We start from the raw sequence: 122,243 nt of genomic DNA, 5'->3' as shown, positions 1-122,243 counted from the left end.
ATCACAAGGTTTATATACTCAATATGATTTTTAAAAGTTTTTAATTAGGATGTGTAGAAAAGTGTAAGATAAACCATAGGTTGGTTACACTGTGGAAAAGAACAGAAAGCTACATTCCTTTCATGGTACATAATTTTTCTCCCTTGAATGACAATTAGCCACAGCCATCAGGTTTATGGGTTGGTCACAGTGGACAGAGCAAACTACAAAGTCACGTCTTCATTCATTCGTTGCCGTATGTGGTCATACATGTGAAGTAATAATATGTGCTACTGAGTTAGTTATTTCAGAGAATTAATCACCCGTGATTGTGATTTTATGGGAACATTATAGAAGGCTGTTAGTGATAGTCAAAAAAAAGAAAAGAAAACATTGTTCAGCCAAAATCTGAAGGAGGAACATCTTGACATTAAGCCTGAGGTAAGGGTAAGCTCCAGATTCACTGGATCCTATATGACACAGTTAAGTAGCATTTCTATTAATTTTTTTAGTATGTAGGACAGTGGAGAGAGACAGGAACGTGGGGAGAAGATCTGCAGCAAAAGGTCATGGGCTAAACTCAAACACATGGCCTCTGCATCGGGGACTATAGCTGCTGTTTATGGGTCAACCACTCAACCTGCTGAGCTACCAAGATGCCCTAAGTAGCCTTTTTTAAAAACAGATCCTCCCTGACTGGTTAAGGTCCACATTTCCAAAGTTTGCCCTCACTTTTGTAACACAATTGTTTCTTGAAAATGTGTAACCCAGTTCACACCGCCAGGGTTCTTTTCTAACAAAACTCCCCTCAGAACCACATCCAACATGTTTCACATTTTCAGTGGATCTGTTATAAGTAAACTGAACATCATGTGTAAAATCAGTGGAATGTCCCTTTATCTTTTATATGTTTAAATTATGAGATATGAAGCAAAAATCTCATTCCAGAACTGCTGGCTCACCGCCTCCTCTATTTACACTCCCTGTAATCAATATTTAACTGATTGTATTTCAGTCTGGCCATATACCATGCTCTCGGCTGTCTCTTTTGCTCTGTACATGTTTCATAACTGTTAACAGGTTGTACTAAATATTAACCAGACAAGTCTACTGTTCATAATGTTCATAGGTTCTGCTCGCACTGTATGTGTCACACACATATACATCATACCAGTTTACCTTAAATAGTTTTCTTTATATGTCCCTTCTTTCTTCCACTGCCCCACTGGTCCGTTATTCATTTAATCAATCATTGCTAAATGTTGCAAATTAGTCCACTGTAATTATTTGAATTGCTACCAGTTACTATACGAATAAAGATTTTTCATCCATACAACATATAACAAAGAGTTTCTAAATATGATGCTTTATAATAAGTTAAACTACCCAACAGTAGAGCTGATAAAATGAGTGGATCAGTCAACTCATAAAACATCGATTTGCAACTGTTGTAAAGAGATTTTAAGTATTTTTTCAATCAAAAAATGTTAAATGTTTCATGGTTGCAGCTTGTCAAATGCGAATAATTTTACACTTTGTTTTAATATTTTTTAGTTGTTTATTTTAAAATGTTGAGGTTTTGGACTGTGTGCTTTAGCAGTATAAAGGTTTCCTTTTTGTGACAGGATTTTTTGCCATTTTCTGAATAGTTTTTAAAGCAAATAACTAATTATTTGAGAAAATACTCAAGAGATTATTCCATAATAAAAAAAAGTCCTCGGTGGCTATCTTGTCTCACTCAGTTAGAAATAAGTTTTTCTTCATCAAAATCCTACTTTTATATTAATACATGAGTCACAGTAATCTAATGATGTCATCACATGGACCACTTTTGCATGGGATACTTACTTAGAAAGCTTTTAGTATATTGCCCAAACTATTCTTACATATTTTATTAAGTAACAAAAGCATATTTACAGCGTGAGATTAACACTTTTCCTGAAGTAAAGTTCCTGAATACTTCGTTCAACACTGATCAAGTGGTTTCAGACTGCTTCGCATTTTGCACACTTTTTTTTGTGTGGCTTTAATTTTAAACAGATAGACTGACATTTGTGCCCTTTAATCTACACTCCTCTGTTAGAGTGATCGGTTTTTGATTGCTTCTGTGTCCAAAACCCTACTTTCTCGTTTACTTAGTCTGTCCTGGTGGCTTTAAACTTCTTCCATTTCACAGTAATTGAGGCCACTGTGTTCCTGGGCAGACTCAGAACTTAGTTTCATACCCGCCTGATCTATGCCCCAGCAAAGTTTTATAGTGGAGCTTAAGAGTTCCTTAGACTTTACAGCCTTAGGTCTGACATGCAGAGTGGGACCTTATACGTACTCCTTTCTACACTGTCCAAACCATTCAGGTTGCCACAGATCTATGAACATTTAGGTGATTACTACAGCAGCAGCACACAACTAACCTCAATTCAGAGCATCCTCAGTAAAGGGTCTAAATATTTATATGTAATTTTGCATGGTTTACATAGATTTTTTAATAAATTCCATTTTTCTTTTTATGAACAGATTATTACTTAGTCGTTATGGGCATAGACTGATGGTAAGAAATGTAAATGTTATCCGATTTAACACTAGAAAGTATGCAAAAACTATAGACTGCATAATACAGAAAGTAAAAGTAAAGTAAAAGTAGAAAGTAAAAGTAAAGAGATCAAAATACTTCCTGATCTGACTGTTTATCTACTGTAAATCTATCTGTTACCTCATGTTTACAATGGTGTAACAGTTTAACTTGATGCAATATGCACTTTACAATCATTACTGTAATCCCCTTGTCATAGTCACTTCATTCAAACCAAAGTTAGCAGTAATGCATAGTTGGGTTTACTGCCCTTGTCATTTTTGCTTAATTATTTAAAGTGCTATAGTTTTTCTTACATTGTGTCCATCTGATTTAGGAGGATCAGCAAAGTAAGAATTTCACTGTAGAGTGGAACTGTCTAGTTTTCTGTGTATATGACAATAAACCTCTTGAATCTTAATTTCTTAACTGCTATTCGTTGTAATGTTAATTTGTGGAGTGACAGCAGAGTGACATCTAATAATAAATCAAAAAATTTTAGAAGCCTTTATCAGTATTTTTTTTTTTTTTTTATAAATTTTGAACTGATTTTTCCCTTGGCTTTTATAATGTTTCTCTGGGTGTGTAAAATATTAACTTTGTTGCCAGGGGAAACAGTGACAACGCACTAAAAACAAAGTGATCCATCCAAATGCAGCACAGCAAGCGAGCTGTTTATGCGCCAGAGGGAGAGCTCCTACGTTTCCCAGGTTGCAGTGCGGTACCTCGGGACCCCGCCCTTTCCTCTCCCTAACTTTGTCGAGTTTCTGTTTGGCTGTGATTTGATTGCCTGTCCTCCGCTGTGTGATTTGGTCCGGACACACCTCGCCTTGCACCACTGCTGCAGGCTCTCGTCTTCATCTTCCTCACCTCCGAGAGGGGAAGCAGACTCCCGCCGTGTTGCCGTCGCTCCCCGGGGTGGAAGATGTCCGCTGACTTCTCCGGGCCGGAGCCACTTTAGGGGAATCTTTTCCCACGGAGCCGTCGGGAAAGCACTAGAGTTTTTTTTTAAGCCGTGCGTATGCTGTTATTGTCGCTGAGAGGCAGCTGTCAGAGTCGGGCCCTCTGTGTTGAATACGGAGCTACATGGCTGTGGGGCTGAGCTGTGGGGCATTTATGTGAAGTGGAGGGTATGTTTGCTGTGCCAGGCCAAGGTGGGGACGGACAGGAGATGCCCTCCGGCTAGCAGCGGCGCTAACGGACTACAGCTACGGCGCAAAACACGGAGAACTTTGCGCATTGGTAGTTAACACAACACCGTGGTATTGTCATTCTTCGTCGTTGAGACACTCCTCAGTGTGCAGTCAGTAAAAACTTGGTGCTAACTTAAAGTTTTAGCCAACACAGGATAATGAAATAGCCGCTATTTTGCTAGAAAATTCCTCGCGCTTGAAGCACGATGTTTAGCTAGCTAGCTGTTAGTCAACATCAACAATAAATGGCAACTCCTTCTTCACAAAACACTTGGACTAAAACACTCTTTTAAATGTTTATTCAGACGGACAGACAGTGAATGAAGGTTTTTGAACCGTTTAACAGCCTAGCAAGTTGGTGGACAAGCATGACAACTTACTAACTAGACGACGAACAAACAGTGAACGTTTGCATCGAGCATCTCAACTCAGATCAGTTTACCACCTGCCTTATCTAATAAATCGCATCAAGGAAAAGAGAAGACAATGGAGGGAAATGTACAGCAGCAGAAAACGACTCCTTTAGCTCGGGAACTTACGAGGATATTTAGCAGCTACAACAAACACTCCATACAGCTGAAGAAGAACCTGAAGGAGACCCATGTTTTCTTCCGGGAAATAAGGCAAAACTACAGCAATGCTTGTGCATCCACCATGAGCTTGGACTCTCTGGAGGCAGGTAGGTTTGAACATATGCTGCAACAACATCTGGACATCCATGTAAATCTCTTACACGTCGCTGTACTCAACCCTGTTTAAAACATCTGAGATGATTACCAAAAAAATCACATTTATACATACTTATGTATCCTGAAGTGGGAGGAAAATGAAAGAACTAACAAGTTGCTACTGCCAAGTAATTACTCCACCAACACCCAGCCTGAAAAAATCCATTAAGTCTACAGAAAACTAAAGAGATTAAACCCCCTCAGAAAAGCATGAGCAGACTAAGTGCACCAAATATGCTGAGATTTCTGCACTCGCTAGCTGGTCCAGAGCCTTGGATCGTCTCTTTTGCGCGAATTGAGCCTTTTATGTGTGTGTCAGTGGCTTCATATGTCTACTTTTAGACTATGGACATATTTTGATCCCAGGTAGAGATTGGTTCATAAAATCTTTATGACTGCTCCATATGTGCACAACCTTTTTGAGCATTGTGAGCATTTCTTCACCAGATATTTCGATGAAACATCAATTTAACACACTGGAGTGATGGTATGCTGTGATGTGTCACATCTTAAGGAGGGCCTACTCAATCCTGCATGCAAAGAAAGCCAAGAACATTTTCCTCAGTGGTGAATAAACAATGTTACGCTAAAGATTAGCTGTAATCAACAGAAAAATTGTACCATAGCACATGTGTTCACCTGCTAACTAAATTCATCTGACAAATATCTTGGTTACACCTACTTCTCTATACAAAAATGTGTGTGTTCAGGACTCTTTGATAATGTAATTTTGGTTATACACAGATCTGCAAATTTCTGCCTGGAACTACAGACTTTAAATACATCATGTTAGGTCAAGGGATGAGATCAGTAGAGAAATGGCACGTTTAGAGTTACAATAAAACCACGTTAATGTAGCAAAAACATGCAGTGGTGTTTGAATATGAAGTAGGCCATTGCTGCTCAGTCCTCTCTTCGTTATATAACTCTTTTAGACTGTGACTCAGCATCACCAAGGATTATGTCTGATACCCGCAGTAATAACAAAAAATTGGTTCTTCTGTTTGTACTCCACATTTTAGGCCTGGATCTTGAAATATTAGCCCAGAGAATATCAGATACTAAATGGCTTAACGTCTTTAGTTGGGAACAGTAATCTACTGCGTATTCTTAGAATGACACTTTGATACAAAGGACAAACACAAGTTCTGTTCTCAGTCCACTTTACAGAATCATGTATTTATATGTTTTGTTCTCTCCGTTCGCACAGGCCAGCTTAGCTGCATCTCTTTCCCTAGTCACGAAGAAGAGTTTCTACGCAACACCGTGGGTGCTTCCCCGTATATCCTGGTGCTGGGTCAGGACTGCGCTGCCCGCTACCAGCTGCTCAACTGCCTCCTGGGAGAGAGGCTTTTGCCACTGGGCCCTGAGGCTGGAGAGGCTTGTGAAGGAGTCCAGGGCACCGTCTGCAAGAGGCGGAAGCTTTGTTTTACCCATGGGAGACAGACGAGGCTCAGCTTGGCACTGCCAGGCCAGTATGAGCTCGTGCACCAATTGGTGGCTAACCGTGGCCGCTGGGATACTGTTCCTAGGGAGGACTTGGAGATCCATGAGGAATGTGAGGACCCAGCACACCGGTTAGCAGAGCTGGAGATCACCCTGCATCATCCGCTGCTTCAGGTAGGCTTCGAATACAGTTCTGAATCTGCTCTGTCAATACCACATTACTCATATGGTGTAAATAAGGCATTTGACACACTTTCCCTTCATATATTTTGATGAAGTTATTTGGAGGGCTTTGTTCATTGTCATGGTTTATTGCATGGTCCTCCATTTTGTTTGAACATGTAATTACTTTACATACATTTATTAAAAAATTCATATTGTGATATGGTGATATAAAATTTGGAGCCACTTGGCAAGTATTTTGATAATGCATTTCTCCTTTTAGCATTTTTCAAACAAAAATAGTGAAAAAAAATGAAACTGCATTTGATTACAGCTTCTGAAATGAGAGAATTTATTGCTTTCGTTTATCGTACCTAATTTTAAATTAAATATTTTGGAATTTTGTAGAAACAGAACAAGACACAGGAAGATGTCACCTTTAGCTCTAGGAAGGTGTAATAGGCATTTTACACAGTGTTCTTGCCATTTTATTGAACTAAACAATTAAATCAGAGAAACATTGAGTGAATAAGTAATAATAGCTGTGATGGTAATGTTCAGAAAAAGTATTCTTTTGCCTTATAAGAGCCTTTTAAAATTATTTTTAACAGCTGACGCTGTTTGGCAAAGTCCTTTTATTTTTCCAACATTTAAAGTGCATTTAAATTCCAGTTTTATGTAGTTTTAACATGTTTATATGTAAGACAGCAAATCATTTTGCAAATGTAAATCACGGTGTACTGGACATTAAAATGAAACAACAGTCTTTTGTTTATATCATGGATTTCAGTCATATGGACCAGCTCTAATTGTCTGTTGATGTTTTGTGAGGTGGCATTTCCTCTTGTAAAAATAATGAAAAGATTGAAATATTTGCTCTTTTCATCATTGTCTCTCGCTTGAACTCACTTTTGCTCACATGGCTGAGCTCACAAACAGATTACTGAGCAGAGCTGATTATTTCCTGTGTTGTTCAGTGCATTACTTTACGTGATTTGTGGTACTGTTTTACATCACTCTTAGATTAGATACACTCTTTTGCAGTGATTTTTCTCCTGTTTAGCTTTTGAGCTGTTAAATTTGAAGAGTGGTTGAAGGAAGAAATCTTGGACACATTGTTGCTGGTCTTCAGCCAATGTGACCTGAAAATATCTATCTTGTGGGAGTGAAATGGCTGAGAGAAAATTCTGGTCACTCTTTGTCATGTGTGACACAAGGAAATTAGTCTGTAATTGCTTAGACCAAGGCCCCTCAGCAAGCATCACACAGCCTCAGAAACTAGGCTTAGTTATGCTTCAGCGCAGCCCACCCGCCCAGCCCCCTTACGTAATGCTGCTGGTCTGGTGCGATTCACATGACTGGGTCATGTAAGAAAATCCCAAACCCTTTGCTGTGATAAAATTACCCCGGTTACAGCTGAATTCTGGCAATCTGATCGTTGATGTCGCCAAAAAAAAAACCTTAAAAATCCGACATTTCACACATTATGCGTATATACTTTAGTTGGCATCTTCAAAGTATGTATTCGAGACAAAAGGGCACCCAACATTGATATGTCTAGGCTTATCAATTTTGTAGAATAGCTTCATGTTTGTGAACTAGTTATTGTTTGTTACCTGTTACTAGATTTGTGTTTGAACACTTTTGTCATTGCTGCTTTATGATACATCAGAAACTCTAAAGTGAAAAAGACTAACACCTGAGGGGAAAAACAACACTGGAAACTAAGGGGGTCATATTACACTTCTATTCATTTTCATGTGTGATTGAAAAGTGTGGGATCTACACTAACTTTTTTGGTTTAGAACCTTTGTGACTGCAGAGAGAACCATACAGGTTATTTTTTTTTGTAATGACAAATTTAATCATAGATTAAAGACACAAGGACCAGCGTGATCTTGCATTGCTTGTACAGGAAGTCTCTCCTTTAACTGGGCTTAATGAAAATGAAATCTTCTTTCATTAGCCAGGCAATAAACATGGGTTTGTCACAAACTAAAGCAGTGTGCTGCCATGCTTTATGTATCTACTGAATGAATAGGAGATTACCCTGTTTAGTTAGGGGTAAATGAAGGCACAGAATCTCTCTCCTCACTGTGGTATTCACACACTCCTGCCATAATCACAGCACCTTGCTTTTGAGGCAGGCAGCTGAGAACCAACTTGCTAATTAGCCTTCTCTTCATCCTGGAGTTTACTGTAGCCTCCCACCTCAACTTAACCACAGTTTAAACACAAGAACATAAAGGGTGCTAATCTACCACCATGTTTCTAAAATTCTTTTGACCAATATATTCTGTTTTGTTTATTGCCCCAGCTCCACAAATTCACGAGACAGCCTGCTTCTTAAGAAAGTACCATGATATTAGCGGTCACCCTTAAAATATGCTAATAGAACACAATTCTTTTCTCTTACATTGGCATTTGTGTTCACCGTGCTACTTGGTCAGAATAATACTAATGCTTGTTAAAGACATGAAAAACAGAACAGTAACTTCAAAATGTCTCACAGACATTCTCTTGATGGGTTGTTGTTGAAAACAGGCTGCATTAAGGCAATTCAAATGTTGTATTGATTTTGATTGGTTGTGAACAAATGTTTGCAGGCTATCTTTGTTCCAAAGAGACTGCTCAGACGGGCTCGCCTCTTGTTACTTGGAGACAGGACTGACTGTCTCCTTTGTGTAGCGTTTGGTCATTTGTGCCTCTTTTCTGTAGCTGTCATTTCCCCCATCATGGTGTCCCTCTCAAGCTCTCTGGGAGTTTATTTTTGTTAAGGTCATTATTTATGAAAGGTTAAGAAAACCTTTCGACTTGTGTCATTTTTCTTCCCTGTCACAGATGTTCCCAAGACCACCACAAATATTTGTGTTATTATGTGTTCAGAAATAGAGAGAGCATGTGATATGTGTGGATGTGTTTTCCTTCCTTTGCAGTGAAATCCCTTCCACATCTCGTGGCATAAATTTGTTTGAAAAATGTGCCTCAAAAACTGTACAGCAAGGAGAAATAGTTTGCTATTAGGGAATGGTTATCTGCTTTTAAAGTCAGGAGGTTAAAGGGTCAGTTCTTTTAAATGAATGCAGACACAACACAAAACCTTTTTGTATTTTCTGCTGTTGATAGAAATAACTGTTGTCTAAAGCGAGTTCTATGCACTATTCAAAGCAACATTTTACTCTTATTTTTAAACCTGTAGTAACTGATTACAGAAATAAGACATGATCACCTTCTGAACCCCAAGCAGTTTCTGGGCATTCAACAAACGTCAGATTGCCTCTCAAGTTACAAGATTAAAAAAAACAAACAAAAAAACATAATCCCACAGTGCCCACAGGCGTTACCAATGCAGAGAAAAATTGGTATTTTACTACTTAGAATTTAGATTTGTTTCTACACTTTTTTGTATCTGCTTTGTGGAAACACAGCCTGCAGTTCGGCTGAAAAATCGCAGAATTTTTGCCACATGACTGTCACAGCTGAGTCTCCAATGGCCTTACAGTTGCACTAATGAGCGCAGGATTTTTTGCAAAATAATTTTTTTTGCTAACAGTTAAATCTTCACAATTTTTATAGTGAGAAATGTAAGTGATTTTGATGAGATATCACATATTTATGCTTAGATTTGGTTGGATTGGAATGACACACAGAGGTGAGGACTGCTGGGTCAGACAGGACATTTGAGAGAAAATGTTCTTATTTATATTCATGGAGTCTACGCTGAACAGCATTTTAAACTTTACAGACTAGGGCAACAAGGAAATAAGCGTAGTCGTTGTCTGATGAGACAAGAGGAAGAACAAAAACAGTTGATCTCTGCAGGGACTCAAACACAAGTGTACAGTTTCTCAAATAGACTCAACAACATATTGCCACACCATTGTTGTCAGTCTTTTGTTTGGTGCTGAGCAGGTAGTGAACAGCAGGTTTATCAGAGCTGTTTTTCTGCTCATAATAGCTGCCTGCTGTGGCCAAAATGGTTGGAGAGAATAAAAACAGTACATTTGTTGACATTTTGGAGTCATTTTTTGTAAATTTTTAGTCAGTTTTTACATTAACCAGAATGGTGATCCTGGAAGATGCTTGAATACTCTATAGTGCTGCATAGTTAAATAATGTTGATTTATCCCTGTGATATCTTTCACATGACATTTAGTGATTTGGGGCTTCATTGTGGCTTTATTGTCCATTTACCTGTTATTTTGGGCCCAGTGACAAAATTTCAGCTAATCTTTGTCATACAAACCCAGTGGTATCCTCTCAGTTGTGTCCATACAGTTGGATTTCACCTGCAGTCATGATGTAAATACATTTTTTGTTTTATTTGGCTTAACTGGTAATTTTGAAAGAGCCGCATATAATAATAAATATTTTTATTTGAACACATTAGCTTGAAATGAGTGTAACATTGTTGTGGTTTATTTGTGGTTTGTCATCAGGAAGCAAAGGTCATGGTGGTGCCTTGCCCAAGTGTCCAGCCAATTGAAGAGGCCCTGGAAGACTGCACTCGCAATGTGATCCCTGTCATACTCTATGCCATCAACCAGGACTCCCTGAGCGCAGAACAGGTGGCTGAGCTGTGGAAGGTTAAAGAGATGCTCTCGTTCCCCATCTGTTTTGTTCGCATCCCTGACACCATTCCAGCAGCCTCCCCAGAACCTGGACGCCGTGCAGAGAAGGAGAAGGAGAGGGAGAAGAGTGCCCTCCATAAGCAGCTGCTCTCTCTCGGCTTCCTAAACAGTCCGACAGGAAACTGTTCCTGTGGTGTCCCTACACAGATGCCCACCCCAGGCGCCAAGCCCCAGAGCATGCTGGGTGAAGCTTTTGAAAGACTGCATCGGCTATTGGTGCCATTCGCTCGCCAAGTGCTTCAAAACCAGCAGGTGGAAGCTGCCAACCTGCTTAACGGGCTTCACTGTCGATGTCTAGATCTTTTCATTAATCAGGTCAGAGAATGATATTTCCCTGTACTATTCATCTCTGTATATCTCTGTATGTATGGTTTTACTGCTTCATACTCATGGGAATGTTATTACTGCTACATGAACTGTTTGGTCTCGATATGTTATGACCCTGTATGCTCCAGAAAAAACACCAACAGACCTTTGTCCTCCCTGCTCTGCTTCCCTGCAGGCCTTTGACATGCAGAGGGACTTGCAGATAACACCCCGCAGGCTGGAGTACACCCGTGAGAAAGAGGCTGAGCTCTTCACCTCTCTTATGGCCATCGCTAATCGCAAGCAGGAAGAGATGAAGGAGATGATTGTGGAAACACTCAGCAGCATGAAAGAGCAGTTGCTAGAGGATGCTGCCAACCTGGAGTTTACAGGTTAGTAAGCGAGCACCCTGGACAGATGCCACAAGGCATGTGCAGGGTTTTCCTTGTCTGGTTTTTCAAGATTTTTCATATTATTACAGCAGATGGTATCTATATCACTTTGTGAGTGGTGAAATGTACAAAACATCAGCAGAATAGCGAGAACAGAGACAATTTGGAAGTCAGAAGAAGCTTGTTTTTAATCAAAACAGTGATTTAGATGTCAGCAAATAAAGTCTCGGCAGATATGACCTAAAAGCCACAAAAACAAAAGAGGGGAAGTGAAACTAATATTTCACAGTTGAGAAAGTATCACCACAAAGATCAATGGAGCACAAAATTAGCATTATATTTCACATTGCCTGCACCGTGACCTCTCTACACTAATACGTTTCATTTGTATTTGCAAATTCTTATTTAAATCGATGTTTTGACATTTTGCTGTGGTTTTCGTGTGTGGTGTGTGGTGTGTGGTCTGTAAAGATGTTTTTTAATTTCTGTGGCATTGACACTGTGCTGTCAAACCACTTCAACATATGAAAAGAATTTATCATGTGCTAATCACAGTTAAGAGTAGAACCGTGCATGATTTTGCCAATGACAATAATTAAACTTTTTCTTTACACATTTTTCAAAGGAGTGACCTGACAGACTATTAATTGTATTCATTCATAAAGTCGCGGTCTTTGACCACAGATAGCTACACAAGGTTTGTATTCAGTCCAGTAGAAGACTGACTGTACTGTGAAACGGTTGATTTTCTCTTCAGACTAAAGCTACAGTCACAGTTGAAGGATGTCATTGCAAAGTTTGTGTTAAATTAAGCCCCTGTTTGATGGGATTCTGACATTTCTTGTCAGATTTATTTTCAACTCCTTAGACAAACAGAATTATAGCCCAAGTGTTTCTCAGGAAGGAGGATATTATGTATATTAAACTGGAAGTGTACTCTGCTTTTACAGATTTTATTTTGGATTCTAGGAAGTACAAAATTTGCCCATAGATCCATCGGATTTCATAGTTGACACTCAAGAACAACCAAATATATGCTTTATTTATTTTGCTTGCACATCCTCAAGTTATACCAGATAATAACAAAGGCTTTCCTCTTCATTATGTTGCCAGTATGTCTCAGAGAGAAGAAATAAGCAGCTGACTTGACTTCAATGGCCAGGAACTTCTAGTTTGCAGCCTTCGTTACTCAAAGCCGCTTTCTGTACTGTCTTTAGACTGTTTGTATTTGAAGGACGTGGCTGAGCCAGCTGTATTTCACAAGCTGCCTTCAACATTTGGAACTGTCTGACTCAACAGTTCCATGCAGTCTGGAAACAACTTTCACTGGCTGTTGTCTTATGCTTCCTTTAGGGCAGCTCTTCTGGGCATGTTGAAGAAGATGGTTTTCTGGGTGTTCTGAATTACTTTGTAAAGTGAAATCCAACACAGGCATTTTAACATTGAGCCATGTTCTTCTTTGAGAATCAGCCGTATGCGTTTTTTTTTTTTTTTTTTTTTACCCCTTCTTACATAAACAGGCCCTTCGCCTTATGTGTCACAATTCCACCATAACAATGAAATAATTTTCACAACATGAAACTAACTGTAACAGGAAGTCCTAAAAGCACTATGTGGCTTTTTTATTTTCAGTTTCTGTTTGTTGTTTCTCACCAGAATGTCTATTTGTATATCAGAGGTCCTAAAAAATATTTTATTCTTTATAATCCATGTTTTTATCCTAGCAATGCTATTTTACTCTGTCTTTGCTGGTGCATTAGTGTATCTTCCTGGCACTGTATACATCTGCTTTCTTGTGCATATGTATAACAACAAACAAAACTGAGACTCGCTTGTAAAATCATTGCTCAATAGATATACTTGTAGCTGAAAAGTACATACAGTACTAGTCTGTCAAAGGTGTCCGCTCTGTTTTACTTGATTTCCTCACAACATACTACTCCTTGTTTCAGATATGGCAGCCTCACTTTCATTGCAAGTTTGGAATTTTTTGAGACTAGAAATACATTTTAAATTGTTGTTTGGTCAGCTGTTCACAAACTCTGAGGCGTACCTGTGGAAAAAATATGGAGAGAATAAGACCAGGACTGAATGTGATTTATTAAGGACAATTTGGAAGGCATTATTATAGTCACCTGAGCCATTTAGTTTGTTGCAATAAAATTCAACTTGCCTCCTCTCTTATCAATTGCGGCCACAATACTTTTATTTATTGAAATTAATAAAATATGTAAAATTGTTTCTCATTAGTAGTTGCTTTGAAAGTAATTAATGTGTTTGAATATAATACAATACATTAATTTTTTAATCTGATTTCACTAATGATCAGTATAATGTAGCTCCAAAATAATAATAGTGGCAAATTTGCATTTGCCTCTGTTTTCTCAAATAGAAAATGTTTAGCATAGCACAGTTTCTATTGTGTCAATGTAGTTTTAGACAATGCAACATCACAATAACAAAGATTTAAGTGTGTTGTCAGTGCTGGTTATTTAAATCTTCTTTGGCTCAGTGCCTGGGCAGTTAACAGCTCTTTAAACAAGATAGACTACTGGTACACAACCCTCCAGAGGCACTTTATGGACAGTTTATGGACAAACACATGCCAAGTCTCTTAAAGTGATATTAACTAGATAAACTATTTTCTTTTAACTGCAGACATCATTGTAACAACTAATGGAGAGCCTGTTACGTCAAAGGAGATAAAATCCTGCATCCACCAGATACAGGAGCTAATAGTGGTCCGTTTGAATCAAGCTGTGGCCAATAAACTCATCAGCTCTGTGGACTATCTGAGGGAGAGCTTCGTAGGAACCCTGGAGCGATGTCTCGACAGTCTGGAGAAGTCTAACTTGGATTCCTCTGTTCACAACATTACTTCTAATCACCTCAAACAGGTGGGCAGTACTTTGTGAAAAATGGGAAACTTACTTAGTACAAGCATGCTTAAATGTCTATGTTTAACATTGGTAAAAATGTTAGGTGTTATGTATTGGATTTTATTTAAGATGGATTGATAAACAGTAGGAGCAATGTTCACATATGTAGAGGATTTTTAAAAGTTTAAATCCAGTTTAGAAACTGATTGAATTATATACTAAAGTGGTATAGTGGAAGGCCAATTCCTGATTTCCTTATCCCCATGTACTGACTGACATAGGCTTTGAAACACTGTTTATTATAGTATATATACTAGAGGATACATGTTGGTGCATGCAGACAGTCGTGGATGTTCCTCAAAAGCTTGCTGTGGCTTTGTGTTTTTAACAGGGTATAGCTACTAGTTACAGATTAGACTGTAGTTCCTTGCCAGTGATTATTCATAGGTGTAACAACCACTATGGAAAAGCCTGCTGTTGAAGTTTGTTGCTTTCCGCTCCAAGGACAGTGGGTGGACTTAGCACTGGATTTACACAGAATTTGGAAATTGCTGTTTTGTTAGGGCAGAAACGATGTAAATCATGAACAGACTAAAGCCACTACTTAAATTACATCTATTACTGAACAATTAGAAAGTGTGGATGAGGAGGGATCCGTGTGGAACCTTGTCATTTAGGTGGATGTCGAAACTTAACTCCAATGAACCTCACAGGGGACAACAAAAGCATGAATTGGCCTTTCTTTAGCTACACTGCTGCTCTCTACTATTAAGTTATAAGAAGATAAGCAAAATGAAAAGGTGAAACTGGATCAGACTAACACAGTACAGAGTGGGAACCATTAGAAAATGTTTTTTAGGTTTATTTTAGTTGTGTTACAAGCCTCTAGACTGATAGACACTGGTCACTGTTGTTCTCAACAGTGGCTTTTTCTGCATATTAATTTTCTCTGCTTTCACAGTTATTAAATGCTGCCTATCATGTGGAAGTCACCTTTCATTCAGGATCCTCTGTCACAAGACTTGTATGGGAGCAAATCAAACAGGTCAGTGTCTCAAAACTTCTCTCAGAGTAGTTTGAAAATACATAGAGATGGATGACCTCTGAAAGGTTAAAACATATTCTTGTCATTTTATCATCTCCCTCATAGATAATCCACAGGATAACATTTGTGAATCCTCCTGCCATCACTCCAGAGTGGAAGCGTAAAGTAGCCCAGGATGCCATAGAGAGTCTCAGCGCTGCCAAACTGGCCCGAAGCATCTGCTCCCAGTTCAGAACCCGACTTAATAGCTCCCACGAGGCCTTTGCAGCATCTCTGCGTCAGGTTAACGTCTTCTCTTTTTTTTACTACCCTTTCTTTTTTGCCTCTCCTACAATACTGTGTTCTGTCTGTTCCTAACTTCATGTAAGAACAGACAGTAACAATCACTGACCATGCACTTTGTGATTCACTCATCTTAAAATCTTTCTCACTGCCATCAAACCACTCTTGGTTGTAAAGAGACACTCTTATTACAGAGGCTTCAATGAGAATTGAACTCTAAACTGCAGACAGACTTATTTATGATAATCATTTCTAACCGACTACAACACCATTAAGTTAATGAACTGATAAATCGAGAGTCTAACTGTATGGGTAGGAAAACACTAGGCTTTTAAAGCGGTATCCCCAAGAAGCAAATACAGCAATGTATTGGTTGTTTGGGCAGATGAAGCTGCACCAAATGTGGCAAGAACATTTGCCCTATTTGATTTGACTTAAAAGATTTTCATACAGAGAGGAGGTGATCTGACCTCCCACCTGGTGACACTTAGTATACAGATTTGGTTGATTAGCATTAGCAGCTGTGGTTAGCTTTCACTGTTTTCTCACACACATAAGCCAAGAAGTGTGTACAAGCTGGAAGGAGCAAACTCCGGGAATATGCAATGGCATTGATTTCCTGCTGATTCACCGAAGGGTTTGAAAGCCTCTGTAACTACTGTATCAGCGGTATGTGGGAACGTTGAAGGCTTTTAATTGCACAGCTTGTGGTTCGGCAATTTATTACTCTTTTATTGCTTTGCCTTGTAATCCCCAGTATGCAAACAGCAGCAACGTTCCTCGCTGGAAGTCCCTGACAAATCAGTTTCAGTCAAATTGCTCTGATATTTCTCACATGACGGACTGTGTGGGCCATATTACTGACAACATTTTTATGCCCACCTGTTCTTTACTGTTGATGCAATTACAGAAGTACAATGAATATTTGTGATTGTTTTAAAGAGAGTTTTATTCTGAGGTATGCTATTTTGAAGTTTTTTTAACTTCTAATTGACATAAATGTCTTAATTTCTTTTGGTTCTTTATCTGATGGACCGATTGAGTGCAAACAAGTCAACCAAAGAAAATGGCTTCATACGTCTTGCACATTCCTTTTGTAAAACAAGAAGAGCCTTGAGGAATAACAGAGATTAAAACTCTGGGTGCAGTATGTTGGTATGTGGTGTGACATTTAGGAGGGGTTACGAGATCAAATGTAATGTGTACTTTAATTACAAAGTAGTGAGAATAGTCAGAAGAATGTTACCCTGGGCACACAGAAAATTAAGTGTCCTACGTATAAAGAGCATTCAGCCCTTTATGTGAGCCCCCAAATACTATGATGATGATGTTAATAGCCTGACGGTGAGTGGTGAGTTGACTGACGGTAGTTACAGACCAGTTTGGGTCAAATCTCCAGACCGTGTTTGAGAGATAGAGATACTGCATGTAAAGGATCTGCTTTCAGACCATAGATAGATAGACAAATTGATAGATTGATTGATTGATTAAACCTTTGTTGATCCCGCAGCGGGGAAATTTTTCGGTTGTACAGCAGCACAAACAGTAAAAAGAATAAGAGCAGATCAATGCACAGTGTTCCACCTCCATAATTTTACTTGTGCATTTTCAGATAAACAGCATTAATTTACTGTGGTTTCATTAATACAATAGAGTTGTTTCGTAGTAGCTCAAAATCCTTTCATACGTGCCTTTTGACAACCTTTTGGCCTTTTTCCTTTTGCAAATGATTTATTTACACCTATTGCATTAAAATCTACCTCCAGTTGATGCTTGCTGCTTGCAAAACCGCCTTGTGGTGGAAATACGAACAAACTCTGCTACTATATTAGGCAGTTAACTCATTTCAGGTAAATCATATACAATGTTTTAAGTTTCAGTTTCTTTTTTTTTGCTTGTTTGGTGGTAGTGAGCTATGAATAATTATCAGACAATATAAGCAACAGAACATGCAGCTGACTTCCATTAACTGGCACCCTCTTGTTAAAAAGAAAAAAAAAATGAAATAGATTAATGATCAACTCTGTGCTGACCAGAACATCTGCATTAAACAGTCTGACAAATGACGATTTTGCCACAGAGGTCACGGCGACTGGAGCAACTGAGAACTTTAGGGCCGTCATTCTGTTACCATAGTGATAGCGCCTTCTGACATGTTAATGATCCCGTTTTATTAAGTAGATGTAACAGGACGGACGGCAGAATCCAAAAACATTCTGTTGGAGCTTTTTCCAAAACAAAGAAATGTTTGTATTAATACTAATGTATTTTTTTTAATGCTTTTTTGTTTGCTGAAGATAAGGAGTTTCATTGTGAATGTTGTGACTGTCTGTGGCTATGTTATTGACTGTCATTGTGGTTTCTGGTTGGCTAAAATGTACAACAAGCTGCTTGTGCTTGTTAGTTAATTTCTTTGAAGCTGTAGAGACCCCAAAGCTCAGTAGCCTATGACTAATTTTACTGTGGCTCTGTCCATTTACTAAAAATATACAATAAACAAACAGAGCCCAAGCTTGTTTGCTGTGATGAAGAAAGTTTTTCAGTGAAAGTTTACATAATTGTATTGGACTATTGAGTTTTGTTGAAACAGTCATCAATGAGGGGCATTATCAAGAAATAGATGGAATATGAAATCTCCGCCTTCTACAAAAACGGATACTGTTATTAAAACGAGGCATGGAGACTGGACTTGGAAGCAGTTTGACAAAATGAAATGTAATTGTTCACAAATGAGATCAATCATTTCATATTTGTTAATGCCAGCCATGTGATGCTGTGCCATGTGTTGTGTTTGCAGCTGGAGGAAGGGCATACAGGCCGTCTGGAGCGCACTGAGGACCTGTGGCTGCGTGTGAGGAAGGATCACGCCCCTCGGCTGGCCCGCCTGTCTTTGGAGAGCCGCTCCCTTCGGGATGTGCTGCTGCACGGTGAGTCACCACCAAACACTCCCATTGTTAACACACAGCTGAAGTTAAGCTCACAGTGTGCTGCTGGCCTTCTTTAAAATGTGTAAATCATATCTTTTGCCAATAGCTATTTGTGACTCTGGCTTTATTAAATGTCTCCTCTAGACATCAGACACACTAGACTGTTGTCTTTTCAAGTTAAATTAAATGACATATTCTTGGAATTATATCTGCTCCTCCGTCTTTGCAAAGTCACTAAGAAACATTCAAAACAGTCAAATTCTGACGTATGTCCCTCTGCACAGGGAAGGCCAAGCATCCAAATAGATAAACAATATGCTCCAAAATGCATTTTTAAAGGCAGAGGAGATGCCTCAAAACTGGGACACAATAGACACCTGCACTGAGGTTGAAATATTCAGACATAGTTGCAGTATTAAAGCTGAACTACCGATTGTACAATAGACAAATTAGTAATTGCTGTACACAAGCTTTTTATCCCTGCAACTTCTGCTTAGAGTTTTTTTTCCACTTTGAGTGACTCCATTGTTTTCTCCTAGGCAAGCCTAAGCTCGGCAAAGAGTTGGGTCGGGGCCAATATGGAGTTGTGTACTTGTGTGACAATTGGGGCGGACACTACCCGTGTGCTCTGAAGTCTGTGGTACCACCTGATGATAAACACTGGAACGACCTGGCTTTAGAGTTTCACTATACAAGGTGAGTTATCGAGAGTGAGTGTAAACAACATTACACGCATATATCAAAAAAGATGACACCAAGCAGGTACAAAATGCAGCACTAATCACAGCTGGCAGTGCATCGTTCTGATACTAGTGTGATAAAAGTGTGCAAAATGATAGATAGATAGATAGATAGATAGATAGATAGATAGATAGATAGATAGATAGATACTTTATTAATCCCGATGGAAATTCAAGAAATGAGGTGCGAAATGTCAAATGACTCGAGCTCTGTCAGAAGCAGCTGAAAAGCTGTTCCTGGAAATGACAGTTCACCTGTTTCAGAGACCAAACCCCGCCCAGATTATAAAAGTATTGTTTTGACCGTTGAAGCCTTGAGGCTGTTCTGGTGCACATCAGTATATAGTTGAAAGTGACAGCATGTTATTAATGTTCATCTGCTCCACCTGCCATTAATCTGAGGAATGCAAGACTTTCTAAAACTGTGCTCGGGCTGCTTTAATGTGAACAGACAAAATTTATTTCAAGATAATTTAAAGTGAATAATCTATGGTTATATGACTGAAATATTTTCTTTCCTTTTGGCTGTGTGGTGCTTCAGGTCTCTGCCCAAACATGAGCGGCTTGTCGACCTGCATGGCTCCGTGATCGATCACACGTATGGCGGCGGCTCCAGCATCGCTGTGCTGCTTATCATGGAGCGGCTACACAGAGACCTCTACACAGGCCTGAAGGTGACTTGATGAAGCAGTGGGGAGCAAAGGACTAGTCCTTGTTTAACAAGGACAGCATTGTAATCTTCTATCTTGCTCTGTGCATTATGTGTTCTTGTCCATCTCTTCCAGGCTGGTTTGTCATTGCGGGAGAGACTTCAGATTGCTCTGGATGTGGTGGAGGGGATCCGTTTCCTCCACGGTCAGGGTCTCTTACACAGAGACATAAAGCTAAAAAATGTTCTGGTAAGTTCGGACCAACGACCAGTTATGGAATCTGTGGGTTTGTATGTGTGTAGCTTGTAGGATGGACTACTTTTTAAAAATCTAAATATCCAGTATTATTTTTATTGCAGTTATTTGTCTCTCTTTGTAGACTGGCATCACCTGTCAAATAGATCTCATGTGATCTGTTAATTATCTGTATATTACTCATTTGCTCCAGTTCTTTATTAAGTTTCAGTCAACTGGAATGATAGGGAATAATCAGCATCCGTCTCAAAACAGTAAAAGCCTTGCCTGTATCGTAAACAATACTACATGGAATTTTCTGTTTATGCAATCATGTAAGTTTAAGAGCATGAACTTGTAACAGAACAATCTCTTAAGTGTTTCTTCTATTTCATACACCGACTGCATCACTTGATCTCAGCAACTGGCCAAGATGCGAGTAGAAGAAACCTGTGAACTTTCAGTAACTTGCCAGTCTAGACAGCACGATATAGGATGAAGCACCATTCAGAAACTTATGTTTTCTTACCATCAGAAATTGATTTTGGCAAATCTTTTCTTTGTTGTAATCAGATATGAAGCTGCTGATACCATAGTATGCGCTGCATTTATCCGAACCAGAGCACTGTCTTTGTTTTAAAATTTCATCGTTCCATTTTGAAAATATATTAGAATTTTTCTAAATAAACAATCTTTCCACTCTTTTTTTCCTTGCAGTTGGATAAACAAAACCGTGCAAAGATCACTGACCTGGGCTTCTGTAAACCAGAGGCCATGATGTCTGGCAGCATTGTTGGAACTCCCATTCATATGGCTCCAGAGCTGTTTACAGGTCCGACTACTGAGCACATTGTTGATACTTACATCATTGTAGAACTGCTGTAGTCCAACAGCCTCAAAAAGCTGCTCACATTATTTATTTGATTAAGAGGGCAGGACCATTGTGTGATCTTTACCATGCATAGATTTATCAGGACAGGATTTTGTAATTACAGCTTATTTAAACCAGGAAGTTGATACCTAGTTGAGCAGAAATGTTACATATCGGTCCCTTCAGCTTTTGTCTCTTCTCTGACTTTTCCCTCAACAGGAAAGTATGATAACTCTGTTGATGTCTACGCTTTTGGGATTCTTTTCTGGTATCTGTGCACTGGTTCAGTGAAGCTTCCAGAAGCTTTTGAGAAATGCTCCAGCAAGGACCAGCTCTGGACCAATGTTAAAAAAGGTAAATGGCCCTAAAGTCAGTTTCAAACAACATACTTTTAGTTCTGTTTAAAAAAAACTATCTGGACCCACGAGGGGATTCATTTATATTCTTTGGTGTCATGGATTAAAGATGAGCACAAAGCTTCTTTGAGAGTTTGTAGCTTGAACATTCAATCACATTTCACATGTTTGCTGTGACAGAATACAGTGTTTTCTCTGTTTGCTTCCACACTACAAATCAATCACACCAGCATTATCATGGAAGTGGATTAAGATGCTGCTTCTCAAGCTTTCAGAAGTTTTCATATCAGCTTCAAGTGAATTGAACCAAACAACCAAATGCATCAAAATTAGTTTGAACAAAACAAACCACGTCAGGTTTAATAATGGTTTATCACAACCTTAAACATAATTTACTTGAGGCTTATGGATATTTTTAATAAAGGTCTATCTGTGGAGCTACTGGTGCTTGCTGTTGGTGTCGGGCCTTTGTATTTCCGTTTGTCGGCTTCCAGACGCTCACTGGTGTCCGTGTTGTCTCCAGGTGCCAGACCAGAGCGACTGTCCACTTTTGATGAGGAATGCTGGCAGCTGATGGAGATCTGCTGGAACGGGGACCCTTCCAAGAGACCCCTGCTCGGTATTGTGGAGCCCAGCCTGCAAAGTATTATGGACCGGCTCTGCAACTGCGGCTCCGAGCAGAAAAGCAGCAGCCTCGAGGATTCAAACTGAAAACACTCCCAACAAACTAACACATGCACGATAGGTATTCTGATCCGAAAAGTATTTTTGTTGTATTTATGAAGAACGGAGCTGAACGGGGTATTTCTGAAGAACAGGTGACCAATGAAAATGTCTGAGTTGTCCTGCTTGTTCACAGTTGTTAGATTCCCGCTATTTATGAGGAGCTGATACAGACCAGAAGTTTGCAAATATGTGTTTTATTGTTTGTGCTTTGTGTATTTGTATACAAACTCTACAACATGCTTTTGTCATAGCTGCAGTGCTAATTGCTCCTTTGTCATAGAAATTATACTAGATGCAAATTGTTTTAAAACATAGTCCATTCCCAGTATTATGAAAAAATATAAATATATAAAAGATTAATTTTAGATTGTATTTAAACTGAACATGTCTGTATCTATACAAATGCGTCTTTTTTAATAAAATGATCTGTTACAACAAATTTATTATATACTGAGGATTTTGTCTGAGATAAAGAGTTCAGAAAGCTATAATTTAGGAGCCTGAAGGAATTAATTTTTTTGCCGTTTGCTCTTCCAAATTCATGGAAAAAATTGTGTTGTCTGGAAAAAAAAAGAGTAATCTTGTGACCAACCAGTGCAATTGCTGTTCAAAAGTACAAAATTCTGATAATGACATCATATTTCAACAAGTTTCCAATGGTAACATGAGTTTAGGGAACACTTCATTGTTGAAAGGAATCTTGTTTTAACATTTGAACAAAACAGGAGGATTGTGTGTTTCATGTTGGTGTCTCTGTACGGTGCCACGGCAAAGCTGGAGAATTTGAAACCTCTTGGTTCTCCTAAATCATCCAAAACTGAATGGTAATTCTGCTAAATAACGTGCTAATTGTGTATGTTGTTTTTATTTATTAACATATATAAATAAATAGCATATTTTTTCTTATATCAATTAAATTTTAACATTGTGTTTCCCATTCAGAAGCAGCAGGAGCTCAGCAGAAAAGATGAAGTTCTGGACTGGCAGGAAGCAGCAATAGCACCACCTAGTGAGTGTTTTTTTCCTTGCTTCTCAGGTACACAAGTTCACGTGTGCTGCTTAAACAGAAGTTTGGACTCATTGCTCACTCATGCCACAAAGCTCTGCTCAAATATAACCAGAGCCCGACTGCAAAGCAATCCACGAATCTCCCTTTCCAGATGGTAAATTTAAAAACGGCACTGTCAGCTAAAACATTTCCTGATCAGTTTTAAAAATAAACTCAAAATGTTTTGTTAGTGATGAAAGCCCTAAAAACTACAGCAATAGTCCACGTCTTTGTGTTCTTGTTGCAGCAGTAATATCTTTCAGAGAAACTCCCTTACCATCACACATGACTGAGAGCACTTCTAATCTGATCAGTTTCTGTTCCTGATTCTACCAGATTACCATCAGGGTATGTTATGCTTTTTATTGCAGATTTGGATAGGTTTTGTCGCAGAGACTATTTTTAAAATAAAGAAACATGCAGAAATTGCAAGATTAATAATCTATTTAAACAAACATTATTCATTAATCTGTAATAGTGACTTAATAAAGTGACAAATCAATCTCTTTTAACAGATTCAAAATGATCAGAATGCTTTGATCAGTGGGACACTTCACAACTTGATGAAAATTAACACGATTAAAAGATATCTCAAGTGGATGTTTTCTTAAATTCAGCAGATGTGTGGACGTAGATCAGATATTCTGCTTACCTCAAACCATTCTGTGGATATCATAGCATAGTGATGGTAATAATGACACAGTGATTGGACCAAGCCTATCTGTTTCCTCCTGTTTAGAGTCCTTAACTGCTAACTGACTGTAGCTTCTTATTTACTGTAAAGATATAAAGGAGTTGGGTCCGTGTACGGATCTGGTAATTGGATTTTCCGTTCTGAAACGGGTATTGAAAAACAAAAAAGGAGGGGTTATTTGATTTTCGTTTTACAATACAAAAACTAAAATTGAAATACAAGGTGTTTTTCCTTTACGTGATCAAAAAGGGATATACGATTTTTTTTAAATGCTTTGATTTTCGTTTTATATTTAGAATAACAAGAAAGTAAAATCAGTAAGAGACAGAAACGAAAAAAGGTCCGTTTTTTCATTTTATTAGACCGGAAGTGGTCATCAGCAAGTGTGGAGCTAAACAGCAACAAGATTCTCAGAGGGCGGAGCCAGAGAGCAGTGATTGTTCAGACCACAGATAATATAGAAGACAGCGCGCTAGCGGATCTAGTCTGTGTTTATCTATGGTTGGCACGTCTGGTAGCATCTCTGGCTGCTGTTGACCTTGTTTTTGGAGTAAAACACGGTAAGAAGATAAATACTACTAACCAGTAGCGTTATTTTGTTGTACGTTAAGTCAGCGACTTGTGAAGAGTTGTGTTTTGTCGTGTTTGAGCAGTTGGTCCGGACGCGTTAGCTAGCGGGCTAATTAACACAGGTGGCTAACTTACCACTGAACACCTGTGTTAGTTGCTGCCACAGCTGTCCTCATTATTAGAATGACATTCTCAGCCTGTATTTCTCTGCTGTGTATTTTAGCTTTTAAAAAAGTTATTTTACTTTAAGGTTAACTGAAACCCGTTGAGCTGCACTGAAGTTTAACATTCAGCTGGTTTGAATTAAACCGCGCTTAACATTGCGCAACATTACCTCTCTGAATCTCCATAATTTCATTAAATTCCTTCTCTCTTCCACTGCTCAAGTTCAATCCAGTATACAAAGTGACATTAATAATGAATAAACTAACAACCAGCCATTGTATTTATTTATTACTGCATATATTTGTAGTAAAACATGAGTTGAAACATCCTACTTTTGGATCTAGAACTGCACAAGCCGTTCATTTTCAGTCACTTGATGAGTTAAACTCCCCTTTTTATGTGAGGTTGAAGCAGAAAGTCTGAGTTAACAAAGAAAGTTGTTTATAATTTGTGATACCTATCTCTGACTGAGGCTTTAGTTTTTGTTGAGCTGCTTGCTTTTTACACAACCTTGTAAGAGAATGTCTGTCAATGCTTTCAGCAGAATTTAGAAACACAACACTTCCTAAACAGATATTTTGAGGCTGTGAGGTTGAACGTTTGAGAGTATATCAGTGTGTTTGTTTGTGGTCTTTCTGTTTCTAGGTGGAAGCTGAATTAGTGAGGATGACTCCTGCTCCTGTCATCTCTAAGCTCCTCACACATCTTTACCTGCACATGAGGAAAATCACTCCTGTAGAATGCAGGTATGTTTGTCATTATTATAAAAAGATGTTGCCTGGTGACCTGTCAGAAACCCATTATACAGAGTCAGCCAAAATAATGTTTACACACATCAGGAAAAGAAAAACTTGCATAAATATTTCAATACCAAATTTATTCAGACATCACGAGATTAATAAAAGTTATCTTCGTCCTCTACAATTACAAGAGGTGCTCAAAGTGGTGGCCGCTGGCTTCCAGACATTTCTGTTGTGTTGTAGACGTCACTTGTTGATGCTCCATTCATGAGGATAGCGCCATCTGTTGGGAAAACATCGTTCAACAGGACACAGAGTTATCGTGATTTGATCAAACTTAGAAAGAGTTATCTATATGTATAGAAGTACTTATACAAATGAAATATTTATAAAAGTTTTTCTTTTCCTGATGTGTGTACATTATTTTGGCTGACTCTGAACTTAATGAGAACAAAACTGTCATTTAATTGTTGCTCTGAAAGCTTCTTTAGTGAAAATCAGCTGGTGTTCTGCTTTGAAACAAACTGCTGTTGAGGTCTGTGTTTTTAGGTTTAACCCCACAGTTTCTGAATGAACTGATAGTTTGTTTTTTTTCCTGATCAATGTTATAATTGATGGTAACATTTACTGATCATATAATCAGCATGACAATATAACAGTATAACATTATGACCACCTGACTAATACTGTGTTGGTCCCTTTATGCTGCTAAAACTCCTCTGACCCAGTGGTTCATCAGAACTGATGTTCTGCTCAGTGCCTGTAGTGTTGTCTGTCCCTGGCAGTGCTGCACTAGTTGTCCAGTGACGGTGGCAATGATATCCAGCTCTCTAATGTGGCTCCTTTTCCTGTCATTTTTTTTTTTTTGCTATGATTTTCACCATAGCAACTACACAATCAGATAGAATTCAGTACAGATCGATAAGTTTAATATCAGAAAATATATGCAATAACTGTAAATGTCATGTCAAGATGCTCAGTAACAAACTCCACCAATGAGCCAACAGGGAAGCTTTAGGTTTATTAAATGTTGCTATGAAGGTATCGCTGTTTTTCTTTGTGAATGCAATGTGCTCCAACTGAAACTTGAATTAGAACTTAGAAGTAAATCCTTCCATCTGAAAGGATTTAGTTGCATTAATAACCTCATAACATTCTAATTTTTATTCCAGTCTTGGTTGGAAATAGAATCTCTGTATTGATTCAGGTAAAAACTGAACTTCACAGCATGTTGGAGCAAAACAACCAGATGAAAACTGTGATGGTGTTGGATTGTCAGACCGTAATGTTGCAGCTCAAAGCAGCTTTTCTAGCTCAGTTCATTCTGACATTCAGCTATGAATCAACACAGCAGATGGTGATCCATGCTGTGGAAGTCTCACATCTCCTGATTTAATGGAGCTGCTTTGCACTTTTTACACTGTTTATTCACCAACACTTTATTTAATAAAAGTCCCATCTAGTTTTTATGAGGAATGTGATGTTTTAATTTCTCTGTGAATAACTGCAGTCTAATGCAACAGCTGGAGTTGTAACATCTGTCCTGATATTGATAATGAAGTATTGATCAGAATACTTATGGTTAGCAGTCATTCCTGAAGTTTTATATTAAAATCTTTACTTGTGTTGTGAACTTTGGTAAGAAGCAGAAATGTTAGCGTTGCCATGGATACATGAGTGTTAAATTCTGTCCATGTTTCCATTTTGGGAAATTCAGTCCAGTTCCAGAATGTGGAGGAATTTAGTCTCACAATCACAGACAACAAATATTATCTGAAAGTCGGGTTATTGTTGTTTATCAGCACAATACAAAAAGATTAATGTTAGAAATATTCCAGTTAAGACTCTAGAATATCATGATTTATGTAAATTTACCTCAATAATATGAATGTTCAGGTTAAGATTGTGCAGTGATATTTATTATGTAAGTTTAGCTGATTAAAGTTTATGACTCTGCACTAAAATATTATTTAAATTGACATCATTATTATAATATTTAGGGTCAGACCCTACAGTATTGAGATTAAGAAATCAAATATTCTATAAAATGTAAATACACTGAACTCATTTGGATTTATTTAAGTGAGACTCTACAATATTATTTGACACAAATCTATCTAAATCAAAATTTTAATAATTTTCACGCCAAACATTTACTGGACTGATTTAAACATTAAAATCACTCCTTTCTAATCCTCTGCTGTATGTTCAAACCTGAGGCCTTAAATAGAAACACACAAGTATCTGTTTGAAGGAACTTCTGCAGAGTCCTGGTTCCAGAACATGATGATAGAATTATAGACAAACTTTAACAAAAGCTGCCTGAGAGTTTACAGGTTTTTATGTTGGATTTCTTCATTAATTTAATAAGAGTTATCAGCAACAATCAAGTGTTCACTTGATGAACTTCATTTCCTAAAACATCCAGAATTGGAGCTCATATCTTTGGCTGCTGTAAAGTTTCTGCTCCTTCAAAGTTCACAACACAATGAATTAATTCCTAAAACACTCTCAATGCTGGAGAGTGTTTGTGATGCTGAAGCAGTGATCAGTTTTTCTGTTTCTTCTCTGGAGATGCACAATGAGGGACGTCTGCAGAGACTGAGAAAGAGTCTCACCACATCCTGACATGAGGAAAAAGACTTTATTGAAGACTACAATGAGAAAAACTATCAGACAGCAGACGGCTGCATTCAAGGTGAGCTCTGAACATTTGATCTGGAACAGGAATTCAATAACGGCAGCATGAGCTTCATTTCAGTCTGTAGCTGCTGAATTCATGGATGAATCATCTGGCACTAGAGAGGAAGACCATCAAACATCCACATCAGCTGATGGAGGTCCAAGAGTCTCACCAAACAACCAACCTACAGAGTGAAGACCTCAAATCTGATTGGACGGCCTCCTATTCAGCCACATGTGAACAAATGCCTCTAAGCTGATTTGTTTTCTAAAATAAATCTAGTTTGAGTCCTAATCTATGCCTGTGTGTTTGCTTCTTTACACTGCTGTTAACAGTTTAGGCTGTTAGATTGTTCCAGATAAGACAAGTACAAGATACTTCAAACCAACATTTTAGGTGCATGTCCAAGGATTTTTGGTGGAATATTCCTTTAAGCTGGATGTTTGAGGACCTTGTAGGTGAAATACTTCCTGAAACCAACCTTTTAGGTCAACATTCAAAGATTTAAGGTGGAATATTCCTTTAAACCAACCTAAATTTCATGTTTTGATCATTATCAAGTGAGAAACCTCAATCCAGATTCCTCATAATGACATTTGAGATTATGCTGCTGTTATTTGTTTAGTCCAGACTAAATGACAGAAATCCACAACTGTAATTTTATTTCAGGACTCGGTTAATAAATGTCAAAATAATCCATGTGACTCTAAAAACTCAACAGCTTTACAAACTCTAAGATTAAACTCTCCACAAGGATCCAAAATAAGTTGGACTTCTACATGAGAGCTTTAATTATTCTTCATCTACTTCCTGAAAAGTTTGGTCAATAAAAAAGACAAAACTCTATTATTATTATATAAACTCTAATATTTTCAGCTGAACTAAAGACATACTTTGTGATTTTTCTGCTCACACGTGTTGTTGTAAACTTACTCTTTCAAATAAATACCCACCTAACCCCCTGGAAACCAGCATTTGTCCTGTTTTAGTGTTGCTCCTCGGCAATCCTAGACAGCCGGGTTGTAATCAATGTTCCCTCTAATTTTTCATGAGTGTGAGCAAACACACAAACTCCCTGAGCGTCCCTTGGACCACTGTGAGCAACATCAGACGTGTGCACTGTGGTCACACCAGCATCACATCCATTCAAGTTACATGGTTCATTAAAAGAATCAAATTACAGCATTTACATTTCTGTTAAAACACTTTGTCAACAGGAGCCAGTTGAAGGCTGCAGTGATTTTAGTGACACTACAATGTATAAGAGTGAAGTTATTGAATATTTGTCTCTCTTTACTGTTGCAGCGGTTTTGCAAATTGCAGACGGACCCTGTTCACTCCATAGACACCAATGTTATTCCTGTAGCTTGAAAGACAGCTACTTTTGATAAAACTGGGCTTGTAGCACATTGTCTGCCTTGCAACAATGGGAAAGAGGCACCGTCAATGTTTTGACAACCTATATCTAACGAGTTATTGATGCTGGAAGTCCGAATCTGTGAATATCTTTCCAACTTTACTGAACTTGGGGCCACTACCACCTAAGGAGTGATATATTTAATTTTGAAAAAAGCATTTAGCCATACTTAAAGCTTTAAGTGCTTTATTAACACGGAACTAAAAATTTTGTATTGTTTTATTATCACAGGTTCTGTCTGAAAAGAGGTGGCATCATTTTTAAACAGTGAAATCAAACTAACAAAATGTAATGACCAACCAGTGAGCAATACTGGATTCTGCAAAAACATAAACAACTTTTTAAAAATCTAAATATTATCTTAACACAGTTAATGTATTAACTTATTTATGTGTGTATGCATGTATTTATTGATTTATTTAGTACTGTTAACATATCAGAGTTCTGAGTGAATTTTTCTTAAGATAGGCAAAGGCCATTTATTGATTACATATAGGCTGTTAAATGTTTATTAAAAACTAAAAAGCATTTTAAGAAAACAACTTAGGCATTTATTGAGTCACTAAAATACTGTACAGACCACATCAGCATGATTATAAGCATCCTCTGGTAAATTAACAACCAGATACTGATGTCTCTCACCATATGGACTTCAGGAGATGACTGGGGGATGATAAACTGTGACCTACTGGTTGGATTCTCTCTGTTCTCATGTTTCTTACATGTTTGTCCCCTGACAGCCGGGTCCTAATGTTTTTTGAGCAACACACCATACTATGACGTTTTTACAATGATGGTTCTATTATGGAACCAGTTTGACATGTTCAGGCGTTCTTTGTGTGAAAACTCAGAGATTTCAGGGATCAGAAGGTGGTTTTCAACTTTCTTTGTTAACTTTCTGCTTCAACTTTAAACTAAATTTCCTTGACTAAGCCAGCCCTCTGGACTTCCAGTAAGCTGTGTTCCTATTGGCTGTCCAGGTGGCTGCTTGGTGTTATCAGGAACACCTGAGCAGCTCAGTGTCTTCCTGCTTTATTTAGCTGCAGACAAACATTTCCTCTGTTTCTCTTCACCACAGAACTGGGTTTGGCTCCTTTGCTTTAGTTTGTTCTTTAGGCGTTGGCTTGCAGCTTCCAGCAGTAAAATTGTCTTTAATGTGTTTCTTGGTGTGTTTTAGGGCTTTGTACTGGATAGTTGTCTTGGTAAATGAGGTTCTTTAGCCACAGTGAGCACATGGTGCTAATGTGTGCAGTGATTAGTGGATTTGGTACAGCTGAGTTTTGTCTTTATCTTGGCTGTAGTGAGTCTTTAGAGGTTTTTGGTCAGACACATTCTGTATTCTTGTTTGAGAACCAACGTTGGTTGTCCAGAAGGTAAGAGTTCCTGTCCTGATTCTCTGTTCTCAGAGGTTCTCTGGTAGGCTGCAGGAGACTTTAGCGTTTAGGTTGTGCTAGTTTGGTTTTTGTATGGTTTCATTTGGACGACTATCTTGAGGCCCCTCCATGTGGTTTAGTGAGGTTTTCTGGAACAGTTCTACAAAGCAACCTGCAGCAGAAGAGACTTTGAGAGTTTTTAGGAAGTTTGGGAGACCAGACTTTAGAGCAGCAGAAACATTTGTCAGCAGTTTGAGCAGGAGAAGGTGAGCTTCAGAGTAGAAATGAGACGGAAACCTTCTTGACCCGTGTGGTGAGGTCCTGTACCAAGAGTTTGAGCAGGTTGTGAAGAGTCTGTAGTTCTTTGGTCTGAAAGCACAAGAAGAGTCGACTCATTAAAGGAGAAAACAGGAGATATTGTTGGTTCTTCTGTCACTCTGCAGTTTTCTTAGACTGAATATCAAGTTTATATTTTAAATGATTTACCATGTGAGCCCAAGAAGACTTCAATAAACTCCCTCCATCCCCTGGACACAACATATTTTATTACCATGTTAAATTTTTTTTAAAAATGTTTTTGAGTTTTAATCCTAGTTTTAGCAGTTTTTTCTCTTTGCTTGTTTAGTTTTGCCATCTGTGTAAAAGGTGCTAAACAAATAAAGTTGAATTGATAAACTGAATAATTGACTAACTCATGATTGTGACAACAGAAGTATTTTCATTGTGATTTAAGGGTTTATTTCATTTTTAAGGTTGGCGTTAAAATCTTGACAGAAAAAGAAGATTAAAGAAATAAACTACATTAAAAAAGCAATTAAATCATAGGAAAAAATGTAATACAATAAAACTTTAAAAAAGTTTTATTATTGAAAAGATTTAAGAAATTTAAGATGTAATTTTCTAATTAAACATTTAATTTTTTAATTAAATGTTTTGTCTTTTTAAAGGTTTAATAATTAATTAAATGTTTTGCATTTTTAAATTTTTTTTAATATTCTTCTTGTTTAATTGTATTTTTTAAATGTTTAATTATGGAAAATATTATCTGTAATTTTTAATATTTGTATTTTAAAAAATTTTGTTTAATTTCATAATGACATGTATTGTATCTTGTTGAATTATCTCATTCAATATTTTGTCTGTTTAATATCATTTAATTGTATTTAATGTTTAACTCTATTAAAAAATTAAATGTTTAATTAGAAAATTACATCCTAAAGACAATAAAACTTCAAATAGGAATTAAACAGAAAATACAATGAAGCATTTAAAAAGAAAATTAAACATTAAAAGGTAGTAAAACATTTAAAAAGGAAAAACCTTAAAGATTTAATCGAAACATTAAATACTGGGAAAGAAAACTCAAACAAGCCGATAAAACATTTGAAAAAACAATTAAACATTAAAAAGACAAAACATTTGGAAATCAGACTTTAGAAAAGAATAAAAGGTGAGAAAAGAGCAAAACTAAACGTTTAAGAAGAATCAAACTAAAGACAAAACATTTGAAAAGACACCAGTTAGACTTTAGAAGACCAAATTAAACAGAAGAGACAATAAAACGATCCAAAAGAGCAAAAACAGATCAAGGTCTTAAAGCATTTTGTAGTCTGAAATGAAAACATCAAGTTGTTTCTTCAAACATTTCCTCTTTCTATGTTCTTGGTTTGATTTTGGACAGATTTACTAAGAACTCATTTCAGAAAACTGCTTTCCAGATAAAGTCTACTAGTAGTTGAAGGCATTTATCAAACTAATGTTACCTTCTGATCTCCACAAACTTTACTGTTCAGTGAAGAGAATCAAAGTTTGTTGAGGATTTCTAAAAAACCCACAGGTGAAGGTCTGAGAAGAACTCAGATGGATGGTCTAAATGTGAAATCAAGACTCATGGTCACAAGTTTTAAGGCTTCTGTTAACCAGAAAGTTCAAACTAACAGAGAAGTACTGAGAAACTTTTAAAACTTCAGCCCTCAGACTGTCTGAAGGTTCAAACTAACAGAGAACTACTCAGGAACTTAGAGGATTTCAGTCCTTGGACTGTCTGAAAGTTCAATCTAACAGGGAACTACTGTGGGACTTAGAAAATTTCAGCCCTCAGACTGTGTGAAAGCTCAGGTCCTGAGGACTCGGGAGGTCTGGAGGCTTTGGAAAGTCTTGGAACTGAGGGTTCCACCCTCCAGCACAAAGGCTGAAGTCCAACCTCCTGAGAAAAACGGTCGAGTCGAGACTCAAGTTAAAAAAAAAACTCGAAAACGACAAAAAATAGATGATAAATGCGCAAAAAAAAGAAGAATTAGTATCTGAGCGAGTAGCTCAGGAGGATAAGAAGAGGACTACCAAGTGGAAGGTCGCAGGTTCGAGACCCACCACCGGCATTTTTCTTTCTTTGTCTTTGTCAGTATTTTGATAAAAACTTAGGAAGGGTCTGGTCTTGAACCAGCGACCTGCAGCTCCATAGGCAAATCCTTAACTCACTGAGCTACAGATCAGATGAAAAGAAATAAATTCGTCGTCCCTTTGACATCGTAGTTCCTGAAGTGACCACATGGGTGGAGCCAAGGCGGAGTCTGGGTGGAGTCAGGGCGGAGAGTAGGCGGGGAAGTGGGGGGGAGTAGAGGGGGGGATACCGCCACCCACCTCCCCACCTACTCTCCGCCCTGACTCCACCCAGACTCCCCCACCACCCACCACACCTTCCCCCGCTCAACCAGTTCTTCGAGTCTCCACGAGTTCTTCGAGTCTCCACGGGTTTTCTCGAGTTTCTGGAGTTTCCACGAGGTCGGAGGCAGAACAAGATGTCATGAAGAGGTGTTGAAGTCGGCCAGGATGGACTGACTTTTTACAGCGACTAGAAGGAAGACGACTAGAAGAGCAGGTCTTTAACCACCATCCATAAAATCCATGGAGTCGCTCCAGAGAAATGAAGGGAAGTGAACTTTTATCAACCTCCATCCAGATGTTCAACTTGATATCTTTACTTTGACATTTTTAGCACCACAAACCTTTAGTATCACACTTTATTATCATTTATTAGGACTTTAATGGAATCCACCAGCAGATTTAGTTTTTGTTGACAAACTTTATTCTTGTCATCGCGGGACTGCAGTATTTAAAACTGTTCCTTCTATTTGACCTCATGTTTATTAGTTTTAGTGGAGAAAGTTATTTTAGTTGTCGATTAGTCTCTTAAAAACCAAATAATAAATTGGATTAGTCAAGAGGTTTAAATTTCTTACTTTGTCATATTTTAAATATGGCAAAAAATATAAAAATAAAGCGTCTTGAGACAATTTGACCTGCAATTGGCGTTATATAAATAAAATTGAATTCAAATTGTATATATCTTGTAATGGAGTAATTCAGCCATATATGTTGGAAAACACATTTTCTTTGACCATTAATCTGTTGATTGTTTTCTCCACTAATTCATTTCTTGTTTTGGATTATAAAATGTCAAACCCAAACATATTCAGTTTACTGTCATAAAAACCAAAAAGATTTACATTCATGATGCAGGAATCAGGTAGTTTTTCACTTTTTATCTTAGTTTAGTCAGAAAGATAGTTGATAATGTGTGAATTGTTGCAGCTTGTGAGCCGTAGAAGGTTTTAATCTTTGGGGCCGAGTGTCAAAAAACATTTAGAAACCAACATCAACAAAGCACTCAACAAAGATTTGAACATCATTAAAGGGAAATCCAACTTTTGCATGACAATGTCAAATTAAAGGACATTTATTTCCAACATAAATGTGTGGTATTCATCCTCTGGAGCTTTCTCTTCACATTGTCTTCCACCTGGACTGGTTTAGTTGGGAGCATGTGCAACAAACATTTGAAAAACTGCACTTTAACATCAATGAATGACACTGAAGTTTAATCGCTACATAAATGAGACTGAGTCTGGATGTGCTGCTCTGTCATTAACTCCTAAGTTTAGGAAAAGTTAAAAAAAAGAAGACAGTTCAGATAAGACTTGAGAATGAGCTTATGTTGAACAAACATCTCAGACTTTCTGAGCTTCAGCACCTCTAGCAAGATATTTTAACAACAAGCAACTCAAGAGATCCAGAAGTTGGAGAGAGTTAGCTTTAGCTGAGCCAAAGAACATGTGGGACGCTAAGCTAGCAAACATTTCAGACTTTTCTCTGTGAATTCAGAGAAATAATTTCGTATTTAATGACAGAGCTACACATCTTAACTCAGTCTCATTAAAACAGACTCTAATTCAGTGTCATCCATCCATATTAAAGTACAGTTACCCAAAATGTTTGTTGCATGAGCTCCAACAAAACCTGTCCAGGTAGAAGGCCACTTTGGCAAACAGGAAGTGGAAGATTCCAAGCAGATTTATAGAAGGGGGAACCGGACTGTACTAAGTGTGGTTGAGTATAGAGGGGTGTTTTGTGGGTTTTTAAGGCTGATAATGATTATTATTGAGACATTTGGAGTATATTCATTTGGATATTCATTTGCAGTAAATGAAAGCATTTAAAATCTTGGAGTTAAACTTACAAGAACACAAACTTTAACAGAAAACTTTGTTGATACGTTTTTGTTTTGTTTACAGATGTTAAGTTAAAGGAGTTTTATTCGTGACGTGTAACCAATCAAATCACTCCAGAAGACAGAGCGACCACAGGTAGATTAAGGTTCAGAGCCAAAGTAGCGCCATTTTTAAATGTATTTATTACCGTAAATTAGTAAAATATAAAATACTGATAATCAGTAAATCAGTCAGCCCACAATTACTACAATTCTACAATGTATGTCTCTTTCCTTTGACTTGTTATTTGTACAATCTACAATGTATATTATGGTGTTTTTTCATACCAAAGGCTATACTATGATGTTTTCTAAGAGACATACTGTTTGTTCTGGCCCTGGGTCACTGCACTCCTCCTCTGTTGTTTTCTGGATTGTACTCAGCTTCATGCCTTCGTCCACCAGGCCTCCGTTGACTCGTCCCGCCTGCCGTCTCTGGAGCTGAAGCTGGATTGGAACAGACCAACGTACAGTCCAATCACGATCCCAGCTGCCTCTCAAAAGGCTCCTTCATCTGGCAGGTGGTGGCACTTCTTCTGAGGGGAAGCTGAGCTGGCCCGGCAGAACTTTGGAGATGTGTTCCAGTGGTTGGTGGATGTGTAGGGAGATAGAGAGGGACCTGTGAATTGTTCAGAAAGGAAAACAGAGAACCCATTGGTAGTTTTAGTTTACGGTGCTACTGCGGTGTGTTTTTGGGTTTTAAGAGGTGAACAGGAAGAGTTTTTTTTTTTGTATTGATTATCTTTTACTTTGTTCCTGGTTGGAATGCCCATCAATGTCAACATGAAGTTCACTTTTAGTTCTGTTTATTTATTTTTATTTTACTAACACCCATTTGCTTTTAACCCCCTCACATGTTGTGTTGTTGTAAACTTACTCTTTCAAATAAATACTCATCTAACCCTCTGGAAACCAGCGTTTGGACTGTTTTTGTGTTGCTCCTCACCTACTTCAGACAGCCAGGACAAAACAACGTTTTGTGGACCAAAGGCTATTCTCTGACGTTTTCAGAGCGACATGCTAAACTATGACATTTTTAGCGCGACACGCTACACTATGACATTTTTTGAGCGACGTGCTAAACTATGATGTTTTTAGAGCGACATGCTATACTATGACGTTTTTAGAGCGACATGCTATACTATGACCTTTTTAGAGCGACATGCTATACTCTGACGTTTTTAGAGCGACGTGCTAAACTATGATGTTTTTAGAGCGACATGCTATACTATGACGTTTTTAGAGCGACGTGCTAAACTATGACATTTTTTGAGCGACGTGCTACACTATGACGTTTTTAGAGCAAGATGCTATACGATGACTTTTTTCAGAGCGACATGCTATACGATGACTTTTTTCAGAGCGACATGCTATACGATGACTTTTTTTAGAGCGACATGCTAAACTATGACATTTTTTGAGCGACGTGCTATAGTATGATGCTTTTTGGGCCACATGCTATACTATGACGTTTTTAAAGCGACATGCTAAACTATGCAGTTTTTTGGACCAAAGGCTATACTATGACGTTTTTTGGGCGACATGCTATATTATGACGTTTTTTTGGGCGACATGCTATATTATGACGTTTTTAGAGCGACATGCTATACTATGACATTTTTAGAGCGACATGCTATACTATGACGTTTTTAAAGCGACATGCTAAACTATGCAGTTTTTTGGACCAAAGGCTATACTATGACGTTTTTTGGGCGACATGCTATATTATGACGTTTTTTTGGGCGACATGCTATATTATGACGTTTTTAGAGCGACATGTTATACTATGACGTTTTTAAAGCGACATGCTAAACTATGCAGTTTTTTGGACCAAAGGCTATACTATGACGTTTTTTGGGCGACATGCTATATTATGACGTTTTTTTGGGCAACATGCTATACTATGACGTTTTTAGAGCGACATGCTATACTATGACGTTTTTAGAGCGACATGCTATACTATGACGTTTCAAGAGCAAGATGCTATATGATGACTTTTTTTAGAGCGACATGCTAAACTATGACATTTTTTGAGCGACGTGCTATACTATGATGCTTTTTGGGCCACATGCTATACTATGACCTTTTTACAGCGAAATGCTATACTATGACGTTTTTAGAGCGACATGCTATACTATGACATTTTTAGAGCGACATGCTAAACTATGACATTTTTTGGTCGACATGCTATAGTATGACATTTTTAGAGTGACATGCTATACTATGACCTTTTTACAGTGAAATGCTATACTATGACGTTTTTAGAGCGACATGCTATACTATGACATTTTTAGAGCGACATGCTAAACTATGACATTTTTTGGTCGACATGCTATAGTATGACATTTTTAGAGCGACATGCTATACTATGACCTTTTTACAGTGAAATGCTATACTATGACGTTTTTAGAGCGACATGCTATACTATGACATTTTTAGAGCGACATGCTAAACTATGACATTTTTTGGTCGACATGCTATAGTATGACGTTTTTAGAACGACATGCTCTAGTATGATGTTTTCAGAGCGACATGCTATACTATGACGTTTTTTTTAAGCTGCCCAGGTCCGGCAGCTGCAGCTCATTTTTTCGTCAGCACTGTGACAGTTTTTTTTGCGCCTAAATTCCTGATGATTTTTTTTCAAAGAAAACCTTTCTGGAGTGTTTTTCACGGCCTCCTTTACATTATTTCATGATATGGCACGTTTTTACAACATGTTGAAAAATCACATTTTCTTTAGACATAGTATACTATGGCGTTTGTTTGCGCCAAAATTCATGATTTTTTTTTCAAAGAAAACCTTACCATAGTGTTTCTCACAGCCTGCTTTACATTATTTCATCATATGGCATGTTTTTACAACATGTTGAAAAATTTCATTTTTTTTTCGACATAGTATACTATGGCGTTTTTTTGCGCCAAAATTCATGATGATTTTTTTTCAAAGACAACCTTTCTGGAGTGTTTTTCACGGCCTCCTTTACATTATTTCATAATATGGCACGTTTTTACAACATGTTGAAAAATCACATTTTTTTCGACATAGTGTACTATGGCGTTTTTTTTGCGCCAAAATTCATGATGATCTTTTTTTCAAAGAAAACCTTTCTGGAGTGTTTTTCATGACCTCCTTTACATTATTTCATGATATGGCACATTTTTACAACATGCTGAAAAATCGCATTTTTTTCCAACAGTGACGTTTCAAGAACGACATGCTATACGATGACGTTTTAAGAGTGACATGCTGTACTATGATGTTCTTTGGACGACATGCTAAACCATGACGTTTTTTGAGCCACATGCTATACAATGACATTTTTAGAGTGACATGCTATACAATGACGTTTTTAGAATGACGTGCTATACTATGACGTTTTTATAGCGACATGCTATACTATGACTTTTTTGAGCAACATGCTATACTATGACATTTTGTTGAACGACATGCTATACTATGACGTTTTTTGACAACATGCTACACTATGATGTTTGTTGGACCAAAGGCTATACTATTACGTTTTTAGAGTGACATGCTAAACTATGACGTTTTTTGAGCGACATGCTATACTATGACGTTTTTTGGGCGACATGCTAAACTATGACGTTTATTGGACCAAAGGCTATACAGTGATGTTTGTTGAGCGACATGCTATAACGGTGATGTTTTTTGAGCGACATGCTATACTATGACTTTTTTGGACAACATGCTATAGTATGACGTATGTTGGACCAAAAGCTATAATATGATGTTTTTAGAGCGACATGCTATACTATTACGTTTTTAGAGTGACATGCTATACTATGACGTTTTTTGAGCAACATGCTATACTATGACGTTTGATGGACCAAAGGCTATACTACGACGTTTTTTGGGCGACATGCTAAACTATGACGTTTATTGGACCAAAGGCTATACAATGACGTTTGTTGAGCGACATGCTATACTATGACGTTTTTTTGAGTGAGATGCTATACTATGACGTTTTTGGACCAAAGGCTATACTATGACGTTTTTTCGGTGACATGCTAAACTATGACGTTTATTGGACCAAAGGCTATACTATGACGTCTTTAGAGCGACATGCTATACGATGACGTTTTTTGAACGATATGCTATACTATGATGTTTTTTTGAGCGACATGCTACAATATGACTTTTTTGAGCGACATGCTATACTATGACGTTTGTTGGACCAAAGGCTATACTACGATGTTTTGTTGAACGACATGCTATACTATGACCTTTTTTGGACCAAAGGCTATACTGTGACGTTTAATGGGTGACATGCTATACTATGACATTTTGTTGAATGACATGCTATACAATGACGTTTTTTGAGCAACATGCTATACTATGACATTTTTAGAGCGACATGCTATACTCTGACATTTTTAGAGCGACATGCTATACAATGACGTTTTCTGGACGACATTCTATACTATGACGTTTTTGAGCCAGATGCTATACTATGACGTGTTTTTTAAGCGACATGCTATACTATGACATTTGGTTGAACGACATGCTATCCAATGACGTTTTTTGGGTGACATGCTAAACCGTCACGTTTTTAGACCAAAGGCTACTATGATGTTTTTTGGACGACATGCTATACTATGATGTTTTTTGGACCAAAGGCTATACTATGAAGTTTTGAGAGCGACATGCTATACAATGACATTTTTTCAGCGACATGCTATACTATGACATTTTTTTGAGCGACATGCTATACTATGACGTTTTGAGAGCGACATGCTATACTCTGACGTTTTTTGGACCAAAGGCCATACTACGACGTTTTTAGAGCGACATGCTGTATTATGACGTTTGTTGGGTGACACTCTATACTATAGGCTTTTTAAATTGACATATTACTAAGACATTTTTTTTGGTTCAATTTTTTTTTGTTTTTTAGCAACATATAAGAATTAAAACAGTTTTAAAAATTACTATACTTTTACTTGTGCAATGAAATATTATTCTATGGCATTTTTGGACGACATATACTCTGTTTTCTTGAAAAACATACTATTTTGACAATATACTGCACTATGACATTTTTTGAACCACATATCATACATGACAATTTTAGGCAACATCCTATCATTTTGCACTTTTTGAAACACATAATAATCAGTTGGGTTTTTTGCCGACATACTATTCTATGAACTACAGGCCATACTATGTTATTCTTGAAAAGGATACTACACTTTGACATTTTCTGAACTACATCCTATACTATGGCGTTATACACAGAGTGCTTTGGTTACATGTTGATTTATAATCTAGATTTTTTTCTGTTTTGTTTTTTGACGGGATTACCACAGACCTGACCGTGAACACCGTTGACACCCACCTGAGGGAGATGCTGCCTAAGATCTCAAGGCTGCTTGGTCGTGGTCTTTCTGGTCCTGCTCCAGAACGCCTTCATCAACTACGTCTTCTTTTGAAGAGGCCCTCAGATGCTGCAATCTCTGACCTTCAGGAGGAACTGCTACTTTCACTCTGTAACAAGATGGCGGTTATTTTAAAGACCCAGCTCCTGGTGGCTTGGAGTGACAGTTTAACACCCATCAAAACGGAACTACAGTTAAATCTGAGCTGTCGGTCAGTATTTCAAACATCAAGTCCGACCCGGCTGTCCTAAAGCACGCTGTGGGTGAAACGGAAACTTCACTCTCCACATCACCGACAACATTGTCACACTCCAAAGCAGAGCACCTGTCTGCTGAACTTTTAAAAGTGGACTATAAATGTGAAGAATGTGAGCAGCAGCAGACTGTGAGCAGCGCAACAGATGTGATCAGAAAGAAGTCATTTTCTTTTTTCTTTTCTTTCTGGTTGACTTGATGCTGTCAGATGCAGATGTTGGAGCTGATTCTGATCTTTCAGGATAAAAAAGCTTCTTTTCCTTCACAGACTTTTCAGGAAATTATTCTCTCAGGTTTTCTCTGCTATTTATATTTTTATTATCTGATTACTTCATTATTTCTTTATTGTAAAAATAAAGTTTGAGGCATAAAGACTCATTTATCAGGTCAGGCATATGGGTTCTGTAAAGTGTCTCGAGACAATTTGACTGTAATTGGCGCTATATAAATAAAATTGAAATTGAATTGAATTTAGTTATTTTAATCCTGAAATCTTTGATGTAGCAGAACTAAACTTCCATTTTCCTTCTTGTACTTCTGATACTAGAACTAAACGTATCTTCAACATGGATCATCTGCTTTTAATGAATCAGCAGCAACATCACAACAATAAATGAGACAATTTTCAACAAATTAATGAAACTGATGTCATTTAAAACTATCAGAGTCTGTTTTAGTGTCAAATTAAAGCTGATTACTGACAACTAGAACATTAACGTTACTGTTTTAATCACATTTAAGTTTCCTGAACGTTACATTAATGTCAACCAGCCACAGTTTTATGAACTTAATGAACCACATTACAGGAACACAACACACTTCAGCTGTTTACATGAAACTCAACACATTAGCTTGATGCTACGTTAGCTTTAATCAGGCTACTACAGAGCAGCTAGCTCGGTTAGCATCGCTAACATTAAAGCTAATATTTACTATGCTAACTTTCTTCTCTGGTCAACACACACTGAAACAAACTCCACCAACATCTGGAGTGCATGGCGCACATTACATCTGACACTAAAGCTGCATATAAAGTGCATTAAAAGCGGCACCGATACGAAAATGAACATTTACTTACCTAACTATTAGAGTCCTTTCAGTGTCTGCTGGTAGAATCAGCCGAAGGTAGAAAACTGGTTAAAAGCCATCGGGCAGGAAAACTGTCTGTGGAAAATGTTCTCCTGCTCCACCGATAAATAAACCAACAGTTATTATATCAGAATTAATCCAAACGAGGAGAGCAGAGGCTCTGCTGCCTCCTCCATAGGACCTGTCAATCATTCCAGACCGGACTGTCAATCAAGTAGTACCGCCCCGTGGCTTCGCAAAACTTTAACGCTCTATAAAAAAAAAAAAAAAAATCAATATTGATTTATTTTAAGATCGGCCACCTGATCTCTCATTCTGACCATGAAAACTCACGAAAAAAAATGTATGTACAGTCTACGCACCATACTCTGTTTGGCTCCACACTTGCTGATGACCACTTCCGGTCTCAGAAAATGAAAAAACTGACTTTTTTTCGTTTCTGTCTCTTACTGATTTTACTTTCTTGTTATTCTAAATGTAAAACGAAAATCAAAGCATTTAAAAAAAAAAAATCGTATATCCCTTTTTGATCATGAAAAGGAAAACGCCATGTATTTCAATTTTAATTTTTGTATTTTAAAACGAAAATCAAATCACCACTCGTTTTTTGTTTTTCAATACCCGTTTCAGAACGGAAAATCCAATTACCAGATCCGTACACGGACCGAGTTGTTACTCTCCTCTTCTAACTCTTGGTCAAGAAAACAAATAAGCAAAGCTCCTAAAATGTTGAACTATTCATTTACACTTAAAAAGGAATAACCGTTTGTCACTTGATATAAACTGTTAATCTTGAAGAATTTGCTCGTTTCTTTTGAAAACTGATCCTGCATGTAATTCATCTGCAATGAATTATTTCCCTGATAGCTCCATAGCAGCCAAACTAAATTTAAAAAACCTTTAAAAAGTATCAAAAGTATTAAATGCATGAATGAACTGTTTCAGACTTACCTTTCTAACAGTGAAAAAACGTTAAGACTTGGAATTCAACATGTATGACACATTACTACATTTCCGTTTAGCAACTGTAATTAATTCATATATTGTCACTGCAACAAGTGTCCAAACACATCATTGAACTTTATTTTGATCTTATGTGGCTTGTTGAAATCACCTCTGAGAGCAGCAACACAACAATACTGTTAAACTTGAAAATTCTTTCACTCACACATTTATTGTATGGACGTAAATTATTCTCAAAAAAAAAACTGCCATTTTTTTTTAGAGACGTCATTGCTTTGTAGGACACCTACAGTGTGTGGTGTGTGTGTGTGTGAAGCAGCTGAATGCTAGAATGAGCAGTTTTTAACACAACAAATAAACAACAGCTGAGATGTGATTCTTTTCTCAGGCCTGTCTGATGAATACAAAACTACAGTCAACACCTAGCTAACTTAGCTTAGCAGAAAAACTGTATAAAGCTGGCAGGACTCCAGACAAAACTGTCTACTGGCACTTCTGAAGCTCGCTAATGCTGGCAGTTACATGTTGGACTATTTCTTGACTGTGAACTGAATGTATAACCTGGTACATAACCCTCCACTAAAATGGCAAATTGTCATTTTAATGTTTCTCATTAAGATTTAAAAAAAAAAAAATAACATCTTAATTAGTGAGCTTCAGAGGTGATGGTACACAGACTTGTCCTCTTCAGTCAGAGGCATGTTTCCCAGTTTGAGTTGGGTATAAACCTCCTCCTACACACTCATTAAGTGTGTTTCTCAAAATGTCCAGTATCAGCTGCATGGTGACAGATTCAAGGGAAATTCATTCAAGTGGACATAAAAGAGCTGCAATTTTTTTGTAATGAAAGTCACGGTTTTATAGCAAATGTCTGATTATTCCACTTGTACAGTTGCATCTTGATGTCAGCAAACAGCTGTGTTGCAAAATACATCACAAACAGGAAAAAAAACCAAACACAGTGATGCTTTTTGAATTGGCACTGATAGAAAATTTGAGGTAACATGGAAATGGTAGAAAACAGTTTAATCAGTAAAAACAGGAGCAGCAGACTAAAAGAGACAATCCTCTGTTTGGACACCAGTGTTAGAACTCCATGATTGACTTGGTCGTTGACTCTTATGGCATAAAATATATACATTAAACTCATATGGTTGGTAAAAATGGCATCCACAAATATGACATCAATCTGACTTAAAAGTAGGAATTTGTAAAAGATATTTCCGCCCAAGTGTTTCCTATAAACAATTTCTGAATGTGTGTAGGAAGTTTACATATTTACTTACATTTAAAGGTATGTTCTTGATTCATTTACAGGCCACTCTGTACAGTAAAAATGGATTACAGCTCAGAATGTATTACAGCACAAATTTGCATGTATTTTAATTATTTTACAAAAGACAAAAGCTCTGTTTGCTAATCTATAAAATACATGTTTAGTCACTGAACTCCAATGAATGCGTTCATCCCTCAGATAGAATGATGAAAAAGTGAGAGCGATTGTAACGTCCATAAAAAATGTGCTCTGATTTACAAAAACAAAAAGAAGACGTATCAAAAGTCCTCTGAGTCCTCTTTAGGTCTGCACATGCAGGTTTGCCCCCTTGAAGGCCGTCAGTCTGATGCAGCTGTGAACAGCTGTTGCCTCTGGAAGCATCCTTCATCGATGAGAAATAGCTTATGTGGAGCATCCATTGACAGGCAGATACAGCGATTCTTTTTCAAGTTCAATTCACGAATACATAATGAGCCTCTGCGTCTGCACTCACTGTGAGTCTTGGACATTTCAGACATGAGATGTCAGTCTGAACTCCTCAAACCTTCGACTGGCACAGACAGTAACAAAAGCAGGCAAACCAGAAAGACTTCACAAAACAGTTCTGCATGAAAAAATGAATTTCCCTGAATGTTTGCAAGTCTACAGCTAAATGGCCCACCCGAAAAGCATGACCTCTTTATTGTTCCACAGTCTTCAAAACAATATATATATATTGGAACAAAAAAAAGAAAAGTACTTCAAAATTTTAAAAAAACAAGTCGACCACCAACAAATCTGGGCAGTAAATTTTGAAAAAAAAAAGTGCATTGCTTCAAGTATGTAAACAAAATGATTTCCTTAAAGGGAGAGTGAGACTCGTTCTGTCGGTGTGCATGAGCTCGTCCAGTGCAGTGACTCCTGAGGTTTGGCACACATGTATGAACTCACACACACAGACACACACGGACGTACAGTACAACATGTACACACTCCTTCAGAGGATCATGATGATGATGATGATGATGTTAAAGGGGGAAATCCTTCTTTTTCCATGTTTTTGTCTTGTGTTGAAGGGGACGTCCGGTGCTCCTTGTTTGCAGTCACTGTGGAGGAAGGAGGCTCTATGACCTGCAAAGACACACCCCTCCATCAGCGAGGTCACATGGAGGTGTTGCAGTGGCTGCTGGGAAAACAGGGTGGTGTGAGGAGAAGGAGGAGGAGTTCAGGATGGATGGATGGTGGATGGAGAGGCAAGTGTCGGAAACAAATGCAGCACAACACAAGAAAGAACACAAAAATAGATGAAAAAAAATAAGTATGTGAGGCAATGGCACACTTCCACACAGACGAACACAAACGAGCTGTGAGGGTGACAGATGCTAAAATGATGCACCGATCTGAAGACAGTGATCCTGATTGTTTCTGAATGAGGATCAGAGCTTCATGGGATAAAATTAAAGAATAAAAATCTATGATTTTTGAAAAGAGAAAAAGGGGCAAAGAAGGTTGATTAGTAAACTACAATTTAAAGTTTTACTGTAAATCATACCTGATGTATTTGAAGAGCTTAAAGCACACTTTGATATGCATCTTTTGGGCATAAATACATGTGTACGTGCCTTGTGATGTCAAACTGTGATCGCGGTTGAATAGTCAAAAAATAATATCTAAGTTTTTCTCCACAAACACTTTTGCTGGATCTCGATGGAAACACCACAAAGTCTAGCAAAGATGTGAAGAAAATATATGAGGACAAAGGAAAAGACTGAAAAAATCCGACTGCACTTACACTAAACTGCATAATGTGACGGTGCATGGTGTGTAGCTTTAAATGCTGCTGCCACAAGGAATTGTGGGACAGAACTATGTTGAATTTTGTTTGTAGCTCATTTTAGACTTTTATGTTGGTAACAGTAACTAATAAATGACTCCACAAACTCTGACAGACAGTTGTGAAGGAGCTGCTGGTTCCTTAGATGAATTTTACCCAGTAAATTTCTGAGGATCCAAACACTGTTACACTGTTTTGTAGCGTTCTTGATTACTAAAAATGATATTAAGGCAAACTTAACTTTTAGCCTGCACATGGTTGTATTTCTTACACAGAAAATCACTTACATTTTTGCATATTACCCACACTTGTTTGCCTTAACAGACTTCTGTGGTGTCGGTTTGATTTCACGCTGCACTGGGACGATGGATTAGTATGAAGCATTTAGCTGCTTTGAAACAGTGATAAAAGCTGAAGCTGCATGTCGACAACACAGGACGGATGACTGTAAAACTGAAACATCCATATGCTACATGAGCAGCAAGTATAAAACAGAAGTTCTCAACTGCTCCTTTGGCATGGATGGGCACAAAGGTTGGTAATTAATCCTAAATATTTTGCTCTTTGAAACAGTCGCATATATTGCTTTATCAAGTCTTGTGTCCCATAAAATTACAGTTAATCAAACTCTCTGAGGTAGCAGGATGGTTGCTGTCTTCATTTGGCTTAACATTAACGGTTACGATATTTAGGTGGGAATGAGACGGACTACAAACAATGAAAACGACAATCACTGAGGACGGCAGCACAGACTGTAATCTGACACAGACATCTGAGCGAAACACTGAATGACTTCTGAGACAAACAGCGGAGACACTCACAGGCAGGAAACAACACTAAAGCTGTCATGAATGCGTTGCCATTATCTGATGTTGGTTTTCATCTCAGTTTAGTGTTTCACAGCCGCGTTGATACTCACTCTGAACCTGACGAGTCACCGTCCACCGTCCCCGCCTTGATGCTCAGAGCCACACCGTTCAGCTGGTCTGGGAAGCCGGGTTTAGCCGGACCGGCTCGACCGTCACTGGAGGAGGATCCCTGCGGAGACGCTGTGCCCGGAGCGTTTTCACACAGTTCATTGTGGATGCGGTTGAGACCGTTCCTCTCTATGATGGGAGAAAGCTGCTTCTTCTTTAAGATCCCTGGAAAGGACACAAACAAAAACATTACGGTTTGGTTTATGGAGGAGCTTGAATATATTCATCTCAGGCTGCAGGCAGCCCCGAGGTTAAAGAAGTGGATTAATAAATAACCAGATGGTCATTAGTGTGCTTGTATGATTCCTGACATAAATAGATATGATGAATGGAAAATAAACTAAGCAGCACAAACATTTAGGACACTAATTTGTTCCAATCTTCAACAAGTTAAAGCAGGTTTTGTATTTAAGTGTGTGGCTACAACCACAATAATAGGTTTTCAATTCAACGTGGATAATAAATTTCATCTGTTGCTGACCTTGTTGTCTATGCTAGCAGCATTGTATGAAATGTACGGTCTTACTTTTCTTCCTTTATAACATTTTCTACAGTTAAGCAACCAAACCAGCACCTGCGTGCTCAGTGTGCATGAATGGTTGTGTAATAATGGTTGTGTAATATGACATTTCAGTTGTTGTATGCACATAGATTTTTTTCTGAAGCAGTACTGAAACACTTGGACAGAGATTGTTTTCATTTTAAAGTGAAAATGTATTAGCGAGGATGTAACATTGGATTTTTCAAAAGCTTATGCTTGCTTACACTGTGCAGGGGACACATTTTGGAGGTGGACTGTAGCAGAAATTGTATCGGTAATTTCTGTTTTATCTTTCATTGGGTGTCCAAAAAATGCATTTTTTGCTTAACATTTGACTGGGGAGGTTAGAGTGTAGTTTCTGCCTGCTGGACAAAATCCCTTCAGGTGTTTGCTTTGAGGCGATCTTTACCTTTATGTGGGTGGGCGTTGAAGTTTGGCAGACTAGGCAGCAGCAGCAGCGTCGTGGCGTCCTGTGTCCGCTCATCTGATAACGTCCGGGTGTCACGACCGAGGCTCTGCTCTGGATTGGAAAAAGTTTCCATCTTCAGTCTGTCTCCACCAGGGAGCTCGCTGTCATTTAGTGCTTCTGCGTAATCTCCAGGCCAGTACATCTTAGTCAGACTGTTGTCTGGAGAACAAATGCAGAGAATGAGTGAAATCTAGAAAAATCACATGAGACTTACTTGAACCCTCTGAACCCCAAAAACCCACTGAAAGGAGTTATCTTTTAAAAAATAACTACATAAATAATAGAGCCAGAAACGGTCAAATCAGAAACATTTATCCATCAGTTCCCTTAAAAAAAACTCAGCTTAAAATCATAGTTCATCAAAATTACTTTGTTCTACACAAAAAACAGTTCCTAAAAATAATATGTTTTGTGAAAAAACTAAAAAAGTTTACGCATTTCAACACAACTGAGAGGCCAGGACTGCCTCAGCTGCCACCAACAGTCACAGCCACACAGGATTAGCATAAAAACATGCTCTCCATATGTATGATAATGAATATATGTTGTGTTAAAACATCTAGCTATATCGTTCAACAACTCCTGTTTGATGAATATTCCTGCTTGATGAACGTGTATTATGCCTCTCATATATTACAATTTACCAGTGAGTCTCAGCAGTTAAATAAATATCCAGTGATGTTCTTTCAAACCAGAGCACTTTACAAAAATCCTCAAAGTATTTTGAAGTGTCGGGATGAAAAAAATATTCCATGTTCTGAACAAAACCCATTTTCCTGGAATCTGTGGTATTTCCTGGCCCTGTGGCTGCATGGGACACGTATTTAGTTGTTGTGTGAAATTATGCGCATGATTTTTTTATTCAATTATAATATAAAATATACAAAAACAACTTGTAATAGCATATTTATAATGTGCAGCTTGAGCAAAGACTTGATTAATAGCACTGACATGAAGTGACACAAGTCAGTTCTGTTTTTATATCTCGATGCCACAGATCACAAAGGTGCTTTTCTGTTTATTCCAAAAACAAAACCCGCAAAACAGCAAAATGAAAATGATCGGGGATTTAGATTTTTCAGAAAACGTGTCTTTAACGTGATGACAAAACTACAAGTGGCCAAAACTGTGACCAAGTTCAGACGAGCATCTTTACCGTGTGGTTGAGGTCTCTTGGTCCCATTAGACGCCAGGTTTTCCCAGCATTCCTCAGGTGGGAGGGGACCCTCCTCATCCTCGCTGTCAGAGGAGTGCGTGGAGGCGTAGGAGCCGCTCTGGTCGTCCTCAAGAGACAAATCGCTGTCGGAGTCGCTGTCATGATCTACACATAGAGAGCACAGGTGAAAAGTGAATCCAGTGATAGTATTGGTGCAGGTGAAGTGAATCACAGGTAATAAACAGCAGCGCTACCATCCAAGTGCTTCTTAGTTTCGTGGAAGAGAGATGCGTGGTCGTTCAGAGCGATGTGCGCCTGACTGTTACTTAAACCGTCGTCCCTGAAAAGACAGAACAAAGAGTTTAGTTTTAAGCTGCTCTTAAACGTCAATCACTAATGTGCATTTATCTTAATTTCATAATGATTTCCTCACCGGAGGACAAATGGCACGTAGCTCTGCTGGCTCTTGCCGCTCTGCATGGTGCCGTTCAGAGACACACTAGAGTCTCCGAAGGGGAGGTGATACAACCTGCCGTCCATGTAGTTTGTGTTGCATTTATAGCCCTGGAATGACAGAGATCAGAAAAGAAAAGACGAGGATTAACAGGCGGCGTGTTGCTCCTGAGATCTTGTGCAGCTGTTTGAGCTGCAAAGAAGAAAATATAAACAACCGTGTTGGTTGTTTTTTTCTGACTTCCCAACCCTGACTATGGCTTTTATCCTACGGAGGAAATAATTAGATTTCTTTTTTGAACCACCAAACAGCTATTTGTGAAATTTTCAAATTTGTCCTCAGTTTGAAATAAAATATCTCCATGTTTTATCTTTTGGATCATTTGACTGACAGAACATAACTTTAATAGACAGACTTGCTTGTACTGTATCTACTCTCAGATGTACGTCGCTTTGGATAAAAGCTAATTGAAATTGTAGAGCTGTAGAATTGTAGAGGTCGGAGCTGCAGAAATTCCATCAATCATGTAAAAAATGTAGAGAAAAAAAGAAAAATTGCAGTTTAATCTGAGCATGTATTAAGCTTTTTGCAATGTTGGACATAAAACCGTTTAAAAATGTATAAAACTGCACCACTTTCAATAAGTTGAAACCACAAAGTAGATGGACAGTTTTAACAGCTAGTAATAATAAAAGAATATTTAAAATATTTCAGTGTAGTACATTCCGATACTGTTGATGATTTTAAATTAAAATTCAGTATTGATTACATTTCACAGTTGGGTGCTAATTTGCTCATAAAGTTCAAGTTATTGTGGATCTTCTTTGTTTCCATGTCACTGATTCCTACTGAAAATGTAAAAATAGGGCACAAACACAGAGTTTGTTTCATTCTTTTTTTTCTTGTTTACTCAATAATTTAAAAAAACAGCTGTAATTTTTGGAAGACAACAAACAGGAGTAAAACTTTGTCAGAGGACTAATTTCAGATTTGGATTACATCTTGTACTCGAGTATCTCTTTAGAGTATTTACAGCTGCAGTAAGGCATTATGTGTAATTTTTAATTTTATGGACAACAGTGGAGGTGGGGCTCGATGGCACAGAGGATTAAGAATAGTAACTAGCTAAACTTGTTCAGCAGATTAAATTATTTGTTGGGATTTGTTGTCAATTAGAAAAACATTTGGTGGTTTTTTGTAAGGGCGTGAACAGAGATCGACCCATTTTGTACAGTTGACACCGTTTGAAGAGTTCAGAGTTGTATTTGGGGACCTGATGCTGTAATAATAATAATAATAATAATAATAATAATAATAACAATATGATAATAATAATAATTGACCGATTTGAGATCAGTACAGATCCCAGAAGCTCCAAACATATGACTACAGCTCTACTCTACATCATTTGTCACTCACAGCAGCCTTGGATTTGATCATATGATCCGGGCGCTTGCGGCTGCAGCAGTATTTCATGGCGTTCCTTGCTTCCTTATTGAAGACGATGCGGAAGAAGAAAACAAAGGGGCCCTGAAATTGCACGAGACAAATGGAAAGGAAGTCAGTATGACAGAAAATAAACCTTCTAAGAATTTCAGAGTGAACTGGAGGCCTCACCTGCACACAGTTGAACCCAGCGAACAGGTAGTGGAAGATGATCATGTCACTGTTGACGGAGAGCAGCGCCAGAAAACACGTGACGGAAACCAGGAAGAGGACGCAACCTGCGGTCTTCAGGCCCGAGCTGCAGAATATGAATCACGTGAGGGCGAGCAGAGAACAGAGAGTTTAGTGAGGAGCTGTCAGGACAATTTCTGTGCATCCACTGATATGAAGACGGAGGCTGATGATCAACTACCAGGAGAAGAAAACAGACTGAAAACACAGCAGTACATTGTTTGTGGTGTGAAGAACTGTGATCAAGAACCTGAGGATACAGGAGTGTGTTTGATCACAAAAACAGCAACAACTAACATATTTCTGTGTACGGAGGATGAGGAGCTGCAGCCATCATCACCTACAACTGAAAACAGCTCTGCCTTTTCTGCTGCGCAGTGCATTGTGGAGGAAATGGTATCAAACAAAACACACTAATAAATCAAGTGGTTTCATGACCAATGGTGGTATTTTTGTTGTTTCTCCAGTGTTAAGGCCAAAAATTCTAAACATGGTTAGAAATAATGTAAATTGTAATCATCTGTATCTGTTGGGAACTAGCAGTAGTTTAAATTTATCACGTTTAACCATTTTTAGTCTTTACAATGTTCAGATTTACATTTCGTGTTAGTCTCATGACCCATTCGCCTCATATTTACATAAAACCAATTCTAATCAACCACTTCTGTTTTTTGGTCAACTGTGAAATGCTACTTTTTAAAAACCTTATAAAAATAAACAGAATTTGCACTAATTTTGCTGCACACACTGTATGATGCATAAAACTTGCAAATGTAAATCTAGATTAGCTAATTAGAGAACAAAACAGCACAAATTCTGCAAAATGCATCTCGAGGCTGAGCAGTCATTTACATTACTGATTAGTTGTTTAGTCTCTGGAATGTCAGAAAGCAGTCAGCTGTGCACAGGTCAAAGTGACGTCTCCAGTCTTGTTTTGTCTGTCTAGAAGTCCAAACTCTAAAGTTAATCAGTTTCCAATCATATATGACAAAGAGAAGCAGCAAATCCATGCATCTGAGAAGCTTGAGCCAAAAAATATGCAACACTATTGAGTAGCAAATGTCTATTTTTCTGCCAGTCGGCTCATCAGTGAATCAGGAACTGTATAAAGTCTTGACCTTACTTATGTGACATGCTCTGGGGTGACTTGTGCTGTGAATTAGTGCTATCGAAATAAGAGTATATTGTTGCTGATACCAGAGTCGACTGATTGTTTAATCTAAATATATATAAAAATCAGGAATAAACACTGGGCAGACATATTCTGTAGCTTTGCTGCAAAATGTGACTGTTTTGACGGAATTTGTGCATCTTAGAGTATTGACAAGAGCCAGTTATTGCAGAAACTCTTACTTCTATTTCAGTTTCTAAAGTGAGTTATGAACAGATGTAGATCAAAATGCTTCAGGATGCCAACGGATACACATCCAACCAAGCAGAGCAAAGAAATGTATGTTGTAGCACTGAAGTATGAGCATGTTGCCTCTGTACAGTCATAACAAACCCACCCTGGATTAGAAAACCGTTTGCGATTGGCGTGACGCTGGGTGGAAATCTGTTAGAACAGAAGGCAGCCAGAGCAAATAAAACGTGAGCTCTCAGACTCTGCTGGTTCTCAGGGAGGAATCAGGAAGAAACCTGTCACGTTTTTCCGTCCAGCTGCATCATGTGTTTGCTCACGGTTTATTTTTTTGTGTTAGATAAAGAGAGTGAACAGTGCTGGGCAGGACGCTGATGTCACTTTGTGGGAATGATGTAAATGAAATGTTTTTTGTCGTGCTGCCTGTGAGAACACAACCCCGAATATGGTGAGGAATATTTCTAGTTCAGCCCACACAAATCTGGTTACAAAACCTCTCTTACACATTTAAAATCTGTCTTTCACTCGACCCTGCTTTTTTCTCAACAATTGCAGTGTCACCCAGCATTGCCATCATATTGAGCTATTTTTAGAACTCATAAAAGAAAATATTTGAACTGGAAATTCCATTATTGATGTTTGTGAAATGATTGCTGGTCCAGTTTTTCTGGTTTGTTGGGAATTTCTCCAAATTTTCCATAGAAACCTGAACAAGTTTCAGCATGAACAATCATTTACAGTCAGAGCAGATTCTTTGGAAATACGGTGGCATAGCGATTCTTCAGCAGATGAACTTTCTCTAAAGCGTGTAAATTATGTTGACTGAAATGTTGGGACACTCACACACGAGACTCCTTCTTCTCGATGCTGTGGTGTCTCAGCGAACAGGAAGCTTTGGACGACAGGATGTACAGGAAGACGTTCATCTGTGGACACAACATCAGACGACGTCACGACTCGCAGCACGGCAGGAGTTTGTGACGCTTAGCATTAGATGAATGTTGCTGTCAAATACTGACACTAATTCGACTGAACAGTGAAGAGTGTTGTTCACTACGGCAACATTTCATCAACATGAGTCAGCACGTTGGCGTGTCATATGGACGACTGCACTGTGAAAGACTAGTTCTTAAATGAGTGAGAAAACAACAGCCGTGTAAACAGGGCTGAGTCCTGGCTTTATCTGCATGTCTTTTGTATTGTAACAGCACATTTACTATAAGAATTATAAATCCTGGTAACTCAGATGGCGGTATTATGCAAATAAATAATGATAAAACGTGAGGTGACTCACCGACACCACCATGGCGATGGGTCCAGCAAAGCTCCAGATCAGGGTGTCGTACATCGACAGCCAGCAGAAATCTGGGTTCCCGTAGCCTTCTGGGTCCAGTCCAACTGCCAAACCTTTAGAAAGATCCAGAAAAACAGACAGCAGCACCAGATTCATGCCAGTGAACAAACAGCTTGTTTTTCTGTTGGTGAACTTTTCATCTCGATCCACTATTAACTTCCACTGAAACTATTTTTGAACCCAGAGGAAGCAGTAACATGATGCAAAACAGAACTGATCCTAATATAAAATAACATGACTGTTTTTTCCCCTGTTTTTGCCACTATGAGGCCAACAGGCAGCTAAATAATGTTTCACTAGAGCAGGTTTCACATTTTCTGATGGTATTTTCATCTGGGTGTCAGATTAGTTATCTTGTGACTAAGTGGATGTTTTTGTGGTGTGCTGTTATAAAAGGGGATAGGCGGGATATTTTTAGCATCATTGGGCAAAAATTACATTATAGCATAATGTAATTTAAGTGGTCTAAGAGGAAACTGAGCCTCATTTTAGCATTTTTTAGATAATCTATCTCGTAGCAGGAGACTGTGGCCAATCATAGATCTCTTCAAACCAGATTAGGCGAGACAGAAAGTAGAAGGAGAAAAAGCTTCAAGTTCCAAGTTGGGACCTGAATTTGGAGGTGTGATGGGTTAAACAGAGGACTTTCACTAAGGAGAGAGACTGAAAACTGAAATTGAAAATGAATGTTGTTTGCTAGATTGACTAATCTGACCTAACCTGGACTCGTCTGGTGAGAGAAGTTTAGGACAGAAAACGGAGAGCTGCAGCTTTTTAAAAATTCTACCTTTATCTGAATGCTTGTTTTCTTCCTTTCTGCCTCTTGCAACTTTAACTGACTTTGTTGAAGAATAAGAACAAATATTCGATAACAATTGATTTGTACATGCATGATTTAGCCAAATGATATCAGTTTGTTGATAGAAAAGCATTAACAAACTCAAAAACAAACTTCATCAAGACATAGACAGCATAAATAGATTAAAGCACAAAAAAGTTTTGAATATTACCTAAAATTAAGCAGCTGCTGTTTGGTAGATTTTGGATGACAGAATAGTTTTGAATAAAACAACAAATAAGCTCATGATGGCCAAGTAACTGGAATATAACTTGTACTAAATAATAAAAAAAACAAAACAAAACGTGACAAAAAGACATTCACTTATGAGAAATTATGTATTAAGCCCATAAAACAGATAAAACAAAGTAGAAAAGTAAACATTAATGTGTCCTCATGTAACTCATTATGAATCAACCTACTGTTATTATCAGCTCAACTTACACTGAATGTAAAAACAATGTTTTTTCTCATTGTTTTACTTGTTGGTGATTCTGTTTACAATTTGTTTAATTAAACATAGTTAATCACTAATAAAACAACCTTTTGTTTTACATTTCAGTTACATTTTAAATATAATTTGATCTTAACTGGCAAAATAAAGCTGAAGCCTGCTGCTTTTGTAGATTTAAGATATTATAAGTCAATAACTGGATGAAGTAGCTGTCTAGTCTTTTCCCTGCACAGTAGATCTATTGTTGTGTATTTTAGTGATACTATGAAGGTTCAGACCTGTGATGAAGGCAGGAACTCCCCAGCCGATCAGGTAGTAGAACCTCATGGGTCCGTAGTTGATGTCTCGGACTTCACTGATCATGCGGTAGACGTGCAGACCCTCCAGGAAGAGCCAGGAGAAGGTGCAGAGGTAGAGGAAGTGCAGCAGGATGGCGATGACTGTGCACAGAAACTGCAGAGAGGTGGGAATAAAAGAAGAAAGATTAGAACTTATAGAGATGGAAAGATTTCAGGAAGACAGGAGGGAAAACTAAGTGCTTACCGGGTTGTCGGCCTGGTTGATGCCCAGAATGAAGATGAGCTCGGAGAGGAAGAGAGCGGTGGCTCCGTTGTTGATTATGCTGGTCTTGTTGCACTGCATGGCTCTCAGGCAGAGGAGGAAGATGGTGGTGAGGAAGAGGAAGCCCAGTGTCACACCAGCTGTGCTCCAGGTCAGGATTTTGATTGGCAGGATCTCTCCGTTCTGGCACAAAGGTCAAGAGGAGAGAAGTTTCTGTGAGTAGAGAGCAGAGTGATGAAACCTCTGGTGTTTGTAAAGTTTTATCATCACTCACCTCCCTCCTGGAGATGTCCATGAGCACAGCAAAGCTGGTCATGTGGTAACACTGGCAGCTGATGTGGGTGCTGTTTCTGAAAACCACCTCGCAGCCTTTCGCCGACCAGCCGCCATTTCCAGCACTGACATAAAACACAAAGACCACCATTCATCATCGTCCAGTTTCATCATCAGCTCTGTCTTTGGTGTCGGTGTGTTTGTACTCACAGTATGCTGTGGTTCCAGAAGACACAGATGGGTTTGGAGCGCTCCTCAGTGGTGACCAGGCGGAACTGCACAGTGATGGGTTTGTCCAGCGCATGTTGCAGCAGCTCGTCGTTGTCGTGAACCGTGATGCTGACCACCGGCGTGTTGATGACCGGACGCTTTGGGACGCTGAGGAAAACCAAAATAAGATGACACATGAACACTAGATGAAAGGATACATGTGGAAATATTCTATACTTTTCATTTCTGTCAACAAATCTCTCCACTTTCCAACTCCCCCACTGTGTCGCACTCAGCTTCAAGCACATTTGTTGCTAATGCAGATCATAAAAAAGAGCCACAAGCATGTGACTTCATTTTTTAAACATCAAAGACTTTTAGTTTTTCTCAAATGTTCTCATAAGTGACACACACTGTGTTTAATTCACACAAACCAAGCTCAAGGAATTACTGATTTTTAGACAACAAAAAGTTTCTTCATTTGGACTTTGTGGGAGATTATAAATTAATTTCTGTGCATCATATTTACATCCTGAAGCCCCAAATCCACCAACAAGTTTAACTGGCCAAAATCAGACCATTTCTTAAAGCCACAAAATGCAAAACAGAAGAATTCCTCAGTTTTTTCTCAAAATAAATCAAATCTAAGCCTAAATTCATGCTACTTCAGTAAAACTATGTTGCCCCACTTAAACTGCTAAAAATTAATCATTTGCACCTGATCCTGCAAAAACAAAAAAAGGAAAATCTATGCTTCTCGCTCAGTCATGACTGAACTTTTCAGCTGATCTGCTGGCTGTGCTTACACAGAGCAGAAAGGAGACAAGTGTGGAAACAAATAAAAAAAAATGTAAACAACAAAAAATCTGCAGTATGTACGCTGAACATTATGTCATTATTGGTAACACCTGTGGATATTGTGGAAAATGTTGGACATATATATTTTTTTTTTAAAAAAGGTAAAATAAATGCTAAAATAAGCTCAACATTCGTATGAATCTTTTGAAGATTTATGGCACAATAACTTTGTTACACTGTACAAAAGGCATTTTTGCATTTTTATCTCTACTTCTAGTCATGGTTGTGCCTTTTGTGATTTTATATTGCGATAAAAATTGAGTCCACAGGGAGCAAAAATGTGTGAGGAAGAAAAAATGCTCAGAAACTGCTTGGGTCTTGGAGGGTTAAAATGCTTTACACCTTTGCTGCATAATATATTCCTCCACCCATTTACTCCTTATTTCTATATCATCAACTCTTCAAAAAATACAAAATAAGTCAATACAAATGTTGAAACACAGTCACAGTTTTATTAACTGTCCTCACCGGAGGCTCCTCTTGTCGGGGTCGTAGCTCTCTGGTAGCAGCGAGGCCAGGCTGTGGAAGATGATCACGCTGGCGATGGCATCCTGCTGGCTGTCATCTGGGTGGCGTCTCTTCCTGTTAGCTGAGCGATTCCTCATCGAGGACTCTGGGAAGACGTCCAGGTGTCTGTGGCCTTTAGTGTCCACAGGTGGCTGAAAGACTGAGTCAGGAAGAGTGACGGCCGTCTCCAGATCTGCAGGACGAGGACCTCTCAGGGATTGGTACCGCGGTAGTTTGGCTCCAGCAAAATTCATCTTTTTCAGACGGTCCACAGAGATCACTGTAGAAACCAACACACAGGGTAGAGAGGTCTACTTTAAAATCGACATCACTGTTCAACCAGAGATGTAAAAATACCAACAATAAACAGGGTTGATTGGAGGGATGCTTCTCCTGCTTTTTTTTGAATAATGTTTTAACATTTAATCTTTTTACAGAACTATTTTGATTATTGTTTGGCATTTTTAATTTAAAAATAGACACTCCTGAGTTCTAGTTACTTTGCTGTAAGGAATAATTTATTATTTTGCGATAATAAACTTAGTATCTCTGCATGTTGGACTATAGTTTGTTAGAGTCAAGGAAAATCCAGTAGGATGTATCTCATATTTTTCTGACATTTTATGAACCAAATGTTCAATGAAAGAAATAACAAGCAGATTAATCAACAATAAAAAGAATCCTCTGTTGAAGGCCATGACTGCCCTCTGGAGAAGAACAGATGAGTAAATAATCTCTGAGGATTTTTCTCCACTGATTGAAGAATCAGACAGAGCCTAGATTTGTAAAATAATTAAAATGAACTTCTTGTGGACTATCAGGTGGATTTCTTCATAGTTTAATTCCATTTTAAAATCTATATAAAGACAGGAACCAAATAAGACTGAAATATTTTGGATGTTTTTGCTGTGAAAATGTGCTGCTCCATTTTAGTGATATTCATGTTGGTTTTTTGTACCTTTTGCTCGGGTTTGTTCTGTCATCTGTTCTCCAGGGCTTTACTGTCAGATGTTCATTATAGGTACTATATGTCTAGAATAATAATTACTAAGAAACTCTGCAAATGTCTTAGCTGTAAATTTCAAGCTGCACTTTAAGAATAAAGCTCTAATAAATCAATTTATTAACGTCTGATAAAAAGACCAGATGCTGTGAAACGCTCACCTATGTTTGGTGTGACGATGGTGAAGGGGCTGAGGTAGGTCTTCCTCATGTTCTGTGCCAGTGTGTTTGCGTATTCCTCGTAGTGGCGCAGCAGCGCCGCCGTGCCGCCCTCCGAGTGCTGGATCAGCTCCCAGTGTGGCCGGGTGTCTGCAGACAGGATGGCGCTGCCCACACGGACCAGATTCTGTCAGAACACAGCGAGAGTTCAGTGTGACAGCATGTCACAGCAGGGAGTGAAATGAAGTGCGATGTCGTCCCGGCAGATCCAGCATGAAAGGCTGTGATGTCCGACCAGGCAGGACCGGCCTCCTGTTCATGAGCCAGTTTTTGTTTATTCCTACAAAAAGGCATTGTTCTTTTTTTGTTTCAGGCTGTGTTTTCCAGTCTGTGTGTGTGAGTGTTAGAGGCGTCGTGTACCTCAGTGAAGTGAACGTCCTGCGTCGCCGTGAGGTTGAAGCCCTGCTGGCTGCTCTCGTGCTGCAGGAGACTCTGTGTGAGCCGATAGGCCACTTTCACATCGCTGCCGTAGTATTTCTCTGTGTGCAGGGTGGCGTTGGCCAGCATGGCTGCTGTCTGCTGAACATGTCCGGAGTCGAGGAGCGACGCGTTGCGGGAAAACTTGTCAGACTGGTGGCAGAAAATTCAGAGACAAGCATTTAGTACTTGTAGGTCAGGTCAGAGTGAAATATCTCTGCAACTAATGGATGAGTTGTCACAAATTTTCTTACAGACATCAGTCAGGCAATGACTCAATCAAACTTTATTTAAATAGCACCATTTAAACAGTTAGTGCAGCTTAAATTGCATCACAGAAAACTGACAGGTCAATAATAAGACAATAAGTCAGATTTTTTCCATAGTTCCACTATGAGGCTGACAGTTTTGGGGTTTAATGACACGTCTTGACAACCTTCATAACGACTGTCAAATGTTTTAGGTAAGGATATTGGTGGTCCCTGGAGGGAAAACACTAAATACTTTGAAGATACCCTAACATTCCCTGTAGAACCATCAGCTGGACAAATATTTTAAATTTGTTGGTTGGCCATAGGTCTTTTTAAATGCGCTAAATAAATAAATCTGACATTGACAATGACAAATATGTCAGCATCTACCAAATTTAAAGGTCCTAAAATTCTACGACATTCATGGTCCTCAGAGGATAAATCCTAGAAACTTAAGTGATCTTATGACTTTTCTATAGTGCCAGCATGAGGTTAGGATGTCTCAAGACATACTGGATGGATAGTCATGAATTTTGGTCCCTGAGGATGAACTGTCTGACTTTGGTTTATGACCAAATACCTGTAAAACTACTGACATTCCCATTAGCCTCAGTTGTATTTTACATTTAAAGCCGTTAGTGAACATTGTGCCTGCTAAATAACAGCAAGTTAGCATTGAGTTTTTGAGTTATTATACTGATAATTAATATTTAGCTAATATTTAACTCAAATCGCTGCGGTACACTAGCAGGCAGGAGACTCACTCAGGTGAAGGTAATTTTATTTCGACAAATCCTTGCATTTTGGAATGATACTGTAGAAACTGAAAGTTAATTTTCAAAGTGACAGAGAAAGAAGCTACACACCAGAGCTTTCAGCTTGCTGAAGGTAATGGAGGTGCAGTTGAAGAGATTGGGAGGCAGCCAGCCCTTGTGCTCATCACAGTGTCGGATCGCTGTGCCTGAGAAGGAGGAGAGAGAGAGACAGGAGGGGTGAGAAATATTCTGCAGCTGATAGAGGGCTTGAGGCAAGTTTCCTATATTGCCATTATTATACGGTAATTTGATGAGCTGCCAAAAAGCCATCATACCCAGAGTTCCCTTGGGACAGGGAACCGCTGCAGGGAGACCAAACTTAGTCCTGGGCCACCATATTCCAGCCTCGATGGCCTGAGGGCAGCTGTCATAGATTACTGAGACGGAGCAGGAAGGAGAGGAGACGATGAGGACAAAAATGGAGCATTGTTTTAATATATTTGTATCTATAATGAAAAAAGGGTTTGAAATTAGGCGTTTCAGTGAGATGTCGGCGACGTATTCCGACCTTCACAGCCGTTAGCAGAAACCTCAGCGAACGGGTTGTCACAGCGGTCACACTGACGGCCGATGACTCCGGGTTTACACTGACACTGGCCGCTCTCTCGGTCACAAGCTCTGGAGAACGAGCCGATCGGGTAGCAGTCGCACAGCAGGCAGGTGTCGCTGCCTTCAGGACAGTAGTGGTTGTCCTGGAAACGTGATCAGAGAGGCAAACTGCTGATTAATAATTCTTTAACACCCATTTTTCACTACCAGCCTCTTTCGTTTTTACACATCTGCACAGATTTCCACTTGAGAGCCACGATTCCAGCTGCACGTTCAGAAACATCTGGCAGCCGAAGGACATGTACCTCAATTATGTTCCCCGCCTGCAGTGCGTTTTCTGGCCAGACCTACAGTATGTCCCAATGCCACAGAATAAATCCATTTCTGAGTGTGTTGTTTTATTGTCACTCAGTGAAATGCAATACAAAGCAAATACAGGAGCTGCTGACAACCATGAAAACGATTAAACTGTGATATTTTACAGTGTAGTTTCTCTCTAAAGCAATGGGCTACTATGGCCTCTTATAGCCAATAAAAGATTACTCATACAGTAGTGGAAGTCTGACTGACCTCTCCTGAACACTGGAGTTGCTTCAGTTTGTTTCTTCTTCATGAACAGATGAGATAAATATGATGGCAACCTTTCTAAATGATTTTATTGGTAATTTCTAATATCAAAGCTTATATCTGTTTATACGCTTGTGCTTTTCCCTTACATTAATGTTAATGGAATCTGTGTACAGTCTGTAACAAATTAATGAATCAGAGCTGCAGACTCACCTTACAGCGACACTCTCCACTTGTCTTGTTGCAGTCAGAGTCAAAACCTTTGTTTGTCTGACAGTTACAAGGACCGCAGGTCTTGTGACCCCACCAACCTCTGGGACACGGCAAGTCGGTCCTGTAGACACATTACCAGTTTATTTTACCAGCAGGAAACTAAAGTCACCACACACTGTATTACATAAACGTGGATGACTGTACTTTTTCTCGCAGTAGCGGCCGAAGTAGTTGCTCGGACAGTCGCAGGTGTAACCGCGAGAGGAGCCCGGCTTCCTGGTGCACGCTGACTCGTGTTCGCAGGGGTTCAACGAGCAAACGTCAGTGCAGTTGGCTCCATAGTAACCTGTAAACAAATAAAGCAGGTGAAAATGAGCTGCTGTGCTTTCACATCGGACGTAGTGTCAGTAAACTGTGGTAAGTCGGAGTAGGAGGAATAAATATGGATGAAAAATATTCATGCAATGAAAAATTCAAGCTAATTTTGAATAGATTTGTAATTAGTTAATACATCTGAAATGAATTTCACAAAGGCTGATATTTGCAAGGTGATGATAATAGGAATTATTTTAAAATAACTTTATATTTCTGAACAATTTATGTGATGATTCATGTGAACATATGATGGCAAACCTCACACTTGTGGATCTATAACTCCACAAGGCATAAAATCCCCCAAAAAAGAGAGCCTATAATAAATCTGCTCAGATAAAAGAAATGTGAAAATCATACATTTATAAAGTCAAATCAGATAAACAGCTTTAACTGATCTAAAATATTACAAAATTATATTAATTTCAATATATACGCAGACTGACCGTTGAGGCACGTGCACGAGTAGCTGTCCCAGTCGTCGCTGCAGTAGCTGTTGGACGGACAGGGGCTGGAGCTGCAGGGGTCGGGGACGCTGCAGCCCGACTCCACATTCACCTTCCTGGCCTGAGACAGACTCAGAGCTCCACCAACACGAAGACCCTGCAGAGAAACAAACACAACAGACCGTGTCTACATGGTAGATTTGGTACAAAGGAGGGACATTTGTAAAAGTGTTGATTAGTGAAAACGAGTGAAAAAGGAAATAATTTACAACATCTCTCCATCCTCGCTTGACGGAATTAGGAGACAATGGGAAACTGACTTGGGTGATGAATTAAGTGACGATATATGGAAAACATCTCTTAGACTAATTCGTAAATCCTCCCCATGTGTACATCATGGTTTAATTCAACTTAGTAGTGCTGTGTGCCCATTTAAACAATAAGAGATTGGAGAACATATTTCCCAACACAGACCCCTCTTGTCCTTGCTGGAAAGGTCAACCTGCTGACCATATTCACATGTTCTGGTCTTGCCTGCGACTCCACACATTCTGGCTTAACATTTTTGATGCATATACAAAGATCTGTGGAATGGTAATTTCACCCAGCCCTATCGGTGCCACATTTGATGTGCTGCCACAAAACTGCCTTATTACCAGCCAGGCTCGTGAGGTCATATCCTTTACAACTTTAATTGCAAGAAGGATTATTTTGCTGGAAGAAGCAATCTCCTCCCAGTTTCACAAGGTGGATAAGGGACACTATGTACTTTCTGAAACTAGAGAAAATTAAACATACACTCAGGAAAACCAAACAACATTTCACAAAGACCTGGGCACCTTTCTTAGAATACTATCAAGACTTAAGTATACCTTTTACAGACCAGGATAAAGAGGATAACAATGACTAATGATTTGATTTGACCCTCCTCTCCTCCTCCCCCCTTTTTCTTGCTTGTTTGTTGGCTTGTTTTAAATTATTTCTTTATTTTTATTCTCAATTATTATTATGGTTCCTATTGATCATTGTTTTGTTTTGTTTTTTTTGTTTGTTCATTTAGTTTTTTTTCTAATATCTGCCTAATTCAGTATATTTTGCTTTGTCAATTCATTCTTTTATTCTTATGATATAGTATATATTTCATATGTGGAGACAGATGAGCTGTAGGGAGGGTTACGGAAGGCGGGAGGGAAGGAAGGGAATAGCAAAGATTCACTGTTGACTATCTCAGGACTTCAGACATGTATATTCTTTATATTTGTATATTTCACACAAGTCCATGGATATTCTGTCTGTTAAAAACAATAAAAGCTGTTAAAAATGAAAAAGGAAATAATCTCATGTAAATTACAACATGCAGGGATTTACTTTGCAGACTTAAGGGTTACAACAACATCTACATGTAACATAAACATAGAGGACAAACCTGAATGCAGCCACGGAAGCCATGTTGAACTTTCCCATCAGGTCTTGCCAAACCTCCAACGCTGACAGTCTTTAGCTTTGAGTCCCGTAGCTTCCCGTCCACCTCCATACTGGCCTGAAATGGAACGTGACACTGAATTTATGTCTGAAAGCTACATTTAATTCATAGTAATTTACAGAAGCTTGAATCTAACAACTCACCAGGTAGAGTCCATGGTCTAAAGACAGCACAGCCTTGTGGCGGCTCGCTGCTCCTCCCAGACTGCTAATATCCAGCTGCAAATGATGCCAATCTCCATCGTTCACCAGAACCTCTTCTACCCGGGAGAGAGTGGAGTCCTCCCCCCTGTGTAGCCCCATCAACACACTCCCCCCTCGCAGCTACAAAGGCAGCAGAAGAGGCCAGAAACAGCAGGAGGGAGACGGACAGAGGAAGGAGGGAAAAAAAGGCTACCAAGAATCAGCACCACATCACATGATGTGACAGTCTTTTTCATGCTTCCTCCAGTTCAAGAGTTCGAACTTTGAATTGCTGCACATCATAGGTGTGCAGGGCTGGAAATAGACTGTCGGAGAGTTACGTAACTTCAAAGAGGCGTCAGTCTAGACAAGTTAAAATAGTAACCGATAGCAGGGCTAAAAAAAGGTTGCACAAGTGTCTTGTCAAGTTTTCTGTTAATGTCTTCTATGATCTAACTTGGCCTTAAGCAGAATGAGAGCGAAGTGAAGCCCAAAAAGTGTGTCTGGATGTGTTTTCTGTGTGTTTTACTGCTTGTACCTGCAGTGTGAGGTTGTGCTGCAGGCCGGAGGAGATGTGCAGCAGTGTGGCACTGGCTTGACGTGTGCGGATCATGAGCTCCACATGCCAGAGGACGGAGGACGCCGCCGCCAGGTTGTTCCACTGCAACATGCTGTTACCAAGGAAACGCTGTGGGCTGGCCATAACTACAGAAAAAAGACGGAGAGAGAAAAATTCATTAAAATATGAAAAGAACGAAAGCCTGGAAGGAGAACGGAGCGATGCAAGGAAAGAGTTTCACCGTAGGCGACATGAGACAGAGAGTCATTACTGTCATCCAGCAAGTCCACCACGTTCTCTGATCTCGTCCAAGTTATCTTGGCTAAACAGGTCTCACTTTTTTACGACAGAAAAAAGACTTAAGTAGATAAGTCTTTAAGAAATTCTACAAGCTTTTTATTGCCAAAATTAAATCGTGTGCGCACAGAAAGCTCAAACCGCTGCCTTTGCAGAGCAACACCTGCACTGAACAGCAGCAGAAAACTGTTTTAAGTGCTGCTAATTCAGGGGGGAATAAGATGTAAAAACGTTGAGGTAAATTTTCAAAGTATGATGAATATTCTCCCAAATTTTCTATTTTTTAAGCACACGCCACATCAGTGACTTGATTTCAACTTCAAATCAGAAGGAAGCCAGGATATTTGTGTTCACAAAAAGAGAAGCTGTTCTGCCTCTTTCACACATCATAAAAGTGACAGAAAAAGACAGAACATCTGCCTGATGTGCAGCAGCTTCCCTCTCATTAAGCTGTCTCTGTGTGAAGCGAAGAAAAGCCCCTGAATCACCTGGATCGAAATGATCGATTAGTACTGACAAATGAACCTGATGCACTGTGGCTGTTGGAAAAGGATGCAAAGACAGAAACTCAAATTCAAGTCAAACCTTCAACTCTCAATTTAATTAATTGTATTGTGAAAGTAAGTTAACGTACCACCATCGATATTTATGAAGGCATGTATTATGAACTGAGATGACAACTAACAACTACATACAGTATTGATTTTGTCTATTAAATGTCAGAAAATGATTAAACTGCTGATAACAATCCTCTGCAACATCCAAAATATTGAATTACTATCATGAGAGAACAAATACGAAACAAATCTGTACACTTAAGAAGCTGTAACCACTTTTTCGCTTTTGACTATCAGAACGGTTACCTGTTATTTTTCCAGAGGTCTAATAACCGATTATTATTTCTCACCACATCCGTGCACATTCATAAACAGCAGCATTAACTAGGCTCCTCTGATCGTAATGACAATGGCTCCAAGTATGTTATTATCACACTGTAATCTTTTCCTTTTCTATTCTCCCATCCCTAATTTTTCCCTCATGCTTGTGTGCACAAAGCAACACACCTGTCATTGTTTGGATATCCAACTCAGGAACTTCTAATCCTCACTTGATCTGCATGAAAAAACATATCTGTTTTGCTCGTTCCACTTGGTGCTAAAACCAAAGGTGCTCTTTTCCGCTACCGTCTCTTCCATGGCTCATTTCTCTTCTTCCGCCGCTTCTCAAATTGCTCTGAAGCATAAATCAGCATGAAACAACAGCTGCAGCAGATCAGGTGGAACAAAAACAGACACTGGAGAGCACGGCGACAGAAACATTAGCTACATACTGTATATCCTCAAAAGTCAAAGAGCAAATAGTTGGTTGAACATTATAGAAACCAGAGAGTTCAACTTCAAGCAGATTAGTTCTCACAGCTGACACTGATTCTGTCTTAACTCAGACATTAAAACTACTGTCGTGGAATCACCAGGCTTGTTCTAACCCTGAGTGTCTCCACATTTGAACACTAGCTACAGGCCGTTGATTTTCCACCAGTTATTTTTACATTCAAACACAAGCATTTCTGTATTCGACAGTTTTGGTTACTGTTTCCACTTTGGTTTTTTTTGACCTGATGGATATCAGCTCAACACTCAGTGACGGGTTCAGATTCAGGTCAGAGTTTCCACCCTGATGCTTCGCTCTTTTCTGCTCGACTCACCTCTTTCGCAGTTATGCCCTCCAAAGCCAAGCGGGCAATCACAGCTGAAGGAGCCCCACAGGTTCACACAGGTTCCTCCGTTCAGACACGGGTTATTGTTGCAGAAATGTCTCTTGGCAGAGCATCCTAGGAGGGCAGCAAAATAAAAGGGTAATCTATCTGTTTGATCTATCCTGCCTCATTATTTCATCAGAGCAGCACAGAGTCAGAGGGTAATAAACTATTCATAGCAGGTACAATGATCATTTCCCACTGACTCCTCCTTCCTGCTGTGCTCATTAGAGTCAGTGTTACTTCCTCTGCCATTCTGTCTCCCTTGGCTGATCTGACAATACGCATTGTTTCACTGCAAAACAGTCACAGCTTCGAGAGAGAAAGTAAATGATTAAATAGCAGACAGGCTAAATGCTGCATACCGGGCAGAGTGCCGTTGTTGGCGATGAAGCTGGCCATGTCTATGTGCTGGTTGTCAATACGCAGGTTCTTCATACACCCCACAAACTGCTGGTTGCGAACAGGGAAATCTTCAGGGAGTTTGGGGACTCCTCCGAGGAGCAGCGGGCCGGTCAGATCCAGAGATCTGATAACACCATGACACATTTATACACTCAGAACCGTGCTCTGCCTCAAAACACACCATCAACACTAATGCAGCGGGGGGGAAATGCATGAAAAATTCATAACAGACATAGTTTGCTGTGTTATTTTCCCCCCCAGAGATGAAAACAGAAAAAAAAGGATAAACATTGCAATAAAGGAAGAAAGCAAAGCTTAGCTAAGACCCTGGAGATGTGGAACATCATTTCAAAACAAATTTACTCTATCCCTTAATGAGGCAACTGCAAAGAAAGCAATGAAGTAAATTACTGGAGTCAATTCAGGAGTAATGAGAGAATCTATAGAGCAAAGAAAAAAGGTTATTTACGGAATCCATGTTGCAAAAAATTTGATTTAACTTGCATTTTTTAAAATAAAAGAACTCTTACTGCTTCTTTTGGACTTACTTTTTGGATCCTGACTGGCTGCCCTGAGCAGAGCAGGTGTAGTTTCCGATCATGTGACCGAACCTCAGAGCGACGGAGGTGTCACAGTTGTCCACCGTCAAGACAACGACCTTCTGGTCCGAGGGGCCCTGAGGGAGGCCGGCCTGGCTGAAGACGGGCTGGAAGAGGGAGGCAAACTCATGAATACCAAGATAAATTACGATGCGCCTTCCTTATGTTTCAGTGGAGATTAAATGATTGTATTATACACAGTTAAAGTATTCATTTTCTCTTGAGATTCTACAGAACTTTTTTACTCCTGAGCCAACTAAGGATTTAACTGCTTTATTTCAAGCTGTCGTCACTATTACATGCACAAAAATCTCATTTGCTGAGATGTATAGATAAAATATAAGTTATGACTGTCCCATACCATTTTATTTATTTGATAGTTTTCTAAAGATCTATCAACCGAAAGATCAAGAAACACTGAAAAAGAGAAAAAACTGTTTCGCTACGCTGCTATGTTTAATACGCTGAGGTATTTTTGGTCACCCAGCATGCATAAATAGGACTGAGAAACGGCTTGTTATGAAAATTACTCCTTGTTCTGCCCCATTTAATAGAGGATTAATACATAAAACAGTACAGAAACTTCTGGGAATCTCAACCAGTACTAAGCTGTGCATAGCTTTAAGAGACAGATTTAAAATCTCCAGCTTCTGAAAATGGAAAAACAACAACCAAATAACTGATCTTTTGCATCACACTGGGTTCATTCCCTGTTCAGCTGGCTGCTGTTGAGCAGTTTAATAATTCATATCATAACAGCTCAAGCTTAAGGCAGCAACCGGCCAGCAAACGCAGAGGAGAAGGGTTTGCTCTCTGCAGGACACCATCCCTGTCAACAAAGGATCTCCTTCATTGTCTGAGAAATCAATAGAGGGGAGTAACAAAGGTAGGAGGGGCTGCGGGGGAGAGAATGATGATCCTGTCAATAAAAGGTCGCGACCTCTTTTCAGACAGCTCAGTTTCTGCGGGGTCACGTAAAGATCATATTAACCCTAAGTGTGGGTTCAAGCTGGTGTCGCGGGCTGAAAGCAGAGCGACTGAGCGGCTCGGACGGAGCTGTCAGCTGGTCAGACAGGATTTAGCAGGAATTAGTTCGTCTCATGGCCAGGGATCGTATGAACAATTGACTCACTGCTGATGGCTTGAAGAAGGTTTCTGATTTGACTGTCTATATATTCAGTTCTCTATGAAGTGAAACTAAAATAGATCCTCGTCAAACCGGCTGCACGAGGCTCAGGAATTATAATTTCCTGACTGCTCTGCTGTTATGACTGATTTATCTTTGGTGTCTGATCCTTTAATTTAAAAGCTCAAAGAAAAGTCACCCAGCTAAAGATATACTGTAGATTTTTTATTTTTTTTGGCTGGTGCAACATCTTTAGCAGCCCCATCACTGTAAGTTCATTAAGACAAAACACACTCTATCAAGCAATCCAGTCATGTTGGATAGAATTTTAGCTGGAGGCCATAATTTAACTTCCCTCACATAATTTTCTCATTGAGTAGATTAAATCTCCATGAGCCTCCAATAATATCAGTCTGTAACTGATAGGCTGCGGTTAGTTAAATTCCTGGATTCTTGCTTTGTGTCTCGTGATTGTGCAGAGAGAGACAGAGCCAATAATAACCCTAAACTGTCTCATAACACCTGAAATGCTTCACAGCACGACATGTGTCACCGAGCTGCAGTGGAGAAGAAGAGCTCAACATGGTGAGAAAAAAACTGTCTCAGCTACAAGAAACCTAACGGCACCGCAACGACATCGAGCATTCAGGAAAAAAATAGTCACAGCGGTGAACAGTACAGCGCTGACAACAGTTTTGTGGCATTTTACCTCACAGTTTAGTACTGTTTTGAATTTTTTCTTCACTAAATTTCAGGGAGAGATGTTGTGTTTTCTACTCCACTACATTTATTAGGCTGCAGATTTTACAAAAAGCACGTCAAGCTTTTTACATATATTGCAGAAAAAATAGTTTCAGATATGTTTCAGAGGTCAAGAAGTTGGTGGTAGCAAGCAAGCACTGGTTTGACAGAGATGAAGAGCATCTGTGATGATGGAGACAAAGGAGGAACTAGGAGTACAGCAGAAAGAGCTATGAGGCCATGAAAGTTTCTGTAGCTCCAGAAGAAAAAACAGACTCAGAGGAAGGATGACAGCGAAGCATCTGTCATAAACACGCATCAACGGTGTTTGTGTAGCTACTCTCACTGACAGAAGGGGGAGACAAAAGTTCCACACTGCAGGTCTCAGTATGATTTTAAATGAAGCAGCTTTGCTCCTAATTGAATACTTCCAGTGTTTTGTTTTGGCACTTTTACTTAATTCGAAGCAAAGTGTAGAACAGAGCACATTAATAAAACATAGAGCGATACACAAAACATCGAAAAAACAAAGTGCGGTTTAGATGGATTTCACGCCGAATAAAAGCTGCAGAGGGACCTCAGAAGGTCTCCCAGAGATCAGAGCCTCAAACTGAGAAGATAAATGTGAGAACCGTCAGTGACGATGGTCGGGGCATTATGTCCCGTCCTGTTGGTAAACGGCTCACTCAGATCCATCAGTGCCGTCCTCATTATTTTGCTGACCAACTATTGCAGCCAGCTTCCTCCTCAGTGTTGCATCTCTTTTCAAGACTGACTGACTCACTTGAAAGGTATTGAGTGAAGTATGAAGATAAAGTTGTTGCATCTATTAGTTGTCAGTGGACAGTCCAGAACAGCACAGCAGGCCCTGTCATCGAGCACCTTTCCCACAGAAAGTCACAGTGCGCCGTGGAACTCATGTTAAACAGGAAACGGAGACTGGAGTCAGCTTTTGCTTTTCAGTTCATCCTCCTCGAGGCCAATTTGTTACAAATTTGTTGATGATGAAACAAGAAAACAGGTTGTGTGAATTGCCAAAGGTGAAATCATCCGACATGCTCTTTTCCACGGTTTTCCCTTTGCTGAGAAAGCTCTGAAACAGGCAGCGCTCCAGCTTGGACGCTCCTTTCACTGACCTCTGCTGTCATCAGTCACGGCTATTGACTCTCCAATAATGACTGTCTGTCAGGACGTCTTTCTCTGCAACAAAACGCTGGCCTGTCAGAGCTGATTGGAACACACATATTTGCTCTGCGCCACATTAAACACTGCTCTCACCCGCCGCTACACAGGATTATGGGAATATGAGTTCCCTGTCAGAGAGGGTGACGGGCTGGAGGGGCAGGGCAGCGAGCAACTCAAATACGGGATCTGAGATTGACTAGAAAAACCATAGCAACAAGAGGGGTCGGCCCTGAAGCGCAGAGTCCCCGTTCAAAGCCCGAGTCAATACTTCTCTCTGCCTTTCTTTACCCTCCTTTCGCTCCTCTCCTGCTCGGCTTTTCTGCCCCCGCCGAAGAACAGAGAGAGGGGCACCTTCCCCGGGGCCGCATCATTCACTGCCCACGGCCCCAAAGGAAGCAGAGGCAAACACAAAGGCAGCGGTCATTGCCATTCTCCACAGTCCCCCGCCATCCTGAAAGCCACATTTCAATCTAAAGTGCCCCCTCCCCGGCTCACCCTGCCCCACCCCCTGCGGACAGAGACGGGTCAGAGTGGGCCACCGTGGGATACCTACAGAGGGAGGAGCCACGTTTCTACCTCAGCGACTCACAGGATGTGGAACATGAGAGGAAGACGGATGGAATTAGTTCAGCTAGAGCTGGGGGCCAGACACTTCTAATACTGGAAATATGCTACAGGTTTGATACAACGAATACAATCAGCTCCTGGTTAGACAGATTTAACTGTGCAGTAACAAAGTAACAACGGGTTCTGTTACTAAAGCAAATAAACACTTCAAAACACAGAAAAAGAACATATAGTTGAATTGACACTCTCTAAACATGGTCTTAATTAAACCTTGTAACACGCAGGAAGGACAGATTTACTGCAGGACAATTCGGGTTAGTTTTACCTCGTAATAAAATGGCAAGTGATTGTAGAAAATAATTACCTTTATAATACAAACCATATACTTCAGTAACACTGATCATGTTGATTTATTGCAGGACACATCATGAATTCCTGTTGCTCATTAGAAGAAGTGATTATGCCACTCTGAGCTCATGTGTCACGTTAATTAACTTATGCATCAGTGTGCAGTGTCACCAAACCAGCTGAAAGGCGGTAACACAGGAAGGTGCATCTGAAATAAGAACATCACCTCTTCTCATCGCTATTTTTATCAGACTAGTAGTCAGATTCAAACGTCTGCAGGCTGAACTGTCAGAAACCTGCTCTAGAGCTGTTCTTGCAAACCTCTAATTGTCATCCTTAAACATGCAGCACAATTACCGATTTAAGCCCAGCTGCTCAGAGAAACATTACAGAGTCCTTACATTTAGTTTCTTGTACCAAAGTGATTAATGAGACTGTAATGTCTGTAGGCAACAAGTTTCCATCCAAAAGTGGACAAGATTATCCCCCTTCATCACTTCTGCTGGCTACAATCTGGCATGGCCATGCCATCATACACACTGAATAGAAAATGCACACGGCGGGGGTGTTGCCTGGCAACATGTTTATGATGCAAAGTGACTTCCTCAATAGGCTAAAATGTGACATCCTGTGTGTCTGGCTGGGAAAGCAGTGAGACAGCAGAGACAACAGCTCCATACGTTCCCGCACTGATTGAGTTGTTGTGATTTTCTTATGGAGAAATGTGCAACATATTTCTGTCCAATCTGAGAAACACTGCCTCTTCACTCTCTTCCAGTCATTCATTCATTCACACCCCCCTCCTCTCCTGTCTGTGTCTCTGCCTCCGTCAGTGTCTAGTTGGCACGTTGGCTTTCTTCCAGATCATCAGCCTGTCAGCAGCAATTCTTTAGTCTGGCAGAGCAGCAGCACTAAAGAGGCAGAACAACTAACTTACACAGCTCAGTGTTTCCTGTCTGCTCTCTGGTTTACACCCACTACAGTCAGTCCTCCATGAAGACCACTGAGATAGAGCTGCCAGTTCTCGCTGTAGCCGCCTGCACATGAGAACGACAGTCTGTCGTCTGCAGCAGATAAACAATGTGACCTGATTTCACTCTGAATGCCTTCAGTAACTGTCTGCTCTTATTCAGACACACCTGACAGCAGCTTTAACCCATTAACTTACACTTTCTCTCTTTCGCATCTCCTTGACTAGCTTCAAGGTTGGTAATATCATCTTATACATCGCTGTCTGACAGTATCAGCTTGTTCCATTTTTTCATTAAATCTATATTAAGTTCAGTCTGAGAGAAACTCAAACACAAGCATTAATGGACTGACATTTTTTCTCCTCTGATATCTGATTCATATTTTTGCATTTGAGTTCTGACTTCTCCATCAGGAACACACAAACCTCATTTATATTAAAGAAAATATAAATGTTCAGGTGATTCACCATCATGCAGCCTCATGTATTTGGCATCTTTGGAATCTTTAGGATCTGCACCACAATTTAAAACTTGTATCAAAAATTTTGCTCAGTTGTTTTGAAACTGGCTTTGGAGGCAGAATAAGTCTACACCAATCTACTGGAAGATATAATCAACAAAAGATAAATTAACTTTTGAAAAATGGCTAAAAGAAAGATATTTCCAGAAAGAATAAAATACATTCATAATTTCGTTACTATGGTCACCCTTATTCAAAGTAACAGTGTGACATTTTGGGAAGTGTGCTTGTTTGCATCTGTAAATATTAAAACTACAGCTAGTTAGCTTAGCACAAAGACTGGAAACAGATGGAAACTGCTAGCCTGGCTCTGTCCAAAGGTAACAAAATCTGCAAATACCCCCCTAAAAACTACAAGTGGTTGTTTTTCCATTTCAGTTCATATCCATTTTAAACAAAAGACATTGAATGTGTTAATTAGGGTGTCTAAAGGTCCTGGAGGGCAGATTTGTACAGTTTTTGATGGAGACTGGCTAGCTTTTAGCTAAGCAAATCAGTGAGGGGTTGGTTTTACCACCCGGTTGTATAATTCTCAGTTTTTATTAATATCTTTATTGTTTAAAAATTTAATAAAATTTAAATTAATTTCAAAAATCTATCTGAATGCCTGCACACGTTATACTGAGGTAATCTTGGCAGGTTTTGTATATTTAAAGTAATTATATATATATTAATTCATTTCATGTTTATCATGTATTATGTGCTGTATGTCGTGGAAATTAGCTGACTGACTTTCAGTTCATGGGGATCCTTTAAATAAACACACTAATGTCCCACTCAGGGAGAAAGTGAAGTGCTAAACTATTCCTTTAAACCATCAAACCTACAAATGTCCAAACTCAGAGTTCCCACCCACCTTATTATAGTAGTGAACTTCCACCACATGCCACTGGCCGTCACTGACTCCTCCGAGGATGTACGGGGAAACTGTTGTCTTCGCTTCACCTGAGAAACCAGTAGTTGAATGAACGACTGCACACACACAAGACGAAAAGAGCATGAATTTTTTAAAAAATTATATCTGCACAAGTTTTCTACCTGCTGAGAAAGTGAGCTGTATCTGCTCATTGATGATCTCCATGGCGATGAAGTCGTGTTTCTCGTTGAAGCGGCCGTTGTAGAGCAACAAACCGTTGGATTCTTTGGTGGCAAATCTGAAAAACGGCAAAATTTACTTTAATTTGGTTTGATACTTAATCTTGTTTCTCTTTGGTTCATGTATTCATTTAATCTATAGACTAAATGCTTGTCAACAAATCCCAATAAAATAACAAAACCAAGACTAAAATGACAGTTAAGTGTTATAAATGTACGGCCTGTGTAGCTTAAACTTTAACTAAAACCTAAATTCTGGGTGACATGTTTTTTTACTATGATAAATATGAGAAATGTAGTTTATTTTGATCTCATACGCTCCATCCTGCTGCTGGAAACACTATGTTAGTGTATTAATCTGGAGCTGGGAACATTCCCCAAATTCTCCACTGTTTCATTCTATGCCAAATCACCAAGCCTTCCTGTGGATTATAAAAAGAAATGTACAAGCTTCTGTTAGCTTCATGGAACTTTGCAAAATCCTGTAGCTTTACTACAAATAGTTTTCCAGTACTGTAATGAATTTTTGAAGTTTAGCCCTCTGAACTAAATTTAATCATTTCTGCCTCATCAATCACTTATTTTTCACTGAATATGGCAGAAAGCATTTGCAAAACTCTGAGATAATGTACAATTAAACATATATTACTGAACGTTTTGCAGTAATGAAATGAATAACGATGCATCATTTTAGACCCAAAGGAAGAATCTTTAATTTTCAAAAACGCCACTAGTAAACCTACTAGTTTTCTCTTTCTTACAACCAAATTTAAATCTTGTGTAAAATGAGTATGGTTCTGTCATATGTAGGAGATATTTAGTCGTACCTAAAAACTTTCAAAAAAACACCTGCAACTAAAAAATGTGATCATCAGGAATGGATGAGATTGTGGTTTGCCTGGGATTTGCTGGCAATTATAAAAACAGAGCACAACCACAACCTTTAAACATGAAGACCCCAAACAACACAGCTGCTGACGTGCATCATGATGTCTGTACTCTGTGTTAAAAGGAAAAAGACAAGAGAAAAGAAAAAGGGCAGTGGTCTGGTTTGACCCATTTAAAAAATATCCATACTGTCTCCTTACAGTTGCCTTGTCTACACACTGGAGGGAAGCTATCGCACAGCAACGCAGCCTGATGTGTAACTTTATATGGTAACAATGAAGTTCAGAGGTCTGACAAAGATCACCGAACAAATAATGACGTCAATCACGAGGAGGGGAGAAAAAGCCGTATTTTCAGTACAGATAATGAAGGAATGTGCGTGCTGTGAAGAGATGCAGAGCCATGCTAAATGACACACTACAACACAGAGACAGAAAACTAGGGCAATGTCAAAGCAGCAGGCTGGGGGAACGCATTACCGCTACTAAGGAAGGAGCGCACGGCAGTAAGACAGTTCAGAGTAATGACAGCTTCACAACACTTTTTCTCATGGAGGACTCTAGAGTGCAGGCAGCTGCCAGTGCTGGAACCACAGCCTCAGTTTCACATTTCTGTTTGCATCTCGGTGGTGGAACCAGAGCGCCCGGAGCTGCTGCGGTGGATTCTGACGCACATTTCAATGCATCTGAACACACACAGTTCAAAATGTGGGGAGCGGAGAGCTGATGGTGTTTCACTCTCTTTATGTGGGATCAAAGTCTGCGGTGGTTTAAAAATATCACGCTTTACCTGTCAGCTGTGGTCTGCAGTCGTAAATCTGATTCTGTGGAAATGGGTCACTGGGATGTTTGAAAGTGTGTTATAGGGAAAAAAAAATCCAGCACTAACTACCAGATTTATTCATTATCCATCCCACTGGGGACCCAACAATGAGGCCTCCCGTGCACATCTGCCAACCGAGAAGCATGTGCGACTCTCTGGCATCTGTATTTTCTGGTCATTTACTCCATTAACATGCAGCCTAAATGTTCCTCAAAAGAGCCAATTAATTTTTTACTTTGGCAAAGGTCACTGCTAGACTCAGAGTTACTTTCTGCTTCGTCGTCTCTGCCCCAAGTGGAGCTGCAGCCTCCGTCTGAGGATGTCACTCACACATCCACATATCTATACATGCTGTGAGCCAACATGAGCAGCTGCCCCCCTTTCTTTTAGGGATGGAGTGGATACTGTATATGATGCTGTTTGTGCAGCATTCTGGAGCTGGAGAGCAGCCAGAGGGCACGGCACCACTGACCTCCTTACTGAGAGAAACGATTATCACGACCTAGGAGAAAAGAGGATGCCGATGCTCCAGCGGATAATAATGGTGGAGAGAGTGCAGACAGGACAGTCAGACGGCTTCTACACATCCAGTAAAAAACACAAAACGCCAAAGAGAATTATTATCTGGAGTCTCCTCAGCAGCCCTGCAGTCTTTGACGGATCGATTTAAAAGGCTGCTCCGCATTGCCCCCCTGAGCCCTCTGAACTATGAGGGTAATCAGCCAGAACTAAATACTGACTCAAATGGCATCACTGTGTGTCACATTAGGCACCCATCAGTAAAAATAACAACCAGTCTGCCCTTATGTAGGGAACCATGTCACGCTATCTTAACATGCTGTGCTGCATAAGATGTACGCAGTGAGGAGGAAAAAAATGATCCTCTTATTGACTTTACAGCCATCGCTGTGATATAAAGATACTCAGGTTTATGTTTTCATTAACTACTGGGAATAAAATGACAAGTCGTTCCACCTGTACAGTGCTGTAATGTATTTAAGGATTTTATTTTTTATTTTTTGTCAGTAAATATCGATTCAACACTTAGATCCAGACTGAAATATTTCAATGAAATCTCATCTGACTCATTTGTGGATCTCAGTGAAACCCTTCTATTTAACAGATCACTATGACACTTGGTTCATGTTTCCCTCTTAGGATGAAATATAATGACTTTGGGGATGTTTGAAGTTTCATTGTAGCACTACCATAGAGTCAAGATCTGTATTTGTCCCACATATTTATGATTACCTTTTTTTCAAATTATTTTTTTTCATTCTCAATGAAACAATTGATTCGTTTTTCAATGGACTGTTTGTACTGTTTGGTCTATGAAACTGGCAGGAAAATCACAAATTCTTGAAGGCCGTGGTGATGTTGCTTGATAGCTGTTTCTATCCACTGAAGTGTAAAACACGCCGACAGGTTTGAAAGGTACGTAATCTTAAAAAAAGATTCCAAAATTCTGGCAATCAGCAGAGCCAGAAACGATAAAAACTGAATAAATCACTAGATCTCTAACTGTTGGAAGTTCCTTGAAATAATCACCTGTGATGTGCTGTTCTCTAACCAAATCTGAGCTCAAAAATTTCATCCATATCACTTAATTCTACATATCTTAGTTAAAAAGTCACAAAAACTACTATGATTTGCTCTAACGAGATTCTGTAAAAAACAAAACAATCTCAGTTTCTTGACAGAATTGCTGAACTTTTTTTGCTGAATTGGGTGAACCACACACAGCAGAGAAGAGGTAAGTATGCCAACAAAGTAGAAATGTAAGCAATAAATTATCTTTAGTGTGTAGAGCCAGCACTTCTCACCCAACAATGGCAACACCGGTGGGCAAAATGTTGATTCTGGGTTGTTTATTTGTGTAAATTAAATTGTCAAAGAAATGAAACTTTTCTGTTTTCTTTTTCTTTTCTTTTTTTTTTTAAAGATTTAGGGCATTACAACTGTGATACATTGCATACTGAAGAAGTTGTCTCTTCTTCTAGCTATACCTGTGCTGATTTCTTAGAGGTGCAGGACTTCATACTGTAGTAAAAAAATGAGTTCGCAGTGAACAAAATTGTGACAGGAGCAAAAACACCCAGATCTGCTTAGGGTTTAGAGAGTTAAAATATCATATAATTGATATAAAACAGAAAAACAGCAAAATCTTTATATTTCAGAACCTGAAACTGTAAAGAATTTCGTATTTTTCTTTCTAATTTTCTAGTCAACTGTTTAAGTTCTATATCAAATATGTTGTGTTTAGTGCAAACTCTCAAATGTTGGCACACTTTCACAAACATCGTAAACATTGTAACTGCTGAACATCACACAGCTGTATATTCTTAAACTGTATGCTCTTAAGGGCTGAACAGTGACCTATGCTTTTGTTCAATATCAAGATTAACCCTCGTGTCGTCCTGCGGGTCAAAATTGACCCGTTTTAAAGTTTGAAAATGTGGGAAAAAAATATTTTCACTGTGAAATTTCTGATGTCCACATTTTCAACATTTTTGGGAAATCTTTGAAATTTTTTTTGGTGGAAAAAAAAAGTTAAAAATGTTTCTTAAGAACATTCACAAAAAAAATCAACCAAAATCCAGTGAATTTCACTGGATTTTGGTAGATTTTTATGTGAATGTTCTTAAAGAAAATATTAGAAGATTTACAGATATATATGTAATCACTTTAGATATTTTTAGGATTTTTTTTGGAAGATTTTTCTCATTTTTTAAAAAATATTTACAACAATTTTCTTGCCAAACTTGGGGGATTTTTTTTTTTTTAAATAAAACTTTTAAGGGAAACTTTTAAGGAATTATTGGAATTTTCTTCCTTAAGGTTTTGCAAATTTTCTGAAATTTGGGGAATTTTTTTTGCTGAATTTTTGGATTTTTTTCAGACAAGGAAACAATGTTTTTTGGTGCCCGTAAATGAGGACAACAGGAGAGTTAAAAAGAGCTCAACAGAACAATGATCACTCTAAGAAATATCATCTTTCTTGTACTGATCCTACAACACCGTACTTTCAGTGAATCTTAGCATTAATTGAAGCACTCAGACCTAAAATTAGTCATCGGTCTGTGTGAACAAGATCCACATCCTGAGAGGTTTGTCATAACAGCAGCTCTTTCTGGGAGAAACCCGATGACTGCCGGCTCAGGTAACAGAGCCACTTGTTGACCTCACCTGCCTCAAGCTCTCAGTATCTGCACCTTTTACTCTGCAGCTACTTCACAGCTCCTCTGACCCGCCACTGAAATATAAACCATTGTCAAAACTGGTCGGAGCAGTTCTCCATCAAAAAAGCCTGTCATCTGAACCTCGCTTAAAGAAGGGCCAAGTCCACAAAGCTTACAAGGGGGATGTTATTTCCACCGGCAGCCATTGTGAGTGTCAGGCCCTGCCGAGCGCGTCTAAGGTGACAAGAATCACAATAAGTCAGGCGAAATGTCAGAACACGTTCCCTGTGATAGCGTCCGAGAGGTGATAGTGTTGTCGCTTGTTGTGACAGATATCAACCAGAACAGCTTTCATCATCGATTTCGTTTCATCACATGCAGGATTTATGCAGATCGGAGGCCCTGCTGTCTTTGCATGTGTTCAGCGTTCACGGCTCATCTGCTCATTTCTAAAGCACCTCCCCCTTCACAAAGCACCTCCAAATGATCAACCACATATGCAAAGCTTCAGCTATAGCTACAGCCTCAACCTCCGACATTATTCTGACACTTGGTGGACTCTCGATGGCAGGAAAAATGCATTTATATGTCAAAACCTCTTCACAATGACAAGAAAGGTGAAAAGAAGGCATCTACTGTAACTACAGTAACTATTAGTAAATAAAACTAGATCTAGAGTTACGTTCACAAGAAATGCTATAAAGGTACAAGAGTAAAAATATCACCATGAAATTTCAACAACTGATTATCTAGATTAGACAACTGCTAGCCAGTTTTCCTAAATCTAATGCTTAAATGTGCAAATGTGTCATTTATTTAATTAAACATGCACCATTGCATACATTTCCAGAGTAGAAATCTGAGCAGGTTCAAAATTATTGGTTCTTGCTCTGAATGGGAAAAAAAATAGGAATAAAATGTTAATCAAACCCCTCTGTAAAAATCTTCAGAACATAGATAGGAAGAAAAGTGGAGAGTTTGGTGCTACTAAGGTGGAGATTTCTGGCTAAGAATATGAGAACAAATTAATTTTCACTTGTCTGAAATGTTATGGAGGAGGCTAAAATTGGCCTTTAGTGTCTTGCCTGAAATAAAAAATAATAAGCAATAAAATTTTGCAAAAAGTAAAACTGAACTCTCTCATGTGCTTTCAAAACTAACATAATGAAATTTACATGAGGCGTTTGTAGGTTGGCCCTTTTCTCTCTGTGCTGTGCAGAAAAATGAAGGAACCTTAGGCTTAAATCTTTGCTATTTTTGCTAAATGCTAATTAAGGCTCCAGATATCACCTCCAGCTCTCAGAGAAAGTGTCGGTGTTAGAGCTGACATCACTTCTCGTGTCATAAATTCTGCTTCTGGAGTCTGCTTTTGAGCATGAAAACAAAATGGCCCTTATTTAGACCTGCTTCTATGCTACTTTACAATGCAGCAGGAACAGAAAGGTTTAATCACCTTTTTGCCAAAGTTAGATGAAGAATTTGGAAGGAAAAATTTGGAGATGTGGTTATTTATAGGTTATTATGCTGTGATTTAACTGGTCTGGCCCACTTGAGATCAAATTGGACTGAATGTGGCCCCTGGACTAAAATGAGTTTGACAGCCCTGATGTAGAGCTTTCTCTACACACACTGTGCATCTATTATACTGTGCTAGAGAATACAAAAATGCAAGAAATTCTCCACTACAACTAGACTAGAAAACTGATTTGAAACTCAATTAAAAAGGGAAATCAAGTTCTCAAAAGTTGCTCACATACATCAGACAATCTCTGAGTCTACACCCTGGTGAGTGAGGCACTGAAACAGGCCAGGCGCTGACTCAGCTCAAAGTGACCAGTGACACTGACTGTAATAAGATCAGACTCAGTCTTGGCTGCTGGATTCACATCCTCTCCAAAAACACACCTCCTCCAGCTCATCTTCTTTCTAACATTCGGTTCACAGGCTGCACCTCTCTGCAGAGCTCACACGTTTAACACAGTATATTTCAGCAGTGCTTCTGTATTTATAGCTCAGGTGTCATAATCTGATACTCGAGTGGCTCTACAGCAGATGGCTGTTCTTCAGCGGACCCATTATTGCTATTAAATGCCATTATGGTTACATAAATGTAAGGTGGGTGAGAGCTGGAGAGCGTGCACACAGAGGTAGGGGTGTGGGGGCAGATGAAGAGTGAATCACAGATGACAGGAAGGCAGCGGATCAGCTCAGATGACAGGTGAGCTGCAGCTCCATGCAGGGAGGTGGAGGTGCTTACGTGAGAGAGAGGGTGAAGTGAAAGCGCTGCCGGAGGCCCTTAAAGGTGAGGAAGGAGTGTGGCGGGAAGTTGCGTGTGGTCATCTCGCAGTAGGGCTTCTCGTAGCCGCCCGGTGGACACTCGCACTTGAAGCCGCCGACCAGCAGGTTCACGCAGGAGCCTCCGTTCTTACAGACTCCCGGAGCACAGCGGCCTGAACGGGACGACAGCTCACAGCGCTCTCCTGGAGATGGATGGAGAAAAGTGGAGAGAAATGAGGATTAATATTGTTTGTGACAAGCAGCATCACCTCAGTCTCACCATCTGGGGCTCCACACTGCTATATGCTGCTTATTCCAGTCACAACACCTGTCCTATACAGTATGTATACAAGTGGAACATCAGCCACCTCACATCAGGGAAACTGGTTCAAGCATACAGGACTGGATGAAAAAAAAATTATGACACTGTTGACAATGTGCACCAGAGGAAATCTGACTTTGAATTCTAAACGCTGGTTTCTCTTGTCTGCAGTCTTTCTCTTTCCTCTGTGTCACACCCAGCATGACTCCCCTCCTCCCTCTGGGAATAAGGCTGCAGTTTGTGCTGAATTCATATTCAGGGGAACAACATGATGGCTCAAAAGCAGTGAGCTGGAAGTGTTTGTGCATTCAGAGTCTGAAGCCGCCAAACAAAATGACTGCAGTCTCTGCAGACTGAGGCGGCTCATGATGATTACTGTCTGCTTTCACACCTTACAGATATCTGATGAGTTCATCATTACATTACCTGAAACAAAGAAGTGTTCGTGTCCTGCCTGCCTGTCAGACACTGAAACCCATCGAATTCTGATTTACAGAGGAGCTCTTGAATAAATCTATTTGGATGGTTTCTATGAGAGCCTGTTGAATCCTAGTTCAATACAAAGGATCAGAATTGTATAATATAATAACTGGTGTGTCAGCAAAGTCAGGAAATATTGAAAAATGTGAGAAAAACAACCCATATCCAATTCAGAAATCTGCACAACCTCAACTAAAAAGAAGCTGGACAACTGATTGATATTACTAATCAACTATTTCACCCTCCAACAGCCAAGCACTGTCTGGGTGATCCTGTTAGATTTTTATTCACTGTGGGCTCATTTTCCCCTGAAATATAAAGTTCTGCACCTCTGTGGTAAAAACACAACCATGATTAGAAGGAGGGAGGACTCAATAAAGTCCATACATCATACAAAGTTAAATGTCTTTGATTTATTCCTTAAAAAAATAAAATTGATTCAACAAATACAACATTTTTCCAAGTGTCCACAGATGTTCCCAACACTAGAAAAAAAATGCTGACTCCACATACTGTAGATATTTTATTAGTATATTATGGGCTTATCTCCATTCTTACCCACAGCCTGCAAGTCAATGGAAAAGTCCTTGAAATTTTATCACTTATGACGTCTCATTTGCACCGAAGAGTTTTAATCTGGTTAGACCAAATGGTTTATTCAAGTCAGTTTAGTTAAACAAGACACATAGAATAAGGCAATTTGATTAAATATCATAATTTTCAACGTAAATGTGGTTAAGTTTCCCAATGGAAATTTAAGTCAAAAATGAGTAGCTCAGGAACATTTTTTTTATTGCTTTCACGTTATCTGGCTCTGACAAATGGTGATTTGGTGACTTTTTTTCTACAAACCCTCCAGCAGCTTTTGGTGTTCAGAGGGTTAAACGGAGGCAGAACACTTTTCTGTCAATCAACTTATCGACTAATCAGTGGAGTCACAAGCTGAACTCATACAGACACTACCTGTTTGTAATGCTGACGTTATTTTACCAACAACGACTTCTGATCATGTAACTGTTTTTCGCACTCAAATCAAAATACAGCACCATTAGTATTAGAATTTGATTCCTTTTCATCAGATTTTCAAAACTTTTCTATATTGAATGACAAGTAAATCATGGCGTTTCATATTGAGTGGATCCAGGAGTGAAAGATTCACCTTCATAAGGCAAACAAACCGTCTCTACACCTGCAGGGTTGATCACAGAGCTGAAACAAGTTATCGGTTCATCAATTAGATGATCAACAGTGAATGAATCACCAGCGATGCTGATTATCAAATAATACACATGAAATGTCCAAATTTCACCGGTTCTAAATATGACTAAACATGTTTGAGTTGGGCCTTTATAATAGTCAAGTGATTGACTGATAGATTCATTAATGATGATAATTAGTTATTTAGTTGCAGCATCCAATCCACTGAGCTGAATGGTGAGAGGTGCAGTGAGCAGGACGACTACGGGTCACACAAGGCCGACAAAGGGAAACTGGAGCAGCACAGACAGTTATTGTGTGACCCTGAGAGGAGCCTTCGTCCTCCTCGGCTCTGCAGTTCGTCCCACATGTGCCGTTTGTCTGGATCCTCTGGACGGGAGGCTGCAGCAGTTGCTGAGGCGAGACTGTTCGCTCTGCCATGCGTGAGCAAGAATTTGTGTCAAAGCCTCTCAGTCAGCAGTGTGGAAGACTTCCGCTGTGTGTAGCAACTACTGTAACACACACACACACACGCGCGCACACACACACCATCTCCATCTAAACACCCCGATACACAGGCCTTTATTTACTCTCTGACTATTAATCACTCCATTCACAGTCCACTGAAAGCAAGCTTCTTTGTTTTATTGCTGTTGTTGGGGAACATCTATTCAGTCAAAGTAAATTCAAGAGCTGCTCGCTGAGACGTCACGATAATGACTCTGAACATTTATTGATACACAGAAAGAATTTTGGACCACAGAGGCGCATTCACAAGACAGAGACTAAACTGAGCTGCAGCTTAAAAAGAGGCTGACACGACTTCCAGAGGTTCTTAATGATGAGAAACATTTAACTCTTTACTGTTCAGTGAACCTGCTGCCAGGTTGTGGGCTCAAGTTTCACATGTTGACAAGTAGCATCTGTTTGTTTCATCTGATCTGAGGCTTACTGGCTTATTGTTAAACCTATAAATCATAGCTGATAACCTGACAACTTGTAAGCTCTCAACCCGTCATTCAAAAACATCTTTTTATTAATGTTTTATAATGTTTAATTCGGTGAGTGACATACTCAGACCATGTACCAGTAGAAGTACTACCGTGAAAAAATACTCAATTACAAATTAAGGTCCAGCATTTAAATGAGGCACTAAAAGTAGCTGAAAATGTAAAAGTCCTGCCACTAATTATACTGTTGTACAGCTCCTCCAAAGTGTTGCAAGAAAAAAAACTGTCAACAGTGATTTGTGGGGACTTCAACAAGAAACAACAACTACAGCTTTGTGGTTGCACTTTTCAGGCAACCAGTCAAGCTGCAGCTTAAACCCATGTCTGTCCAGATCTGACCTTTTATCTTTCTGATATAAAATGTCATCACTTCATGATTTTATCTTGTTTAGACGAAAGTGTGAAATTCTGTCACAAATTCTTGGCCACAAACATGTTGCATGAAGCCGTGGTAATATTTGACCGTCATGTTCAGAACATGCCAGTGAAATCCCTCCTCGAGTCCAAGTGAATGTTTCTGCCAAACCTGATGAAATTCCATCCAAATGTTGAAGATACTGCATTCATGAGATTAGGATGGACAGACAACCTGAAAACGTATTGCCCCTGGCCTCAGCACTGACACATGAAAGCAAAATGCTGCGACATGTAATCGTGGCATTTTTTGTGACCTATTGGATCAATTTACCTCTTGAAACCCAAACAATTTTTGAAAATTGAAAGGTCACAACAACTACAGCTGTTAAATAAATGTAATGGAGTAAAAGGTCAAGTCACTGTTATTGTCATAGCTCACTTAAAAAAGCAGCTGTTGATCCAAAGTGCCTTCCAGCAGAGAAATAAGACTGGTGATGCAAATTTTCACAAGGAGTTTAAATAACACGGTTAAGATGCTACAGCAGAGGTGTCAAACATGAGGCCCGCAGGCCAAAAACTGGCCCTCCGGAGGGTCCAATCCGGCCCGCTGGATGACTTTGTAAAGCGGAAAAATTACAGAGAAGACATTAACTTCAGATTATAAATTTGTAAAACTATAGATTTAAAATAATTTCTAGACCATGACAAGTTATTTTGATCATAAAGTAAAATACGAGATTGGTCATTGTTCTTTTGTCATTTTGTGTCTCAGTTTTGCAATATTTGTCTTGTTTTTTGTCAGATTTTTGTTGTTATGATCATAAAGTTATTCTTTTGTAGACCCTCTGTGATCTGGAAGTTGTAATGTGTAAAGGATAAACTGAGATGTAATGTTGTTGAAATTGAACTTATTTTTCTTAACAAATTTCAAGCTGTTCCAAATGTTTTGTAAAAAGATAATTCCTTATATGTGAACTTTTTTTTCCACTAAAACAAAAGAAAAATTGGAGTTGTGGTTATTTATAGGTTATTATGTTGTGATTTTACTGGTCCGGTCCACTTGAGATCAAATTGGGCTGTTCCCCTGAACTAAAATGAGTTTGACACCCCTGTGCTACAGTGTGGTTTGTGATGTGAATTTACCGATTTACAGTAAATATTACAATTAAAATTCATCAAGGTTATATAAAAGCCGAATTTGCCTGACTAAATTTAATTGTACCATTCCAGCTCTGCAGTATTAGAGTGTGATATTTGCCTCTGAATTATAAAGTAGCATGAAATGGAGAACAAAATACTCTAATGTACTTACTACTTTAACTAACACTGTCTTTTATCTTGGAGCATCACTGACGACTGCTCTATTCTGGCGTGATACAGAAAGTTTTAAAATGTCAAACTATGATTTCTCTGAGCTGTTTTAGGTAAAATGGACCATAATAGGTGCTCCACCCTGTCAGCCTGCAACTATCATCTGTCATGGTCCTGCAGATGCTTCCTGATGACAAACAGCTACTGCTGGCCAGCCGGCTGTAAAATAAAGCCTTTCCGTTACAGTGCTGTCTGCCTTGTTATTAATTCAGCAACTTGCTGCAGGCAATAAAGCACTTGTGTTTCTCTAAGCCGCCGCGGTGGTCAAACACGACATCAGCAAACAGAGCTGTGCTAAAAAAAAGTCACAGTGGTACTGAGATATGCTTTAATGTGGAAAAACATATTTATCAGAAGAGATTTTGGCAGCAGTTTGTAAAGATCATCCTCACTGGTGGCTGATAAAACACCTCTCTGTTGGGTGATTCCCTGTGGGATGTTTCCTCTTCAGGTGCTCCTGACTGCAGCAGCACGTTGCCAGGTGAGCAGCACATCGGGGCGTTGATGGGATCACAGCCACAATTCCACAGAATGTCCGATCAATAATTCAAACACGTCTCCTCTGCTCTATTTACGTCCCTCTATACGTCCACCTCAGTGCCCACATTCTCTGTTTGCTGCCAGCATGAATCATTAAGCAGCAAATTCCACAGACACCTCAGAGAGCTTTCATTTAGAAAAGAGGAAACACTGGACTCTTAATTCTCTGGATTCAGTAACAGACCTTAACATGGACATGACTGACTACGTACCACATTATATACTGTATATGTTGTAACTGTAATCAAACTGAAAAGAGATAAATTGAGAGTTAAGCAAACATCACTTTGCCATTATCAAACTGTAAAACTGAACAAAAAAACAACCAAGAGCCCATCCATCCATCCATTATCTACACACCGCTTAATCCTCATTAGGGTCGTGGGGGGTGCTGGAGTCTATCCCAGCTGACTCAGGCGAAGGCAGGGGACACCCTGGACAGGTCACCAGTCTGTCGCAGGACCACATACAAAGACAAACAATCACTCTCACATTCACACCTACGGGCAATTTAGAATGATCAATTAACCTCAGCATATTTTTGGACTGTGGGAGGAAGCCGGAGTACCCGGAGAAAACCCACGCATGCACAGGGAGAACATGCAAACTCCATGCAGAAAGATCCCGGGAAAGCCGGGACGCGAACCAGGGATCTTCTTGCTGCAAGGCGAAAGTGCTAACCACTACAGCACTGTGCAGCCTACAACCAAGAGCATTAAAACCAATTAGCTGATGGCTTATAAATCAAAATACGAACACCTCTGCCTACACATTAGCAAGATTATTCTTGTTTTTCTCTGGTAATTTATCAGCAAAATGGATTTCATCACTCTTTCAGTTCATTATAAATTGATCCCTGAGGATTTTTATAGAGAGACAAACAAACAAAACAAAATGGACTCATGAAACCCAAATGTGACACTGAATAAACAACACATTTAATTGTGGCAGAGATTCACATCCATTAGGCTGTATATCTATCAGACCACGATAACAACTGCATACGTGTATGTGTTTTTCTGCTGGATCATGTTTAGATCAAGTGTTAGCATGGATGCTAAGCTTACTGTAAATGCATATAGAAACAGCTGTAATGCTGTTGTGCACCACCCCTGTGTGCAAACTGTTCCTGCAGAAGAAGCTTCCTCAGAGATCTTACTGGGAGTATCTGAGCTGCTAAGTAACCGAAGTGCATCGTCGCTCCTCCTCAGTCAAACAAAGTGGGTGGATCCCCGCAGACACACCAAACATACCGAGCTGAGGAAGCCGAGAGCGAGATCCACTTTCACTACAGCAGTTTGTACAAACACAGACACTGTCAATAGCAGGGAGGAGGTCAGTGTGAGGATATGCAAACAGCTTCAGCCGCAGAGGATTCTGAAGGTGAATAATTAGATGAGATGATCGATAACAGAACTGTGACCTCCAGCTGTATCTGCGATCACATCTTCTCACCACATTACAGGTCACCTGGAGCCTGAGGAACAAACACTCCACCACCTCTCACACAGTGAAACATCAGCGTAGGATAGGAGCCTTATACTGCACCAAAACCACTGGTGTTTAGATTGTCACTAGAATCATGATATTCCTGTTTTCTCCGTCCTCATGTTTCCTTTCATCTCTCTGCTATGTACTTTCACTTAAAGCATGAATTCCTCAAAAATTAGTTCATTAAAATAACTCAAATTAAAATCAAACAGAGGCGGCACAGATCAAGTTATATGACCATGGGACTGGCCAACGCTGACTTTATGAAACTTTCATCAGAAACTGCAGAACATAAAGAAAAATTGGATTTTCAATTTTTCAACAAACATGTTCCTCAGTCGGGAAATTTCATCAAATCTAAGTTTGCAGTAATATTGAACCAAAGTCACTTAATTCTACATGTGTTATTTAGAAGCTCGCTAAAAATAAACCATTTGCTCTAACCTGATTCTGTAAAACAAATAATTCGCAACTGTAAAATCATTAGTATCATGTGACAAAAATTCTTGGACTTCTCAGCTGAACTGTAGGCAGAGTTTGCACAGAGCAGATAGGAGACAAGTACGGAAACAAATTTGCAATGAAATAAGTAAAATATCTATAGAATGTGAGGCTTTCATGCTTTTCTAGAAAATACACCACCGCTCAAAAGTTTGGGGAAAAACAGTTTTCTTCCAGCAAGATAACATTAAATTAATTAGAAATCCAGTCTAGACATTGTTAATGTGGTAAATGACTATTCTAGCTGGAAACATCTGATTTTTAATGGAATATCTCCATAGAGGTACAGAGGAACATTTCCAGCAACCATCACTCCTGTGTTCTAATGCTACATTGTGTTAGCTGATGGTGTTGAAAGGCTCATTGATGATTAGAAAACCCTTCTGTAATTATGTTAGCACATGAATAACTGTGAGCTTTCACAGAAAACATGAAATTGTCTTGGTGACAGCAAACTTTGAACGGTAGTGAAAGAAATCTCAGGTTTCACAATTTCTTTCTTGAATGACTAATGGCACTATAACTGTGGTATACTGCACAAACGAGATTTTTGAGTTTTTTTCTTCCAGTCATAGTTGTGACTATGTTTCTTCAGAGGTGCAGGACTTTATATTGCAAACAAAAATGTGATAGGAGCAAAAAACAAAACCCAGAAACTGTTCAGAGGGTCAAATAGTTTGCTCAGCATCACCAATCAAAGCAGCAGTTTCATGTATTAAGTTACAGCTAGTTGAGTTTGTTTTTTTTAATTTAGTCCTCCAGTAAGCTCCCAGTTCTCCTCCTTCCAGGGTGTTGTACCTTTACACACCTACACATCTGTATCCACTCGTATATCCACAACCTCTATACCTACACGTGTCGCATTTTTCTGTTAGACTTTCTTATGTATGCTCATCCCACACTTTAATAAAAATATAACTGCATACATTTCAGCTTCAACCTCCTCTATTCCCACCATTATTGATAAAGGGCCATGGAACAATGGTGGAGTTACACAAAGTCTGTTTGCACTGTGGGTTGGTTGAATCTTTAAAGCCACTGCGTCTCTGGTGTCTTTACATAAAAATGATCCCAGTGGTTCTACAGTCAGTGTTGCTTCTCTCTCTATGATTTTTTCTGGTCTTTTTACAGTGAGAGTTGTCAAATAAAGACAGAAATACCAAAGGGATAATCTAAAAATGATACCAGTGAGTTCCATACAGTGAGTTATACAGGCGTTAACATTAACAGAGAGCAGAAATAGATCCATCTCTACAAAACAACAGCATGCAAATGCTCTGATTTCAAAACAGTCCATGCGTCTGGCACATTTTTAATTCATTCCATCTCTCAGACGCAAATTGTGGCGGCTTTCAGTGTTTGGCAGGTGTTAATTTCAGACACTACTGTGAGGTGATTTCAAATGGGAGTGTGAACATTCACCAGCTTTTGTTCCAAAGCATGTCGCATTAAAAACCTACAAATACATTCTCAGTAACTGAATGAATTACCAAAGGAAAAAGAATCACAGGAAGATGGAGGCCAGCAGTGAGATTGTGAAAGATCATCACAAACACATGCAGGATGCTGACTATAAGTTACTTTCATGCAGACAGACTGTTTGACAAGATGAGCGTCTCCCCTTCTGCGTGTTTTAAGAGAAACGTGTGAGAAGTAAAGCAGACAGCATCTTGTTGTTTAGCGTCTACAGAATGACTCAGCTGAGCCAAATCATTCACTCAGTCCTTCTGAAGAACAGCAAAGATGATGGCTGTTATATTTTTTCATTTTCTTTCATGCGACCATCTGGCAACGCCTACGGTCCAACGGTTGCCGAAAACACACAGACACACACCGAACACACACACACACACACACACACACACTATGAACACAGACATTCCACAGATTGCCCATCCACCTTTCTTACACACATAATCGCAGCTATTCAGCACTTAGCCACCCACCCGAAACACATGGAGTGAGCAATTTAGCACTCGCACACACACTGAGCTGCACCAAAGTGTGGAGATTGATGAACTCAACGCTCAGTGAAGAGGAACGGTGGGAGTTGTAGATCACAGGAAAACACATCAAACCAAACCTGCCGGAGCGACCTTTTTTGATCGGACAGTCTGACAAGCGTGATTCTTAAATCATCAGCTCCAGAAGCATATTCAGATGATTCTGCAGACTGGATCAAACAGCATCTGGCTCTGAATCGCACCAAATTAACGAAGCTAACCGTGGATGAAGATACGCCCACTGACATGTTCGCTCTCCCTCTCTGCTGATTCACGTTAAAAGCACCTGCAGCTCAGCTCCAACACCCACAGCTGTGCAAGAAGTGCCACTCAACCTGGACTCGGAGCGACGGAGCCCACACACTCAAAAGCCGACACTATTTGAGGCTTTATAAACAGCTGTATAAATAGGTGGATGAAAAAAGAAAACCTTTACAGTGTTCGAGGAGGAATAATGGATAAAATGCCATTACTGAGTGTGATTTGCTGCACTTCAGCTCATTATTTTTACCTTGTGGCCTTTTCAGGAAGTGATTTAGGGGTTTAAGTCAAAGTAATGATCTTTTAGCTGATGGGAAAATCTGATTTTTACACAAGAAATCAAAGTGGTTCTTCAGCATTTCGGACTTCCGTTATTGCATATGATTAAGTTACACAGCTGCTGAACATCTGCATGTGAAATATATTTAATTCTGTTACAAAATGACTGATTTAGACATTATCACTCCAATAATTATATTATAAATATGTAATTATAACTACCTTTTCACATTGGTTGCACATTACCTTATCTTGTCAGTTCGCAAACACATTGGTACTTTCTCAATACGTTACATATATATAGCAAACAGGAATAAAAAGGCAGATCACATTTCCTCATGCATCTGGAGAAGATAATTTGTAAGGCATTTTATAACAGTGACATATTTTACCTTGATCAAAAAAAAGCAGCTTGTGCAGTTTGCATATTGCTTTTGGTCATATTGTGCTAATATTTTGATTATTTGTACAGCCCCATTCTACATGACAACTCACAAACTCGAAACCACTGATGAAGACCATCTAATGTGGCTGAAAGTTTCAGAAGAAATCTAGCAGGTGAGTTTGGGTTTAGATCGGGTTTTAATCGGCTGTTTTAATCCTCACACTGAAAAGAAATAGTGTGTATCATCAATTATAATTACAGATATGTTAGCTTGTATCATCAATCATTAATTCTGAGTTTTTTGAACGCAGCTGCAGACAACATTAACTTATAACTGCAAAAAATTTATTTAATACTTACAAATATATGCATTACATTGTCTTATAAACTATTTATTTACTGCTTGGAAATGATAAACAGAGGGAGCCAAAGTGTTACCCCGTAATCATAAACAAACCATCTTGGTGCTTCAAAGAACAAGATCAAACTCTAATTCGCATTAAAAAGTCAGCATTTGACCCACTTAACCTCTCAACAAAAAGATGGAGCAACTACCCTGATATTCATACTGTATAAATTAGCATAGTTTAACTCTCTTTCTCTTTAAACTCGTTTTCAACTTCCCCCTTTTTCCCTTAGCCATAAACCCAAGGAGCAGACGGTTTTTAACTCTTTGAGGATGTGAATAATTTTTGGAGCAATGAATGAATAAAAATTCCTGCAACTGGTTCACAATCCTGCAGCCAACAGCAGTAAATGAGTTCCTTATCATCGCTGAAAACAAGAGCTGCTGTCGTCTCCGTGTGTGCTTTTTTTTGTACATTAGGTATTTCTACCAAGGGGCATTTCACAGCCAGGGGACAGACCCCATCTGTAGTCATCTATAATTAATTATTTCCTTCCCTTGTTCCACTCAGCGATACTACTATGGGCAGAAAGACTCCTCCTTTTTTCTGCAAAACGCTCAACACAAAGTAAAGATCTCTCTTTAGGTCCACAATAGACACAAGTCAGGAAACAGAGCTTTTTATATGATTGCTATTCCTTTACCTTGGATGGTAGCTCTGAAATACGGTGTACTCTTGCAGCGCCACACGACCTTTAGAGTGTAGGTGTAGCAAGTGTACAGGTTGCTAAGTGGCCATATCATGCACAAATAGAGAATATTTTTGACCAAAAAATAGCTAGAAACTCATTTGCATTAGTGAAAATACAGGATTTAACATTTCCAGTGCAGCACTGTGATCAATTCCAGATATTTTAAAGTGCTACTTCAACCGGATCAGAAAACAAATCCAGTCGAACCAACACATTAAAGTGACGCATTCACCTCCAATAAAGACAATCTGCTACTAATGTGCAGCAACGGCTTACAGCATCATATTTCCGCTGTGGTTTCCTGCAACCGAGATAAATCAAATCAATAACTCATCACTCAGCTTTTGTCTGCAGAGCTGGTCATTAGTGCAGTGGACAGTCTGTGTCTATAAAGAGCCAGGTTCAATAAAGAGCCACAGAGGGGAGCGAATGAGGACAGATGCAGACATTAAAGCCCCCACGGGATCTTTGTGGAGGAGAAGAAATTAACATTTGGAAGGCGACCTGTGAACAGCTTGGCAGAAATTGTCCCCTTTCACCTTCTAGAGACACTAAACACTTGAAAGCAGACGTATTATTCAATAGAAACTCAGTTTGCCAGTTACTAAAGTGGTGGAATACCTCACATCTAAACAGTTTATATTTTTGCAAAAATCTGAGACGCTGATATTTTCAAGCTTATTTTGGTTGACTGCACATTTTTTTTTCCATCTAATTGCAGAGAACATTAAATCTCTCCTGTAGTGGAATTAACATTGATAGTATTCCTTCTCTTACAGTGACGGTCCACTATCAGGTGCAGACACAAGACAGGATGTTGTTCAAATGTGCACGTTCACTCGTCAAAATACTGAAGTTTACGTATGTAAAAGAGACTTATTTTTTAAATAAAATTGAAAACTTTAATCTGACAGGCATTATTTTGGGCTGATATTTAATTTTATAGCCTTTATCAATTGATAGCGATGATGATGCCGATGTCATGGTGCATCACTAGTTTAGAGGGTATTTTCAACACAACAGCAAAAAATCAATGGTTGTTAGTAAGAAATGAGAAGGATGCCCCCAATCACAATGTCTTTTGACTAGAAAATGAGTGTTATTATTGTACACTGCATATTTGCTGTCAGACCAGCAGTCTGTCACAATGAATGGCTTTCATCTTCTGCTGAGCTAGACTGACTCAAAGAGCATAGAGGTAAAGGACAGAGGAAAGTTTAAAAAGCCTCAGCTTTGTGCATTGATCATCTAACATGCTGCCAAAGCCAATCACAAACAACTTCAAGCAGAAAGGGAAGCAGGTATTTTACTACCTCACTAAACTATATGAAGAAGGTTATAAGAAAATGGAGTTAAACACCAATCAGACGTCACTGTGATTTAAAACTGTTTTAACAAGCACCATAAGGACAAAAAGCACAGTACCACACAGTGCAGCTGAAATGTCAGAGTATGTAAATTATGTCCTCAACCCAACTCACCTCCAGAACTACACATTCACGAGAAGCCAGATGATACATGTGCATGAGCGAACGCGACAAAAACCAGGGTGTTCATTATGTAAAACGAGGCTCTCACCTGTGTAGTCCTCGAAGCACTCGCAGGTGTATCCTCCCTCTCTGCTGCGACACACTCCGTGAGCTCCGCAGGGTTTAGAGTAGCAGAGATCGATCTCAGTCTCGCAGTAGTCTCCAGTGAAGCCGGTGGGACAGCGGCAGCGCAGCCCTGCGATGGGGTGGATGGGTCTGAACAGGATGGTGTCAGACGCAACAAACGGCGCCAAGCTGTCGAACTTCAGCACCGACACACACTTCATGTAGTTCTCACATGGCTCACGCAGGCAGATGTTGTCATCAAAGGGAAGAACTTCCTGGGAGGAGATCTGAGCCAGAAGGCTGCGGTTTAAGTACAGCCTCTCCTGGAGCTCCTCCGAGCCAAAGAACTCTCCAGTTTCCAGGCCTCTACCGGGACGATCTCCTCCGTGACCGAGTCCTGGAGGACGCTGATGTCCCTCCGCAAACACAGGAACAGCCACGGACAGGCTGACGTTGAGGATGCGAGCGCTGACGTCTGTATCGTCTTGGATGTTGAAGATGACGACGTCTTCGGGGGCAGCAGACAGGACTCGGGCCACACCGTCCAGGAACTGAGCGAGCAGCAGCGACAGGAAGTGCTCCTGGGAGGTGTTGGCGAGTCGTAATGTGATGCTGTTGGACAACATTTCATCTGTGATGATGGTGACTTGGAGGAGACACTGAGCCGACACTGAGTGGACGCCATCTGAAACAGACAGCAGGAAAAAGAAATGAACAACAAGCAACAGACTGAAGGTGACAGTGAAAGTGCTGCTACATCCTGAAAACTAATGTTTGGGCTCGCAACAGGTTGCATTGATCATTTAGAGTTATGACTTCTGATGAAATTATGTTCAACCAACAAATTATACTGAGTTGGAGGACTTAGCTTTTCCTCTTCAAATCTTCAAAGGTATTTTCAGAACAAAATTAACAATATCAGACCTCAGCCATACACACACACAGAGAGATACGCTCAGTTTTTATTAAACTACAATTTTTGGAGTCAGAACAACATGCAACATATTCAAAAATCTTTATAAACACACAAACTTGAGTGTTATAAAAGTGTCATTTTAGCATTGAGATCCTGATGTGCACATGTGTAATTGTCACATCGCAGGAAGTACAATGTGAAGGCAAATCAACTCAAACACATCAGGCTACAATATTTTTGCTGCTTGTCACAATAACAAAATTTGCACACTTCTGATTTTCTATCTGTCTGACAGTCATATTTTTTTAAGCTTTATTTACTAGACATGGAGTTTGTTGACATATCTACACAGCAAAATTAGCGAGAAACAGGAGAGAAACATTAAAAATATCAGTTGGATGGAAATATTTTGGCTATGGAGAGGATGACATTGATCAAATCGAGTACTCGGTCGGAAGTGTAACTACATCTGCATGAGGCAGCACGACTTATTTGTTTGACTATTTAAATCAGAACCACAAAGCTCTGTATGAGAAATGCAAAGCCAGATCTGAATGCCATCCAAAGCAAGAAAACTAATTCGGATGCCTGTCCAAACTGAAAGGTTCCAGACTGCTTGTTTGAGCTTTTAGTAAATATTTTTTTAATTTTCGATGCAGCACACTCTCCCACAGAAATCACCTCAGTCATTCTAGACAAATTATCTCCAGATACAGCTATCCAAGTCATCCTATTTGTTTTCATATCGCCATATATATCACAGAAAAAACCCAGCCGTGCCAGTTTTTTCCAGTATTTCGCAGCTCCAGTGATCATCAACTGTGGCATCACACATGCAGCAGCTGTGGCAGCAGAGATGCAGGTGGATGCAGGTGGATGCAGGTGGATGCAGGTGGATGCAGGTGGATGCTGGACGGTTTAAACAGCTGCTACTCTAACACTGAGCTCGGTGGGTCACAAGTTTACACAGATCAGCAACATGTTGTTCACTGTAAATGTAAAAATAGCTAAAAAAAAAAAAGGATGGTGTAAAACTGGAATATCCACAACTGTGAATAAAATGAGCCTTTGATAAATATAATAGTAATAACACCTTTTTACTCATGTTCTTGGCTCAGACGGGTGTTTTTCCAGTTTGCTGCCAGCACAGATGACGGATGCAAGCCAAGACTAAGAGAGAACAAGTGCATGTTTTCTTTCAATACACTCCAACTTTCTAATCAGCAGTTTCACGCCTGTATTCACAGCTCATTCTTTGCTTTCTTTGTCCGGAAGCAGAGATGCTACTTCATTATACATGCCATACTGGATCCTTAAGTCTCAGATTCACTAGTTAAAGCATTTCTCAGCTCAGCAAATCTCTTGCTTTGATACCAGATCCTGTTAATGTTTTATCCTCTGTACATTCCATTCTTTGGCTCTGAATGCAGACATCAAGTGATTTCAAGTGTGCTATTGTACAGTAAGTCGTGCTTGTACATTACATTCATTCTCGTGTTCGGCTTTTATTCACCAAGTCTGATGTGTAATGTAGACACTGCTGCTGGCAAATAAAATGTAAATGATTCTGTTTTATCATGGTGCATGAGATTAGACTCTGCATGGCAAACACACCACCACCTATGTTTACACTGACTTAGGGCTTTGCTAAGCTTATGTTCTTGCTTGTTTTTCGACTGTAACTAAATTTACAATAAAAAGAAACTGCTTATCAGCACGTATCAGCTGAAAGTCTCTGACAAGAACAGTTGGAGCGCTGCTCAGTGAAGAGTAAAATTATAATGAAAGTGGCCTTGATCAAAGCAAAGAACGCACAGAGGAGTCCAGTATGTTGCTAACAAGCATAAAATCTACGTTGTTTTTGTCTGATGCAGCTTCAAGGTTGCTCTAAATCTATCTGATACACAAAGTCTGAGACAAATGCACAACTTAACCTGGATCATTGAACTTTCTGCCCAGCGACAAGGAGCCAAACATGCCCCATAGTTACACAACAAAACAGTCTGCACTGCATTGGTCTAGACTGGGATTCACATTATCTGTTCATACTCTACTTTATTCTAAAGCCAGCTGTTAGATTAGGACATGTGAGTAGTTATATGTTGTCTGTGGGTGGAGCTTCAACACCTTAAATGATTTCTATATAGATTATGAAGTCACTTATTTTAACAGCCAAATTGAACCCACAAACCTGCAGCCTTTAAGGCATGTTATCTTTAAATAAGTCCCCAAATAATGACATTTATCAAAGCCAGAAACCATAAAAACTGAAAGAATCACCAGATTTTAAAAATTTCTGGCAGTCCTTGAACTGTGACATGTGGTTCTGTTGGGAAAATTAACTAGATCTAAGTATAAAATTGTGATAATTCATCAGAAATAAATCATTTGTACAACAATCAAAAATGCATATATCTGTGTAACCAAGGAGCCACGATTTAAAGGACAGGAGCAAAAAACTCCTTTAATGTCTATTTTTTGTTGATTACACAATGAATAATAATAAAAAAAATGTAAATATTATGCTTTTGGCATTTTGCCACTTTTAACTTGCTTTCAATGTTGTTGGTGGAAAAAGTGTGTCCATTTAATTACAAGTGCAAGTTCTAATCAAAAGATTGTTATTATTATTAGGAAAGTGAAAGGTTGTGTGATTAAAGTGAGCCAGCGTGGCTTTCACTGAACAATAAAATAATAAAGCTTCAATCATGTTACATTTAGTCATGTTTATTCCCATTATGTCATTTCATTCTAACTGAAAAGTTACAATAATGTAAACCGATTTAATGTTAAAGTTTACTATTAGATTGGAGTCCACTACTGTAGTTACAATTATGTGGCAAATTTAATCATGGGGTAACCCAGCATTGTTATTTTTACAAAACTACAGATTCTCTGAGTTTGCACACTGTTGAAAACGTGGTATAATATAACTGCACATCAACAAAATATATAACATTAGTCTGGTTATCTTTAGACATTTTATTGCAGACATGTTACATATTCTACCTTTAAGGTCAGTGACCATCATTTTGTCTGTCTGACTGTCCTGCAGGTTTCTGTAGCCCCGAGAGCAAACACAAAACAAGTCTAATCAAATCAAATGTGTCATGAAAACAGGCCTCGGCCTCTCCCTCCAAAATAATCAATGGGACACTTTGTTCGGGGCGTCTGGATGCCGGCCAGAGAGCAGAACCTGCGAGCAGAACTCACACAAACAGCACTGCCCAAAGTTACCAGATCCCTGTTTTGGCACCCGGCGAGTTTAAACACAGAGTGCCAAGGGAGGGGGGAGGAAAAGGGGGAGGGGGAAGGGGAGGGTCATAGAGGAAGTGAGACAGAGAAGCATGTTTGACACGGCTTTAATCCTTCAGCTTTCAGTCAAGCGCTTCCAGCACAGTAATAATACAGGGCCTTAGCAGAGGAAGTGGGGAAAAATCAAAGGACAGGCACAAGCAGGGTCGCTCCTCTAATTCACACTTTACTGTAAACACACACACACACAAAACACACACCTGTGTACACAAGGAAATGCTCGCATAAGAGAGGAGAGAACACAAAGACAGTGCGAGTCACAGTCTGGGTTTTCTCAGGGAAGACTAGTTCAAAACTAGAGCTAAAACGAAGAACTGCTTTCATTATTTGTCACACTCCTGATCATGATCCACTGTTGGATCATTCAGGAAGCATTTCCAACTCGGTGGTTAAAAACTCTGCCACGGGTCAGAAGGTAAATATAAAGGGTGACTCAAAACCTGCTAGTTTTACTTCTTGCTTCCCTTTGATGCATTGGTTCACAATTGGCTGCTTCGCATTTCAAAATGGTGAAAATTTGAAAAATAAAATTTTTAGACGCCTTCCAAGTGTTTATTTTGTCTGACTGAGTGTCAAAAACTAGAAGATAATAAATTTACAACGATGGAAAACAAAGACAAGCAGAGGCTGAAAGTAACAAATACTGAGCATTTCCCCAGAGTCGTGGCTTAAATGATTAACTCATTACCAAAATTACTTTCACCATCTGTAAATTATTGTAGCATTATTTACAAGTCTTCATTCTAATTGCATTTAGGACTGAAACTACTTATTGCTTTAGTTATGGATTGATCTGTTTATTCTTCATCTACAAAATTGTTAGAAAATCATAAACATTTCTCAGACATATTTTTCATTTCTATTTCTTTCCAACCACGAGCACAAAAAAACAAAACGACAGTGTTTTATGATATAAATGAATAAGGAAGTCGATAAAAAGGCTACATTTGTGAATCTGGATGCAGAGAATTGGGAGTGTTTTTGCTTTAAAAAAAATCCTTGAATGATTGATTGCCTATCAGATTTTCTGTTGATGGTGTTGTCCATTAGATGAGTAATTATACCGCTATTATTAGGGGAAAATGGTTTGATTTTGTGAATAATTGCACATATTTACACAGTGACCTTAATGACCTTAAGATGGCTTTCATAATTTGTAAAAACAAAAACAAAATGCTGCAGGTAGATGTTTGCACACACACAAGCGTCCCATTGAAATGAAGTGTAGCTGCTACACTTTGTCTCTTCATTCTGACAGTATTTATGATTATTACAGGTTTAAAGCAGACAAATGAAGCTGCTTTACATCAAAGCAGTAGTAATATATCATGAGTCACATTCTATTTACTGCAGACAAACGTTCTAACCTGATAGCAGCGAGCAAACAACAATCTACTTTGTACTTCAGCCACTTTTCCCTTCATCTATTCAAGTCATATAAGAATTGATACTGAAGCAACAGTAGCTAGAGAAAACACAACTCTCAATGAACTGGGGCTCTTAAAGGGTCGTCCGTATATAAGGACAGACATCGCCTTAATTATGTCCTCTGCCAATTCACATTCTTGGACGGAGACTCGGGCACAGCTCCAGAGGTAGACGCAGCGCTGGGAAACTGAGCGCGAGGAGAATCTCCTCTGAAAGGAACCAGACCATCGTTCAAAGAGGTCATTCTCCACGGAAGGATCCTCCGCTCAAGAAACCGAGGGTAAGCGGAGCGTTTTGGGCCGAAAAGGAGCAAGAAAAAAAGAGGGGATGCTTAGTTGGTAACAAGTCGAGGTGCCAGCTCTGAAGTGTGACACTGCTTTGAGCCCACAGCTCGACCCCCTCTGGGCCTCTGGGTGCCAGGAATGCTCTCAGCTAGGAAGTGGCGCCAGGGAAAAGATTAAACACACACTGTGGCTGCAGCGCTGCCAAGGCTGTGTATGGCATTGTATGTGTGTGTGTGTGTGTGTGTGTGTGTGTGTGCGTGAGTGGGTGGTGGTGATCCATACGTCAATACAAGCAGAGAGCAGAGCGTTGTAGTCGCTATTAGTGCATTTAAAGAAAAGCACAAGACTTGGTGACAGTACATTTGAAGTAGTAAAGCATGCAGATTCTGTGCTTTTAAGTCAGGTAGAAAATGATGCGCTCCACAGTGGGCAGATATAAGTCTGCAGTGCTGAATAAGCATAAAAATGCACCAGAAACAAAACAAAACAAAGCTGTGTTTATGGTTTAACCCTCCTGTTGTCTTCACTAACGGGCACCAAAAAATATTGTTTCCTTGTCTGAAAAAAATCTGAAAACTCAGCAAAAAAATTCCCCAAATTTCTGAAAATTTGCAAAACCTTCAGGAAGAAAATTCCAATAATTCCTTAAAAGTTTCCTTTCAAAGTTTTATTTAAAAAAAATCCCCCAAATTTGGCAAGTAAATTCTAGTAAATATTTTGAAAAAATGAATAAAAACCTTCCAAAAAATTCCTAAAAATATCTAGTGATTACATATATATCAGTAAAACTTCAAAAAAATCAACCAAAATCCAGCGGATTTTTATGTGAACGTTCTTAAGAAACATTTTTAACATTTTTTTTCCACCAAAAAATGTTCAAAGATTTCCCAAAAATGTTGAAAATGTGGACATCAGAAGTTTCACTATGGAAATATATATTTTTCCACATTTTTAAACTTTAAAACGGGTCAATTTTGATCCGCAGGACGACACGAGGGTTAAGGTTGTACATCAACATTTTTCACCTGGCAGTGGAAACACTTTTTTAAAAAACCTGAATCATCTACCGCATAAACAACATATTCCAAAGATAACTTTTTATTTTTAAATAGGAAATCAGGCATTTTATCTGAGCCAAAACATCTTGAACAACATCTCTGGATAAAAAAAACACTGAGGCATGTAAACAAGCTGGCTCATTATGATTTACAGAGAAACAGACAGGCCTTGTTTGACTGGAGGTTGAGGTCTGCACACAGAGAACATACATTATCAGCTGGCAGGCTGCAGAAGGGAGATGTAGAGCTTTTATCTTTATGAAATATTCCCGAAGCCCTTATTCAACTGTCATGAGAGTTATGAACAATGAATCTTCCACAAACAATATGCTATATGAACACAGAGAGCACTTAGAATGGAGCGTTTTGCTAAAAAGAAACATCCTCCAGTCAGGATATATGGATTTCTTCTTAAGCCTCCTCTGGTTCCTAGTAACTGGGATAATAAACTGCTGAGCGAGAGGCCGAGACAAAGAGAGAGAACAAATCGGTGAGACTGGCCTAATTAGAACACAAGTTGCCATCAAATCTCCCAGTTGAATCCCAGAAAATGTCAACAAAGTCATGGTGGATAGAGATCAGAAAGGCTGTGTGAGCAAATCACTGGGGACAGAGACATCACCCAGCAGCAAGACAGCGACTCTGAGCTCTCCCCTCAGAGCTGCGCTGCAAAGTGACACATTATCAGTTATTTACCATCTTCTCTTCAAAGCTTTTATTTGAGAGCCGTTTCTGTATGTGTTGGAGAAAAAAACTTAACGGTGAGATGGAAGGAGACGGAGAGGTCAACAAGCTACAAATGCTGCAGATCTGACACCATGATTGGAGGGACACATTATCTGTGTCTCACTGCAGGAGACGCCCTCTATAAAGAAAATGACAGAGTACATGCAGGTGTCACCTTCAGAGGCCTGAAGATTTCTGAGCTGAGCACAAACCTCCTCCAGTCTACAGAGGATTCAGCGCAGCATCAGTGCAGGTTCCTGCTGCCAGCCGCACACAGACCACAACTAATGATGCATTAAACCATCTCTCATTAACTAAAACCAGGACATGGTGCTCTGAGAGCTTAGCAAGCAGTTTAGTTAAGTTGTGATGTTTCACTTCAACACAGTGGACAAACTGCAAGCAATGTTTCAGGATAATTACTGTAACAGATAATATGGTATAGTAAATAATATAGCACTGAGTAAACGTATCTCGTGATAAGAAGAACAAACTGCAGCTTGGGCTCCATTCTTGTATGTTTGCTTTTTGTCTATTTAATATTGTGGACACTACCACTCAAAGGTTTGGGGTCACCCAGATAACTTCATGTTTTCCATGAAAACTCACACTAGTGCTAACATAATTGCACAAGGGTTTTCTAGTCATCAATTAACCTTTCAACATGATCAGCTAACACAATGTAGCATTAGAACACAGGAGTGATGGTTGCTGGTTTCTATACTCCTATGTAGATATTCCATTAAAAATCATTTGTTTCCAAGTACAATAGTCATTTACCACATTAATAATGTTTAGACTGTATTTATGATTAATTCAATGTCATCTTCATTGAAAACAAACAGCTTTTCTTTCAAAAATAAGGACATTTCTAAGTGACCCCAAATTTTTGAACAGTAGAGTTTGTATTTACTGATGACCTGAATGCAGACACCTGATAAAAACTGTGGTCACCTGATGTCTGTACACTTCATTTTGGGAAAAGCTTGTAAAGACACACCAGATAAGTTCTCAACATTTCAGCCAAAAAAAACCCCACTAAATTTGCTCTAAAAATCTGAGTTTTAAGGAGGCAACTCTGAAATGCAAGCACTAAAAAAAACTCAGCTCACATAACCTCAATGACTTCAACTGTTTATTTACACAAAAAGTGGCATTATTGGGTCAGATTTTAACATGTTTTGGGATATCCAAATACTCTTACTTTCCTGTGCCCTGCTATTAGAAGAGTCAGGCTTTGCACAGCATTAAATTAGAGTGCAGTCGCTGCCAGAATGATGATTTCCTTTCTAATTCGACTCACTAGATGTAGACTGTCAGTATAAGCTTGCTATTGGCAGGATATTTTATGCAGCTTTTCCCCTCCTACTCTCATGTCACCGTTTTCAAAATCCCCTTCACTGCCTTAATGACAGACACCTCCCTCAACCAACCATATTGAAAATTTCAAGTTTTAGTGAAGATAAATATTGCATAGTAAGGCGTCCTGGCCCTGCTAGTTTTTGGTGGACTTTGTCTGAATTTCAATGACAGTGCTCACCACAGTGAGTGTGAATGGTCTGACCAAAACAATTCATGTCACTTTTTTCAGGGAACATCAAAACTGCATCCTAAACTTAGCTCTGCCAAAGATGATTGTGATTGGTGTTAAAGAACTACATACAAGTCACATCGGCTGAGGTACATCAGACCATTCTACAGAACAAAAGAAGATGACTTATTTATAAAAACAAAAGTACAATTGCTGCCTCTGGAAGCAGTTACATGTATTGCCAAAAACAAGAGAACTAACACAATCAAAATGGTCACTTTAACATGAAAAATTCACAACAGTTTAGCATTAGCATGTTAGCATTGTCACTGTGACCATGTTAGCAATGTGATGCTACCATTAGGTAAAAACTCCACTGTCCCACATTACAGCCTCACAGAACATTGAGCATGGCTGTAGGCTCTTTGTTGTGGAAAATAAATCAGATGTCAATTATGAAATATAATATTTCTACTACTACTAAAGGGAAGTCTGTGATCAAAACGTTAATATGAGTGCATAAACAAACTATTAGTCTATTACAGGTCCATAAAACCAATCTGGAGCCATCTTTAAGCTTTGAACCACTATTTTAATGTTTGGTAAAATTATAAAAAGTTTCTTATTCTTAATGAATAACTTGAAATTCCTCTAAAACACAGACAAAATCAACAGTTTGGTTGTTTATTGGCCCCGTGACTTGCTCAGAGGTACTTCAGCCGTGCAGATGCTCACTAATAGAATTTCTTAAACCTGCCTGCTCCGCCTCCTGATGTTCAGGTTAAACACTGAACCAATGAAAACACTTTCCAGTTAGAGCGGGGAGGGGAAAGACATTAGACCTACTATAAAAATACCATTCATCATCACGACAGTGGAGAGACGATAAAAAAATTGCACTCCAACAGCTCTCTCAAACAGCCATTCATCACATGTCTAATGGTAGCACATAAAGAACGCCTCACTCAAGCACAGCCACGTTTAATCTGTGATCCGGAGCGGCTCAGAGGCAGCTGTGTGTTTCACTGTAGAAGTGTGTCACGTCAGGGGAAACCTCCGGGTAAGAAGGTAATGAGGTTGAGCAGAGCTTGTCTTAGTTGTTCAGCATCAGCGCACTACAGTATGTGCAGCACGCACCGAGTACTCAGTACATCAAAGAGCGCAAAGCTGGGGTCCCATTTGAAAGATCAATAGGCAGATCATAAATTAAAAATCACTTTGGAGGGATAAAGCTTGTGAAGGCTTGTGCAGTCCACAGCCTTTACAGCTCCAACCAGCGATGCTGCTCTGCAAACTTACAAGTTTTTAATGAGTTTACGATTCCAAAATGAGCATGCAGAGCATTACAGTGTGTTTTGCTGGTTGTTCACATCAGAATAATGAGATCTGGGATCGAATTTATCAAACAGCCAAGAATTAAGCTTTGAAACTTTTCCAAAGCACCAACTTTACAGTAAAAAAAAAACTTCTTCACTGAGTGGAAAAGATAAGACAAACTCAAGAAGAAACATAAATGTTGAGTTCAATATTTAACAGCAGACGTTCTCAGAGCAATCAGGCAGGGTTTAACCCTTTGAAAAAGTCCTCATATTTTACTCTGTGATGTCATTTAACAAAAACATTTACTTTTAACAGTATAAGTTGTGTGAAATCTTCCATATCTAGTGATAACAACCCTGTAAAATGAATAACAATGTAAAATATTTGTAGTATAAAAATAAACAGGACTAAAACTGCTGCTGCAGGTAGATGAGGCACATTCAGAAAACACACAGTAAGGAGAATTTAGCACCACATCAACAGTAGCAGAGAAGACTTAACTATTGAAAATGAATGTAAATCAAAATCAATGCAGCCTCTTCTGTATTTGTACAACTGAGAAAATGCAAAATAAGTAACAATGCTGAACCAAAAGCGCAAATCCAGTGCCAACAGGGAGCTACAAAATGCTACTATTCTGTGCACATATTGCACAACACAGTGATCCTATCATTCCTAATGACCAATTATAGTTTGTGTGTTCATTCCTTGTCCCACTGCTGCAGTCTGGTTGCTTCTCACAACTGTAGAGCTCTCATGAGAAATTTGATAAATAGCTTTTTTTCTAACATTACATAACACAAGAATCTTTACTTCTGTCTCTCATCTTTAAGCCCAATAAGGTAAGGTCTGAAAATCTGTAAGAACAGCTGTTTTTCCCTCAGGAAGAATTCCCAATAACAACAGTGTTAACAAGCTACTATAGTGAAATTACTGTCAGGAGTGTTGCGTTACATTTTACTGACCACAATCGGTCGAATAAACCACAGCCCTGAGAGTCACAGGCCCTGTGGGGACGCCAACAGGACACAGATCTATTTAATTTGAATTAATTGCTTTGCCCTTTGAGCTGACTGTTGTCACATTTAATCATTAATTGGACTTGCATGTATGTTGACAATTTTTTTGTATTTCACCTGTTTTTCTTCCACCATCTTCCTTGTGTTGTCATTTGGAGATGTTTACGGCCAGTTAGAGACTAAAACTTATATTTGCTGAGACATGGAGCCCACTGAATGTGAATTAAGTAAAATCAGATACGGCCGAGAAAGTCGTTTAAAACTACAAAAGACGACTAGAGCCACAACTGTAACCACAAACTTCCACCTGTGCCGTTGTTTGTGAAATACAGGCTTATTATATTGAAGATAACTGATTAAAATGCCAAAATGTGATTACAACCATCTTATATAACAAAACATCATTAACAAGTCATTTTTTGACTCTTCTGCCTTGTGATTGTTGTGAACATACTTTAATAATTTTGTTCCACCTGAGTGTAGATGCACTGCACCAGAATACACCCAGCAGGACAAAAGACTTAATCCTCCTTCATACCAGCCAGCAAGCTGAGGTTCAATTAACCCTCCAGTGAAGAAGAAAGAAAAAAAGAATCTGTCCGGGACCGGCGCTAATGAGCACTGATGTGGGTGAAAACGGAGTCAACAGAAGTTTATCGTGATGACGGAGCTCTGAGGCTCAACGCTCTGGCAGAGTTTAAACTGTGTAACATCTATTAGATCAAGCTTATCCGGTGTCTCCTTCATTAAGGCTGAGAGCACTCTGTTTGGTGTCCAGTTAATTTAAAAGCCGGAGTCTCAGGTTGTGGTGATCAAAAGCGATGCAGTAAAATGTGGCCGGGGATCGGCCTGTTTGAATTAAACAGAGCTGAGAGGTGAAGCACACTCAACTGCTGCCTGAAAGGAGACTGATGGCTGGTTGGGGGGTGGAAGCTGTGCATTGCTAAAGGAGGGGGGTGCAGGTTTTTCATCCCATTACCCGTATTCACCCACCCTTTCCTGACCCCCAACTAGACGAGCAACGGCCGAGGCTGACACCCCCCCCACCGCCACTCACTGCATAAAATACTCTAACGACTCCTGCCAGGCCTCCACCCACTAACAGCCGCTCACGTCAACATCTAGCCATCACAAACCAAGAAAATCTTCTCAGCAAAGACCGAGGCTCCTTTTACAACAGCCAAGACGGGGGTCACAAGTCCCAAGTCCCCCAGTGAAGAAACATCAAGTTAAAGTGACAATAGACACATTTATGTTTAAACTTACGATTATAAGGTAGATGTTGCAACGGCTATTGAACAATGACACTCAATGCAGAGAGCTCCAGGACTGGAGAGGGTTCAGCACCACCACCTTATTTACACTGCATCAGCGAGTAAATCTTCATGTACTATCTAAATTGCTGAACTGTTTGTTTGTTTTTTAGATATTTACACCAATCAGTCCCACAAATATCCAACATTTGCATGAAAACACAAACTTTATGCAATATGTGAATGTAAACTCCATCTGATGTAATTAAATTAGGAATCGACTTTTTATTTTCAGAGCCAAAACCAATACATATCATGTGCATTCAAGAAGATCAATAACCAATATTTGGAACCACATGTAACCAATCAGATCGTGCTATGAACTTGAAACCACAGAGTGACTAAAGACAGAGAGGTACATTTTCAAATTTACTTATTGTATCGGAAATTGGCAAAAAAACAAAACAAAAAAACAAGACGATAATCGGTGGACTCCTACATTTAACCCCCAACATTACCAGCAACATACAAAGCAACTTGCTGTTTGACTTCCTCAGTGAAAGAATTCAGTTTTTGTACAGGTTAAACAAAGAAAACAGAGAGTGTTAATTACTGAGCTTTAGAGATGCTGTTTGGAAAAATTTCTGGTCTTTAAACAAAGTTTGATCTGCTGCTTCCCCTTGTTTCCAGTCTTTATGCTAAGCTAACCTGCAGTGCATCCAAGCTTGAGATGTTATCGGGTAACGTGGATAGAAGAAGAAAAAAATCAACAGTTAACAGGGACATTGGATTTCAACATGAACAAAGCATCTTTTATGGCATTTTTAAAATAGCCAAAACAATGACACTAGATGCGGATAAGCAATCCAGTTTAAACACTGTTTATGAAAGTAGTTGAGGAATCAGTAGCCTTGAGGGGAAAACACGCTGTGGGGGCTGAGGACATCCTAACAGCTTCCTCCAAGCGATCAAAACATTCCTTAACAATTGCAGCTTGAGGAATTTCCAAAGCAGACACCGACAGCAAACTGAAGCAGTTTTGTGTTTGATTTGGGATGAAGCTCCTCACCAGACTGAGAAGTGTATTGTTGGGAAAAACAACAGCGAACACCAACAGCTCATGTTTAACAGAAACTCTCCGTCTCTCAGGGGAGGGAAGGGACAGCATGCTGAAACTCCTACGCAGCAGATTTACTGTTATCTGCATCTGAGCAATGTTAAGGCCGTTGTGTCAAGTAACACAAACTACCAGTGAGCGTCGCAATTCTCAACACCACTGTGTGAAAGTGTGTATGTTTATGCATCTCCCTTTGTTTCATTAAAAAAAGAAATACGGGTTAAATAAATATTCATATGTCCCTGACCTTGTTTCTGAAATATCGGTTTAAAAAAAGCAGCAAAATTGGCTGGTTTATCTCCTTCTGCAGAGCGATTCAATAGAAAATAGAATCAGTGATAACCACAACAACATCCAGCTCCTACAGCGCCTGTGAAGTCAATAATGAAAACTGCTTGTGTAGCTCAATGTCAGCCCAAGGATTTCAATCCAGAGGAGTCAGTGCAAACCCACAATCCCCTCTCCTGATCTCTCTATTCAGCTGACTGTGCTGGAGAGAGGCCATTCGTACTCATTTGTGGACTTTGCCACAGCATCCCCTGATGACACTCTTCTGCTGTATCTGAAAACCCCAACAAGAGGACATTCCACAGATTCCTCCTCTATAGCGAAGCTGCTTTAGAGCCGCAGAAAAGGACCCGAGCTCCTCCAATCGAAACATTTACATATCAAAAGGAAAACCGCTGTCAGCGCAATAGTAGAGAGACATTAGCATGCAGAGACGTGACCAAGCATGAGGCTGTTGCTCAAACATACCAATAGCCATTTGATAGATATTGGACACTAAACATTTAGCAGCACAATAATAAATCTGTCATTCATTGTGATGCTTTAAAACACAGGAGACAACAGCTCAAAGCAATAAGGGCTCATTTATTACTGACTTATTCTGACAATTTGAAGTATTTTTGGAAAGACAAGCCAGAAAACTTCCAAACAGCAAGCGTGCTACAAATGAGGAAGAATTCACCTGCATCAAAGTGAGCAGTATAAATAGTCACTCATCCATTCAGCGCCACCAAACTGTGAAAGCACAATGACACGACTGCACTAACTCATGAGGAAACCATCTGTTCAGTTCGTGCTGCGCTCTTCTGTCACTGTTAATATAAATTGGACAGTGATGAAACATCTTAAACTGCTGCACTCCAGGGTTCACCACCTCTACCAGTCACACTTCTTAGCCTTGTGTCGAACAGCCTAATGTTGACAGGTTGAACTGCAGAGTCGAAGCATACGAAACCAGGTCACTGTGAAATCCTGGGCTGGTTCGACACTAAATGAGCGCAATGTAGCGTAAAGGTAACGGCCTGTTAAATAAACATAATCCGTCACATTCACAGTGTGAGAAGCATGTGTTCTTGTAATGATTTTTGTAGTCGAGTGGAGCTCTGGTATTATTTTCAATACACAAGGGGAGGGAACGTGTTTTGTGTTATTGTCCAAGAGCAGCCCTTGTTTCCCTGATAAAACCAGAACTCCTCCAACACCTCCTGTTATCTTTCAAATGCTTTAATTGAACTGGATTCAAGATAGATGTTATTTAACTGTATTGGTTATAGAAAAGTAGATTTGTATCATAGAGTTTAATTGTTTGTTTGGCTGGTTTAGTCAAAATTGCATTTTTATGACCAAAGTCTTACAAAAATTGCAGTTCCTCAAATGGCCACGTAAGCCTGGTTCCAATAGTGAATCAATCCTAACAGGCTCCGTCAGGGAGGAATTCTCTTATTGCATTGATGTTGCCCCTGCTGCAGGTGGTGGCCACATGGAACATTTGTAAGACAGGAAATAAAAGTTGATTGTGAATAGAATACTTGTGACCTGGCTGGAGTTTTCTATTGCTTTTCCTTATTAAAATAGTGTGTAATGAAATCAGTTCATTCTTTTTTAATAACCCTGTATTTTTGCTGCTTTGTCTATACGGATATATATTTTTAATCATCATTTTCATTCATTTTTTCTCTCTGAGCTACTCCACAATCTTTCCACATAATCTCCAACAAACAGAACTTCTTATTGAGAATCGGTGTACTTCAGTTTTAGCAACAGCCCCATAATATGTGATTCACCGAACAAGTGTCTGCATCCGACCGTACAGTAAATAAATAGGGTAATCCATGGATGAAACAACAGGCCTGGTCAGACTGTCCTGAAGCGGACAGCCAGCACCGGGGCAAACAAGTGGACACAAAGACACGGAGGGGGGGCAACTCCAGACAGAGCTTACTCCTATTGTCTGCTGGGGTAGCAAGGACAATGCAGGACAACGCTAAGATATATGCAAGCGCTACAAGGCCTCACCCCAGCGATGCACCAGCCCTAATCCCAAACATGATCTCCCCTCCTAATACACAGATGATGTCATCCTCCCCCCTTCCTCTCCTCACCCGTACCTTCACCCCACCTCTGCCCCTCCGGACCATCAATGCAGCCGAGCGTGGAGCAGCGAGGGCCTGCAGGAGGATGTTCCGCTGCTGAGAAACATGCCGGCAGCGAGACATCGGATACCCTCTGAGCGCATCTGTGTCACAAATCAGAGAGCTTAAAGACGACACTATCATGTCACCGCCAGCTTTAGGCTCTCGGGTGCTTTCAAAACAGACGGCCTCTGAAGTCTGTCACATGCAAGACTGGGCTTTATCCTTCAAAAGCACAGCAGATGGAAACTTTATATCTGCAGTCAGGTGTCGGCTGACTTTGCTGTGTGTCCTGTAAAAATGTTTGCTGGGGGGTGGGAGGACAGGTCAGCGAGTCCCGGAGCATTGCAGGTCCACAGAAAGCCTTACATGCTTCACTGCAAAGAGGGAGAGGGGGACAGTTGCTCTTTAGAACTTTATGTGCCTCCCCTCCCCCCCATCTTCGCTCCACAAAAGAGGCCTTACCCCTCATCCCCACCCACAAGGAATTTCTCAGGCATTGCTGGGTTCACCATGACAACTGGGTGCTTAACAAAGCATTTCTCTTAGGCATTCTTCCTTTCACAGGGGAGAGAGGGGGACAACAGTCAAAGGAGGGAGAGACAGAGAGAGGAGGGGGAGGATCAGGGATAAAGAGGGAGGGTGGAGGAGCTCGAAATGATGGGAGGGAACAGTGGAGGTTGCAGGGGTGAGAGCCATAGACCCGGGTAGATAGGAGAAAAATGGGGGAATGGTGACAGGCAAACAAAAAGAGGGAAAGAGAAACAGGATCAAGGTGATAGGTGATGTTAAAGGCATAAAATAGAAGAAGAGAAACAGTGCTACAAACATTCCACGCAAGCCTGCGAGTGTGACTAACGCCATCCAGGGAGCCACCAAGAATGAAAGGGGTGAATTACCGATGACTCTGGACACACAAAACATGGTTGAGCATTGCAAGCTGTGACTTTGAATCTTATGAATCAGGCAGAAGGAAAACAGAAATTTATCAACCATAAAGAACATAGAAATCCAAGGTACGCTCCGCTTGAGTGAAATAATTACATGACAGTGAGCAGAAAAGTAATCAGAGTGGTCCAGCTGTTGGAGGCCACACACGCACGCACGCACGCACGCACGCACACACGCACGCACACACGCACACACACACACACACACACACACACACACACACACACACACAGCTATAGCAGATTTGTGCAGCTTGATGGGCTAATGTTACAGAAGACAACCCCCTGAGAAAGTCCCTCCACAGACAGCTTAAAGGTTTAATAGATTCTAATGAAATTACGCTGCCAGTGAATGTCTTGGCTCCTATATAGTATGTGATGGAACAGAGAGTCTCCACCATTAAAATTCCAGTCCTGTAGCTTTATCTTATGCCAGGGTGACAAACTAAAAACACACGAAAAGCCAAAGAGAATTCAAACTTTTTTTCTCATCTCATCACTTTTTTATCTTGTCTTAATCTGAGCCTCTAAATATTTTATTCAGAAAAATGCAAAATAATCTTTATACAGAAAACTAGAATCATACAAGCATGTTTGCTGTCTGCCCCAGTTAGTTGGGCCGAATGCCAGCAAGTTTGGCTCACACGAGTTTGACAACGAAGTAGTTTAACCCTCTGAACTCCAGAACCCGCTGGCGGGTTTGAAAGGTATGTTGTCTTTAATAAACAGAATAAGACCATTTATCAGAGCCAGAAACTGTAAAAGCACAAAGAATTGCTGGATTTTCAACTTTCCAACTGTCCTCGAACAACTCATCAAAGCTTAACATTGTGATATTTCACGAAATCCCTTCACTCTGCACATCTCATTTAAATATTCACAAAAAATAGAGCATTTGCGATAGACTTATTGTTTAAAATACTAAAAATTCTGCACTCCCTCTCACAACTGTGAAGCAATGATTCACTCAACTACAACCAACAGTTAAGCAACAGAAATTCAGGAACTTTTGGTGCAACTGGACAAGTATGGAAACAAAATAAAAAATGGAAGTTATAAAATATTTATAGCCTGTAGAGTCACTTTTTTCCCAGTATTGGTAGCACCTGCGATTGTTTGCAAAAATGTTGTAAATTGTTGTACAGATTTTTAAAATTCTTGTTAAGTAAATAATCAAAGAATATCAACTTTCTCTGTTTTATTTCTTTTAATGATTTGTGACATAACTGTGTCCTACTGCACAGAAGACATTTTTCAGTCCTCTGTTAATCCAGCCATGGCTGTGCTGCTTTCATACAAGTTCGGGAATTTATATTGGTGTAAAAAAAAAAAAAAAAAAAAAAAAGAGCCTACAGTGTTTAAAAAGTAGTCAGGAATAAAAAAAAAAAACTGCCAAAAACTTCTCGGGGTTCAGAGGGTTAAACTTGGAGCATCAACAGCCACTTCAGACTCACACTTGAAACTTTAAAGCCGCCCCCAACCGTGACCACAGAGAGAAAATACCTGCTCTCCGCCCTGAAACTTGAGCGTCTGTACAACCTGCAGTGTGATGTGAGCTGAATCAAGCTGCCGTCATTAGTCATAGAGGCGTGTTTGTTAAGTTTCTGCACTGGCGTTTTCAAAGTGAGCATGGGGGGCAGAATATTGGCTTGCACTCAGAATACGATTAAAAAGGACAACGTGTCCTGTCCTGGTGGTGCAGCGGGGACGAGGTCTATCATGTTTTTGCATCACAGTCTTTCTGTACCACTCCTACAAGAACCACTTAATAGTGCAAGAAATGCGCAACATAATAGGGACAAAACTACAGAATACACTACAAATAGGCCTCACATTCAAAATTCCAAGCATAATAACATGTTCCAAAATGAGGGATAATGATTAGCTACACTTTCTAGATGAAAATTAACGGGGCTTTACAGATGAAAGAAAACCAGAGGGAAAAATGTCTGCCATCAAATGCAAACACCTATTTATGCAGGCTCACGCTTGCCTGGGAACAGTAGATGAGCCCCCGAGTATGTCAACACTGGTCTGACAGATCTCAGGATACAGATGCAGAAAATCTAATCCCACAGATGACAACCTGCCTCTCACCCTGCAGTGTGACCAGAATCCTCCTCCCAACACAGGAGTGACACCAGATGAAATACCCTAAGATCGTGTACCACTTTTGTCGTCAGCCTGGCAGAAAATGTTGATTCAATAAATCCCTCAAACCTGAAATCCACCATGTCAGGGATAATGCTGATATGAGTTTATTGTGAGTCTCTCAGAGTGGAAACAGGCCCAGTACCTGCACATCACTGCCGTAAATCTGACTCCTTAACAGGCCAACATAATTAAATGGTTATAATTACTAATTTATGCCAGTGCACACAATCAGCACACAATAAGGCAACAAGATCCCCGGGCTATGTGATTGTCAGACATATTGTGAAGTGCCTGCTTATCGCTCTGAATGATTGTCTAGGCAATTTGAATAGCAATGAGCACTATTCTCTGCAGAAAAATGTTCATTTCTTCACTAATCGTCTTACCCAAATCATCAAGAAACCCATACTAGGAATACTGAAGCCTCTGAACTGATCGTAGCAAGTGAATGTTTGCTTCTGTCTGTAAAAGTAGTCCTTCTCAGTTCTCCATTAGGGTCATGACATTTTAGTCGCTGAATAACTGTTGTACAAAGAAATGTGATCAATGAATCAAATGTCCTTTCCTGTTCATTTTATGCCTCTATTAGTTGTAAATTGGTGTTGGCATGTTTGACAAGCCAACAAATGGATTTCACAGCTCTTTTCCTGTTTATTGTGCAAGAACTTGTTTCACTCAGACTGTAGTACTGACATAGATCAGCTACAACATTTAACTTTAATTTCAAACTAATTCAAGTAAAAATGAATTGCTTGACTAAATATCAGTCAATTTTTATTGGTAGCATCAAGTAGCATGATGTTTGTTAATTACCTCTCTAGTTTATTTGTTTGACAGTGGACATCTGGGCAGATAAAATACTAAAGTATGGTGACATTGGACAACTTGGACATTATATGTGTAGCACAAATGCTCATCAAAATTAGATCATATTTGTTTTACCACACTATGACTAACCTGACTAGCTATAATTAAGCATTAACATTTATGTGGTGAAAATGCAGATTAAAAAAATCATTTTACATATGTTCATGTTGCTTTTATACCCAGTTCAGATTATCCAGTTGACTAAGAACCGTGTGGGCTTCTCCATAAACACTATCAGCATAATAACTTAAGACGATTATTTAGTTCATGTTTATTTAGTTAGAGTATAAGGATTAACAGAATGAGTAGCATTTACTTTCCAGATTATTCAAAGACAATCCAAACGGAGGTGAAGTTAAAGATTTTACATCATATTTGGAAGATTTTTAAACCAAAGTGAGATTCAACTTTATCTAAAAAATGTATGCGAGTGAGTTGCAGCGATGCAATGGATTTTTTTTACCAATTTCAATTTTAAGAGGATCATCATAATCTGTGGATTATTTTAAGAGTAGCGTCCTAAAGCTACCATATATCAGACGCTTTAAACTTAAAACGTGTGGCCACATTTGAACCATTACATCCATTTCAGTATGAAGAGCAGTGCTCAGAAAAGATGTTAATCACAGTCCAACAACATACAAAAGAGCCCATCAAAAATCGTCCATCATAAGGGGCCTCCTAAACGGCAGCATAAAGAGAAAGATAATGGGAAGACTTGGGAGGTCCCTAGAGGGAGAAGCCTTTGAATATTGGGGTCAGCAACAGCATCTATAGAAGGAGCTCATCTTTGTACCCCATCTCCTCCTCTAACAGCTCCTGCCTAATGACTTTTCTGCTCTCTTACAGTACTACTGTATTCTCCTCCATGTACCCGGTTTGCACAACCTAAGCCTCCACTCCTTCATACCCCCCCTCCATCCTCCTGCCTCCCTCCATCTCCTTCTGTCTCCTGCAGGGGTGCTGACACATAAACCCCAGCAGGTGCTGGACGCGCCGGGGAGACACGGCCTCTAATTGGTCCTCGGTGGAGTCACAGCTGTTGCCCCCAACCACAGCCTGGTATGAGCTCCAGCGCCTGCCCCCGAATCGACGGCTCACTATTGTTCTCCAGAGAGCCAAAGCTCAGCTCCAATCTATTATAACGACTACCCACGCTAACCATACAGTATCTACTCCTCAGTGTCAACTCATCATCAAGCAGGAATGCACTTAGCCCCGTCAGTCACTGAATCTACACTTTCTCTGGCATCGAGCACACCCCTAACGCCTCTACCAGTCCTAATCCTCCCTCTTCTTGTTAAGTATCTGATTTCATCTTTAACCTTGATGTCCAGTCTCTTAATAACGCTCCCCTCTCTCTGAGGTTGCACCAAGGTCAAAAAGAAGGCAGATTTACGGCAAATCACACTGCGTCAAACAGGCTCCAACAGAGGGTAACCAACAGTACACCCACTCACTCTCTGTGGGTGCAGATCAAGTCCTGTCGCATTTTAGGAGCAAATAAAACTCTGCAAATTGTGCTGGCGTGCAAAATTAAAGGTGCAAGGAACACCGGCGGTTCAAGACATGCAGGATAAGAAAGAAAAGCAGCAGTGAAAAGAACAGCCAAGAAGTCTTAAGCTTGGTTTAGACCTTCATGATCCTTTTTTTCCCATATTAAAAAAGGACTAAAAAGCACCATCACACTCACAGCATCAGCCTAGCACAATCCTGAGCTGCTGACAACTATTACATTTCAGTCACTGTCAAATTATAAGCAAAAACAAGAGGCTTGCCATACAGTACAACACTTAAAGCACATCTACTCCTCATTCTGACTCCAAACAAGCTATAGAAATCTAGCATAATTGAATTAGGTCTATCATTGTATGTGGGACTGGGGGTACGGTGGGTAATTATGGGGTATGATCAGCCTGCCCACTGGAGTGTGGATCCCACAGGATGCAGACATGCTCAGACAAACAGCCATTTAAATCTTGACAATAGACGGAGCTAAATCAGGCTTGTGTGAAGAAGTAGGCGCCTTAATGAGGGGTCCAAAAAAACACTACTGCACCCAGCCACCCTTTAAATTTAAACAATTAACCAAGAATAACAAGAATTTAAATGCTTAAATACATCTTTGTGACTTGGTACCCTAAGTGATTTTTTTGTGGAGTGAGTGGCTTACAAATATCCTGCAGTGAATAATAATCCTCCTTCATGAATATTTCTATTATAAGAAAATCACTCTGGAATACTGGAGCCAAGAAAGACATATTTATGTCGTCATCACTTCCATTAGCCAGTGAAGTGAAGCGAAAATGTAAATGAAGAGATAGGACACGGTAATGGAAATAGAGTAGGAATATACCTCAGTGAGCCTCCTACTGCTGCACTCTTTCTCACTCACTGGGTGGAGTCTGCAATTACAGAGGGTTATTTAACAGCCTCACCTGACACAGAGATCCTCATGGAGGCCTCCAGGGGCCGGTTGTTATCCAGGGCCTGGCTCAGCTGGATCTCCCCCGTGCTTTGGTTCAGGAGCACCAGGTTCAGCTCATTTCCCACCTCAAAGCTGTAGTGGAGCTGATCTGAGACATCAGGGTCGAAGGCTGGGATGCGTCCGATCACTCCTGTGGGGAAGCTGCTCGATTTGTCGGTCACATAATTGTTGAAGATGATCTGGAAGTTTTTCAGCACGGGCACGTTGTCGTTCTTGTCGACCAGTTTTATGTGGACAGTGGCTCTGCTGACCAGAGGGGCGGAGGTGGCCTGGACCACTATAACATACTCGGACCTCGACTCGTAGTCCAGGTCTATTAATGCAGTCAGCTCTCCAGAGAAGATATCCAGCTGAAACACCTCTGGGATGTTTCCCTCCACTATCTGATACATAATTTGTGCATTGCTGCCTTCATCCGGATCCGTAGCTGATATGTATGCAACCACAAGGCCTATGGGGCTGTTTTCCTCCACCATGATGTCAAACTCATCTTTCTCAAACACAGGAGGGTTGTCATTCACATCCAGGATTGTTACTTGAATGTTTACTGGTGTTTTCAGAGCAGGAACGCCTTTATCTACAGCGAAGGCCTGCAGGCTGTAAACAGGAACATTTTCTCTGTCTAGTCTGCGCAGCGTGCGAACGATGCCAGAGGTGGACTCGATTATGAAGTCCCCATCCCCGTCCTCACCGCCCTGGAAAGTGTAGAAGACACGGCCGTTGAGCCCTGAGTCTCTATCGATGGCAGAAACCTGGACCACGCTGGTGAATACTGGTACATCCTCCATCACCGAGCCCACATAGTGGTCTCTGAGGAAACGGGGGGAGTTGTCATTAACATCATTCACTAATATCTCCAGGTAGGTTGTGTCAGACTTCTGTGGGATGCCGTTATCCCGAGCAGTGATGGCCAGCGTGTAAGAAACCTGGTCCTCATAGTCCAGCTCCATCTGGGTGGTGACAGCGCCCGAGTCTGGATCGATGTCAAACTGAGGGATGCTGTCGTCCATGAAGTAGGTGATGCGTGCGTTCTCACCTGTGTCCTCATCTGTGGCGCTTATTACAACCACAGTGGTGCCCACAGGCCTGTCCTCGTTGATGTTGACGGTGTAATGTGAGCTCTGAAACACAGGCCGGTGTGTGTTGGCATCAGTGACATTAACAAACACCTTAGCGGTGTCAAAGCGGGTGCCGTCGCTGGCAGTGACAGTGAGGACGTACTGGCGCTCCAGTTTGTAGTCCAGAGGCAGAGCCAGCGTGATGAGGCCGCCGCCGCTCTGACTCGTGATGGAGAATCTGTTGCGTGTGTTTCCGCTGGATATCTGATAGGTCACCACGCTGTTGATGTCCTGGTCCACGGCTGACACCGTCACCACGCTGGTCCCCACGGCTGCATCCTCATTCAGTCGCATGTAATACGCCTTCTGAGTGAACTCGGGGTTGTTGTCGTTGACGTCGAGAATCGTCATGCTTATGCTGGCTGAAGATGACATGACAGGGTAGCCGTGATCGCGGGCCTCCACTCCAAAGTTGTAAAAATCTACGCTCTCCCTGTCCAGCTCAGCCGCCACTACAATCCACCCCGTGCCGTTATTGATGGCGAAGGGGAAGTTTGGCGTGGTTTCAGTGAGACGATACTCCAGCCTGGAATTGTCTCCAGAGTCTGCATCCACAGCTTGGATGTGGATGATGGAGTAACCCAGCGGCACATTTTCCAGCACCGTGGCCTGGAACGGGGTGCTGACGAAAATGGGGGCATTGTCATTAACATCCAGCACCTGCACCGTAACCAGGCCGCTGATGTTGGACAGCGGGGGGCGGCCTCCATCCTGAGCTCTGATTCTTAGCGTGTATTCTTTGTTGGCCTCATAATCCAGGTGGCTCACCAGGTCCATTTTACCTGTCTGAGCATCAATGTAAAACTGTCCACGTGTGTTTCCGCTCATGATGCTGAAGTGAACGACAGCGTTGCTCCCTCGGTCCTGGTCTGTGGCGGTGACCTGCAGGATCTCACTGTTGGGGGTCATGTCCTCCGGCACCTGGACCACATAGCGTTTCTCACTGAACTGAGGAGCATTATCGTTGTCATCCTCCACCACAATGTGGACAGTAGCTGTGGCGCTGCGGGGCCCCGGGTCACGACCTTGGTCATTTGCCTCCACTAACAGCATATACGCTTCCACCTCCTCCCTGTCCACCAGGCCTTTCGTACGGATCACACCAGACCTCGAATCAATCTCAAACACATCATTGGTCCCATTACTGTTAAGGATGTGATAAAGGATGTTCCCATTAACTGGGGCGTCCCCATCTGTGGCCCTCACCGTTAACACCTCATAGCCTATTTCCAGGTTCTCCCTGATGCTTTCCTTGTAATCTTGCTGCTCAAACACGGGGTCGTGATCATTAGTGTCACTGACTGTGATAGTGAGTGTGGCCATGGCTGTACGTCGAGGCGTGCCGTGGTCAACTGCGGTCACACGAAACACGTGTGTGTCTTTTGTTTCCCGGTCCAGTACCTCCACAGTGGACACAACACCACTGGCCGGGTCCACGGCAAAAAGATTGTTAGAGCGGCTATCAAAGAGAGCCTCTATGAAATACTCCAGCCTGCCTGCCTCCCCCTCATCCGCATCCACTGCTTTCAAAACAACAACAGAAGTCCCAGCTGGCTGATTCTCTGCCACAGACACTTGGTACATGGGGGGCTGAAACTGGGGGCTGCTGTTGATGCTTCTCCTCCTCCTGCTCACAATCCCTGAATCAGTCTGAGCTGCCTTTTCTAACAGTTTCTCCAGGTGGCCCTGCCTGAACTGACCCTGCCCCACACGCCAGTGGATGGCGATGGGGGAGACTTTAACATCCAGCCCCTCTCCTGTGAGCACATCACACAGCAGGTCCAGCTCCAGGAGGGTGTCCTGCCTCCAGCACAGCGTCTCAGACACAAACAAGTTCCCCTCAGAGAAGTAAAACTCACGGCTGTTGGTGACTTTGCAGCGGACGGGGGTTCCAGGCAGCAGACCTCCCACTGGAAATAAAGCGGAGTGCGCCTGGTGGCACTCTGAGCGGTGGCGGCTGTGAGCGCTGAGCAAACTGAGGACCTCCATGTCCCACTGAGGTTTCCATTTACGCGTGTGTGAACAGTTCCTGCCGTGGACATACACGTCGTACTGGCTGGTCAGGAGGTGCCGGTGGCCGGAGTCCGTGCAGTCCGCCACAGTGTACACGGTGAAGGGGTTGGAGCGCAGCGAGACGCACTTTATCGAGTCCGACACAAACACAGAGCCCGCCGCCGCGTCCGTCTCCAGGAACCGCTCCGTGAACCTTGGAGCGAGGACCTGATCCAAAGCGCACCGTGCGCCACGCTCCACGCCGGCCACCGCCGTCATTGGCCCCGCATCCTCACCGACGTGAACAGTGAAACAATGCACCAGCGAAACCAGTTTACACCACCACAATATGAGCAACAAATCCCATTTAACGAAGTGCATCGCTCCTCAGTGCGTGTTCCGACGAGTCTCCGAGTGGGAAATCCTGCTGCTCCTTATTTCTTTAAACTTTCCGCCTGTGACTTTCCTCTTTGTTGCAGAACAGCCATGCTCTCAGCGGGCGCACTTCTCTCCAGGCTGCTTTTTAGGAGATAAACCCGCAGTAACCTTGGCCGGAGTCGCTCTCACATGCGCGCACACACACACTCACACACGCCGGCAACAACAACAACAGCAGCGGCAGCAACACCTCCGCACCATACGCGCAACTCCGCTTGAATGGTAAAAATGGCTCCTGCTCCTCCTGCGCCTTGAGGCTCCTCATTATCATAAACCTGAGAGAGAGAGAGAGAGAGAGAGAGAGAGAGAGCAGCTCTGCTAGAGGTCTGAGAACCTGACAAAAACACGTAAGATAAATGGTAACTTCCTAAAGGTTTCAAGGAGAAGATATTCTCTTGTCAACGCTGTATTTAATTAGATTACTTCATACCATATTTGAATGTCAAGTCTGTGTTGCTTTTTGCAGCAATTATCTACTAATCAATGGCAGCGAGCCCACAATTACCCGCAAGAATTCTTCAAATTATAGGTTTCAAGTGACCTTTTGACCTAAATCAAGGCTCATTGGTTGTCTTTGTTCAAAATCAAATAAAAAAAGAAAACTGTAGGTCTACAGTTAAACTGATTTTAAGTAATTTGTATTCACTGGCCCAATTTTGTATGTGCTGTTTTTTAATTCAGAATTTTATCCATTTCATTCAAATCCTACTGCAAAATTAGAAAAAAAACAAAGCATTTTAGCAGAAATCAGGCCTTGTCATATGCTTCAACATGAAATACTTCAAACTATTACCATAAGACAAGACATAAACACATAAATACACTTGGGATGAGTACAGGCCAGTGCAAGCTTGCATTAAAAACTCTGAAGCAGTTTTGAAACTTGGAGCTCAGCTGATGTTCTGAGTGTCACTGACACCTGCAGGACAAACTGCAGCTTCACAGCCAGAAAAACAAAGCAGGTTCTTACCAGCTCAGTCAGGCTGCTCATCAGCTCACTGCAAGGATTTCCATGGTCACATTTGCATTTCAGGAAATTCAGATGCATGTTGTGTTGCATGAATGATTAGGCCTCTTTTTATGCCCCAGTTAAAACTAAAACAATAGATTATCTTTACTGCAAAGTTCAAGCAGTAGTTGTTCACCTCATTTTTTGTTGAGAACTTTTATGACTAATGGTGAGAAAGAGGCAGAAAAAGTGACACAACAATTAAAAAACAAATTTGGGGCTTAGAAAAATATTTTCAATAGCAGAATACAATATCTACAGA

At 39.9% G+C, this 122,243-nt stretch overlaps 2 protein-coding genes and 1 long non-coding RNA gene across 8 annotated transcripts; 1 reads left to right on the top strand and 2 right to left on the bottom strand.

The window, feature by feature from the left end:
* Positions 1-3,292: 3,292 nt before the first annotated feature.
* On the top strand, positions 3,293-28,310 carry dstyk (dual serine/threonine and tyrosine protein kinase). 3 transcript variants are annotated; one of them, XM_055010875.1, is made up of 17 exons: positions 3,293-4,420; positions 5,680-6,089; positions 10,517-11,023; positions 11,211-11,406; positions 14,065-14,303; positions 15,247-15,330; positions 15,436-15,612; positions 18,410-18,539; positions 19,079-19,235; positions 19,821-19,953; positions 20,065-20,178; positions 20,881-20,995; positions 21,254-21,388; positions 21,914-23,125; positions 25,239-25,339; positions 27,908-28,031; positions 28,136-28,310. In XM_055010875.1, exons 1-14 carry the CDS (start codon positions 4,228-4,230, stop codon positions 22,099-22,101), a joined length of 2,778 nt encoding a protein of 925 aa, XP_054866850.1. In that variant the 5' UTR covers positions 3,293-4,227; the 3' UTR covers positions 22,102-23,125; positions 25,239-25,339; positions 27,908-28,031; positions 28,136-28,310. The 3 variants fall into 3 exon arrangements, with proteins under 3 accessions (XP_054866850.1, XP_054866849.1, XP_023134683.1); XM_055010874.1 differs by having other exon boundaries at positions 28,095-28,310; XM_023278915.3 differs by having other exon boundaries at positions 27,908-28,310.
* Positions 28,311-30,304: 1,994 nt separating this feature from the next.
* On the bottom strand, positions 30,305-40,859 carry LOC129348980 (uncharacterized). The gene is made up of 3 exons (XR_008601755.1): positions 40,713-40,859; positions 35,677-35,971; positions 30,305-31,175 (listed from the first exon to the last, which is right to left on the bottom strand). It is a non-coding gene; the product is annotated as an uncharacterized LOC129348980 (long non-coding RNA).
* A 2,298-nt stretch (positions 40,860-43,157) lies between these two features.
* celsr2 (cadherin, EGF LAG seven-pass G-type receptor 2) lies at positions 43,158-121,223 on the bottom strand. 4 transcript variants are annotated; one of them, XM_023278896.3, is made up of 34 exons: positions 117,375-121,223; positions 94,562-95,263; positions 81,669-81,891; positions 74,466-74,581; positions 74,284-74,372; positions 67,919-68,076; positions 67,331-67,494; positions 66,915-67,040; positions 64,892-65,058; positions 64,315-64,494; positions 64,115-64,228; positions 62,689-62,845; positions 62,075-62,216; positions 61,871-61,991; positions 61,050-61,233; positions 60,817-60,918; positions 60,593-60,687; positions 59,419-59,628; positions 59,002-59,185; positions 57,799-58,117; positions 56,473-56,640; positions 56,264-56,387; positions 55,972-56,172; positions 55,707-55,881; positions 54,077-54,189; positions 53,626-53,708; positions 51,363-51,489; positions 51,165-51,275; positions 49,725-49,855; positions 49,546-49,631; positions 49,292-49,456; positions 48,076-48,294; positions 47,068-47,290; positions 43,158-45,500 (listed from the first exon to the last, which is right to left on the bottom strand). In XM_023278896.3, exons 1-34 carry the CDS (start codon positions 120,913-120,915, stop codon positions 45,476-45,478), a joined length of 9,045 nt encoding a protein of 3,014 aa, XP_023134664.2. In that variant the 5' UTR covers positions 120,916-121,223; the 3' UTR covers positions 43,158-45,475. The 4 variants fall into 4 exon arrangements, with proteins under 4 accessions (XP_023134664.2, XP_023134665.2, XP_035808099.2 ...); XM_023278897.3 differs by having other exon boundaries at positions 43,158-45,497; positions 117,375-121,222; XM_035952206.2 differs by having other exon boundaries at positions 43,158-45,445; positions 117,375-121,222.
* Positions 121,224-122,243: the final 1,020 nt, after the last annotated feature.

This window comes from Amphiprion ocellaris, chromosome 5, assembly GCF_022539595.1.
Source record: "Amphiprion ocellaris isolate individual 3 ecotype Okinawa chromosome 5, ASM2253959v1, whole genome shotgun sequence".
Lineage (NCBI taxonomy): Eukaryota > Metazoa > Chordata > Actinopteri > Pomacentridae > Amphiprion > Amphiprion ocellaris.
The sequence above is the reverse complement of the archived record's forward strand: the minus strand, read 5'-3'. Positions and strand labels throughout refer to the sequence as shown.

Bases quoted from the DNA above. Each gene is read 5' to 3' on its own strand.
- dstyk (XM_055010875.1), top strand. From the start codon at position 4,228: ATGGAGGGAAATGTACAGCAGCAGAAAACGACTCCTTTAGCTCGGGAA. The intron at 11,407-14,064 runs GTTAGTAAGCGA...TTTTAACTGCAG, and splicing joins TGCCAACCTGGAGTTTACAG to ACATCATTGTAACAACTAAT. The intron at 19,954-20,064 runs GTGACTTGATGA...CATCTCTTCCAG, and splicing joins ACCTCTACACAGGCCTGAAG to GCTGGTTTGTCATTGCGGGA.
- celsr2 (XM_035952205.2), bottom strand. From the start codon at position 120,915: ATGCACTTCGTTAAATGGGATTTGTTGCTCATATTGTGGTGGTGTAAA. The intron at 59,629-60,592 runs GTGTGTAGCTTC...TTCTGCCACCAG, and splicing joins TCAGCAAGCTGAAAGCTCTG to TCTGACAAGTTTTCCCGCAA. The intron at 49,632-49,724 runs GTGAGGAAATCA...CTGTCTTTTCAG, and splicing joins TACGTGCCATTTGTCCTCCG to GGACGACGGTTTAAGTAACA.